A 144,179-nucleotide genomic window follows, 5' to 3' on the forward strand; every position below is an offset into this window, starting at 1 on the left:
ATTTACAGTGTGCTGTTTTCGTAACATTCCATAAATAAATTCTCCACATAGCTAACTGTACTGTATTTTCCCAATTAAGCGCATGACTGTTCTGTATGACTCACACAATACAGTTATGCAGCTAATAAGTGCTGTATGGAGAATACAATACACAGCATCGTTTTGATCCTCCCATGCAAAGTACAATATCAAGAAATAAAGTGCTTAAATTTCATTACAGTAATCCCAAATAGCAATTTTCAAAACATCATATACTTGAACCACAGCTATCGGGAGTAACACATGAAAAGGTCAGGAGAAATGTGGACAAAACACAATGTGAGAAGCTATCAGTCCTACTATCATGGTATGACAGTGAGCCAGGGGATAAAAAATTATATTAGGCTATTTATATGTCAAATATCCATACCATTTTATAAGACTTGATACTACATGAACTCTTGAATGATAACCTTTAAATACAACGTTTTACCTAGCAGAATTTCTCAAGATGTAAAATGCAAGAAGCATTCACAAGTATATTTGCCTCTCACATTTTCGTTTACGGTATTGCAAAACATTTGAACAAAGAAGTTCCTCTACAACCAACTCACAGAAAGTGACTATACAGGATCCGCCATATCAAAGCATATTTAAAACTCAGAACTTGATACAATGAACTATATTCTAAAGTGGTGGACGTACATACCTAAGTCAAGCATTAAAGAACAGTAAAGACAACAATTACTGTAGTAGTAGAAACTTTACATATTGTTGTTGGTAATCTGAATGAACACTGCAGTGCAAAATATATTCAGACAATAAAGATTGATTATATATACAGTAAACACTATCTCACTCACCCAGTACATCTGTCCATTATACTCAAGCACAAAGACATATTCCCCTAACAAGTAGACTCATATCTTTACCTGAACATCCTATGAACACAAAAACACAATAAGCTAGTAAAAAGGCTATAAGTGAATGTATACAAACATGTAGAGAAAACTTTACAATCCAAATGTGTGGTTTCTCTAGGGAACGGTGAAGGAGATGTTTTGTTTCCCTAAAATTTCTTGTCCCTTCTGAAATGTCTTTTAACATTTACCTCTGAAAGAGAACAACTAAACTTCTATGTTGTTCCTAATAACAGCCCACTATACTTCAATGAAGCCCAATATAGTCATTACATTTCACCGTTGATAGTTTATTCTACACCACATAACTGATGTTAATTGCCAGCCCACTCAATTAACAAATCTACAAAACCCCAAAAGTTTACTGTACAGTTGATTGAACGGTTTGTCACATCAAAATTATGCCCAAAGCAAACACAATTATCACCTACTGAAAAAGTTTGTTTACACACCAATGTAACCAATCAGATGCCATTAACGGTACATTATTGTAGGTAACTGTTCACTACAGTATGCCATTAAAAAAGCAACTAGTTCAAACATTTGTTTAATTTCTTACTTTCGTATGCCTGAACCACTACTCTAACATTCGTTTTCTCTTGTTTCATTTATTTTACTGCTGAATTTATTCATCCATAAGGTTTCAAACCCTTGATATTAATCCCCACTCTCACATTGGTTAATGGGAGTGTTATACACTTAGAACTTCAACTAAGAAACAATTCAGTCTTTTGATTTTGTCTCTTTTATAAGCTTTTTAACTTGATTTTTAATCCTAAAAAACGTTTGGAGCTTAGTTCATTTACAGTCAAAACATTCAGTCAACAATATTCGTCCCTAATACATAACAAATTCACACAACAGTATGGAAGTACCATACTATTTCATATCTTCTCATGCAATCCATACTATCTCTTGGTCAAGAGTAGGGCAAACCATTAACCATTTTATAAACAGGTTGCAATTCTATTATTATCATTGGTGATACCATCATTCCAACACCAACTATTTGGGAATTCAGTAGGCAGTGGTAAATCTATTAGGGTAATATAAATCTATAGGCCACCCACATAATCTGGATACTTGGTAATGGTCAAATGTATCCCTTAGCACGTGGAAAATCAGGACACCTTGATAACTTTTGGTTGGTCCCAAGGTACCTTAATATACAGGTTTCACTGTAATACCATAAAGTCAGGTTGTTAAGCACATGCATCTGTTAAGCGCATATTATTTGTTAAGTGCATAGACATTTCTTGTAATTAACCGTGGATGATAAGCGCACATTGGCAAATGTGACGATAAAGCTACACACAGCAAGAAACATCAAGAAAACCTGAGAGTAATGAAAAATTTATGTCTCCTCAAGTACTCACGTCCCCCTTGAGGTCTCCCTTCGCTATGTATACAGTAAATTAGCCATCTGGATAGTGATAATCTGGATAGTGATAATCTTGATTGTCATGAAGGATTTCACCCAGAAATGGAGTCAAATATTCTTACACACTGGCGTAGCAACTATTAGCTACTCTCACAATGTGGTGATTCTGTGTCACACTCGCCACAATTATTTATTAGGCGTATGCGCCTAACAGATAGTATGATTTTTACAAAAAGCTTTCTCCGAAAATTATAAGTGCATGCGCTTAACAACCCGACTTACGGTACCAAACTACATTTAAAAGGGCTAAAATAGTTAGTAACATATCACAGTATCCTTGTGGGAGCATTAATATTGAGAAAAGTATAGTGTAGTATGAGTCAATGACATCTTGAGCATATTTTCCTCTTAGAATCTCTATAATTATGTATATAACAAAATATAATTCTACATGTATCATATTGTGGCACAGAGATATGGTAGCTGTGATAAAACTGCTGTGATAGGCAGTCATAAATTAAAAGCTGACAGCAGTCAGGTGGCATACTAAAAAACGATCTCCGATCACTTGTTGATTATTGGAGACCCTTTTAATACTAGTTTATATTACAACATTACGTTATACCTACAAGTAACACACTAACATGCAAAAAAATCCCAGTACAAGGCAAAAATTTCCCCACAAGAAGTCATCACAATTCTTCAACTTTCATTACATCCTGTTAAGCTAACAGCTAACAATGATGAGATGGCAATAGATATTTGACATCACCAGATTAAGGTTCCATATATGGGTTGTGGCTTGTTAAAGTTCCAACACTACTTACCAGCATGGTAGTCCCCTGACCAAACTACACAAGCACTCAAATTCCAAGGAAACTGTATTACTGGAAGTAGTGTAAACTAGACTACTAGGTATGTAGGATAGAATTACAATAGTGCCAACAAGTATTTGGACACAACCCAGTCAACAATACTGCCAATGACAATAACAAAAAAGACCATTAACCAGGCCAGGATTAATGCCTAGAATTTTAATCATAATGACTAGTGATGCACCGATACCGATACTAGTATCGGTATCGGCCCTATTTTGGCGGTATCGGACTTGTATCGGTAAAGCTATAAATGCCCGCTACCAACCGATACTTTACAAGTGACGTCATTTAATTACTTATCAAGATGGCAGCATACATAGCGCATTGAAAGCTGATATAAGCCATGAATTCCTTAAAAGAAGCTAGCATTATTAGTATAGTGGAAACTGAAGCAAGCCATGAAATAATATCTTTGCGTGTAATTGATAGCCACAAAACCAGCAAACTGCAGTTGATGGGATTAGCAAATGAGTTTAGTAAGCTAAATCACTAGCTGTTTCTTGTGAGAAATGCCTGTGGGGCAAAGTATCGGTATCAGATCGGTATCGGCCATTTCTGGCCTCAAATGTATCGGTATCGGATCGGTAGTGGAAAAGTGGTATCGGTGCATCACTAATAATGACCACTAAAAACAGGTGCACATTGACAGGGATGCAACAATACCAGCAAACACCATATTGCATATTGGTTTGTTTTTTTTTTGTTGTTTTTTTTTTGTAAATATTTGATATACTTGTGTAAGTAACCCCTATTGGTATGCTGAGATACAGCAGACATCGATACCACAAGTTAAAGTGACAGCCATCACAAATAGGCTAGTACTACAATTAGCAGCTCCACACAGGAAAGTGTGTCAGTATTAAGCATTAGAAAGCATATTAGTGTAACACTAGCCTTTAGTAGGGTAAAGTCCTACAGTGCTGGTCACTGTAAAGTGTTAGTAGTAATAAAATGGGATTGTCCCCAGATGCTACACACTATTAAGTTTGCCCCCTCTCAATAACAGAAAACCTTATTTTGTCAGGTTCAAAGCTGTAGAAACACCACTGAACTGGTTCAGTGTGCCAACAACATTACCTCTGAATGAGGGAAACTTCTATAATTATAGTAAACTTGGATGTTGTACTCATATTTATCTGTATAAAAGCCAGGGCGTTTATTTCCTATAAGTGATTTTGGACCTGGCGTGTAAACGAGCCTGACATCTATTCAGGCCCAGGCATTTATTTCTTAGAGCACACAAGGTGAAGGGTGATTGTGAACAAAGTGGTGCTGAGAGTACTTATATTATCGACTTACAGTTTGGAGTCTTCACTTTGCAACAATGAAATACAAGGTGAAGTGTGTCTATCCAGTATACAGACTCTTGTACATCAGGTGTTCACCTAGTTTTTGGCACCCCGGCATCTATAAGGACCCAGGAGTGTATTATGTAGTTTGGGACGAAGCACCCAGCATGTATATGAGCCCAGGCATTTATTTGAGCCCGGCTTTAATACAGATAAATACGGTACATTATTATTAAAGTTTCACCTACTTATCTACAATGGTAATCGGGTGTCAAACATCCTAAAGAACTATGACTACTATATAAGGCCCATCTTTAGTGAATTCATACATGCAACCAATGTCAGTGATGAGTTACGAAATGCTTCAATAAGGTACTATACTGAAAGCACTCACTATAGTTAAAACACCATCACATGTGTGTATGGAAAATACAGCACGAGGGGGATGTCAAGAGACTAAATACAGCATCAAGACACTCCCAAGTGTTGTATTTTTCATACACACAAGCATAGACAGAGTTTTAAGTGTTATATTGTACTTCCTGGTCTCTCACGTGCCCAAACTGCTTCAATTTAGACTGTCAGTAAGTGTCTATGCAATCTATTTCTAGTCGCAGATTGGACTGGTAGGATCAGTCTGGCTAATTTAGTGATGTGATCAATTGTGCTGTCTGAGTGGGCATTCCTCACAAAACTGTTCTGCATATATTGAAACCAAATATGTGCAAAACTGCACTGTATGACTCATACAGTATTGTTATGTAGCAAATTGGTACTGCATGAAAAATACAGTACATGGCAGCACTTGATCCTCCCACACACAGTGAGATATATTGTGTCAGGAGCTTATAAGCGCAAGCAGTGTAACACTCAGGGTATAGCTGTGTTCTATCTTTTGTTAATGAAAGATGTCCTTATAAAGAGAGCAGTAATTTCCTGGGCTGTGCTTGGTTATGTTAACAGGTGCTAGCAGTTAATATGCAGCCATAGAGTGTCAGTAATACTGGTAGGGTAATTAAAAGAATTATTTCAACACAGCTCTGTTTCTGGTTCTCAGTACAGCACAGAGAGCTTACAAAACATATGGCTACTTAGTTCATTGTTAAGAGTTGTTCAGTCTCTTTTAGTTTACAAATAGCACACAAGTACTTAGACTCATCATGGCTTCCTTTGAAGATAAACAGCTTGACGGTGATGATGCAATAAACCACTAAGTAGTAGTGAACATAGGATGAAAGCCCTACATGGACTGAGGTTTAAGTAATTAGTCAAATGTTGGAACCACTAGTATCACGCTCCTTCGCGCCTTTGGCACTTATAAGCTCCTGATTGTGTTATACCTGAATTGCATCAGTACAGCTTTACAGATAATAGACATTTACTGATAGTCTGATCACTGAAAATTGAAGCAGTTCAGGCATGCAAGATGAACGCTCTGAGCAAGAAGACCAGGAAGTACAATATAGCACTTAAAGCTGCTGCTTGCTACAGATTAAGTTTGTTGCTATGACAATAAAAGGTAGCACAACGCAATGCTTAGTGTTACATGAAATACAATCCAGTATCATGGGACTGAAAGTGTCCTGGTATCCTTTTTTATGGTAGGTAGGAAAAGCAAGTTAGGCCAGGCAAACTTGATTACTTGTTTCTCATCCACAAAAATTTGGATTTCCATGCGGGTGGGTGGGAGGTCATTTTTTATTATTCATTATTAAAGAAAATACTACAAATCAAGCTGTCTGTTACTATAAATGTTACCTAAAGCCTTTTAAGAACTAGAACTTACGTTTTACCACCGTTTTTTGAGGTGCAAGTGGCATTTGCTGTGCTGTAAAAATGATAGTCAGTCTTCTAAGCATCAAAATACATGTGCATGTGACTGATAACAGCAATAATGAAATTAGAGGCGGTGGGGTAAAAAGAGATGCGGGTGGGGATGAGAAACAATTAATCAAGTTTCATCCTAGAGTAATACCAAGAAAGCAAATGCCATATGTATCCAAGGCAATACATTTTCTATTCAATGTATCACAGAAGGTAGAGATACTAGCCGCTCTCACAAAATGGTGCATAGTAGGCTTGATTATAATCTGTAGTACACAAGTGCCACATATAAATATACTTAAGTTATTGTGTGAAGAGAGAAAGTGCTTTTTAAAACAAGTATGAATTATATCTATTGGGAACAAATCTACCTTTGAGGATCTGCCTCACATTTCACAAAAACAATAAGACCTGCAGAATTAAGTAACACGCCTCTTTTTTATCTTTAGTATTATTCAAAATGGCGACTAGGTATATTAACATCATCCGGCTATGTTAAAATATACTACTAAACCAGTCCAGACTGTTATTTTTATTGGTAGGGAGTACGGGTATTCAAACCGGACCAGGCCTTCAGAATTCTTTTTCTCCCTACCCAAGTGACAAAGTCACAAAGAGGTCTGGCCACGCGCTAAACCGCTACAGTAGCTACATACCTTAAGTTAACTGAGGACACCGGCCGCATCATGTCGATACTAAATCGTAGTCCACTGAAACTCGATCAGGCGATGTAGCTAGCTAGACATACTTCCTCTTTCACTGGCGCCGACTGGCTTGGGTACTGGGCCGGGTATTTTACAAAAATTTGAGCCAGCGGTGCGCTTATCATCGAGACATATATAAATGTCTGTCATAAAATGGAAAGAATAGCAGATTTGGAACTCACTGAATGCCTCAATTTACACTGCAGCTACTCTTGGACAATTTAAACACTTGAATCTCATTTTAGCTAATTTTTATTTGCATGTACTGATGTTAATGTGTATGATTATATGTTATGCCGTGTGGGCATTGCTGAAAAGCAGTAGTTTTCTACTGAAGCAGTCTTCCTCCCCCCCCCCCCAAAAAAAAACTCAGTCTAGGATGACTGTCAACCATAGCTAACTGGTGGCATCATAATAATCTATGGTGGTATCAATTTTAGAAGCTGACATCTCACAAATTTATTAGCTATGCTGAAACCTTTTTTTATTTTTTTAACCCGGGCTAGATGGACTGCCCTTGCCACCACCCCCAGCACTAGGTGTTAAAGTGCTGGAAAGCTGGAAAGACCAGCAATCAAACAAGGCCACTAGACACCAAGTGACCCTCGGAGTAGGCCAGATCGATATTCGATGTTATTGGACGATGATTCAAAGAGCGATGACCCTCAAACCATCACTGAAGATCTACGCTGAAACCTCTCCTCATTGGTTCTAGTTACTCATCATTGCAAAGCTTAGCTATTAAGTTAAGTGCTTAACACTATCACTTAGCTAATTTGCACAATCAAGTTTTACTAGGCAATGTCTGGCTTTGGAGTTTGCAGAATTATCTGGTATGAGAACTACAGCGAGTCCACAGGGTACCATTCCTCCATCCTTACCATCCTTAAATTGTTATCCACAACGAAATGACATTTTGAGTTAACTTGTTCACTGGTTATACAAGTGATCTAGACCGCAGGAAGAGTATCTCCAAGACTAATCACTTGAGAACCCTCTCGTATTATGCATGACACCATTAAATTGAGCTTACTGTTCTGGGCCACTATCTGCCATCATCATCGACATGCAACATTGTACAACACAGTGAATTTCTTTCAATCCCAAAGTCACAATGTAGGAAGCTTTTTGATGATTCCGCAGGGATTTCAGAAGAATATTTTTGGGGAGAGACTGTTTGGAATTCCAGGACAAATAATAAATTGTATTTTTATTATTTTCTTTTTTACTACTTCTTCCTTGCCACACCCATTTTTAGTATTTGTCATACATGTGGTTGCATGCGTGAGTCCGAGGACACACCACGTTGTTCGCTCATCATTAATGCAATGGTTTTTCTTTCTAACTAGCTAATTGTTGTTTTTTTTCCTTGGAAATATTAGCTGTGCTGTCATTTTCCTGCTGGATTGTTTGAAAGATATTCCTGTCTTGAAATCTCTGAACAACGCTTCACTTTCAATTTTTTTTTCAATTTCAGCGTTACTTGTTTTCTCCGTCAAAAAATTTGGAGTAAGTTGAAAAACAATCTGGATCATGCCGGGATATTCCACCCAGACCATGTACATGTACGTATAAAAGATTTTTCCTAAGCAATCAAGTTGATAGCGGCCAGAATCAGTATTAAAACCTTTGACTGTGACCACATTATAGTATTTTACTGCAGAAATTACCTTACTATGTATGCATGGTATTAATGGTACACGATGCTCTTTCCGAGTTTTTTGACCCAGCAGGTAAATTTTCAGGGTTCTTTGTCATCCAGGGGTTATGTTGGGGTCGCACAAGGCTCTATATCTTATTAACTTTGCTTAATGTCATACCTTTATCTGATGCTTGCCGATGACACTGGGTTACTTTTAGTCACAGTGACCTTTAATCTTCAAGCTGATACTCAGGGTGTTTCTGTTTGGTTAATAGATATTAAGTTAGTTAAATCACTAGCTATGTGTACGTTGATTGGCTCTCATCAAAGAATTATACCTGTTTTTAATGGTATCTGCTCTCAAAAACAGACAGGTCAGTCTTAGCCAATTAGTTGCATAAAGTTTTCTTTTAATTTTTGGAACTACATGAGTGCAATTAATAATCCACATGAAAGTCTTATGTATGCATAGATATAGACTATTCTGATCTCCATCCAATACTCAGTGTGTGCATAGACTAGAAATAATTAATATTTTTTTATCATCATTGTCATCTTCTAACACATCAAGTCTGAACATATATAACCTTAGTAGAAAGTTGAACTTATACCATACAACTTTTTAAAAATATTGTGTAATGTTTCCACTACCTATTTTCAGGGCCAGACTGTTTTTCTATACTAGTAATGTTACTGGCCATGCTGGGAGGAATCCAGACAGACTAGTATTAACAAAATTTAATTGTGGCTAAAGAACAATGCACATCAGGGAGTTCTGATATGAAATTACCTGCCTGCTGCACTGCAACTGTCAGTTACCGGTAATTTAAATCCTTACTGTTGTTCTATTCTAATGTGCTGTTTTTCTTGTATGTGTGTGTGTTTGTGTGTGTCAGGTGTGTGTGTGTGTGTGTGTGTGTGTGTGTGTGTGTGTGTGTGTGTGTGTGTGTGTTGTGTGTGTCAGGTGTGTGTGTCAGGTGTGTGTGTGTGTGTGTGTGTGTGTGTGTGTGTGTGTGTGTGTGTGTGTGTGTGCATGTTTGTGCGTGTGTTTGTGTGTGTGTCAGGTGTGTGTGTGTGTGCGTGTGTGTTTTTGTGTGTGTTTGTGTGTGCGTCAGGTGTGTGTGTTAGGTGTGTGTGTGTTAGGTGTGTGTGTGTTAGGTGTGTGTGTTAGGTGTGTGTGTGTGTGTGTGTGTGTGTGTGTGTGTGTGTGTGTGCATCAGGTGTGTGTTGTACTATATTGATAGTCATGTCATAGCTAGGATACAGCTGAAGAGCAGTCTCTCTTCGTTAATGCTGTTTTTCCTCATAATAAACACAAGGGACAGGTTTCCGATTTTCTGTTGCATGCGCAGGAGGATCTGGGAGCATGCTTCTCCAGAAAATTCTGAATTCTGATATTGAATCTGGTAATAATTTTCACCAAAATATCTTTATCTGAAGTTTGAAGCATACAGCAGACATGAATGTCATTCTGGGAATCTATAGGGTCATGCTCCCAGGAAAAACTTCAACTGTAGGTCTTAGATATGCTACATTTACTGTGCTGGTACAGGTAAACTAAGTAACTTTTAAATGTGACTGTTCTATTAGGGTAGTTGACAGTTCTATTAGAGTATTTGATCTGAACCCACCTTTGCAAATCAGTGCAAAATCAATTTGACTAGAAACCCCCCCCCAGACATCCACCCCTGAAACAATTCTTCAGCTTATTGTACATTCATGCAGAATAGGGTATTAGCAGCAACTACATACTCCGAGCTTTAAAGTATGCACACATGCATGTTGTAAGAGTACCTATAGATGGCTGTACAGATAACTTTAGAGATGTGCATGCATGCATACACTTCAAATGGTACATGTTTCAAGATTTATGTATCTTAAAGCCCAGACCACTCAAAAAGCATTATTCCGATAATTTAAAACCTGTACTGTACATTAGCATGATACTTAAATCTCTACCATTTGATTATATTAATATTCATACTGACAGTATTATACTTCCTGGTATAGGTCATAGTCACTTTAGAAGTATGATCTACATACTAGGTCTCCTGCCTGGTGCAATGGGTATCCCCTTCCCAAATCCTAGCTGATCTGCTTGTGTACCTGAGGCCATACAATGAGCTTGTGTGTTATACGTACTTTAACTAATAGTTTATACCTTTGTGTAGTGCATGCCCAGAAATCAAGCCTCTAATTAATATTTTATTTATGCTCAAATTTTTACTTTTAAATCAAAATTATATGATTGTTTTATTAGAATGTATCATACTTCTTGAACTGAATTACAATTAGGGAAAGTGACTGCTCTATTAGAGTGTATTAATCATAATTCCTATAGGAGGCTATAAGTATAATACTGAGCAGTGGCTATTCTTTGCCAGCATCACAAATCAAATCTGATTAGACCTTGCACCCAGTAAGCATAATTTATTGCCATAAGCAGCCCCCAGTTTTGTATACAAAAACTATAGCTATAGTTATATACCAAAACTATAGCTATAGTTATTCATTGTTTCATATAATGTATCTAGAGCTGTGCCCAGATCCCCTATCTATATACAACAATGGTGCATCTCCCCTTTTCAAACCCTAAATCTGCCCCTGTTTTACAATAAAGTACCGTTAATCTCAGCAATCCCTTTTTATTGTATTTTGTGGCTGTTTTCAGCAATCTCTATACTATGATTAAATTTTGTTCATGTAGTTTGCATACCATTCCAATTTATCTTTTGTTTCATTATCATTATATTTTACATCTAAATAGCTTATGTCTTCTGCTATAGTACACTGACAGACCATACATTTATATAGGAGAGCATGCAGTATATACATTCTTTACGTAGCTGAACATCATGTAAGGAGCTATTACTCTCAATGTTGGGGGTAATGCATTACATATGTAACGCATATGTAATAATTGTTACTTTTGTGGTAACAAAGTAATATAATGAAATATACTATTAAAACAGGTAATATAACTCAAGTTACTTTATTTACAAATGTAACGCGTTACATAAGTAATGAAGTTACTGTAACGAGTCAAATAGTACAAAATATTATTACTACAAGTAACGAAGTTACTAACTAGTTTTGTTTGTAATACACTGCGCAATGCCTAGCCACAAAGCCTACTGAATGAAGCTTATTCACCAGCTTCTTATGTATAACCAAGATTTGCACATTGTCCAACAACGTATCATGTCACATGATAAGGTGGTAGTTTCACACGTGACAGATTAAGGTTGTGGACACAAAGTAATATAATATTATTATAGTTACTTTATTATATGCATGGATAATATGTAACTGTAACTAAACAGTTTAGTTGCAAGTAATATGTAATATATAACGAGTTACTTTTAAAAGTAATTGTTCCAACACTGATTACTCTACAGTTTGGTCTTCAATGCTGATCACATGAATCATTGAGACTTGACTTATATACCCTAGAATGTGGACACAATCATAATTATAAAGCTACCTTCATGCAAAAAATGCATGTAATTAACATCTCCCTGCAGACATCAGAAATTATATTACTAGTGCATGATAACTGCAGAGCTATTGATAGGTATTAAGTTATAGCTAGAGACTAACTATGAGGATCTTCATGGACCAGGTTTTTAAAACCAGAATATCTGAGTTGGTATTTATCTGACTTAGAAAATGGTGTGAGTGCATTGTATTTATACTATTAGGTAATAGATTCATTGTGGGTTGAGTATAACATCATGATGTCATCATAATCATCTTGCACAAAATGTAAACCCACAATCACTTTCTCTATAAAAGAGTAATGCACAACGGATATTCTTCCTTTGGGCTGAAAAATTGCACGGAGCAGCATTGCAGATCACATGATCAACACATTAGTGATCATTAATGAGGCGTGTTGACTCCTTTAACTGATTGGAGGTACGCAGATACCTATCTACTAACTTATCAATTGAAAGTGTATGCATAAAGTAATAAAACCACAAACCAATTCAATCTAGAAAATGTTAGGAGGTTTATTGGCCCCAGTACCTTATAATCAGCTACACAAAATTGCTATATATATATATATATATATGTATGCAATATCCTGATTCAGAGCAATTTATCACTCCTACAGAATGCTTACCTCCATGCAGGGACATTTAATGCAATGCTTTAAAAGTCTTTACTCATTGTATATGGAGCGTTCTTGAAGCATTTCACTCACATAAGTCTGGACAGACATACAAACACACAGGTACAAAACACATGACTTTATTTAAGCTACTTTCAGGAAACCAGATGTTCACCCTATTGATTGGCTGTGCCTGGGTACACACCCAAAAAATTATTTTGAAATTACGAGATTAATGATAATGACCTAGTTGTTGGTCACAAATGGATATACCACTCCATAGTTCACTCTTAAAGATGGTAATAATTATGTGACATCTTAGGAAAATAAAAGATTCAGCATTGATTCTCCAGGAAAGTAAAGATGGTTATTATCAACATATTTGCTGAGCATACTATACATAAGTTTGGAAATTTAGGGATGAAATCGGGTAGGAGCTGATATGGGGAGGGGCATACCCAGATGCAAGTAGTAGGGAGAAGGTCACTAGCTATAGTGTTAAATGTAGACTAATTTACAGTGAGATGCTCAAATGCCATTATTACAATTCAATTGCTTGTATATATTTAAACATTAGTGACAGTGTTGATTTAGTTGGGTAGCAAGATGTATACAGTAGCATTGTAGTGACTGTACTATTAGGGTAGTTGACTGCCTTTTGCATTTACCTGGGGAGAATTTTACACCTGCCTTGATGAAAATAACACACAGTTTCTCTGTACATGAATAGCAGTATTGTGCATACAAAGTAGCCTTTAAAGAGCTACACCTTGAAAGTAGAGGGTGAATTCCCTATTTTAAACTCGCCTTTGGAGTTATGCTACAAAGCAGCATTCCATAGGCCTGCACACAAATTTAAGGTCTCTATTGTTTCAGACAATAATGTACTTTGTTTTTAAAAGTTTGGGAAAATAAGGAGACTATGCTGTTATCAGACTGATACTCTAAGATGTAAAGTTTTTTACTAATGACATTGCACATGTTAAATGATAAGCCATCTTTGTGATGGACAGATGAAAATATACCAGTATGCAATACATGGATCATATAGGAGTCTGTGATTAATGTGGCACAGTTAGATGAGCAGTTTTGAAAATAGCTGTATTCTAAACTATAGATGGTTTGTACACATGATATAGTTATGAATTTGACCACTGATCTCCTTACTATATAGTACTGTCTGCATCATTGCTATGTAACCACTGCCTGTGGTACCAATGGCTTGTGCAAAGTTGTCCCTACACCATAATAGGAACAGGGGAATTGTGACAATGCTTCACCATCACCAAATCTTCCAATCTAAGATCAAGTGTCAAAAATCATTTACTCTATAATGCAGTGACACTTCATGACTGTAAATTTCACTTAGATAGTATATACAGTATATCCTCTTGCGACATGCCTCGATAATCTTTTAAACTACAGCAATTTTTGTGGTTCTTGCAATTGGGTACATTACCACTGAGCTGTCAACCCTTTGCATGAGAAAGAATTCTCTGTATAGTTATTTATTGCTCTGTTTTCTTACTCTGTTCAATAACGTGTGGGATGAGATTTAGATAATAACAAAAGCTCCCACATATTTATAGCTATCGTAATGGTATAAGTGCCTATAGCAGTATAGTGTGTCTGTAGCATTGGTATAAGTGCCTGTCAAAAATTAATACATAAAAAATCAAACACATGCAGTCATTATTACCTAATATCTGTTTATAAAACCACTTAATGCAATGAAGTATACTTCCCTAGTAATCTTTATGCCAATTTAGCTTTGAAAACATGCATCATTTTGGAAACTTAAAACTTTTGCTGACATTGAATGGAGTCTCTTCTATTTCATTGTCTATGTAAATAGCTGGTCCTTTGTCCAGTGCTACCCTTTATTTGACTTATTCTTGTTGAATTCTTTCTACAGCTGCAGTATTATATCAATGGATTTCCAATTCTATGCAACAAGAGTATGTGTTGCTTCCTATAGTAATGATTACTATTTCCAATAACTCCTTATATAGGTAAGTCTTTGTTTTTAAGAATATGGTAACAATGAATTCACTAGCAGAACAATACATGCTCATCCAAGATTAGCAGAATTGGTATCTGTGGCAAAGTTCTAGATTCAATTCCTAGGTTGAGACTATACTAATGTTTTCTTGAGCAACTAACTTCTTTTCATTGCTCCAACCTGTCCCAGCTGTATATAAAACTGGTGGACATTTTATATCACTTGACAGAGTATAGCTGAAAAACAGCATTTCCTTGGTTGTCTTCCCTGGATACTAGCCGTAAACACAAAACTTGTTTATTCTGGTCACTTTGGACTAAACGCTTATGCTATTTTAAGCAGGTGGCTACATTAAAATAGAGACTGCATGGCCTTTTGAAGCTGGTGGCTATAGCTTTCATAGTGGTCTTGTCTTATTGCATGCATGCACTGAATGACATACAAATGTGTGGAGGCATGCGGTTTTAGACTGGTGATATAATTATCTACTACACCACACATCCTTGTCACATAAACATTCATGCAGGCTTGTATATGATTATCCACCCCAAAAACACCTTTGCTGTAAAAAAAGGCACGTCCATGAAACTACAAGTACTTGTAAAACAGCTCTGTAATTGTAGAGAAAGACCTCATGAGAGTAAAAACAACTGGCAACTCAAAGAGCTGATATCTGGAGCAACCAAGAATAAATCTTATCATACAACTAACTGCCATGCATTGGCTGTAAAATAGGTGCACCCATCAAAGTGAAAGTAACTGGCAACTGAAACAGCTGATATCTGAAGCAGCCAAGAATGAATGTTGACATACAATCAATTGCAATTAGCAAAAATTTAACATTGAACCTTTATCATTCAGCTGTGTTCTATATTCACTGTATATAGCTGCATCCTAAATTAATTTCTTTTAGCTCTAATTGGCTGGTAATTTGGCCACCTTTTTTGCTCTGTACACTATTATAAAAGGCGGCCAAATTACCAGCCAATTAGAGCTAAAAGAAATTAATTTAGGATGCAGCTATATACAGTGAATATAGAACACAGCTGAATGATAAATGTTCAATGTTAAATTCTTGTTAATTGCAATTGATTGTATGTCAACATTCATTCTTGGCTGCTTCAGATATCAGCTGTTTCAGTTGCCAGTTACTTTCACTTTGATGGGTGCACCTATTTTACAGCCAATGCATGGCAGTTAGTTGTATGATAAGATTTATTCTTGGCCGCTCCAGATATCAGCTCTTTGAGTTGCCAGTTGTTTTTACTCTCATGAGGTCTTTCTCTACAATTACTGAGCTGTTTTACAAGTACTTGTAGTTTCATGGACGCACCTTTTTTTACAGCAAAGGTGTTTTTGGGGTGGATATCACTCATTTTTACAGTGATAGGCTCACTGATGGAACAGCAACTTGGTACAAATTGATATTTGGAAATGAGCAAGTAAAATGTATAATAAAAAATATTTTGGGATGCACCTGTTGATTATTTTCATCTTTTTACAGTGTTATAAAGGCATGGACATGGATAACTATTGACTGTTTTATTATACCAGAAGTATGAATTTGAATATACTGACTTTTCTATAGAGTAGATCTATCTTTAGAATGTGATATTCTTTTACTACAGTATTTACAATATCTCATATCTGCGTGAGGTAAATGCTTCAGACACCTTATGCTCAAATGTTTGTATAATTGTCAAGTGCCTAATCAAACAGTTCAAATTTTCTACACAGCTAGCTTTTGACTGTTCTATTAGAGTAGATTTATCTTTATTGTAACATTCAATACAGTATCTCACATCTGTAGTAAATTAATCATACTTCAGGCACCTTATGCATGCTCAAAATTAAGCTAGCATAATTAGCAAGTCATGGGTGTCTAAATAGTTCATGGTGTTCTTATATTGTGTTGCTGGATTCACAATTACTGAAGGCTTGGGGATTTTCTAGGTCACATTATAGAAGATGTAGAGGCTGAAGGTAAAGCAATAAGGCATCAGATAATTCAGCAATAAAACTTAGCTATAGAGCTACCTCATGCACATTTCTCATAGTACTTGGATGTGTATATATCGAACAAACAAATGTAATAATATAGATTGCATGGATACACAACTTGAATGATACCTAAAATAATATTTATTTTTACTATAGAGAGTAGGGCTCAAACAAATATTCTATTATTCGAATATTCGGAGAATATTCGAATACCATTTCTGGTATTCGAATATTCGTTTCAAAGGAAATATATAACATCAGTGGTAGAGTACATGGAAATTCGTGATCCTACATAAGCATATCTATGACATAAGTGATCAAATCATGTTGATTCTGAATTGTATTAAAGAGACATCTTGTACAGCCGCAGGATTATTGATATCTCATCCATATCAATGTTGAAAAAGAATATTCGGTAGTTGTGAATAAAGAATATTCGAATAGTAAAAACCACTATTTGTTTGAGCCCTAATAGAGAGTCCTTAAATAATTAAGTAATAAATTATTTTCATATAACCATTTGTAACATTGTGGTCACAGCTTCAGGATTGGAGTAGCAGAGAAAGGATTAGAGGACTCATGATCAATCATCAAGACCTGGGGAGATGGAAACAGTACTGTATACCCAAAGGACATCAGAATATAGTATATGCAACCAGTGTATGAGACCACAGCCTTGATCACCACTGAAATTAAACAAACTTTCAAACCAGCTTGATGTAGCAATCAACTTAAAACTAAAAGTTGCAGTACTTATACTTTGCTGAGGGAACATGCCCCCATACAGACTCCCTTGCCCATTCAGCAGAATAATAAGCCACCTTATCGTCATTGCATGTTTATATTTATATCAAATACTGTGCGAACCTCCCAAAGTGGAGTATCTATATCCACAGATACAAACAATTGCACAAAATTTATACAGCAGCTAGGTTAATACAAAAATATTTCAATACTCTCTTCTTAAAATCTTCTAAATTTGTTGCTTCAATAACTGTAACTGGTAAACTGTTCCATATTTTAAGAGTTGAGGAGAAAAGGATAAACATCAAGGTGAGCTTGCAACAGGGGCGGCGGAGCAGGCCAAAGGGTGAGGGGGCCAGGCCAACTTTAAGTTGAAGACCAAAAAAAAAGGTCACGGCCTGCTGACAATAGCTGCTCTCCGCCAATTATATCTCCTTATTTATAACTATACACATACATAGCTAAGTAGCTTGCTACACTGCTTCTCTGGATGCTGTGACTGCTCTATCAGAGTATCCATTCCTGACTGTTCTATTAGAGTATTTCGAACTTTTTTCCAAACAGTATCCCATAAAAGTGGGGGACCATGGCCCCCCTCCACCGCCTATATGCTTGCAATCAGTGTTGGAATCTTTGTGAATGCAACTATCCTGGCCTCTATATCAGTAGGGACCTTAGCTACCACTTTTACCTTTGCTCTGGTGCCCCTGATGTATCAGCAACATACAGTAGCTGTAAGATAAAGCTAGTTTATGCCCCTATATATAGGCACAGCTAGGGTGGGACTGACTATCACAGTTCCTCTCGCATTCTTTGCCCCACAATAACTGCTGTCAAACCATATGGTCAAACCATCACACCAATGATTTTAGCCGGCAGCGCACAAACAATTCTTGACAGCTTATAATAATACTATTATTAAAGTACACGTACCGCATTGTGACAATTTAAGTATCACGTGGCCTATTTAGGGGAAGTCTCTTGGAAAGTCCCCTGTAGCACCTCAAGCCGGCGGAAACATGTGATGCGCGGTTTAAAATTGAATGTTTAGTGGCAGTCCAAGTCGAGACAGAGGAGTAAAGCCATAGTACTAATAAGAAGCATTTCTTTGGTATTTCAGTGGTGAGGCGTACTTTAGACTAATTGTAACACGACGCACACCGCTTGAAGGATAAGAGAACAGAATGAGGAATGAAGAAAGATAAAGTTGGCATGTCAGTAAAGTGTCACATTGCCACACACACTGAGTAACCGCATTTATGTGATAGGTTTTTTTAGAGGTGTGCAGTGCAAATTCACTGAAAAGTTCTAAGTAGCAGCAAAATCCTCATGGTGGGATTGTCGACAAGGCAACTCGTACCACTTACCACTTACATCGTCAGAAGTCTGGGAACTTTGGCTGCAGGTGGAAGAAGTAGGCAAATGTAACATGTGTAATGTTTGTATGTACTCATTTACACTGCATACTGGCCTAACTTAAATTAATGTATAGTGAAACCTGTCTAATCAGGTCTCTGTGAATCACCTGTTAAAACCAGCCAACTTGTAAATCCCCAACAGCATCATTTGGGCAAAAAGTGACAGATTTCAGGTGTAAATGCCCACCTGTTGGTTTTTACAGGTAATCTGATTCTGGTCATAGCAATGATAGCATGCAGTTCACCACTAGGAGTAGCAGTTAAAATAATTAGATGTGGTCATGGTACATACATAACTTGGAACCAGGCAGAAACTGAGTCATAAATTGCAGGACAGTTTACATAAAGAGGAATTGTAGTATCCTGTGTGTTCTTTTTGTAGTTCTAAAATCAAGAGTACATAGACTGTATAGTGACATCAAGGGTGTTATGAATTTCCAGGTCAGTCTACATACTAAGGAATGTAGTCGTTTATTATCTCAGGTGTTTTCTGAATTTCCAGGATCACCCACTAGCAGTAATAGTAGTTGAATGTGGTAATGGTGCGTACATAACTTGGGAACTAAGATCAAAGATTCAGGTCGGTTTACATACAGAGGAATTTTATTAGTGTTCCTTTTGTAGCTCTCAATTGTCAAGTGTACGTGGACTGTAGTGACATCAAGGATGTTGTGGATTTCCAGGTGAGTTATCCAGACTTCTATTATCCAGAATGAAGTTTAAATGAAACAAAAGGAGAGAGCTTAAAAGTTGCTGTTTACCTATTTGGTGGCTTGTTTACCTATTTGGTGGCTTGTTTACCTATTTGGTGGCTTGTTTGTTCTACTAATAATAACTAACACTTGGTTGCTAGGTGATAATGCATATTTACAGCCTAAGGGAGTGACCATGAGTGCTCTGTAGTGAATTCCCCCTCTGCCCACTAAACTATACCACTGATAGCAATCACATTACTTGTATTTCGTAGCATGTAGTCACTAGTAGCATGCATTTCTTACTTACAGATATCTCTGAGATATGGACAGTAGTATGTACCAGACTGCCTGGGTAAGAGAGGTTCTACTATACCCAGATTTTAGGTGCATTGTATTTAATGCTTGCTTGTCAATTTTGCAGGCTATCTGGTCATAGCGGTTTACCCACTAGTAGTTCATGGTATGTAACTTGGAACCTGGCAGGAGCTAAGATCAGAGTGTTGAGAATTTCAGTTAACAGCGGAGTTGTGTGTTCTCTTCTGTACTTCAGTCTATGTAACTCTAGTGATATCAAGGGTGTCGTGAAAATTCCAGGTCAGTCTATGTACTAAGAAATACTGTATTATCTCATGTTTTCTGAATTTCCAGGATAAGGCATACTGTTATGATGGGACCAAACTAATTCCCAGGTCAGTTAAAATGTTGTGTATTTTCATAGTATCCAGATTTTATGTTAATGTCCGCCTAACAGTTTTTTACAGACCATCTGGTTTACATGTTAGCAATCGGATATGGTCATGGTGTGTAATTTGGGAACAGACAGCAACTGAGATCAAGTGAATTTCAGGATTGTTGACAAGGTGTATGGATCGACCAAGTACCGGGTCTCTTATCATTTGCCACTTACATCATCATCACCACTTTTGGTGTTAACTATTTGATGTGTTTATTAAATTTTTGTTACATGTTGTAATACCATATGCTTAGCTACTGTAAGGCAAAAAATTTCATGGATTTCGCAGTCATCTTATCTGCAATTAGAATCGCCTCATTTTCTGTTTGTAGCTGTCACGGCAGTTTCACACGTACATGGTAGTTTCACTCTTCCACAAAGCACTAATTAAGGTGGGGCTTGTGACGTGGCTTTCATTATGTACGTGCTGTACAGCAACACCTTTTTGTCTGAAATGTGGTTTATGACTGTACATGAGGTTTGGTCATTCCACACAACTTGCAAAATCAGTAGTTCTTGTATGGTGCATGGCACTAAATGGAGTTTTAACTTATGACTTACACCTTCCCTAGTGTCTGTACGTTCTCTACGCTTTCACACCTTGTTTATAAGACATCTGCTGATTATAAATGCCCGCACGAGGCGTGGCACTGAATGGAGTCAAAAACATTTCTGCTTAAAACGCCTTCCTAAAGTAACTAACGGCTCTGCACGCTTTCACAACTTATTTGTCAGACATTAGGGCTTGTGTCCACATCGTGTCTTTAAAAGTTATTGTAGGGATTGGAGGTTTGAATGGAGAAAATACGCGTAGAGGCGATCCAGTACTAGATAATGTTAGTGTCAGATGGACTGTAGAAACACGAGTGTATTGAGTGGTATAATGTGACGATAGCTGAAACACACGGTGAGAAATTGAGTGAATTATATCTAAATACGCTTGTTAAGAGGTTGCGACAAGAAAACGATGACACCAAGCTTTTTTAAATCACAAAAACGCAGTATAAACCTATTGAGAAAGGTTGCACAATCCAGGGCTAATATTGCAAAACCGTCCCTACACGTAAATAACTCACAGCAGTGGCCGCGCGTTTTAATTGTGGCGTGCGCTTTGTAGTTTCTTGGCCACGCGACTCACTACCGTGAGTCTTGATACAGCATAATTAAGAGATCCATCATCCATGCATGGATATGTCCAGTCTTCATGGTAACTATTTCATCACTTTAGGGCATGGAGCACTGATTTAAAACTCCCTGAAAGTTCACAAAATTAAATACATTAAACGCACATGTGATGATAATTAATCCGGCTTCATAACTATTGACCAAGTACCTTAACTAGTTCTGTGTTTTACACTAGAAACAGACACGAAACCAGTAATGTGGGAGCTGTGCCCCGACCCCTATACCTATAAACTGACTACCAAATCTGGAAACTACCTTGGACAAACTTTAATTTGTTTTAAACATAAGGGTGAAACACATATCTCTTTACTATTTTACACACACATATTACTGGTATATGCCAATGTGTGGGGAAGTGATCCTTGGGAGAAACATACATACAGTAATAACAGACATGAATAAGTACATGCACTGCTGGGTTCAATTGCCTGCAGCTGTTATCATACAACAACTTGTTGCATGTCTGAGACAGAGTTAGGAGCATATGTGAAAATTAGCTACACTTGGTTGAATTTTGGAATTTAGCTAGCTCCTCAACGGATGGAGATATTTTGATGAAACTTGCAGGACTAATGCACCATAGGATAGGCTTTATCACCATATTTTAAGGTTTCAGTAATTCGGCTTGCATGGCGGAGATAGAGCACTGAAAATAAAGATTGTCCGGAAGTAGGTGCACTTACTTATTAACTTGTTGTTTACGTGTAAAGTGGCCTCTGGCTCTCCTGCAATCACTCCGCGGACGTTTACTAATCTTCTCCTTCGGGCAATCTATAATTAAGCAAGGGTGTGGTACTGGGTGTTATATATTATTATTATTGGTATTACCGTGCAGACCTCTAATAGAGTATAGTGCACAGGTCACAACATGCATACAAGGTAAATTAAATAATTGCTAGTTTTTGTTTGAACTGATCAATATCATTGGAGTCAATCACATTTTGGGATAGATCATTCCAGATTTTGATTGCCGAAGAGAAAAAGGAGTACATATTAGAATCAATCCGTGTCATTGGTTACATAAATTTCATATTATGACCTCTGGTACTATGTACAGTGGATATGGGTGTCAGAAACAGAGGATATCAACAAAGTAGTTAATTATTTTAAACATCATTATGGCTTTCAGTTCATCTCTGCATAGTGCAAGTGTAGGCCAATTAAGGTCTGTAAGCATTTGCGTGACACTAGCGTAACGGGAGTAGTTGCTGGTCACAAATCTAGCTGCTTGTCGTTGTGTTCTCTCAATCATATCAATATCCCTCTTAGTATGAGGTGCCCAGACAACAGCTGCATACTCTATAATTGGCTTAACCATTGCTTTGTACAACCTATCTTTAATTGTTGGTGTACAATTGTGGAGGTTACGCTGAAGAAAACCTTTAGTTCTGTTAGCTTTGGAAGTTATGTGTTCTGACCAGGATAGATTTTGGCTTATTGTTACACCCAAGTATAGAATTACACGTATGATCAAGTCATCAGTACGAACAAGCGTACTTATTACACGTTTGTGCCTTGTCTCTAGGCCTCGTAGTTTTCGAGAGCTGTAGGAAACGTTGATCATGACCCCTTGTGTGGCTCACTATTGGAATTAAATAGTTTCCACTTTCCACTTAAACTTGACTGTGCACAATTTTATACAACACAACTAAGTTTCAGGTTGTTACGTCGCTGTTCAACAGTTGGTAGGTTCAGGTTGTATAGCATCTCAGCTACACTGGCCCAGGGTGAATAATTGTGTATGATAAACCTTGCAGCTCTATGTTGAACCATCTCTAATTAGTATGTTACTGGGCCCAAACAACTGACGCATATTCCAAAATGGGACGCACCATTGCCAAATAACACATTTTCTTAGTCTGGAGAGGCCAGTAATAGGTTGCCATATGAGGTTGTTTCTTCCTCGCCTGCATGCTGTAGCCGATAATGGAGCAAAGTTGTAGTCCTTCCTGCTTCTTTGGGGCCAAATATTGTTGCTACAAACACAAACACAGTGATATTTGGGCTTATATTTGGGAAGGAACTCACCTCAGCGATGAAAGCTTCTGGAGTTTGCCTGCGGTAATACGTAAGGGAAGCAGGCAGTGAACACGGTGTAACTGATTGAGCTGGATCTACTGTCTATTGTGTGTCCTCATCGTGCGTGGTAACAGGGCTGGTTGTGTGTTTAGAATCCTGCCAGTAGAGATACCAGCTATAGGGTTAAATGTGCCGCTGCTACACAAGAAGTGATGTTTCATCTTAAGAAAGCATTTACTGAGTTAGCTTTGCAAAATTGCAATATAATGGTGATGTAGGGTGATCTAGTAAAGATTTGAAGCTGCTGTGGAACGTGAGAGGTGAAGTGCACTTAGAGCAAGGCGTGGAAGCTGTGGATGAAATAATAATTGACAACTGCTGCTACCAAACATCCAGAGACTTCTTTTGCCATAATTTTAATGCATGGAGTTTCAGAAGTTGTACAGAGATATAGCCGGAGGTAGTCCAAATCCACGTACACCATGAAGATCTAGTAGGGACCACAAAGGAGTAGGCATGGCCCACGAAATAAAATCACCCAAAAAACAGCCTCAATTTTCCCTGACGACGATGAGGCAGTATTGGTTAGGTAAAACTAAGCCCAAAAAAGCTTTCAGATCAACCTGAAACGCTTTCAACAAGTTGCTATGGAATTTTAAAAATTATTTATTTAACAGAATTTTCTAGTGACTGACTGACCGAGTAACTGACTGACTGATACCTTCAGACAAGTGTAACTCGATAACGGCTTAGGCTACGGGCTTGATTTTTTCACTGTTCGACGTCGCTTCGGCCTGAGAGGTGCCTTTTGGCATACCGCAGTACGTACAATGCATTCTTCATGGACTTACCAGTGTCCTCCTTTGTGTCCCATTCATCTTTGCTGACAGCAAAAAGTGTCGATTTGGCGGTAGCACGTGATGGCTTCCCTTCGTAATGGAAATTGTCCATACTTTTCATAGTGGTTGTTTTGATTGCAGAGGTGCTTTTCGAACAGTTCTTGATTCGTACTGCTGTGTAATGGGTTGAACATAGCCGACAAAAAAAAATGGATACTCACTTTTCAGATGATAATTGATATAACTGGGGCACGCAGCACCATTTCTTCTTTTGGTATGCATGAATAGAGGCACTTTTCGAACAGTTCTTGATTCAAAATGCTGTGTAACAGGTTGAACATAGGCTGACAACGAAGCATAATGGATACTTCACTTTTCAGACGATAATTTATATAGCTGGGGCACGCGGCGTCATTTCAGATGCGGTATGTGTGGGTTCACCAGTCATAATAATTACCGTATAACAGGAATGATTCGCGGAAGAAAACAATCGTGAATTTCGCGATTTTAGGTGCATTCGCGAATTTTTCCGACAATAAAAAAGTTTTTTTCATGGATCAGTTGATGTAGCATTCATGTAACAAGTGCATAAACAAGTAGCTACTCGCCTTGCTACTCGCTAAACTGCTATATATGCGTGACGGTATAGCCAGCGTGGCGTGTGATTCGAACAGAGATGCAAACTTCAGTGACAGTGGAAAAATCAGTGCTACTAAATGGGGTAAATATAGTTGCAGCCCAGCGATTCACTGTGCTGGAATGGCATGTCTTAGCCTCGGTTTTAGTGCCACCCCCAAGGCTATAGGCATGCCTATCGTCCGCGCTCGTTATCGTGAATGCCTACCTTTCCAGCGAAGCAGCGATCATGCATGGCTACTAGTATGCGTAGTACGCAACATGTCAGTCAGCCATATCATAGATAGTAGTCCGGTAGAATAAGTAGCTTTTTTGGCTGAACCTTGCAATGTAGTCTATAGTTTATTTTATGCCACAAAATATTTCTTTATACTATGGACTACTCAAAATCACCTGCTGGACCTGTCAGCATTGGGAAAATTAGGATATTAACTCAGGAAATTCTAATATTTTGGTCATTCCATGCTAAATTATCAAAGAAATTAAAATGTTGACCCACTCTTTTCAAATTTCTTCAAATTTGGCACAAAGACAGTGCATCATGAGACAAAGTCATACAGCAAGTTTCATTTGATTCCTTTGATCACATTCCGTGTTATGCCTGTTTGCTTTACTGGTATTTTGCTGCATTGTGATTGCACAATACTTCTAATATTCAACTATACAATGAAACCTGTCCAACTGGATCACTGTATAATAAGGTCACCTGATTTAAACTGATCGTTTTAACAGTCTTCTAATTGTCTCATTTTTGTACACAGTGTAACATAATGTAGGCACTCACGTGCAATACTATTGTTACTATCTTTGTTGTATCCATATATAGCAATTGTGTGCCACGTGTTGTAATTGTGTGTTGATCATCAATTAGAGAAATCGCTACATGGTGTCAGACGTGGGATATATTTCGTACAATGGCCTCAATCTGCAAGCCGCCTGAGTCACTTTCTTTTAATGGAAACGTTTCCCAGAACTGGAAAGAGTTTGAGGAGCAGCTGATATGGTTCCTGGAAGGTACGGAGAGCTCTGAAAAATCCGACATGGCAAAGATTGGAATTATGTTATCACACGCTGGTAAAGAGGCAAGAGATGTTTATAAGACACTTCAGTGGGAGGCCAACGGTGACGACAAGAAATTCAACAAAGTCCTTGCTGCGTTTCGCAAGTACTGTTCTCCTCGCAAACACATTCTATTCGAGCGATACACGTTTTGGAACATTAGACAAGAAGAAATGGAGTCTGTTGACGCATATCTCACTCGCATCAGGCTGAAGCTTGAAATGTGTGAATACGCTGCAGAGGTTTGCCAGGACCTAGCTCGCGACAAGTTTGTGTTCGGACTAATCGACGACCGCACAAAGGAGAGACTCCTCTGTGAAGAAAAGCTTGATTTGTCTACAGCAGTAGCAATTGCACAACGAGCTGAGTCATCAGGGCAGCAGATCAAAGAAATGAGTACCACCACTCATACTGAGATCAACATAATGCAACGCAGTCATGGTCAGACAAACCAGACAACTTACTGTGGTAACTGTGGGCGCCAACACAAGCCCCGACAGTGTCCAGCATATGGGCAAGAGTGCAGCTTCTGCCACAAAGCTAATCATTTCTCACGGGTGTGTCGCAGCAGACTAATTAATGTTTCTCAACAGAAGAACTCACAAGTGAACCTGAGGAACAGTTTGACAGCTGGTCGAAAGGTACAGGAGATTGAACAAAGTGAGAATGTGCCAAACCTCTCCTCAGAAGATTCACAGGACCTCTTCATTGATCCTTTGCAAGTTGACGGACTGAACAAATCACAATCCTGGTTTGCTAACATAAGCACAATTGGGGGTCAGTTGTATTGGAAACTTGACACTGGAGCAGAGGTCAGTGTTCTGCCTGCTAAGCTATATGAAAAGCTGCAGCCAAAGCCATCACTCAAACAAACTAGCATGAAGTTAACAGCATATGGAGGCACATCAATTCAACCGATTAGTTCTTGCCAACTGACCTGCACTGCCCCAGATTCTGCTAATTCCAAAACCATAGAGTTTTACATCACACCTGTTGATGCCCAACCAATACTAGGACTCACTGGCTGTGTGGAACTAGGTTTAATCAAGCGTGCGTGCCCTATTCAAGTATCATCACTGACAAAGCAAATACTGCTGGAGAAGTATCCCACTGTGTTTACTGGACTTGGTCAGCTGGGAACTTACCACATCACTTTACACGATAACCACCAACCAGTAATCAACCCCCCAGACAAATTCCTCACTCACTTAAAGTCAAGTTACAGCAAGCACTGGAGCGAAATGTATGTACAGGAGTTCTAAAGAAAGTAGACCAGCCAACAGACTGGGTTAGCAATTTGGTTGTGGTAGAGAAGAAATACGGGTCTCTACGATTATGTCTGGATCCCAAAGACCTCAACAAAGTCATAAACGTGAACACTACAAAATCCCTACCATGGAAGAGATTGCTGCTGAATTTGCTGGAAAAACAGTGTTTTCTACCCTTGATTTAAAGGATGGCTACTGGCAGATTCAACTTGACGAAGGTAGCTCACTACTGTGTACTTTCAGCACCCCATTTGGCCGATACCGCTTTACTAGGATGCCCTTCGGCATCAAATCTGTGAGTGAGGTCTTTCAGAAAAGGAATGAAGAGGCATTTTCAGGGATTCCAGGAATCCACATAGTGGCAGATGACATAATAATTGCAGCGTCAAGTATCAAGGAGCATGATCAGATTTTAACCCAAGTGATGCAGAGAGCCAAGGATCGCAACATAGTGTTCAACCTGAACAAGCTACAGCGACGTGTCAGTGAGGTGAAATACCTTGGTACCATAGTTACCCCAGATGGCACAAAGCCAGACCCCACTAAGGTGCAGGCAATTGTTGAGATGGCTCCGCCGACTGACAAGCCAGGCATCTGACGCTTGCTTGGCATGATAAATTTTCTTGCAGCTCATATCCCTAACATGTCCACTATTACCGCCCCCCTCAGATGTCTATTGAAATCTGATGTGCTATTTGAATGGGGAGCTGAGCAAACTACAGCATTGACAAAAGTCAAAGAAATTTTATCCTCCACCCCAGTCTTACACTACTTTGACCCTACAGCTGTTAGCACTATACAAGCTGATGCTAGCCAGTCTGGACTGGGAGCCTGCCTACTTCAAAAGGGAAAGCCCATCGCATATGTTTCAAGGAGTCTCTCACCTGCTGAGTGCAACTATGCACAAATTGAGAAAGAGCTGCTAGCTGTGGTCTTCGCCTGCAATAAATTTCATCAATATGTCTATGGTTTTCATACTAAAGTTCAGAGTGATCACAAGCCTCTTGAAGCAATAATGTTAAAGCCACTGCACAAGGTGTCTCCACGACTACAGCGTATGCTTCTCAAATTACAAAAGTATGACCTTCACCTTCACTATACTAAAGGCAAGGAACTTTATGTTGCAGACACCTTATCCCGTGCTTATTTACATGTACCCTCTACAGACAATGATGAGGATGATCTAGAATTTGCTGTACACTCTTTAGTTCGGGATCTTCCAGTGTCCGACTCCAGACTGTCTGAGCTTCAGTCCGCCACAACAAGTGATGTACAGATGCAGCAACTCCACCAATACATCACCATTGGCTGGCCAGCTAACATCAGCAGTGTACCCTTATCACTCCGTGCATTCTGGAACCTTCGAAATGACCTACATATTGCCGAAAACCTCATTCTCCTGAACAACCGTATAGTCATTCCAGTAGCCATGAGACCACATGTCCTAAGATGTATTCATCAAGGGCACATGGGTATTGAGAAGTCCAAATCCCGTGCCAGAGCCTGTGTGTATTGGCCAGCCATGTACAGTGACATAGAACGTGAGGTGAAGCAGTCTGCTGTGTGTAATCAATACTCTAATGCAAATCAAAAAGAACCTTTGTTGCCACACCCAATTCCTGCACTTTTTTGCTCTCGATGGAAAAGACTTCCTACTCATTGTAGACTACTACTCCAAGTATCCAGAAGTGATACAGATGAGAAGCAAGACAGCTCAGGCAACTGTTGCAAAGCTGAAAATGGTTTTTGCACGGCATGGAATACCACAAACAGTGATAGCTGACAACATGCCATTTGACAGCAGAGACTTCAGAGAGCATTTGCCAAGTCATGGAAGTTCCAGATCATCACATCTAGTCCAGCTTACCCACAATCCAATGGTCTTGTTGAGCGCAATGTGCAGACAATCAAACGCTTGTTTAAGAAGGCTCAAGATGAGGGCAAAGATGTGGAGATGGTTTTACTGGAATTTAGAAATACCCCTATCACAGGACTGGATGAGTCACCAGCTCAACTATTAATGAGTAGACATCTTTGATCGCACATGCCGACAATCCCTACCATGCTCCAACCTACTATCAGTGAAGGAATAAGAGAGAAACTTGCACAATGTCAACAGAAGCAGAAATGTCAGTATGACAAAGGAGCAAAGCCACTACCTGACCTAGAGCCTGGTGACAACATGAGGTACCAAGTTGACAGATCCTGGAAGCCTGCTACAGTAATCAAAAAGCATGACAGCCCGCGTTCATACTACATTCGAACTCATCAAGGAACTGTTATTAGAAGAAACAGTTATCATTTAAAACGAACAAATGAAGCTGTCAGCACACCTGACAACATCATCGATGATGAATATAGTACTGGCAATCAACCACCATCAGAAGTGCTTCCACCGCCAGAACCACCACAACCAGATGAGAGGCGGTCCAGGTATGGCAGGGTCATCAGGCCTCCTACAAGGTACCAAAATGATTGACTTAATTTACTATTTAGTTACATGCATACAATCACTTGATTTAGCACAACTGATTTTGTAACATGCATACAATGTACTATTATTTTCTGTAATTTGTTTAGCCCAGAAAGGGGGATGTAACATAATGTAGGCACTCACGTGCAATACTATTGTTACTATCTTTGTTGTATCCATATATAGCAATTGTGTGCCACGTGTTGTAATTGTGTGTTGATCATCAATTAGAGAAATCGCTACACACAGTGACTTTAACATGTTTATGTAACCACCTCCTTAATAAGGCAGGCCTGCTAGACGTGACCAGAATGAACAAGTTCACTATTACTTTTACGCTAAATGTAATCTCATTAACTAAATGGTTTTAGATATAAGTAAATTGTCTAAGTTCTGTTTTCAACACCAGCTTGATTTTCTGCCTTGAATAGAGCACATGTAAAAAAGTAAATGATGGAATCTATGCCGAAATAGCCAAGCTGCAGACAGAATAGCCAAACTGTGAAATAAATCACCAAGAAATTGCTCTAATAATTAAAATTTCAGCTAGACCAATACTTTTTACTTTTAGTTTATAGCTAACTCTGAATGATACAGTTGTAGTACCACTACACCCTTTGCACAGCTTGACTGTTATAGATTTGTTGTGATCGAGCACTGTCCCTGTCTACCACTGTACTCCATAGAACACCGGCTGTATATGTACGTACATGTGCGCATTCAGAATGCACTAGCTATTATGAATTATTTGTAAAACCAAATTTGTACCACATATGTGTGCCACACACATATACATATGGCAGGCTGTTGCAAACCCAATACATGCTGTTGATAAAATTAATGCCAATAGAGGAAATCATTAGTGGAGCAAATAGGTGAAACTTTTAAGTCCAATTTTGTTCATGCAATATAATGCAATGGATGCTCTTAAAGGCTGGATTTGTGTCTTCCACACGCATTACTGTACATAAAATAATTTATATTGATTAAGAGGTAGCACACAGTATACATACATGTGTGCATATCCTATATAAAATATAGCTATAGAGGCTCTCACAACACTATTCTGGACACCTTAAGACTCCACTATACTGTTCTTATTGGAAAGTTGTCCTGATCTCAGAGGCTTCAGAATAGTATTGTGAGAGCCTCTACTAAATACAGTATAGCTAGAGGCTCTCACAATACTATTCTGAGATCCCATTATACTGTTTTTATTGGAAAGTTGTCCTGATCTCAGAAGCTTAATCGTATGTGTTTTATACAAATGGGACCTTAGGCAAAATAAATTCAGGTTCTCACGGTGTCCACATTTCAGGGTATATAGAGGGTACAAGAGGCAGCTACTGCACTGCATGGATACCACATATTATGCCCCAGATAAGGCATAACTTCTGCTAAGTTAGCTAGATGTTGCCTAGATGATAGTGGAACAGGTATGAAAAATCTAAACACCAGGCAGTTAATGAAGAACACACATATGCTATTCACTGTATAGTGAGTGCTTTGTGACATACTCTGCAAGTATATAGCAAGTACTAGTTATTGAGCTTACATTTGATGATCTACATACATGCACATTAACTTCTTTGTGTATAAAACTCAAATTCTATCATTAGCACCAATGTTATGGAACATTCTATAATACTGCACCTGATAAATTGCTTGCACTTCATGGACTTTAGCTGGAGAAAGGGCGTATTAACTGAGCTTTTCCACACCAGCAAAACCAAAAAGAAGTAAATCATTATCACCGAGACACTTGATTCTATCATAATGATTTAGAAGCATTCAACAGGAAAAGGCCAGAATTAAATTTCCTACCAGAAAACTGTTTGTTCTCTCAAATCTAAAGGTAATGGTAACCATAATAGTATGGCTTAAGCTGAAACATTTTTTTCAAATGCAAACTAAGGAAAATCAAAAGAGCAAACGTGACTGGGCCTGTGAGCACATAAAATTTGCCTACATTTCGAACTTTAATTGCCCATACTTTTATGCACCATTGTGCTATAGCTTTGAAAATTTAAGCAGGTACATGTATTAAGCAATTGATTGGCTTTATAATACAAGTAGCAGAATACAAATACACCAGTATTATACTCCAGTACTGGGATATGTCCTGTTGTGTGATAGGGTGTAGTTTGTGCCCGCAGGGCCTATGACAGTTATTGAGACATATGTAACTACAGTATGCATAATGTGATACCTTCAGGGGTTTATGGGACTATTTAATTATTCAGTTTTTTTCTGACAGCAATTGTAATACCTCAGATTTGTTAAATGGTCAGGTTATCAAACAATTTAGGGTAAAACTGAAACCCACAGAAGCTATTTTGTGAAATTTGTATGGTTGCTATGCTGCTAATTAAACTTTGGTTGCTATGGCAAAATGCCCAAAGCTGACACCTGTCCAGCAGGTGGAATATTTTTTTAGGTGTACAGGACAATCCAAAAGTGCATTAAAATAAACTATAGACCATTTTGCAAACTTCACCCTGCTGTCTGCCAGACTATAGTATAGGGCGCGAAACTTATCTATGGCCATATAGTCGAGTGTTCCCTAGCTATCCACAGAAAAAAAATTAATTTGTTGTGGGCGCGCGCCCAATTATTAATTACTTTATGCTTTATGCAATAAATCGCGAACATTTTCTTGCGAATGAGGAAATAGTAAATAATTTGCGAATGTTTTCTTCTGTGAATCATTCCCATTATACGGTATTTACAAAAAAAGTTAACAAACAAGTACCCAGAAAAATTTGGAATTTTCAACTAGAGTAGTGGACCGTACTTGTGAAAATATGCAAAGGTACCTGATTCAGCAAACAGTAAAAATGCAGTAAAAAAAGCTGTCACTAAAAAGATTATAAAAGCGAAAAAACAAAACAAAACAAAGCAAGGCACCACCCAGATTTGAACCGGGGACCTCCTGTTTACTAAACAGGCACTTCAACCAACTAAGCCACAGCGCCACTTGATTACTCAGGTGATTTTAACATACTAATATTCTTAAAATATACCAATGGGTATCACTGATTAATTTTTAATCACCGTTACTGTGAATCTGTGACACATAATCTTCACTACAAATCTCAATTCATAATGGCCATGTTCTGTCTGAATTTTTAATTGCACCATTGCAAACAGCAAGTGAAGCAGAACTCAAAGTACCAAGCCCCTTCCTCTACTTTTAGTACTGAGACTATTTGGCTCAAGTGCTCAATGGTTTTAGCAATTATGCAAGATTATTAAAATTCACAAGGGCATGTCCTACCTCCTCTAAGAAAGCCTAATTGCAGTAGCAATCCACAACCATGCATGGTATGTACATGCATTGTTTCTACCAATGGTCTTTTGCGACCTCTATCCCAGCAATAAAAAAGCTGCAAATTAGCTATATAAGTTATTAGGCAACATCTCTAGTATTTCTCCCAAACAACCAGACTTGATGCCAGTCAAAACTTGTTTGTCAAACAATTACACGTTGCATACACAAAGTCAACTAGCTAGCTTACTACAGTCTACTTCTGTCGGTGTTCAACTTCATCTGCAAATTCATTGTAATCAAATTCTTCTTTATTGCATGCTTGGAATTCCACAGACAGTCCTGGGAAACTTTTCTTGATGTGTTCTTTAGAACTTTGATAGATCATTTTCTGACCAATTTTGGAATTATCAGGACACCTTACAAATACAACACAATAAACCGTATATACTATACTCATTCTTTCAGTCTCGCCGCTATTAGGCCTTACCAAAAGATAAAAGCCAGTGTTTTCAACACTGTTCTCTCCTTGCATGTTTCGAAAGAAAAGTCGTACAAGATATATCGTGGGTCGTTGCTCTCTGTCACCATATCCTTTAACTTGTTAAACTCCACCATGTCTTGGTCCCTAGTTTCCGTAACCACTGGGTCGGCTAACATGTCCGGTACAATAAGCTTCTTTCCTTGAAACTTAAATGTGGCAAACTTATGCTTTTTCCGTCTCATTTTGCCATAGATAACAGGAATCTCAGGATCAATTTCAACACCTGAACTAGACATAGTCCGTGGGGTTGCCGGCCAATTACTACTCGGCACCGCGTGAGCTAGCTAGCTACCTGAGAAATCCAATTAGAAATCCAATTAGAAATCAATTAAATAAGGTAGGGTCCGCAATCCGAAAAATCAACTTTTACAAATCGATCCCCCTACCATTGTGGAATGTTCATTGTAGTATCCCATTGCTAGATCCACCATGAAAACCGGAAGCACGATTAACAATGTTGTCTTCACATTTTTAATATCTCATGAGATGCCCCAATTTATTTTTAAAATGCGTGCTCCACACAAAGGACCGGATAAAAGTTGCTATTTAGCCAGATCATATACAGAGTTGTTGTAGTTAAAAAGTACGCACAATAATAAGCAAATGATTTGCTGGGTGGCTGGCACAGGGTTACTTTCTTTGAAAAACAGACAAAGAAATACAAATTTTCGATTTCAAACTACCTTACCAGCCAGCGCAAGAGAAGCCAAATCTTCCTCATAGTGTTTCAATATGGTTGGGTGCATAGTCTGTCTATGTCGTTGGTTTGGTAAAGATCTGAGACCGATCTGGGTGACGAGTGTCAAAATTTTCTGCAGCATTAAAGAATTGTGTGGCGCTTTCTAGCCATTTCCAGCAATTCTGCAGCCACAAAAATCAGCAGGGCAATGAATGGAGGAATTCAGGAAAGTAGGAATAAAACTTCTACACACCAGAATTCTTAATACAGTTCATGGGTCCAGTGTACGGATGCCATCATAGGCGATTCTAAGGGGGGGCCAGGGGGGGCCAAGGCCCCCCCTGTTAAAAAAATAGCTTTTAAAAAATCTTGGGGAAAAGTTGCTGTATAGATTGGCATTGTTATTTTTAGCATTTTTCATGTTTTTAGAACAAATTTTAGGCTGTTTTCAAGCCTTTAAATTGCAAAAATCCTGCAGCTTCTGGGGGTTGCACCCCCAGACCCCCCTGAAAATTCTACTTTATACTATAGCTAAACAACAATAGTTATGTTGTTCCCTACTGGGCCCCCCCTGTAGGCCAGGTCTAGAATCGCCACTGGATCATGCCATGCATGCACCTATAATCACCAACAGCACACACCTTTAGTAGTATATGACAATTGCTGGTCCTCAGATCTTTTGTAGCACTCTATTCTACCTGACTGATTGAATGAGATTGATTTCAAACTCCATTTATTATGATTATGATTAAAATAAAGGCAAAGCCTGTAGCAGACCTCTCAACTTTGGGCCTCTTCTCAAGGTCTCACGGTCAGGTGCTAATTTCTCAAGGTCACGCTCCGGATCTCAAGAATTCTCAAGGTTTTTGCCTGTAGACAAAACTCAAACCCACAATCGAAAACTTTTTGTCAACTGAATATAAGAAATGGTACTCACGTGATAACTATTTAAATTTTATGGCGCTCAATTCTACAAAAGACTGGAGCCAACGTGTAACCAAATGCTGTATTATAACATGGTAAGGTGACTTTCTCGTTTTTGTTTAGTAGTAGACCAGTTTTTCTAGCATTATTCAACTTTGAATGGACTTGGTTACGAAGGTAGACAGCAGGAAATATATCACGTGAGGCCAGATTTGGACCTAGTGAAAGGATTAGTGATACCTACAATCATCACAAAGATAGGCATAAAGCTGAATAAACAGACTTATGATTCACGTGATGCTACACCGTGCTTGGAATTCCAGGTTGCTTAGATTCTATGTGTACTGAGATTAACACCATAGAGCATAGAAATAAGCTGCAAATAACAGCAGTATACATGCAGTATAGATAGTTCATGCTTGTTGACTTTCTTTATTAATAAAATGTGTGTGCACGTGAGCCCCACTATTGCATGAGGCCATGCATTTGGGGTATCTCAAGGTTAACTCTAGCTCCAAATTGAGAGGTCTACTGTAGCTATACCCGACCAATGCCATTAACATTATACAAAAGTAAATCTAAATAATTATCTAACAGTGATTTAAAAGTGTTAATTGAATATAACAGAGCTAGGTAATTAACTGTTCCAATCATTCTATTCTTGATCTACACAATAATCTTGAATTTGTTGTATTTCATCAATATTTATTGCATGAGTAGCTATTTTAGCCATGTATGAGAACATGCTAAAATCAGTCCTTCGGTTTCCAGAAATGTGGCTGTACCGTGACCATTGTGCCAACACATATTAAAACATTTCGAGAATAATCTTTACACAACTACTAGAGATACTGAATTCAATAACGAATACTGAGAGATCATCTGGCAAGTCAGATTTAAAAAGAGATTTAACAGTCCACTTTACAAGAAGCCACAGAATGTTAATTGGATAATAAATTGGCAATTTCACCACTATAGACTGGAGTATGGACTGCCTTTTTGAAAAATGCCATAATTGGCCTATGCTTTGCCTCAAGTCTATGAAGCTAACTCAATAATCTAAGGATAACTGTCAAGATCAATCAGAGCCTTGCTCATAACTTTTATGGGTGCACCAGTGGTAATGATTTGTAGTATAGTAATGTACAGTGAAACCACTTAATTTCAAAGGAAAATTTCAGGGTAAATATCTCATAAACCCTGGCTTGCCATGGTACATTATAATGGTTTATTTTAAATGTACCATGGCATTGATATCTGATGAGGTAAAGTTGGTTTGTTTTTATAAGAATCCTGGCAGCATTTGATTGTGGGGGTTTATTATTGCTCACATGATGAAAACCATGTTCCCGACTTTGCATCCTACAGCACTTAGACAGAGGTGATTTGACACCCTTGCCATCTGGCTATGAGTTGAACAAATGGAAATTTAAGGTGAGAACTAGTGTCATGTTGTCCACATGTTTGATTACATACCACGCCCACATACTTTTCATATATCATGAAGGTAACCACTCCACAGCGAAGCTTACCCCTCTGGATGTTTAGAAAGCTTTGTAAACAGTGTGTGATTTAGCAACTTTGAAACACTTGTAAAATCACTAAATTGAGTGTTTCCATGATATCTGTAGGATTTGCCCATTTATGTTAACACACATAACTGCAATGTTACTTGTTGCTGACCCATAGTTGAATTCTACAAGACTGACTACATAATAAATCCAGCAGGTTGCCTCGCATTGGCTTGGGTGATTAGTTGCCCACCACAACAAGCTATTAGCCTGCATGGTACATATCAGTTGCATCATGATTTGCTGATATGTACACCCACGATTTGCTGATATGTACACCCACGATTTGCTAATATGTACACTTTATGGCCCGAGGGCGTGGGTGTACATATCAGGCAAATCACTCAGGCCCATGATACAACTATTACATAAACTACTGTTTTATTATACCCTGCATATTATAGCATTCTGCATGGGACACTCAAATGCTGTTTTACATCACAACCACTGAGCACATTGCAGTAATTAATGTTTGCTGTTCTGCGATCATTAGGATGATAGCCTGTAGTTCATCTTACACAGTGACTGATAAAATTTAACCTATATCAAAACTCATACAGTATTAGCATTGCCACTGAACACATGCAGTTCAAACTGAAGTCAATTACAATAAGCCAAACTATATCTAACAGAATTAGAGTGTAGCATTAATTGTCCTTTTTAACATGTTTGTTAAGGCTTGATTTTAGTCACTTCACCTTGTAAGACTGGATCTTTTAGCAAGTGTTCTATAACTAATAACATTCTTGAAGCCATATATACAAAAGTATCCTTCTTGAAGTGGGGCCGGGCTGACACTGTGATATGGCCTACTCTAATAGAATGCTCAAACACCCTAATAGAGCAGTCAAGGCTGTGTTAATAAAAATACTAAAATTTACCATGCACTTAGGCCATGCAGCTACCTCTTTACTTTGAGAGTTGGTGTCCTACCACTGTACCAAGTGTTTCCAGATGGCTATAGGCTGTTTTGCACTGCTTATAAATGTTATATGTTCATTAACCCTGTATAGTCACACTGAGTCAACAGCTAAAAGCTTTACTGCAAGTAGCCCCTAAATACTTTTGAATAAAAGTTGCTGTTTTAGTTAGACTTCAAATTGTACCCATAAAATTGCTATAAATTAATTTTGATGAGCTTTGAGACATTGTCAGTAGTGAAAGCTAACAGCTTTTGCCCTCCCCCTCCCTACCCAAATACAATTGTATTTGCTAATTTGCTATAGTTCAGCTGTTTAACTTACTTCCACACTCACATTGTTTCACATGCATATCTAACATGCATGTAGGGATACATGGCATAAACACTATGGCATGTACTTTTGGAAGTGAATTCACCACGCATGCTGCATACATAAATGCCAGAATGGTGCTGATGTTTCACCTTGCTTAAAAATTCACTCCTGGTCCAAGGGCTAAAAAATGGGGCTAGTTGTGACCAAAAAGTTAGACTTTTGGCTAGTTGTAAATGGTGATTTGGCTAGTTGTGAAAGTCAGACTAACTATAGTAAGCTGCACCACAGAAAAGAATAAAGTCAAAAACTACATACATCTATGTTTACAGGGATTTGACTAAAAGTACCTCAAGATCCAGTCTTGAGATTACTATTTTCACTTGTGGTCCACTAACTGTAAGATTGCAACTTCAGTATAGTTATGGTCATTTTCACAGTCCACCATTGATATAAAATAATTGCCTTAAAATCTTATTAAATGATAGTTTGATCTAAAGAATTGGCTTGTACATTACTTTAAGTTTGTTTTTAGGTCCAGGTCTCGGTATGGAGATGAAACAAAGATTTTTGTACTCCCTATGAACAGGCGAATACGATGATGCCAAGGATGTATCCATTGGAGGCTTACTTCGCCCACCTGTGAGGCGATAAAAATTTGCATAAAATTTTTTTGGAGCTTGCATTTTTTACCCATAGTTTTTTATTACAAAAGTACTATTGTGCGTATATCAACGGTTTTCCAAAATTAGGTCACATATGTTGCTGAACATCAGTTGTGGTTTTTTTCGTCTAATTAGTATTACCAAATTTTACTTTCTCAGAAAGAAATATTTGCTATTCTATTGTAGTAACAATTAAGTGACTGATATTTGTAGTGACATTAAGTCCCAATAGAAAATAACATTTCGCTACTTAGAGATGTTCCTTGCCCTATAGAGATGCCGCTGTTTTTATATACGTTAATTCACCTATTAATGTATTACCCCACTATTCCGCCCTTGGGTATATATGGAGATTTCAAACAGCTGAATGTCAAATGACCCATAGAAGGGCAAACCTATTGTGTCAAATCCTCACTTATCCACACAGGGATATAAAAGCTTCAAGAAAAAGTACTTGTGTGCTTAATGAATGATTATCAAAATTAATGCCCTATAGTGCGGCAACAGTTTTGTGTCAATTCTCCCTGTAAATACATTGATAGGTTCATTATAGATATTATAATTTTCATCACCACTTTATTATGTGGTAACGTGGTCATGATTTTGTGTGATGTTGTGTGTATTGGGTATGATGTTCTTATTTGTAGGTGGAAACTCAGATATTGCAAGCAACTGGCTAGGGAATTTAACGTCTAATGAGGTAACCTAACACACTACAGAATGCCAAGAAATGTTTATTGGATCAAAGTCATCTCATTTTTATGCAATCACTGTGAGAATAAGGAGTCGTTGTTCCAACTAGTCTCCATGCCAGACGGTTTGTGTGGGGGTGTCAAATAAGCCTTCTGGTCACTGTTGCACGCATTCTGTGACCACTGTGGAATGTTGGCAGAGCCAGTCAGATTGCCTTGCGGGCTCTATGATAAAACAAACACCAATTATTCTAATTCTTACTGTAATAAAGCACTGAAGTTTAACAATGCCATAGGCTTAGGATATTTGTTCCCCTCGTACAGAGCTCTTACAATCATTGGTTCGCTATGGATTTGTGAAGTAGTGGAACTGTCGAGGAAAGACCTTCAGCAATGTTTCAAATACATCATGACATTACCAGTACAATTTTTGCCTCAGCTTGCTCAGACGTGACTGGCACAATTCATCCTTGCCACAAAACAATAGCATGATGTAATCTAATTGCATGTCAGTTTATTCATGGAAAATGTACAACAGTGACCAGACTGTTTATTTCCCGCCCCCACACAAACTGTCTGACACGCGAGACTTGCATATTCAAGTTTTTTGTTATTCAGACAAAATAATTGTTAAATCTGCAATAATGGGTAAATATGTGGGAGCTGATGAAAACAGAACAGAAACTCACTGTAGTTTCTAATAACTATGTTACATACTGTGCAAGAATTGTGATCCACAGATGTGATTACTGTTAACCATTTATTTGAGTGACTGACAGTCTACTTGCTGGCTAATGTAGTACATAGTTCTATGTATATGACTCAACCATACAGTTAAGGTACATCTTTTTTATAAAGGACAAAAATTACCAATCTTTAGAGGTTTCATTATAGACAAATTTTTAATTCTCAGTGCTATCTCTTATACAGGTTCTTGTACAGGAACATTTCTAATATTAATGGTAATTAGAACTGCTCCCATACAGTATGAGTCAAGCATACTTGAACTGCTGAATGACCTAGTGCATGTATAGTATAATTATGTACGTACATATAAACTTATCTATTGGAACCACTATGTAACGAACCACTATGTACGTATGTAACGAACCACTACGTACGTATGTAACGAACCACTACGTACGTATGTAACGAACAGTTTGAGACCAACTGATGAAATCTTACTGAGAGGTTGTCCTTTAAATTGTATTCTATAGGAACCACAGAAATGTTTCTTTATAGTGGAGGGTACTTTAAGAGAGGTTCTACAGTTAGATAATCCATCAATACTTTTTCAATTCAGGAGTAAGAGTTACATGGTGCAAGTCAAGGTTGTCGACCAACAGGAAGAATTGTATGCAAAAGAAAACGAACAAGTAGCTACAGGTATCAAAACACACATATTCAATGATCGATAAGTGGGTGTGGCTCCATGATAGTCTACAGGCTCCCATAAGCAGGCATAGCACTTTTCTTGATGCCATGCAGACTTGTTGCCTACAACAACACAAACCCAATAAGTGGGCATAATACCATAGAGGATGTGGGTGTGGCTCCATATATCACTTAAGACACCAAAAACATTCTCAAATGGTGCATGAGTACGGCTCCACATTAAGTCCCTTGAAATGCAACCCAAATGACCTGACATTAACGCACTAATAGACAAATAGATCTGCAGTGCTGGTCATTGTAAAGTGTTAATAACAATAGCACCTCAAGTTCACACATGCAGTTTCTCAATTGAGTCTTTGTGTGTACCAACTTATATAAAAATCAGAAGAGGTCATGTCAATTTCATGTTGATTTGGCATGGAATGACCCATATAGCTATTAATTTCATGAGTATTCAATTAGTGTGATTTAATTTAGTTATAGCTAATGAGCTATGCCAATTTCTTGTGGTTGGTTTTGGTATACAACTATATACTGCATGTAGGTCAAGGTCTCTGTGCAGTGGCTGGACTAAAGGGAGTTGTTACTAATTACAAGTATTCACACAACCCTTGCACTGTGCCACCCTTCTCCCTACTCAACAGCTTACAAAGTATGAGTCCATGCAACTCTAATAAGGGATGACATTCAAGATCAACTACAAGTGGAGACCTTAACAGAGCGTATGTTACTACTGTCATTTTATCTCTAGTTGTATTTCTTGTTGTCACAGTAAAATGTAAGCGGTGTGGCAATAAAAGTGTAACACCTGCGCAAAAGAACTTCTGCCTCGAGATATACACGGTACATAACCATTAATAGATGTAAGATTATAATACTACCCCCCATAGCCAAGAATTTCAAACTCCATGCAAGGTGCACTCAGTGAAAACTTTGAAGCAGAGACTGTACAATCCCATTGTGAAAAGCGCGTGAATTCATGCATACATATCATAGTAACAGTAAAATTGATAATAAAGATACACAAGACAATATACAATAAGTTCAAATGTCATACATAGATTCCACTTGTTAATTCACAAGCTAAATGTATGTGGATACGGAGCACATGAGTATATCACATAATATACATGCGTGCACACTTTGGACACACACTCAAACACTACCAACGTACAGATGCTCATACAGACACTACACATGCACATACACCATAAACTTAGTAGAGATTTTTAAAATCTAAATTTGAAATATGAGGGGAAAAGGTCTGATTCCCTTATTAATATAAATGTTGTAAACATCATGACTGTCATCAGTCAATGGGTAGGTGAAACTTAAATGCTCTTAGAAATTATCTCAGAAGTAAGTTTCGTGGATATATGGTCTGTACTACACAAATCATAGCTATTTGAACAGCTTGCTTGTCCCTTGAAAAAAATTATGCAAACATGCACTCACATGCACAAGCAAGACACAAACACCTGTACATATGCACACACCACACAAATGCACTGTGTGTATGAGTGCCTGTATGTATTTCCAATGCAGGTGTAATACACAAGTTCAGAAGGAAAAGAGAAATTTCCTTAGCTTGTGTCCAATTGCCTTATGTATCCATGTGTCCAAACACCAGTCCAGGTATTGACTATAAAAATTATTATTATTATTAATTACACAAGTTACAACATTATAGAAATGCTACTGTTCAAGTTCAGGTAATTTATTGTACAGTATACGTGAATGCAGAATGCAACTATACATATAGAAACTGTTGTGCAGTAATTTATTATGCTCCCATATTTGTACGTAGATACGTATATGCACAATAACAATAACCAAATATGAATACATACAGTGGAATGTGTATGTTAAGGACACCTTGGGACCGACTAAAAGTGTCCTGATTATCAAGGTGTCTTGATTTTCCAATCAGTTTACATACTTAAGGATATTTTGGGACTGTTACCAACTGTCCACCTTGTCCATATTTTTGAGTGTCCTGATTAACAGGTTCTGCTGTATATTTATTAACAAATAACTAGGGCTTGAGTGTTTAAATATATAAACATGAATGCATGCACACCTGTTAGGTTTACAAAAAAATTTCATAGCGAACAGCACTGACGATCCCTGGATTAAATTCCCATGTATATGAACTTACTGGGATTGTATCATACAAAGCACTTGAGAAAAGAATGGGTCACTACAGCATTCTTTTGTTCCAGTAAGGATCTAAAACAGTGGTTTTATGCCAATGATGCAGAGGTGAATAACTCCTCATGTGTATTTCCTGTGCTACATCTATATGCCACATATATGTAGGTCATGCAAGTCAGTGTTGCTACAGTTCTCCAGCAAGAACCATTTCTGGCATTTTATAGACTGAGAAAAGGTACAGTTAAGCCCATCAGATTAACAGCAAGAAATCCATGACCAATGCACTTGTGTGCATGTTGCACTATACCACTGTATATTATTAATGTTATCAGGAGCTTATGAGCCGCTGAACGTGGCAAAGGACCATGAAACTGAGTTCCATGACAATCCAAATTACGTCAGGTTTTTTGAATAAATTGCTATGAGGGCCGCGTGCAATTTAGTATATGGCTCAAATAACAAGATTTTACTTTCCTTATATGAAAACTGATCGGCCATCCATTTGGATTGTGATGGCACCCAAAAGGCAGTGTAAGTTTCATGCTCCCTTCACTGCCTTTGGCAGCTCATATGCTTCTGATTTATATAATGTTACTTGTTTTACAGATGAGAGACCACATGCATTGTCCATAAATTCTTGCTACTCAATTCTAGGGCAGTCCTATCTGACAGATCAGGTATGTACCATACACAATTTTCACGCATGCACAGGGGGCATAATCAGGGGTTCTGGTTTGATGTGGAGTATTTTGGACAAGGTCAAGGGTACTTCTCCTGCAGCCATATTTCCACTCCACACAACATAGATTCAATTTAACGGTACACCAGTCTCTTCCAGACCTAAACCCATTATTTCGTAAACTTTTATGTCATTGGTCAACAGTGAAATTAAAAAAAAAACGTCTTGTACCCTAATGTACTCATGACATTACATATCACCTTGTTTCTCCTGCCCATTAGCAAACATCCATATTGTAAAATATACATCCATTATCCAACAGCTTATGGTAACTTTACACATGTACAACACAACCCACAAAGCTATAATGCAGCTGTTGTCTTGTAACAGATTGTGGATGCAGTACTTTACTGCACAAATGATCATGTAACCAACATAAAAAAGCTTGTTTTATTGTTGATGGATGTTTCATTATTTGTGCGATATGATCCTCAAGAATAAGATTGAATTCTAGGGGTGATTTTTAAATTTCTACCACAAAAATTGGGGTTCACTTCAAACCTTCCTCCCCCATGATTGTGCCCTGTGTGGATAATTATTAGATGATTGACTCCTACTTGCAATTGATACAAAGAGAAGCACAAAAGGTAAAGAGCATGTTACATATCTTTTCAGATACTAAGATAACTTGTTATAGGCTGGAACTCGACTGCAGGTATTCAGTTCACAGTTTTTTCAGAAACTAGCCACTCAAGGGTACCAGAGTGTCACAAACTGGTACAGATCGGTAAGTTAATTTTCATGTAGCATAACTATAAATTCTACTTGATGTATAGGTTGACCTGCATCAACAAGACCTGTTATTGTTTAGCATAAACGAACAGGGACGCCATTGGTGTCTACTGGTAATGTCATAGAGTATTATGTGCAAATTTATCAACTAAAACATATTACATTGAATTAGGTTGTAGATTTTGTAAATCGAACAGTGGAGTATTGTGACTCACTTCACAATCACAACATTAACAATTGGTTAACAGCAAGGTAACATACATACATATGTGTGCATAAGTTGACACGAAACATTTTAGGGAGTTTTTGGATGAAAGGTCAACTTCACACAGTCAGTGGAAACAATGGACTTACAAAATTAGAAAAGTAAGTATGTATAGATGGGTTGCCTTTTAAGGATTGGTAAATTTACTGTAACCTTTCCACCTACTTTCTAGGGCATGAACAAATGTCAAACATTCGTTAGAATGTTCGATAAGCTTAACATTCGAATGTAAATTTCAACATTCGTTATATCACCCACACTCAATTATTACCACTGTAAGAGTAGGTTTTTACTTTTATATGGTTGTTTTTAACATTAATTTGAGGTAAAAAGGTTTCAGAAATGTACGCAAACCCATCTTTGGTACATGTTCATAATGCAAAATTATTACTATTGTACTAATTGAGTGAGTGTAACAACATTCGAACATTCGTTAAGAAAAATTAGAGAATGTTCGAATGTTAAATTTTAACGTTCATTCATGCCCTACTACTTTCTGAGTTTTGAAAGTCCAAAATGTATTACTGTACAGGCAGTGAAGATGACAAGCTTTTTGTGAGCAAATACTAGCCAACCTAGAACAGAAATATATATTAGAGTCAGGTTCAAGCTTTAAAATATACAGTGTGTAAGGTGAAGGATGAACGAGGTGATTTTTCTCTCATTCTTGGATTTTTGGAAAGCGACAAAACTCACTGAAAACATTTTTCATAGGACTTTCACTACTACTTAGAATGATGAATTAAAATGTTTTGTACCATTGAATATTCCATCCCATTTCATGTCACCCCCCTCGATACACTAATTTTGATCCTTTGCTAGCCCGTATACACTAAATATACAGCAGTAAATCAGAATTAGAAATACATCACATATCAGGTGATAAAGCATTAATATAATTTATGTATCACTACCTTGTGTGCATCATTTGCAATTAAATATACTATAATTGTAGGACCTACCCCGACAGCACAATAGTTATGATTGTGGAGCATTTGTGTGCCAGGTAAAAGATGCAAGGTCATACAATAAATATGATTTCAACTTCACTACTCAGTATGCTTTGCATTGTGTTCGAGGGGTCCGGATGAACTTCATACAGGTACAGTATTCACTACACTAGCAATAAGGAACCGAATAATGTACGTTCTGTAGGAAGACATGGGAATTGTACGTAAAATAATGCTGGAGGAATTGCTCAGTGGATACCTCATGTATGTAATAGTTTACCATACAGTACAGTTGTACATATAGGGATCATAGAGGTTCGACCTTTCCTGTCTAAAAGCATCACCCAAAAACCAGCTTCCCATTTCCTTCATGCCAGCTTAGGGGTTAAGTCCAAAAAATGTCTCCAGAATAACTAAAAATCATTCCAACAAAATTTTATTTGACTGAATTTTGAATTTGTAGTCGGGAGTAGGACATGATGTCATAACACATGTGATTTCAGTGAGAAGTTATGTAATTTAATTGAATTCCGATGATAATTATATGATGGAAAAAACTAACGTACTAAGCTTCTAGCATCATTATAGACGCTGAGGTCTAACTGTTAACGACAACTAATACAATGAGTAATTACATAGGTACCTGAAAATAAGATCAGAATTTATTCTAAATGATGTGCTATTGCAAAATTCCCTGTAAGATCACTGGAGCTCAGTAGATAAAAAATTTCTACACTAGTGAATTATCATTTTGGACAACAAATATAGCACTAAACTTTAAAGCGAACTAGAACTACACTCTATTGGTGTACAGTACGCTTATATCACGCAATTATCATGACGTCATGTCCTACCTCCTCTGGTCCTCCATACCTAGCAGCACACTCTTGGATTGGAATAGTGAATTAGATGTCCTAAAGTATCATTCAGTAATACTTTCAGAAGCAAAACTTTAATAGTTGTTCAACATTGAGAGTCTAGCTGGAGGCCATACATAAACTTCATGAAGTAAATACATTAACAATAACTGATATAAGAAAAATGAGCTTCACATTTGACAACTGTTTTATACTACAAACACTGCCCTCAAAGCTATGAATAACAGCTACATCCATTTTTCATACTAGACTTTTAGTAGATACAGCATTTACAAAGTAAATTTGATACATTCTGCCTACTACAGTGCCTTACATATGAAAAACAATAATTATGTGAAACTAGCTGATAGCATGACTTCTTTTTAGTGTTCATACGATATGGGCACACAACTACTGGTGTGCTGCCACAAATCAACACCTTGTGCTTCCATCATAGAAAAGGGACAAACAACAGTAAGTCAATGATGTATCTATATATGAAAGATATAGGAAGCATCTTTTCACCTATTAGGTGAGGTGCTGTAGCAGTCTCTGCTGCCGACGCTTGTGCTAAAATGCACTGAGATCAGTGCATTGTAGTTATAATGTATTTGTTGCAGTCTACAACTGTGCCATATACAAATTATGACATGTATACACCAATATACAGTACATTCAATAAAATATTATTTACTGCAAATATATACCATTTAGGAACAATTCAGAACGAAATCAACTGATTTCACAAAGAGCTCCAGAAAATTCTCTCATATATTATGACCCAGCAATACACATTGAACCACTGGCTGCTAGACATCTACACAAAAATTTAATCCGACTCCCAGATGCAAATGTAGGCGCTTCCCTCCCACAAGTACATGTAGATTTAACACAAGGTAAATACTTACGTACATGTACAAAATTACTGTAAAGTTACTTAATTGCAAAATTTTAGCTACTTGTGATCATTCAATGCATGTCAGCATCACCACCCTTTACATCAACTGCACAACCACCATCATCATCCATGTCAAGATCATCAAATATACCACATTCATCAGATGCCAGTCCAAAATTCACAGCAATTCCATCACCTATCAGTACACCATCTCCAGCCACTGTACCATCTCCAGCCACTGTATCATCGCCATCCACTGTACCATCTCCAGCCACTGTACCGTCTCCAGCCACTTTACCATCTGTATCATCGCCATCTACTGTACCGTCTCTAGCCACTGTACCATCGCCATCCACTGTACCGTCTCCAGCCACTGTATCATCGCCATCCACTGTACCATCTCCAGCCACTTTACCGTCTGTATCATCACCATCTACTGTACCCTCTCCAGTCACTGTACCGTCTCCAGCTGCTGTATCATCGCCATCCACTGTACCATCTCCGGCTACCGTACCATCTCCAACCACTTTACCATCTGTATCATCGCCATCTACTGTACCCTCTCCAGTCACTGTATCGTCTCCAGCTGCTGTATCATCGCCATCCACTGTACCATCTCCGGCTACCGTACCATCTCCAACCACTTTACCATCTGTATCATCGCCATCTACTGTACCCTCTCCAGCCACTGTACCATCTCCAGCTGCTGTATCATCGCCATCCACTGTACTGTCTCCAGCCTCTGTATCATCACCATCCACTGTACCGTCTCCACCATGTATGCCATCATCACCATCACTATCATGTATGTCACCTTCACCACCACCCATGTCACCACTGTCACCTTTTGTGTCAACTACACAAGACCAAACTGAAACAAACACAAATTTGTGTCCAATTATGAATGAACAACTTAAGCATTCACAACTGCCAGTCTACCTACAGCATGTTTTACCAGCTGATTACACATACATTTTCACAAAGTTTCAGATCATCCACCATGACAATAGTGCATTTTCTTCAACAATATTCACTGACATACATACCGAGGAAGAGGCCAAACAGTGGATAAGCACATTGGAACACCAGACAGACGCGTATAACAAGAGGAGTACAGACAAAAGGCCAAAAGATTATCTACAAAACCATACGACGTTGCCAACATAAACGAAAACAACCAGTGAAGACTGCTAAGCACTCCAACTCTGTTAATAGAAGGGATAAGAAAACAAACTGCCCTGCAACACTAACAATGAAGATTCACAACAATAAACATCATTCTAACCCTTGTGAAATAAACATTGTATGGCAACACAACCATTCTATTCAGTCTGCACATGCCTTAAGTTTTAAACCAGTTAGTGAAAGAACAAAAAGAAGATTCTTTGAATACTTTGAGCAAGGACATTCCCCAGCATCTGCTAAACAGCTGCATGAACTCAACTTAACTACAGAGACTGAGGAAGAGTATGCAGAGAGAATGCATGCAGATCGCTCCATTAATCCAACAGCACAAGACGTTTACTACCTTTTCCGTAAATGGAGGGAAGAACGCTACGGAAAAGAAAGTGGACAGGAGATGTTTTATAAACTAGAAAGCATTATAAAAGCATACAATGATAAACATCAAGCAGATGGTGGACATGCATTCTTACAACGATACATATCTGGAGATAGCACCAGTACTTCACAGCCACTGGTTCTAGCAGTATGCACACCCTTAATGGCTAGAGCACATCAGCTAATTCAACAATCTGGTGAGTTGGTCTACTGTGATTCAACTACTGTGATTCAACATCAAGTTTGGACAGATACAACTGTCCACTATTTACCATTAGTACATCTTGCTCTGCTGGTGGAATTCCACCTGCAGTGGTGATTACATCTGGTGAAACTGAGGCCACTATTACTGAGGCATGGACAGTCATGATGAAGACGGTAATACCATCTAATACATTCTATGGGAGGAAGGAGTTAGGACCAGAGCTTTGTATTATTGATGATTGTGCAGCTGAACGAGCTGCACTAAAAGCAGTATGGCCTAACACCAACTACCTCTTATGCATCTTTCATTATCTACAGTGCTGGTGGTCGTGGCTGATGGAAGCAAAGCAGAGGATACCAAAAGATGAGCGGCAGTCAATATTTAATTTAATTAGAAAGTTAGTGTATGTGAAAAGTGAAGGTAGTCTGCTTGCGTGGTATGATACAATAATGGAATCCACATATGCTACAAAGTATCCACACCTTGTGGATAGGCTTAGACAATTTTGGGAGAGAAGATCAGAGTGGGCACTCTCATTCAGGGTTAGGGAGGTTACACGGGGTAACCATACAAATAACTATGCAGAGGGAGGAATAAGGATCTTAAAAGAAATTGTATACAATTTGACCGTGTAAAGGTATATAATTTAATTCAAATGTTCGAATTTTTAACAAACACAATGGAACAATACTTTAGTAACAGACTATTAGACATTGCACACAGCAGGTACAGACCTGGAATTGCTGTAAAGTACAGGCATCTTTACAAATCACTGGATACCATTGTTTCTACGGACAAATTAAGCGATCATATATATTCAGTGACGGACAACACACAACATGGGACAGACACATTCCTCACTGACATGGAGCTAGGTGTCTGCACATGCATCAAGGGATATGCAGGAGCTCCATGTAAACACCAAGCTGCAGTGGCTAAAACATTTGGTATTTTTGCTGTTAACATTCCTCCATTCCACTCTAGGGAAGCAAGAGCAAGGAAGTTATTTGCAACTTTGGCCAAAGGAGACAATGTAATGGAAACCAATTTTTATAGTGACTTAAAAGAATATCACATGGATGCTACAGAAGATTATTTTGTTCCACAGCTTCAAGGACATGATACTGACACTCACCTCTCTGACTCACCAATGTCACCTAGCACGGCAAGTGAACAGTCATACAGCACAAAAACCAGTGTATCAACACCAGAAATACAGAGTATGAATGAAGACTTGATCAGCATAGTAGATGACATTACATACAGATTAAGTGATGGAGACTACAATTTCATTTCAGGGGTAAAAAAGTTTATTAACAGTTACAGGTACATGCAGCAATCATCAGTTGCACCTTCTGCCACCATTTCTTATGCACTACACAACTTCGGAAAACCAGACAGTAAGCCGGTTTTGTAACTTAACCCAGCAGTTTATGTATGTATGTGCTTTGACTATTATAGGGTATGTATGGTCACATGGAAGGAAGGGGAGATACATCAAAACTAATGTAACTGGTATTAGAAGACGAAGAAAGGGACTGCCAAGAAGTACAAAGATGGCACCCCAAGGAAGGCCTATGAAAAGGAAACTGGGAAACCAACACATACCAACTAAGCCCAAGAAGCGAAAGTTGCAGCATTGTTTGTCTCTAAAAGTTAAACAAGCCTGATGTAGCACGTGTATTTCAGGTGGGGGTGTGGTGGGGGTGTATTTCAGGTGTATAGTTTCAAAACCATGGTAACCAAAAATTACGCAATGGACACACCCAAATCGCCATGTTTTTGTACCAGACTATTTCATGTTGCAAGTTGAATTCCTCGCTAAATTCATGCCAAGATTATTAATACGTAAGGAAAAGAGATGCCAGTGATAGAATAAAGTATGTAGGTGAGTTATTACGCATTAAAAGATCCGTACTGCCTCCCAACAGGGCAGTTTCGTAGGAAGGAGAAATGCGTAAAGATGGATTTGGCCAAATTGCGACCTATTCACCGCCCAAAGGTGGTTAAAACTAGGGGAAACCTGCAGTATAGGTCTTTATCCAGCACCACAGCATCGTACAGCCACATCGAGCTATCCCCGAGTTAGCCAGAATCGCTCATGTGCTGGGATTCCCACTTCGTGTGAAAAAGCAGACAGCAAAATAAGACCGCTAAAGTTTAACTGATGGTTGATTTCGACAATAAAACTTAACTCTAGCAAAATTCACCACTAAGAGTCTTCTTTTTCTGGCGTTTTATCACAGTTTGGTAGTACGCCATTACCGGTCTCGTGCCTTTCAGGAGCTCTGGCTAATCCTGGGATAGCTGGATATGGCTGTACGCTGCTGTGGTGCTGGGTAAAGACGTATACTGTAAGTTTTCCCTAGTTTTAACCACCTTTGGGCGGTGAATAGGTCGTAATTTGGCCAAATCCATTTTTACGCATTTCTCTTTCCTTCGAAACTGCCCTGTTGGGAGGCAGTACGTATATTTTAATGCATAATAACTCACTGCACATTTTATTCTATCACTGGCATCTATTTTACTCACGTATTAATAAGTCTTGGCATGGATTTAGCGAGGAATTCAACTTGCAACATCTAGCAATCTGGTACAAAAACATGGCGATTTGGGTGTGGTCCATTGCGTAATTTTTGGTTACCATGGTTTTGAAACTGCTCTATTTCGTATTAATGGAGTGGACTTTGTATTTTTAATTACTGTGCATAGTTAGAATGACTCACCAAATGGCACGAATTGGAGTAGCACTGTCCATTAACCATAGACATAGAACACCACCAAAGATGATTCCACTCTGCGCTGAAAGCACTATGTCTTAATTTTAGTATAAGGGCGTAGTATACGGAATTCCGTTACATCCGGGCCCAAAATCAAAAATCGCACTTTTCGCAAACTTGTGTGCAACAATATATAAGAATATAATGTAGTCGCCTATGAGCCAGTCTGCCAGGAGGTTTAGTGATTAACTCCAGATTTCTGGGAGCCACGACTATTGTTGTAGCCATACGGCATAAGGAAGAAAAACCGGCACAATGATAAAAATTCACGTAAGTAGCTATTTGAATCTACTAGTAGGTGCTATAGCTAGCTGCGAGTTTCGAATACTTTTCTTTGTGTGCTGGCAAGAAAAGTAGGGTCTGCAGACTGACAACAGAAATCCTGTTCAGACTTTCTCCAGTATAGTTTCGCCGAGCGTTAATTGGCGAAACCCTAGGCGTGGGAGTCATGAGACACGATTTCATGATCGGCTGTAACTCTTACAAAACTTTTGGTTTTCTCTACTTTTGCTGCATGCATACGTCTCATCAACCTTTTATAGAAAAATATTTGTTATGATTTAAATGTGAGAATGTAAGACAAAACAAACTTTAAATGAAGATGGGTACGTGGGGCTACTATGAGACAACAGCACCTGATAGTAGACAGAAAATGTTTCATCTGGAAGTTAAGTAGAGTAACTCACCTAATATCGAATGGGCTTCAAAATCGGACGCGATTACTGAGCTACAACAGGAATTTTTGAACAACTTGTATGTCTTCAGATAGTTCAAGGCTGTGGGACTTTGGACATCAAGTATTAGCTTCCTTGGCTTCTTTGTCTGGTGGCAGCAGCCCTGCAAAGTTATTTTCGATTAATACATACGTATATTCCAGAAAAACAAAGTCGATTCATAGTCTCGCGTGGCCAGACCCACTCTTCGCATGGCACTTATCAATTGATAATTATAAGTGCCTGGCTGCGAGAGGGTCTGGTATAGTTTGAATAGCAAAGTTGTTCTGACACCCTGAACCTTTTCAGGGTGATAATGAAACACCTGGTCAACTTTCATCACACCACGTCATTTTGCGGGTTGATAACAAATTCCTTTCTCTACTGACAGTAAGCCACTATGATGTGGCACGATGAAGTTATCCAGGTGTTTCATTATCACCCTGAACAAGTTGATGTTGTGCTACTTCTAAAAACCAGGCGCCATGCATCTAGCTAACTCATCTGGAATTAACTATAGACAGTATATACTACTATGAATTAACCAACTATGTATTACTACTTTACAATAGGGTAGTTTTGGGTTGTGCAATAATATTATTAGCTAATTCTCGTATTTCGTAATTCATGAAATATTCGTAATTTGTTCAATTACGTTGCTATGCACTGCTAAGGAAGCGTTTGTTAAACAAACCGCTTTTACCAACATATTACGCTCAAAATCATCTTCTAAACTGTTTTATAGTGTGACTAACGTGTTTTTTTCCCACAAATTCTCTTGATAAAGCCTCAAAGCTGCTCTTCATTTTCGTTCGCGTACGTAAGGGATACGCCCCCTTTCAACTCGAAGCGATAGGCTATTCCTGGCAGTGTACGAGGCCTGCACCATTGTTTTTCAGTTGCTAAATGACTGAAAACCTCAAGGGGAAGGTAGTCTGAGGCACCCGTATTGCAGTCCGCCGAAAAGAAACCACCTCAGTCTGGCTCAGAGCAAAGTTCACCTGTGCAGAAGTTTAATACAGACTTCATTTCACTTTTACTTCTTACGTAAAAGCTGCTTTTACCGTTATTAAACGATTTTGCTCATGTGGGTGCGTACGGACAAACATAGATAGGTAGATAGTTACACACACACAATTTTACGAAAACAATTTTAGTAAACCAGGCGCACGCCCACAGCCGGCCTTCGGCCGTCTATGGGCATGCACCTGGTTAAAAAGCTTAGGGTATCAGAACAACTTTACTATTCGAACTATACACCAGACCCTCTCACAGCTAGGCGCATCAATCGACGATAAGCGCCACGCGAAGAGTGGGTCTGGCCACACGAGACTAGTCGACACCCACAGTTTACAAGTTCATGTTGTACATCAACTTTTTAAATATCCCCAGTTTATTTAATCAAATCCTTTAAACCACGAATTACAAATAAAATGAGATGTTACTGGAGTAATAATCACACCATGAATTTAAGTCTACAGAAGTACATGGTGTTTGTAAAGGTATACGGTACACATTTTCCGTGAACTTATCTCAAACAATGTATACTTAATCAAGTTTCCGTATACTTAAATTTATGGTGCGATTATTACTCCAGTGACGTCTCATTTTATTTTATTTGTAATTTGTGATTCAAAGGATATGATTAAATAAACTGGGGATATTTAGAAAGTAGATGAGTTGATGTACAACATGAACATATAAAACTATTGATTAGATGTAAGTCTGATTTGTAAACTGTGGGTGTCTGTGAATTGACTTTTTTCCGGAATATACATATTAATCGGAAATGACTTTGCAGGGCTGCTGCCACCAGACAAAGAAGCCAAGAAAGCTGATACTTGGTATCCAAAATCCCACAGCCTTGAACTATCTGAAGACATACAAGTTGTTCAAAAATTCCTGTTGTAGCTTGAGTAATCGTGTCCGATTTTGAAGCCCATCCAGTATTAGGTGAGTTACTCTAGTCACTTTTTCTTAATGCATTTTTCACAAATGTAACTATCTGGGATCCTCTTTGTGCTTCTGATTCTTGTGCACTTACGGTCAAACCATTGATCACAACTGTCACAACATATCCAGAAATCACCAGTATTGTCATTTGAAAAAAACCATTCCACACAGTGGACACGCAGTGTCATCACCAGAAGAAACTTCTAAGTCTTAAACTTACAGTTACGCTCTTTTCTCTGCCTTGAGTCATCCTTTGCTTTTGATCTTCCTTGACTTTGCTAGCTGTCTTTGCTGCCTTTTCTTGCTTACTATATCCATACAAAAACAGCCAAGCTGTATAAAAAGGGTGCGGCCTTCAAAAAGCCTGGGTGAAAAAAGTTATGAAATCAAAGGTGGATGGCTGCAATGATGTTGATGATAATAAATGTAAGCTATTATTAAAATTTATTTTCTTCCACATTATTGCAGCCATTTCATGGCAGCCAACTTTGATTTCATAACTTTTTTCACCCAGACTTTTTGAAGGCCGCACCCTTTTTATACAGCTTGGCTGTTTTACATGGATTTCACTTCTTTTTGTAGTTTCAATATACACCCAAAGCCAACCATAAATTAGCTTTGAAGTTTAATTTGTTTTTACACAAATCATTGTTCTTCTTATCTACAGATGCAATGAAGATGATATGAGCAAACTATTGCTCTACCAATACAGAAAAATACCTACTGATCTGATACTAAAGACAATTTATAGCTACTGATATTTAATTTATTATTTATACTGAGCAATCAGCCCTGTTGGTATTCTCAGAAAAAAAGAGTTACGATACACAAACCAATTATCCAATTACAAGTGCAATAATGTGATTATAAAAGTGATACAGAGTCAGAGGTTTTGATATAATTTTGTGCTTGCTTGTTCACGGCTATATAAAGTTGTAATATATATGTAGTGCCTATATTTATTTGCAATAGTGTTTTATAACAAAGTAAATTCCTTCCAAGTTAATTAGGCACGTATAGCATTTTTCAATTAAGATTTTGCAGTGACTGTTCTATTAGAGTATATCGATTTTTCACGCACAACATAATAAGATGCAGTTGCTCAATTTTTACAAAGCAAATCCTGCACCTTTCATGTTAAAATACGATTTGCAGCCTGTTATCAAACGTTTTATTAACATGGCACTTATTGTGATGGCTATGATGATGATGATTGGCACGAGTAGATCTTAATAGTAGTGTACTACCCTGCAGCAATCTGTACCAAAATGATCATCGACTTTGATTTGATGAAATACTAAAGAAGTTATAATAGTACAGTATTACAGAGTTATTTAAATTACTTTTGTAATAATAGAGTGCACATTTTTAGGATTTCTAATAGAACACACTTAAAATGTTCTAGAACAATCTAGATTTTCCAGTGGTAGCTAGCTAGATGTACGAACCTATGAACTTTTCACTATTGAGTAGATTTTAGCTAGAATTTTCATTTATAAGTAGAAATTAAGTGAGGTGATCAGCTGTGATAGCAACAGCTCAGTGGTTAAGGATTTGGGTGTTCAGTGTGGAGGTCCCTGGTTTGAACGCTGGTCAATAACTTTTTTTTCCAACATTTTTCGTGCTCTTTTTACTCTGCGGTAACTGTTCTATTAGAGTATTTTGACCCTGCCATTTACAGTCGTTTGGTTTTTGCCTTGTAACTCTATAGCTGTCAATGCAAACCATAAAAGGTTTGAGCTATGATGGTTAACCTATACGCATACTGATTTTTAAGTTACTCCCATAAGCGGTTTACCCTGTAGGCGTGACAAGTCAACCTTTATTAACGCAAATAATCTTGTCCATAGCTCTACTACCATTAATCAGATTTGCACTAAGCTTAGTATGTGATTGTGCCAAAATAATTCTTAAAGTGAACCAAAGCTCAAGACAATCGAGCTACGCATTTGCATTTCATAATGGTTTTTGTAAAGTGCACAAAAAAAATCTAAATCAGCCCCTTAAACAAAGGAAAAAAACAAAGAAATTAAGCCAGATTTTGAAGGCTTATATTCCACAACTGCATTAGGCAATCTTGCTCAAATTTAGCATGTGGGTTGCTGAAGGTGGAGGGAGTTTGCAGTATAAAAATGATGCCAATTCAAGAAGGGAGCACAGAGCTATGTATGTGTGAAAATCGTGTTTAGTTTCTTCCTGTAAATATACTCACAGTGTGGCATGCCGGCTTTCTTGGCTGCACGACACACTACCGTGTGTCTTGATATATTACAATATCAATAATTAAATAAGAAATTGAAGAAAAGGAAGTCAGCATCACCATGCTGCAGAACCAAATACCTCAAGATTATACAGAAATTTAAAGGGATACCAATGTTGTTGTAGTATGACAATCCAGCTATTAATATGATAATTATTTGCTTCCTGGGCCATGTACCCATTATGTGTACTAGTATTATGGTTAACTAGTATTGGTGCCTTCTGTATGGTGTTACAGGAAGAGAGAGACAAGCTGTTTGATGTGGTGGAAAAGGGAGACCTGGACAAAGTCAATGAAATGCTTTCAGTGATGAAGCATGATGTTAACACTAGACATCCTGAATATGTGAGTTGATTTTGTGCACTTCACTCTTAAATGACAATACTTGTGCTGTTCACCAACAATCTCTCATGCTAGTTTAATGACTGGTATGAGATTTTTCAACCAAATTCATATTATGTACCAAACTCCAGTTAGCTATAGCCAGTGTTGGGCAAGTTACTTTTAAAAAGTAACTAGTCACAAATTACTTGCAACTGAACTGTTTAGTTACAGTTACATATTACCCATAAAATAAAGTAACTATAATAATATTACATTTTATATTACTTTGTGTCCACAGCCTTAAGCTAAACTACCACCTTATCACGTGCATGATTGCGTTGTTGGACAATGTGCATATCTTGGTTATCAGTAAGAAGCTGGTGAATAAGCTACATTCAGTAGGCTTCGTTACTTTGTTGTGGCTAGGCGTTACTCAGAGGATAGCTAACGAGATTAGTAACTTCATTACTTGTAGCAATAATATTATGTTATATTAGACTCGTTACAGTAACTATATTACTTAGGTAACGTGTTACAATTGTAAGTGAAGTAAATTGAGTTATATTACCTGTTTTTATAACGTATTTCGTTATATTACTTAGTTACCACAAAAGTAATAATATTATGTAACGCGTTACTCCCAACACTGGCTATAGCTCAGATCCTCAGTTAGCAATATATGTAACTATATGCAGGATAGTATACTCATTAGGTGGAGCAATTATTTTGTATGGTGAATTAAGGCTAAACGATAGTAACCAAGAGTATTACACTCTGTATATTGACCCGTGAAAATGATTACATAGAGTAACATGGATATTTCAGTAATCATCTGTACACATTGCAATCTCTTTTATTTGACCAAGTATTCAGCAGTTATTGTATAGGAATAGTAAAACAAGACAACTCCAGTTTGCTTGATCAAACCAGTGCACCTCAATACTATTGGGATTTGCTTTCAACACTAGAACTGAAATAATGTAAGCTGGAACACGATCTTGGTTTAGTGATTGGAATAGTATTTTCATCAGACATAAGCTATTTGGCATTTAATTAAGTTTTGTGTTAATATATAGTTGAGTGGTGACAACAAGCCATGAACTGTAAGGTTTCTATGATGTAGTGCCAGCCACTCATCTACAACTGTAAAACATGTATTTAAACCTGTTAACCAATATATCCAACTTAAGAGATGTAGTGAGACTTAGACTATGGTACAGCTCATTTACAGGGTTACTAAATCACTTAGTCACCTGACATGCTCATTTAGTCACCTATACATGTTCATTTAGTAAGCCGCCCTCAAGCAATTTTGTACATGATAAATAATTATAACAAGAAAGACACACTGTAGTACTTGATAATACTGTAATAGTCTTCTTCTCCGTGTTCCACAAATAATTCTGGACAAATAGTAGACTAAACTGGCGTATGTACTGTAGCTCTAGCCGTTACTTTGGTCACCGGTCGAATAATAATTTTTTTGGGTAGCATACTAGTACTGTGTTGCCTAGCTACTAAAGTTTAGAAACATTGTGTAATTACTATTTCCCCTGAATATTTGTATGCACAATGTTTCTAAACTTTAGTAGCTAGTCGACATAATAGGCTAGTAGGCTCATTGTGCAGCAGGCGAGTGGCTTATAAATGCAGTACAAATAGCTCATACACTTTTCAGAGGTGTTTATAATTTCTAATTGGTATATAAACATCACCATGATGGGGAAAAAGTGGATTGGCCATGAGAGACTACTTGCAGAGGTACCTAGTACAAGTATAGAATATTGTGAAGTATATAAAATTCCAAGAAGAGTTGGATCTTCGTGGGTCCCCGGTCCTTAGTCCCCGGGTCCACTGTTTTACTTACCCCAATAACTCAAGGTTGACACTCTGCCTCTAATTCATACATATCCATTATTTCATGTTCAAGGATTCGAAGGTTAATTAATTATACTATGGTTAAAATGATAGGATTTCATGTTAACTTGAATAGATCACATTTTTATTCATATGGGCTCTATTGCAACATTTTGGCTTTCCTACTAAGACCAATGGCTAATCAATGGCAAAATGAACCTACAAGATCAAAAACAGCTCCAAAGTGGATTACAATTCATGCGTATAAATGGGCCATGGACATGGAGAACAACATAACATAGGAATGAAGGTTATGCAGTTTTTATCCCCAGATTTTCAAAACAAAATGGCACATTTCAGTTCTTTGAAAAAGTACCTTTATTAGTTCTTTTTCCTTCTATATTAATAAATGGACCTATATTTCTTCCAAATTAACTTCTAATGTTTCTTTTGTTATTGGGAAGCTTTCTAAGGTTACCGTATTTGACCGGTTAATAGCCGCGGCTCATATAATAGCCGCCTCCAGATAGTAGCCGCTCCACAGCCTAGAATTATTGTAATAAGAGCCGCCCTCAGATAAGAGCCGCGGCTTGTATCTGAATGTACTGTTGCAAGTGTTGATAAGACACGTTTGAAGCAGAAATCAGGCAGAGGAGTTGTTTTAAGCCAGGAAATATCATTTTTGAGAGAAGTTAGAATGAATGACAGTATTGACAGATGATTAAACAAGGTCAGTCACTCGTGAATCTGTATAAATGCCACGGGCTGCTGCCACACAAGCCCATAGTAGCCGCCTTCGCATAGTAGCCGCAGGGTTTTACTTGCTGAAAGTTATAGTAGCCGCGGCTATTAACCGGTCAAATACGGTATGTTTAGGTGAGTGTTCTATTAAGATTTTGACAAAAAAAAACATAGGCAATCTCTATTATGATCCATTACCGTGGTTCATACTATTATGGTCTGGTTAATTGTTCTAATAGAACTGTATTCTAATTAATCAACAATGCTTTGATGTGGATAGCTGAGAAGCTATTGTAATACAGTGGTGTCCCAACTCTTTGGGCCCTGTGTGCATTCAGATAACTAAAAAGTTTTGACACATTCATTATGTACAGAACTTGGTTCAGTTTAGTCTAATAGAATGCACACATTTGACAAAATACTCAAATAGAACAGTCACGTTTGGACAACATTTATGGTGACATAATGGAGGGACTGCCATAATTGTACAAAAGGTTGTGTGTTGTGTATTATCACCTATATATTATGTGTACTGTCTACTATTGTGTAGCTCAATAGGACCCTGCTGCAATGGGCTGTCCTTTATTCACAGTTAGAAGTATTTCAGAAACTGATGGAACACAAGGCTGATATACACATAGTTGATGATGTGAGTGGTGTAGTGTCTGTTGTGTAATGTGATGTGTACATGTAGCATATTGTCTGGGCGTGGGGAAAGCATTATTGGTTAATTGGCTTTGTGTGATAAAATATGTGAGATTCATTACTGACTACTTCTAGTCACAGAACCTGCTCAATTACTCTAATAGAACATACAAATTTTGCGGTGTAAACTTTAATTAATTTTGTTATATTTGTTTTCTCTTTCTTTTTTTCCACATACTTTACAACAGCTACCATAAATATAAATACATACTTTTAATGCTTTAAAATTTGGTACACTTAAAGAGGGACATTTCTGCACCAAGATGAGAAATAAACATTCACTGAGTTATAAATGAAATAATACCAATTTGTTGTCATGTTTACAGGGTTAATCACTTATGGTAATAAGTCTGTACATGGGTTTACCATCATAGCTCAGTTCTTTTAGAAACTGAAGGATTAACTACACAGTTATAGTGTAAGAAATCCAAACATGTGTATGTATAAGAGCATGATGGAGATACCCTAATAGAACGGTCACTTAAAATTGATATACACAGAAACAAGTTGATGTTGCTGGTCTGAATTGGATGATGTTTTATGTGGTAGATTGGCCTGGCTTCACCGCTCCCCTGGCAGCAATGTTTTACCTCCAGTAGAAGCTGCTGAACAGTTTTCTAACATTTAGGGTGATCTCCTACTACAATACGGACTCACAAAGTCCTTGTACTGCAACGGTTGTCACAACCTGTGTCAAATTGAGACTACATTGAAGACTCTTACAACAATGAAGAACCACTCACATAAGTGTATGAAGTCTGATGCTGGTAATTTTATTAGCATCGTTCAAGCCCATAATAAAGTACTTCGGTGCTACTGCCATCAGCAGCAAACAAACGAGATATGTAAGAATGAATGGGATTTTTGGAAGAATCCCTGGGAAGAAGTTCCAACACTCTGATAACTCAGATCCTTCGTTTGACTGTACTACCGCTACTACCTACTTTACTAACACTTACTCTGATGACACAGTTAATTATGGCGACCATTTACCTTTATGGGTTAGTGAATCAATTCCCAAGTGTGATGCCTCTGTTTTTAATACAGACAGCATAACTCCTTCCTTAATGAATTCTACACTGCAGCATTGTTCCTAGAAATCAGTGCCTGGGATTGATGGCATCACTTATTACTACCTAAGCCATTTTCCCTCTCCCCACCATTTCTTGGGAACCCTCTTTAATAAATTCATTGAGACTGGAACAGCTCCAGCATGTTGGGGTCTTGCTAGAATCAAACTGAAATACAAATCTGGTGACAATAGTGACCCCTCCAACTTTCGTCTAATTGCACTCACATCAGTCTGCTGCGCAAAATCATTAGTCATCGTTTTGAAGCATACCTAAGAGCGAATGATGTTTTGTATCCTAGTGTCCAAAAGGGATTTATTACTGGCTTGTCAGGTGTTTTTGAACATATTTATGCTGTCTCTACAATTATGCAGGATGCCCTTTCTAACAAGAGGCCTCTAATGATGACATTTCTTGACTAAAAAAATGCTTTCGGATCTGTGTCACACCGCTTGATTTTTGACATGTTACATGCTATTAAAGTGCTACTGCCCTTTATTCACTATATTCAGTCCTTCTACTCAAGAGTATCAGTTATCATAACAAGTAAGAATTGGCAAACAAGACCAGTACCATTCAGGAGAGGTGTTTCCAAGAAGATACTTTATCCCCTGTAATATTTCTACTAACTTTTAACCTTATACTCAAATTAGTTGAATCATTAAACCATCCGTGGCTACTGTTTTAAACTTCCAATCAAGGGATTAGAGACACTCCCTCCTCTAGACTCCTACATATATCTGAAGTGTACTGAATCTGATGATGAACCTCCCGAGGGGTACAGGGCACACGTAGATGAATATTTTTTGTACAAGTCCTGTAAGATTGTTTATGATGACCAAACTTATTTCAGACGTTGTTTTCCTACATGAAATTGAATGGAAACCCTGTTCTAAAAGAGCTAGGAAGCTTGTGCCCATTGATAGGAATCCTGTCTCTACTAAACCTAATTGGAAACCTTCTCTAAAGTTTGTCAATTCAATGGAACATTCTCTCAAGGGATATGCTGATGATGTTACCTTGCTCTCAAGTGATATATTGATGTTCACAAATCTGTGCTGCAATTAGGGTTGAGCGATTCTGTCATTGATCAATACTAAAGCCACTATTCACGATACTGAATAGTTCACGATACTTACAAATAAGTCAATTATAGCTGGTGCTACATAGTGTATTGCTCAGCATTCCTGCAGGAAGTCTTTAAAGGTAGCATCAAACTAGCCACTTATCATCCTTGTTTATAGTAACAGTTATTGTAAAACATTCTTTGAGGTTATGTTATGGTGTTCACACCTCTCCGCTGGTTATGACTTACAAGGATTCTTAGCCTAGTACTGCATAACAAATGAATTTTTATATACAGGCAATGGTATCACGATAGTTAATAACAAAACCTCTCAATATCTATACTTTCAAAATATCGCGATATATCGTTAAAACGATAATATCGCTCAGCCCTAGCTGCAATCACTGGATATTAGAGCTGCGGATATTGATATTTGTTTCAAGCCCTCAAAATGCATCTCATTTTTGTTTGATGGCTCCAAACTCTTACTTCAAGGGATACCTTTGTCCAAGGGATCAACACGGTCGATCACTGAGGGGCAAACCAAATTTTTGGGAAAGCTTATTGACGTATCCTTAAGTGCAACCAAGAAGGCTGCAGGTAAGCAAATGATTAATCGTTTGACTGATTTGCTAACTGCAACCGACTTACTTCCTATACGTGGTGAATATAAACTCTGGATTTACAGGAACTATATCATCTCTTTACTGCGATTCCATTTGCGTGTAGATGCAGTTTCAAGCTGGACTATTTCAAGGTTAGAGTCCTGTTTCCTCCAGAAATAATGTAAGTTGCCCCGTAGTGCTTTTAGAGTTATACTATACTACCCAGGAGTTTGTTGTCCCAGTATTACTCATGTATCCAGGGAGGAAAGCTCAGTCTGCTGTCCTGTGTTAGTGCTACTTCTGACCCTCGGCTTCAGGAGTTAGGCCTACAGCTACGTTGCCCTGTTGCATGTTCTCACTAGTATTGGCCTCTTTCTTCCGGTATATGATCTCATATTTGTGTACCTCCTGCTGTGATAATACTCTATGCCCAGTGTCTGAGACAACTCAAGTTCTCCTGTCACTGCATCAATAACAGCCTACTGCCATGGCAGTAGAGCAACTACTGGAATTCTTTTGTTTTGAAGTTCGGCACAAATCGGATTATGATTCATCAAGAATTATGAATTAAAGTTGCTACTAATGACACATATGCATGGCCACATAACATGATTATACAGTATGTAGCGACACATGTGCAACCAGCGTAGCCTGGTAGTAGCTTGTGTAGAGTGAAATCTCATTAAGCTACTGGTACTCGGTTCCTTCAAAAAGAAAATAATGTGTTCCAAGAAAGCTGATCTTGTTAAGGATGTGGTGATGTCAAGACACCAATGCACTACCAGGTATATGTTCAGCTCTGTGCTATCATGACTATATAGTGGGCTAGGGTAACTTATTGTATTACGCCTTGCAATGTTTACACATTTACTAATGGTTTCAACTTTATAAGTATTCAACATTATTAATTCATGCATAATAAACACAAATTCAGAATGTACATATGTTCTGGCAATGATTGTAGATCTTTACTTTATTGTAGTCAGCAGCTAAAGTGAATCCAAGTCATTTAGACATATGTAGCTACATAGATAAATATTAAAAGCATGTATTTGTACTCAAATCCATAGCCCTAATTTTTACTTGATGCATATTTGTATGATTACTGAATTACAGTGTATTGGGTTAATATTGTTTGGTGCTAAAGATGACATGTTTGATAATAATAAGTAATGTAATATGTGATTTGTTCTGTAATAGAGTGGATGGAATGTACTGCACCATGCAGCTTATGGTGGAGACGTTAGCATGATATCCGCAATAATGGATTTGGTAGTCGACCTCAACAGCATTACTAATGTAAGTAATATATTGTGTATTTGTGTTGCATTCATGTATATACCACAGAGAATGAAATGTATCCATAAATGAACAAAGACTAAGACTTTGATGGAACCATTATTTGTATAATTGACTATGGTGTATAGAGACCATTCCTAGACCACTCATAGACAGTCAATGTACCACTATTGACCATAATTATTGAGAAGGGCATGACGAATTGCTGAGGCCACAATGGGGAGAAATACTGTCCTAGGAACCATGTGTCTTGACGACGGGGATAAGGTTCGCACACCAGGGAAGAACGACTTGATCTAGCGTGATTGACAGGATACAAATGACACGCTACACGCACAGCACACTATAACACGCACGTGATCATACAAATTCTAATTGATGTTCCTATTACAATACCACAATACATAAGTGTTCAATCATTTCCTACATCCTCCGGGGGGCGGCTTAACAGTGTACTCCATTCGGAGATCTTCCTTAATGCCTTAGAGGCAGCCTTTCTTTGGACACGTTGACTGCTGGAGGATGCAGATCTATCACTGGACTTATCTACTGAGTGTGATTCTTGTGAATTATTATTAGAGGATCCCTGAGAGCTTGTTTGATGTGGGTCAGAGACCTCCAGTGGATATAACTTGACAATTGGGCGAGTTGTCTTGTAGTTTTTCCATTCTAATGTGAGCTGCACGGGTCAAGTTATCTCCTCCTTTGATGAGACCTTCTACAACAGCTAGCCTCCACTGCATTCTCGGCTTCTCGTCGTGCACAATCACAACATCTCCCACCTTAATTACCTCCTTGTTGTGGCCTGAAATCTTGTTGAATTCTCTTAGAGATGTTAAATATTCGGTCTTCCAACGGTTCCAAAACTTCTGTATTACTACTGAGTGTTTGTCAACCTTATCCCTCATGCTGGAACCATTGACATAAGTTGGATCTTCTTCGGGTTTGTTTAAGACATGCGGCACTTGGCGGATTCTTCTCCCATATAACAAGTGTGAAGGCGTGAGTGGCTCTGGGTCAGAAAGGTCTGGGGAGACATAAGTCAAGGGTCGGTCATTTAGCATGGCTTCAATCTCTGTAACAATAGTCTCAAGTTGCTTGAGTGTGACAAACGCTCCTCCCAGTGTCTTTTTGATGGCTTGCTTTGTCAGACCTACCATTCGCTCCCAGAAGCCACCGTACCATGGCGCCCGTTTGGGGATGAAACGCCATGTTACATTGTTTTGTTCTAGTTCCTTCTGCAATGTCTCTGACTCAAACAACCTTTGTAGATCCTCCGCCGCCGCCAGAAATGTTGAAGCATTGTCTGATATCATTGTGGATGGCAGAGACTTGCGGCTGGAGAACCTACGAAAGGCTAACAAAAAGGTTTGCACAGATAGGTCACAGACTACTTCAATGTGTACCGCACGTGTGACAGCACATGTAAAAATACAGATGTATACCTTAGTCTCTTCTTCTCTGTCCTTGATATACAGTGCCCCAGTAAAATCCACCCCAGTGACTGTAAAGGGAGGGGATTCAGAAACACGGACCTTGGGGAGTGGTGGTGGGTCTGGAGCTCTGAAAGGTTTTCCCATCAGCTTGTTGCAGATCACACAGCGTCGTAATAACTTCCTCACATATTGACGTGCTGATGGTATCCAATACACCTGTCGTAGTGCTGTGACGGTAATGCTCACGCCACCATGATGGAGCTTGGTGTGGGTATCCATAACAATGAGGTCAGTGAATGAACAGTTGATGGGCAGAAGAATTGGGAACTTGGCAAGTTCTGATGTGGGAGCATTATGAATCCGTCCCCCACAACGGAGTAGCTGGTTGTCATCCAGGAACAAGCAAAGTTGTCTCACCAATGTTGGACATTTGGACTGCTTCTTAAGTAGATAAGTTAGTTCTTCACGGTAGGTCATGTGTTGTATGCCTTTAATTATATGACGTCGGGCATGAGCCAGTTCAGAGCTAGACAAGGCTCCACAAATCTTATTCTGTGGCTTGTGGAGGTTGTTGGAAAATCTAAGAACATAAGCAGTTACAGCCGACAATCGATTAATGCTGCTATATCGAGATATGTCTATAATGGATAGTATACAGGGCTCACTTTCAGTAGTGTCTGCCACAAGTGGGGTACTAGGAGAAGCTTCTTCTGCTTGTATGTGGAGTATACTGGTAGGTGTCCAAGTAGGCCATGCAGATCTGTTGAGCAACCATCCAGGGCCTTGTGTCCATAGTGTTGATGACTTCAACTGGTCAGTAGATAATCCTCTCGTAAGAAGGTCAGCTGGATTATCACCTGAGGGTGTAAATGACCAAGTGGCTGCAGGAAAGGCTTTACAGATCTTGTTGACTCGATGTGCGATAAATGGCTTAGGATTGGTGCCCTTGTGTATCCAGTGAAGGACAATCTGACTATCAGTCCAGAAGTACACTCCCAATTGTTTCTCCTGTGGAATTGAAGAGCAGACAAATTCAGTCAGTCTAGTGGCAGTAACAGCTGCCATAAGCTCTAATCTTGGTAATGTAGTGGATCTGATAGGAGCTACACGGTTCTTTGACATGGCAAGACAAACACGGTTGTTACTGCTGAGGTACACCACAGCTCCATAGGCCTTTGTACTGGCATCTGCAAACACAAAAATGTTATCAATTTGTGTACCTGGGTGGTTGTGTAGAAAGTATAGTCTTGGTATTAGCAGGTTTGGTAGTTCTCTTAACTCAACTAGAGTGGCTGTCCACCGGTCTTTGATTGTGTCTGGGAGAGGCTCATCCCATGTGAGTTTGGTCTGCCAAATTTCTTGTAGCAGTATCTTGGCCTTCACTGTCACTGGGGTCATCCACCCTAAAGGGTCGAAGATTTGGGATGAGGCCTGCAGTACGTCTCTCTTAGTTACATATGTGTTTACAGCAGGAAGCTTTCTTGCAGAAAGTGAAATCATGTCTGTAGCTGTGTTCCATCGTAACCCCAGGATTCCTACGGTAGTGTTTGGATCGCTGGTTTTGTCTTGTCTTGTAATTTCCTGGAGGTGTTTGCCGTTTGTCGACCATGACCTGAGGTTGAACTTGGCTTGATTCATCAGATCTCGCGATTGTGAGTAGTATGTTAGGAGTTCTTCTTCAGTACTGCACCCAGACAGAATGTTGTCTACGTAGATATTGTCTTGCATGTCTTTTGCCACTTCATCGGGGAATTTTGACAAGTGTAGATTCAGCACTGCTCCAAGCATGAAAGGGGAGCTGGAGGCTCCAAATGGAACCACTGTAAAACGGTAAGATTGGAATTCATTATCAGCACTCTGGGGATCTGATGGCCACAGGAATCTGGTAAAGTCTCTATCTGATGGGTGCAGCTTGACATGGAGGAATGCCTTTTCTATGTCAGTAGAGAGGGCGAAGGCATGAATACAAAAACGCAGTAGGATGGCACAGAGATTGTTCAAAAATGGGGGTCCTACTGTGAGACAGTCATTCAAACTGGCTGACTTACCACTTCCACGACAGCTACAATCATATACAATTCTGATTGGAGTGGTCACCGAATCCTTCTTAACTGGGTGATGTGGCAAGTAGTGCACATTATCGGCAGTATCATTGTCCACTCTCTCAATAAATCCTCTCTGCTCTTGCTCTTTCATGATACCATCATACAGTTGTAGAAGTTCAGGAGACTTTCTCAACTTGTTCAATAGGGTAAGAGTTCTTCCTTTGCAGGTGGCAAAATTAGATGGGAGGTCAGGTTTGTTGACTTTCCATGGAAACTTTGCAATGTAGATGCCTTCACTTGTTTGTGAGATGGATGATTCTTGGTACTGTTGAAGAAATGTCAGATCTGGAGATGTGTTGGCTTCTGTTCCAACTGCCTCAATTGACCAAAATTGCTCAATGTTGGGTACCTTTAACTCCTGTGTGGTCATGGTTGATGTGAGTTGGAGGAGGGCAGATGATGTACATTCAAATAGTGCAATTGGTAGTGGCCCAGATAACAAGTACCCGAGTTTGGACTGCTGGGCAGTGGGGCCTTTGCCTCTGACAATGTGGTCTTCAACAAAGCTCCAATAGAAATCTGTTCCAATTAATAGAGAAATGGTGAAATTCCTTCCACAGGTAACTGGATGAGCAAGCTTTAGGCCCTGTAAGTGTGGCATGGTGTAGACAGCAGTGGACACTAAATTCTGGATGGGAGCTGCAATTGACGGAACAATTAGAACAGATATAGGAATTAGCTCACCAGATGCTGTCTGCACTTCCACTGTAGCTATTCCAAGTGTCTGATTAGATGTGGCTGTAGTGCCAAAGGATGCTACACCGATATCAACTGTGGATGTGGGGGTAATTTGTAACTCACTAGCCATGTCGGCTGAAATAAATGATCGTTGTGCTCCCTCATCGAAAGGATATTTGCTTGAGCTTTGATGTTACCAGCAATGATGGGAGCCACTGCAGTTTTCAGTAAACAATTGACGTTCTCAGGAGCCTGTGATGTCGGTGTTAATAGTCCAGCAGTGGTTGTGGGCGTGGCATCAGATGTCATTCTGTCAGAATTTGATTCGTCAGGCTTGGTCTTCACTTCACTGTTACAAAGGCTGGTATGGTGCTTTTTCTTGCACTTTCTGCATCGGAATTTAGATGGACATTGGGAGACCCTATGATGGGCCAGACAGTTGAAGCACAAGTTACTTCCTTTGACGATGTCAAACCGCTTCTGGCAATCAGTTACCACATCACAATTATGTGGAAAATGAGCCTTCTTACAAAACACACATTGCTGTTTCCTTTTACTATCAGAGTGAACTTGTTTCTTGCCAGTTTGATCTGGAGAACCTAAATGTAATGCAGCTGCTGTTGACTTCGGCATAGTCTTATGTGGGTCATACAGTCCAGATTCAAGTATCCTAATCTCTTTTTGGATACCTGCCATTAAATCAGGAAGATTCCATGGAGAGTTTGAGTGCTCCCGTGCTAAGTTCCGCTGGATATCCACAGATAGCTTTCCCATAATGATCGGAATTAGTAAGTCGCCATATGATTGTTCGGATTTGCCGAGTGATGACAGTCCTCGGATGTAGCTCTCTACGGAATCATAAAAAATTCGTAGGCTGGTAAGATTATTTGAAGGAGAGGACATCTCCAAGAGAGCTTGCATGTGAGCAAGTATGATCTTGTGATTCTGGCCATAACAATCTTCAAGCAAGGAAATTGCATGGTTGTAGTTTGAATCAGTGAGGGGGAGGCCAGCAATGGTTCTGGCAGCATCTCCTTCAAGCTGTGCCTTGAGATAACTGAATTTTTGAATGCCACACAAGTTAGGATTAGCATGTATTGCCACATAAAAGGAGTCCCAAAATGTTTGCCAGGTAAGGGGGTCTCCAGAGAATGTTGGCAAGGTCAGCTTTGGGAGACGACTGGTAGCAAACATCTGAGACTGGTGTGATGGAGCATTGTGGTTCATTGGTGTCACTGAAGCTGCAAAGTTGTGGCCAACTGTAGCAAATGGCTCATACACACTTCTAGGGGCTGATGAGGTTGACCCAGCACTAATCTGGTTTTGCATGTTAATTGGTGGCTCATACAAGTTCTGAGGTCCAAATAAGGTTGAGGTGATTGGCCTTTGTGGAGATATACTATCTGCATATTGTGGAGCTGCTGATATCAACGGAGGTGGCCCCATGTTAGTATTATGTATCTTGGGTAACATTGGGAGGGTGGGCACTATGACTTGTGCACTGCATGTCTCAGTGATATTGCTTGTAGTAACATATGAATTTACTGCAGGGGTGATAGTGCTTGATGGCACAGTTGATGGTCTATTATCACTAAATGCTGTTACAGTGCTCACCAGTTCTGATTCCACTGTACTTGACTGAGTTAGATGTATATCTTCCAGCTGAGCAGTTGCACTCTCCAACTGAGAGTTACTAGGGTTTGACTGTGGAGTAGTATTTGGTGGTGATGGCGATCTTTGGGACTTCTTTGCTGTGGTTAACTCTATGTATCTTTGAGCTCTGGTAATTTTGTCAATGATATCATCCTGAAACTCCTCTGCATCAAGTATGGCTACTTCGAGTTCCGTTGCATCTTCGATCAATGTAGCGATCTTTTCATCTACTTGAGCTATCTTTTCACCCTTCTTCTTGATTTGCTCGACGGCAGTGGTCAGAGATGTGATCGTGTAATCGTCAAATTCTGAGTTCATTAGTTCGTCGATCTTACTGTGTAGTCGGGTGACATGTCCCTTGAACGCCTTACGCGAGGCTTGTAGTCGAGTGAGTTCTTCCATCGGTCCGCTAAAACAACAGCAACAAACAAATGTGCACAGTAGACACTGAGCTTGCCTTTGGGGGTACCGTTAATTAGAATTGCCACGGTACAACGACTTCTGAGACTGGGGTTAGAATAACGGACCGTAGTACGTCACAGCACCAAAAGTATGTCTTGACGACGGGGATAAGGTTCGCACACCAGGGAAGAACGACTCGATCTAGCGTGATTGACAGGATACAAATGACACGCTACACGCACAGCACACTATAACACGCACGTGATCATACAAATTCTAATTAATGTTCCTATTACAATACCACAATACATAAGTGTTCAATCATTTCCTACACCATGGCACAAGACTATTGTCAATTTTATCATGCTCACAATTGCCAAATTCCATTGTATATATTTTTTAATCAGACATAATTATAAATGCATGTAAATAAACATTCAAATCAAAATCCTGCTGTCTCACACATCACTAGTGTCTCCTATCCTCAATAATTCTTACCAAAAATTAGGAACTGTAACACAATAAGAATAGGAGCGGCTAAACATACCAGCTCTATGCTAGTCTGCCGTAACTCTGTGACTCTCTTGTTACTACGTACAACAGCTTGGTAAATACACCATCAAGCTATTAATTTCAAGCAGAGGCATTTGGGCCTTGTAAAGGCTTTGGCCTGGCAGCTAATGAAGGTATAGGCATGGACAGCCCTGCATGTATCAGATGTCTACCATGTTATTGTGTCATTATTTAAAACTATGGTCAGCCATTTGTACTGGGGATGCTCCAAGAGGTTGATTGATTAATTGATTAATAATTTAAACTCAAGCCAGTTGGCATGCATAGCCGCTCTTCCCTGGCAGAGGAACACACATACAAGCTTACAAACACATACACAAGCACACTACATAAGATACATACATACATATGTACATTTACCATACAATACAAGCACAACATGGAATCATAATTTATACTCGCTATAAAAGTGGAGGAAAAATTCTGTGCCATTACCTGATCTTCAGGAAGACTTTTCCACCATTGTGTTGTCTTAGAACGCAAATATCTCTGAGGTGTAATTGTGGTAAATTTTTTTGCGGCTAGGTTTGGCAAACTACAGTGGGTTGAAGTCTTTAAAACTATCTGTCTCAAAACTATTAAGTGTTAGTTTTCCAAAATCTGGTCACATACGTATGGGTTGTGTTCTTGTAGGCTGGAAGTACTCCACTTCATCTTGCTTCACTCAATGGGCACATTAAGGCTATAGAGCTCCTATTAAACAAGGGATCAAAGATAGATTGTGTAGACAATGTGAGTGAAATGGTATACAATAATATTACATGAAAAGTAGTCACGTTACATCAGTACTGGATGTGTATATATACTGCATTGAAGTTGTATTGCTATACTCGTTGTTATAGTTGGTGACCATGACATACATAGCTGTCACAGTACATCTTGATTCACAGTTAATTACTACTACTACCTAGTGAATAACAGGTTATTTTTGAGTGAGTTTTATTTTTGAATTTTAAGAAAACCCTGGGTTCTTCAAAAACTAAATTCTTCGAATATTTATTTTTAACCAGCTACCACAATTGATTACGGAATAGCTAATTTGATCGATCGTGCTACCGGCACATGTAGCTACTACTATGTTGTTGCATTGCTACATTAAGATATCAAGCAAGCTTCCTGATCCTAATAGACCATTGTCTATGGAAGTGTCAGCAGAGACTATAGAAGCAGCTAATGACAGCGTTGAACTGGCCACCAAAAATATTGGCTCCATGCAAATGAAGCAGAGGAAAGTATATGGCATTCCACTGGATAATCTGATGCAATCTTATGCATAGCACTGGAGGAATGGTCACCACTACAATGGTTTTGGCAACTGGTGAGGTTATAGTGAGGACCCACAACAAGAAGCTTTTGGATGACAAGGACAGAGATAAGACATCTGGAGGGCCTATCAATCTAACAAGATACTGGGCCAAATCCTTTAGTAGAGCAGCTAAGCAACAAATTTTGATGAAATTGTTCACTTTGTGATAAAAGCACCAAATTTTCTGTGGAAGTTGAGTAAGGTATACCAAGAGTACATAATAATAGAGTAGGGAGGAGAGCGTCTAACTTCAGTGGATTCACCAAACTCACTGCGCTCAGACCTTGCGCAATCAACTATAGCCACCAAAGGTGACAAATGGCTTGCTCTATGAAGGAGGTTGTAGCACTTCTACTGCTTCAATTAGGAAATATCAACAGTCATCTGTTCACTTAAAGGTATTGATTTATTACTAGAAGTTTTATGGATTGAAGTAGGAGGGTTTGAGCACAGTGTGTTTGTATGGATTATATTGAGAGTTAGACACTCTCCTCCCTCTTCTATTATTATGTACTCTTGGGTATACTAAATCATTTGTTATACTGTAAATCAGGAAAATTTCGGTGTAGAAAATTTTTGTCTATTAGAATTTCAATGCTAAAGACATATTTTCATTGCTAGCATAATCAACGAAAATTTTTTGATGGTATCTAGCTATACGTTAATATTTGTATGCACGAATTATCCATATAACAGTTTAAAATAATTCGTCACTTTAATTTTTGTCAATACAGTCAGCGACGAAAATTCTTTGATGGCGAATTTTTCCTGATTTAAGGTAGCCCCATTTCTAGCTGGTCAGGAAAACATAGAAGTGCATCCAAAATCTTTGCTTTGTATAATTAGTATGAACGTACCTGTTTTTAAACACTGTTAATGGAGCCAATAGCTATTTCAGTGTTAAAAGTACAGGTAATGGAGTCAATAGCTATTTCAGTATTAAAAGTACAGGTATGATCCAATAGAAATAATATATTGTACATTTATGACTTCATATACAATGACCCTCCTTGCTTCTTAACATGGCAAGCTAATGACCTGAATGGGCACCTCCCTTGATCAGCTTTTGAATATGACGATGCAAAGTTTCAGTATATTTACTATTAAGCCAGCTCAGAGCACTTTATGGCTTCTCTAATAAAATTTTATTGAGTTTACTATTTAGGTTCTTTGAGTGTGATATGATTGGTAATTGTGGCACCGTATCTAATATGAAACAATATGACTTAAGCAAACATTTGGTGCTTTTATCAAAAAGTGAACAATTTTTTTCACTTAACTGCTCTACTATTGCTTGATCATATGTGTCTTGTCAAAAGGAAAGCATCAACAGCTACAAAAATGGATCCATTATGTTTTGCTGAGCTAAAAGAGGAGTATCTCTTGGATATTAATGTAATTGTGGAAATGGACAAGGTCCCTCCAGAACTTGTTTTCAACTGGGACCACACTGGAATTAATGTTGTTCCAGGGTCACCATGGATGGTGGAAGAAAAAGAGTCAAAAAGGATAGAAGTTGCTGGGTTTAATGATTAATGACAAATCATAGCTGTCTTTTGTGCTAGCCTTGCCGGTTAATTTTACCCTTACAATTAATTTATCAAGGAAAGACACAAACCTGTTTACCAAGATATGCCTTTCCAGACGACTAGAATGTTATGTTTACTCCAAACCACTGAACAAGCAACAAGATGAAAGTAAAATAATTATTCCTTACGTTGCAGCTAAGCAAAAATATTTGAAGCTTCAACTTACTCACACATTCTAGTAATCTGTGATGAATTCAAATGGCAATTCACCCCAACCATGCATAATAATATCATTGTTGTTAAGGTACCAGTGAATTGCACAGACCAACTATAACCAATGGACTTGTCTGTCAATAAGGCTGTTAAAGATTTCTTGAGAAAAAGTTTCAGATTTTGGTATTCACAGGAGATAAAAAGGCTTTACTGGCCAGGACATTTCACTCCTGTGTACTTAAGCCACTTGATGCTGAATGGCTTGTTAATGCCTATCAGTATTTACAGAGTAATGTCTCATTAGCAAAAAAATAGATCCAGGTTCTTGAACTATATAATTGGAACATTATTTTAGGATTGACTTCAGCATTTCTAGAATAATCATTAGCTGCATTGACCTCAAAGTATATTTAATTGTTGTAAAGTGCAGTCATCAATCTGACAACCAGCAACTAAGTACCTTCTAAACTGCATTCATGCATATAACCACAAAAGAACTACGACAGTTCTAGAATAGAATGAATACAATTACAATACTCACCATTCACCATAATTGCATAGTGTAATAATGCCACAGACAACCTGTCTAGTTATTATATATATATATCTAATCCAAAACAGCCAAGCTGTAAAAAAAGAGTGCGGCCCTCAAAAAGGCTATGGTGAAAAAAGATGTGAAATCCAAGGTGGCGGCCAAGAAATGGCTGTGATGGTAGGTTAATGGTAAAAATTTTAATAACGACAATGCAGGTGAATTTTGGTGCTGCTTGGTCTTGGCACAAAATTCACCTGAATTGTTGTTATTAAAATTTTTACCATTAACCTACCATCACAACCATTTCTTGGCCTCCACCTTGGATTTCACATCTTTTGTCACCATAGCCTTTTTGAGGGCTGCACTCTTTTTTACAGCTTGGCTGTTTTGGATTAGATTTCACTTCTTTTTGTGTTTGTATACCCCAAAGCCGGCCATAGGCCGGCTTTGGGGCTTTTTTAACCTATCATTTTTTCTTTACCACAGGAAGAAGAGAAGATGAAGCAGATGTTAAATACTTTAAATATTTCTGAATTTATCAGTAAATGTACAAATTAAATATATAATACATACGTATATATATATTTATTACAGAACTCTCTGCATGGTGGTTTCTTTGTAACTTAACACTCTACAAGGTGACTTCTAGCTGATCTCTCTACAGGGTGTAGCTGAACTATCTACAAGGTAACTCTTCTTCTAGCTGATCTCTCTACAGGTTGATTTGTTTGTAGCTGAATTCTGTACAGGTGATTTGCGTTTGCAGCTTAGTTCTTTACAGAATGGTTTCTTTGTAGCTGAACTCTCTACAAGGTAACTTCTTCTAGCTATCTTTCTACAGGGCGATTTGTTTGCAGCTGAACTTTCTACAGGGTGATTTGTTTGCAGCTGAACTCTCTACACAGTGGTTTCTTTGTAGCTGAAATCTCTACAAGGTGACTTCTTCTAGCTGATCTTTCTACAGGGTGATTTGTTTGTAGCTGAACTCTCTACAAGGAAACTTCTTCTAACTGATCTCTGTACAGGGTGAATTGTTTGTAGCTGAACTATCTACAAGGTAACTTCTTCTAGCTGATCTCTCTACAGGGTGATTTGTTTGTAGCTGAATTCTGTACAGGTGATTTGTTTGTAGTCAGCTGAGCTCTTTACAAAATGGTTTCTTTGTAGCTGAACTCTCTACAAGGTAACTTCTTCTAGCTGATCTTTGTACAGGGCGATTTGTTTGTAACTGAACTCTCTACATGGTGGTTTCTTTGTAGCTGAACTCTCTACAAGGTGAATTCTTCTAGCTGATCTCTCTACAGGGTAATTTGTTTGTAACTGAACTCTGTACAAGGCACTTTTTTGTAGCTGATCTCTCTGCAGCTTGATTTGTTTGTAGCTGAACTCTCTAAAGGGTGATATGCTTGTAGCTGAACTCCTTACATTGTGTCTAGTTTCTAGCTGATCTCTCTACAGGGTGATTTGTTTGTAGCTGATCTCTCTACAGGGTGATTTGTTTGTAGCTGATCTCGTTGATTTGTTTGTGGCTGAACTTGACTTGTTTATAGCTGAACTCTCTTCAGTGTGACTTGTAATGTTCTGAATCTCTACAGTGATATATTTGTAGCTTAACTCTCCACAGGGTGACTTGCTTCCAGTTGAACTGTCTATAAGAGTAACTGTTTGCAGCTGAACTCCCTACAGAATAACTTGCAATGTAATAGAACTCTATAATGGAGTAAGCTGAATGCTCTATTAGGGTGACTGTTCTATTAGAGTATCTCTATCTCGCATTTGCTACATGGAGTTGGCTTTCAAATCATAACACAGTGGTTTGTAATCTGATTCTTCTGTACTACTGCAAGGACTTTCTAGGATGAGTATTCCAGCTACACACCGATTTTCAGCTCACTGCTCAAAGCGGTTTTCCTGCAAATTCTTGGTATTTTTATTCACGAATCTCGATCGTGCAATTGTTACACACCTTCGGTTTCGTGTCATATATCCGTGATCTTTATTTCGATTGCTTTCAAACCACCAAAAGGCACTCCTACAATAGTTGATCTATCCACAAACCGATTTTCAGCTCATTCCATGAAGCGGTTTACCCTGTAGGCATGATAACAAATCAATCTTGTTTTATGCAAATAATTGGTCATAAATCCTGAACTGGTCATCAGATTTGCACCAAATTGGATAATAGGATTCACCTTTGGACTCCCTTTCTGTGTGCCAAATTTGAAGGCAATCAGAGTACGCGCTTGTGTTTTATAGCAATTTTTGCAAGTGTGCAAAAAGACAAAGAAGAAAATAAAATGAAGAAAAAAAGCCGAAACTTTGCTCGTATCTCGGAAATGGCTTGAGCAATTTCCTTCAAATTTGGAATGTAGACGCACCTAGTTGGCGGGCAACTCTGCAGCAAATTTGGTTACAATCGGATAAGAGATCACCGCAATACAAAGGTGTGAAAATGACGTTTTCTTTCTTCCTGTCAATATGCCCACGGTGTAGCGCACCAGCTTCTTGGGCCGCACGACACACTATCGTGTGTCTTGATTATGTAACATTACAACAGTGATCAACTTATTTATATTCTAACCTGTACCATATGCTAAGGAGTCATCCATAAATTTCAACATTTTCACAAGTGTACAGAAAGTACTCTTTTTGCTTACCCCTCTCAAAGGTATACTGTAAAAATGTTGATGTGATAGCTATTGTATGATCAGTGTTAATCGTTTTATGGTACATCTGCCAGCTAATCCTCTGACTTGTCAGAACGTAGGCATTGAAAGAATGCTAATTATTTATATATAGCCTTATGTGCACTACTTGGCTGCATAGCCAGCTCCTAAAGCAGAGTCCAGCTGTAATTCAGCTTCCACCACTTTAAAAACTCTAACTACCAAACACTAATACTAAATTGAATTATTTCTCTATGTGATACTACTACTAAGACCGACATTTTTAAAAACATACAGGTGAATTTACCCCCTCCTCCTGACACACTCTCTGCACTCTTTCTTGCAAAAATGCTAAAGGGAAAGGGAAATAAATGCTCTTTCAAAACATTGTAATAAATGCAGCTGCATTGCTTCCTGCTGGAATGGTTTACAGAGACCCTGCCGAAAACAAATGGCTTTTGGCAAATGCAGTGGTAAAGAGTCCACAGTCTCTGACACCCTGTTGCTTATAAACCTTGACAGCATCATGTTTAGTGGAGACTCCAAACAGTTCATGGGTTCTAGTCTCACATGGCCAAATCGCTTTTTTCTTTTGTGTTAGGGCCAAAAAAGCAGTCTGGCCACACAAGACTACATGGGTTCTGTCATTAATGTTGTCATATAGGGAGTCATATACCGCCTAATCCTTCTTGATGCAATCCAGTGGTTATACCACATGAATGAATTGTTTGTAACTAATTGTAAACATTGCTATCCACCTACATCATTGTGCTTCTTTGCTTACAGAACCATATTCTGTAAGTCATTGATGTCGGGAAATTTGCTTCTTTGCTTCTTCTTTTTTTTGTTGTTGGATAATTCCTGTGCATAGTTTATAATGACATCATCCAGCTCTTCTCCATTTAAAATCTTCCTAGTAGTACACGAGAACGGCTAGTCTTTACCCACTCTCAATCCATTTCAAATTTCTGGTTTTCCACAAGTGTGCTATAGTCTGGGTTACTGCTGCATCCTTGGTCTTCAGTATTATTTCTATTGTGCTCATCAACTGGTATTATTGATTCATTATTATCAAGTCTACCAGTTGACACTGGAGGGTTTGCATGGAAGGCAGCTTCCTCCACAAGTTCAAGTTTTATTTCAAGTTCTTCAGTGACATCTCAGTGTCATCATCCTTCTTCAAAACTAGATCCAGCAACTTTTGAGTTGTAGTTTTGTCATTACATAGGCAGCTTCATACATGACTTGTACAAAAATAAAACCTCAAAAATTTTTAGTGGCTCTTTGAAAATTTCCTTCTTCAAAAATAACTTGTTAAACACACACACGCACACACACACACACGCATATGCACACGCACGCACACGCACACACACACACATACACATGCAGAATTGATCACAACTTACTGCACAATATTTGATATTTGGAGAGCAGACCTGTCTATTTCACTCATGTGTTAATTCTTGGAAATTTTTTTACGAATAATTATTACATCACACACACACACACATTACATGATAGTGCACATGGGTACATGTAATAGCCTGCCATGTCCCAACACACACAAAAAAAATCAATTACAAATCAAAAGTGTCAAATTTGAGTTGACCAGATAAATCCTTACCAATACACATGCTATCTACCAAGCTGCACATATTTGTGGAAAACTACATTTAATTATGAACTTACACCATTTTAAACCACTAAAACTAGACTACAGTTAGCTGTATGTGCTTGCAATATGCAAGACAAGACATTGAGAACCCTGAGTGGGGTATCATGCAGTACGATAGTAACTGTATAATAGGGACCACAAAGGAGTAGGCGTGGCCCACAAAACAATATCACCCAAAAAACAGCCTCAATTTCCCCTGACGACGATGAGGCAGTATTGGTTAGGTAAAACTAAGCCCAAACAAGCTTTCAGATTGATCTGAAACACTTTCAACAAGATGCTACAGAATTTTAAAACTAATTTATTTAATGGAATTTTCTAGTGACTGACTGATGCCTTCAGACAAGTGTAACTTGATAACGGCTAAGGCTACGGGCTTGATTTTTTCACTGTTCGATGTCGCTTTGGCCCGACAGGTGCCTTTTTTGCATACCGCAGTACGTGCAATGCATCCTTCATGGACTTACCAGTGTCCTCCTTTGTGTCCCATTCATCTTTGCTGACAGCGAAAAGTGTTGATTTGGCGATAGCACGTGATGGCCTCCCTTCGTAACGGGAATCGTCCGTATTTGTCATAGTGGCTATTTTGATAGCAGAGGTGCTTTTCAAACAGTTCTTGATTCATACTGCTGTGTAACGGGTTGAACATAGCTGACAACGAAGCGTAATAGATACTTCACTTTTCAGACAATAATTGATATAACCCGGGACGCACGGCACCATTTCTTTCAGTATGCATGGATTGCAGAGGTGCGTTTCGAACAGTTCTTGATTCAAAATGCTGCGTAACGGGTTGAACAAAGCTGACAACGAAGCGTAATGGATACTTCACTTTTCAGATGATAATTGGGGCACGCGGTGCCATTTCAGACGCGGTATACGTGGGTTTACCAGTCATAATAATTATTTACAAAAAGTTAACAAACAAGTACACAGAAAAATTTGGAATTTTCAACTAGAGTAGGGACCATAGCACATCGATAAAAGTACTGAAACAAGTTGGAGTAGTGCACGACATTAAATCACAGTAAAACAATAAGAAGTGTTATATCCCTACTGTGCATTTCCATGAGCACAGTAGGGATATAACACTTCTTATTGTTTTACTGTGATTTAATGTCGTGCACTACTCCAACTTGTTTCAGTACTTTTATCGATGTGCTATGGTCCCTACTCTAGTTGAAAATTTTTCTGTGTACTTGTACAAATTGATGTTCATATGGCTAATCACTTTTAGTGAAAAAAGGTATTTGGACCAACTTTATGTGAGTCCAGTAGTCCAGTCCAGTGAATGGATACACCTATTATATATACTGTGTACATTTGTTGCTATATAATAACTTGTGTTGGGCGTTCTTGTATATAGGATGGAAGTATTCCACTTCATCTTTCTTCAAGCCATGGGGACATTAAGGCAATTGAACTCCTTTTAAACAAAGGATCAAAAATAGATTGTACAGACAATGTGAGTAAAGTAGTAGTAAATATACCACTTTGCATAAAGGTGCCACAAGGGGTTGAACTAGTATGTATATCTAAATATTGTCTGGGCAATGTACTGGGAAAGTGGTTTTTACTAACATTTGATACATTGCCACTTGAAAGATATCCTATGCTTTTGATTCATAATATTGAGCGACTTCAAACTTTACATTGTGCTACTTAGTTTCATAGGGTAGTTAGTAGCAAACAGTAAGGAAAGTCTGTACTAATGCTAAACAATCATTTTCGCAGCCGTTGGATGTTTCTATGAAGCAGGCGTCAGTCATTGTATAGGGAGATCACTATATGCTTGCATAGTAAACTCCTTAGTACTTACTAACTGCATAGGGCTAGATGGCTTATTTAGTTACAAGTGAAAAATAAAATCACTTTTCCACTGTAGCTTTGTTTGTACTGTATAAATGATATTTTTAATTGCAATTAGTTCATGCTTTTGATCCACGATCGATATTCAGTTACTAACATGTAAAACAAATGGGGAAAGCACATGTTAAATGTCACATATTAGGTGAGTGCACCCAATTGGTATATACCACTTGTACCAGGATTTGCTTGATATATACACCCTCAGCCCTCAAGCTGCATAATCATTACATATGTATATCAATTGTGTTACTAAGACAGGATCTGCAAAAACTCAGCATAATTGTGCAAATCTAATTTTCTACAAGGACTATTAACATGTACGCAAAGCATTGTACAGTTTAATTATGAGTTATAGTTATATATGTTGAGTTTTGCATCACTACTTATTTTATCTCTAGGATGGTGATACTCCCTTACATGCGGCAGCAATGTGTGGGCAGTTTGCAGCTGTGAAATACCTCACAGAACGTGGGGCTAATATCAATGCAATAAACAATGTCAGTCATATGTCTACTTGTATGTGTTCATTTTACATAATGTAAAGTGTGAAGTTTTTACCATACAGCACAGTAGTACTGTATATTAGGGATCACAAAGATTTGCACTTTCTCACAAAAATATTGACCTCACAATATCTTTGTTGCATCTTGGTAGTATTGGTTAGGTATAACCAAGCCCAAAAGTGCCTTCAGTACAACCCAAAATGCTTCCAATAGGTTGCTACACAATTTTCAAATTTTTTTTGCTCAGTGGAATTTTCTACTTGCTGGCTGGCTGGCCAGCTGACCCAACGACCCACTAACCAATGACCAACCGACAAACCGAATGACTGATCACACCAACTGGCTGACAGACCAACTGACCTGAATGACTAACTGATACCTTCAGACAAGCTGAGCTCAATAATGGCTACCACTACTACAAGCTTGATTTTTCACTGTTTCAGCCTGACGGCATGTTGCAGTATATACATTTCTCTTTGCTAACAGCTAAAAATGTCAATTCATGGTAGCATCACTTAAATGGCTTCCCTTATGTTTGTTATGTCCATATTTTCTGTATTAAGGGACCTGCAGTTATAGTAGTGGACATTTAATCCCAAATGGGTATAGTTATGAAATGTCCACTAGAGTATCGAGGTATAGGCAACCTCCCTAGTCTATTTATTTCTATGAGCCCTATTGAGCCCTATCACTACCTATTACTTAAAATTCCTGTTTTTTCCTTGTATTTGTATCTCTTTCCATTAGCGATTTTGTGTGGCTACAATAATTTTCTTGCTATATATATATATGCAGGAGTTGATTTTTGAATGGTCAAATATTTAAAAGGTCTATGTAAGTTGTCATGCATGTGGTATTTATTTGTATGAATCTCTGGCGGATCCAGGGGAGTTCAAAGAGTTCCACCTTTTGGAAGAGCCTCGATAGCATCAATAATTCAGGATACTCTAATAGAGCAGTCAAGATTGAGATACGGGTCATTCCATGTCAAATCAACAAGGAATTTAGGGTCACCTCTCGGATTTTGACAAAACTTGGTGTGTTTGTAGTACCTGTGGTGCTTATCACTCATGCAAATTTTTAGCTCTATACATTCCATAGTTTCTGATTTATGACCACAAATATTTTGAATATTTCATGAAAATTTGGTCCATCTCTAGTTATAAAATTGACTGCAACTTTGCATTGTGTAAATATTTTTAAACACAATTTTCACTGATGGAAGATTGTTGATTGACCTTTCCAGTGATCCCTAAATTATGGGATATCTCCTTAATTATGGTTCAAAAGTACTTCATTGAAAACTTTAATCCTTTATATTTTGAAAAATGCTGCTCGAAATTTTTCAAATTCTTTTGTGAATAATGATTGGGTCATAGCTTATGTTTGATAAAAGTTTCGTGGTGGGACCACAATGGGCTCAAGAGATATAATGAATTATGTTGTGGTATGCGGTGGACTTTGCAGTCTATTATTGTTGTATTGGAGTGTACACCTCCAATAACCACTCACAACAAGGCTATGCCAAGTTTGTCTTACAGAGTGAAGGTGTCTAGGTACATTGCAACCTGTATTAGTGACCACCTGTATTGAAAGGCCATCTATGTACTACAGTTAAGTTATACTTCTCTAACATATAGCACCAAAGCATCAACCCTTTCTAGCAAATCCAAAAATGGTCCTTATTAGATAGGTTGGCTATAAATTATAGATCTGACCACCATGTGTCCATAAACATCATGTAAATGTCATACCATCTCTTCACAAGTACCTTCTTTACTAAGTTGAATCCCACTGTAGTGGACTTAGCCATATTTAAGTTCCTTATGTGGCTGCATAGGTACATACAACAGAACTCCTCAGAAGGGATACCTGGGTACCTTGATAACCAGGACACCTGTTTATACACTGTACTCCCACTCTAGCGATGCACATACATTTAGACTAAGATACTTCTGTGGCTTCTGTACTTTATTATGGTCCTAGCAATGGAGGGTTTTTACCATATACATGCATTAATTGTACCTCAATGTGTGAAATTAATTACTACATTACTTTACATTCACGACCACTTTGAAGATCAAGTCATAAACTCATACACATACTCATGTAGGAAGTAAACATGTTGACCACATATTTAACATTTACCTGTACTGATCTTCAAAATGTGAACACAAAATACTTTGAAAAACCATTAATTTTAGTAATTACATGCATTGAGGTGCAAGCAAGTGTTAATAATATAAAAACTCTTGGTACAAGTAATGCATCTACTGTATATATTGTAATTCTTCTATTCCCTGGACCATTGATGAAGTGTTCATTTTTGAGAAACCACAGACTTGCCTTGGGTCCAAAATGTACGTACAATTATAAAGTAAGATCATGATTCATGAGGCTATCAAGGTACCCAGATATCCTTTTTGAGGAGGTCTGTTGTACCTATGCAGCCATGTACGTAACTTGAATAGTGTAGAGTGGGGATATGTATGTAAGTGCACTACGGCAAGATTTTACTTAATAAATAAGATATAACTAAAGAGATGGTACAACATAAATGTGTTTATGGATGCATGATGATCTCATTTGTAGTCAACCTGTCTAATAAGGACCATTTTTGGATTTGCTAGAAAACATTGATGCTTTGGTGCTATAAATTAAGATCCAATTAAAGTATAAATTAGTTGCAGCTTATAGATGGTCTTTCAATACAGGTGGTCACTAATACAGGTTGTAATGTACCTAGACACCTTCACTCTGTAAGACAAACTTGGCATGGCCTTGTTGAGAGTGGTTATTGGTGGTGTACACTCCAATACAGCAATAATAGACTGCAAATTCCATCACACACCACAACATAATTCATTATATCTCTTGAGCCCATTGTGGTCCCACCACAAAAATTTTATCAAACATAGACTATGACCCAATCATTATTCACAAAAGAATTTGAAAAATTTCAAGCAGTATTTTTCAAAATATAAAGGATTAAAGTTTTCAATGAAGTACTTTTGAACCATAATTAAGTAGATATCCCATAATTTAGGGATCACTGGAAAGGTCAATCAACAATCTTCCATCAGTGAAAATTGTGTTTAAAATTATTTACACAGTACAAAGTTGCAGTTGATTTTGTAACTAGAGATGGACCAAATTTTCATGAAATATTCAAAATATTTGTGGTCATAAATCAGAAACTATGGAATGTATGGAGCTAAAAATTTGCATGAGTGATAAGCACCACAGGTACTACAAACACACCAAGTTTCGTCAAAATCTGAGAGATGACCCTAAATTCCTTGTTGATTTGACATGGAATGACCCATACTCTAACAGAGCACTCACAGTATTCAGAGAAGCAGTGTAGCAAGCTACATAATGTAGTTATAAAATTAGTTGGTGGAGGGAAGCTATTGTCAGCAGGTATACTTTTTTGGTCTTTGGTTTATAGCTAGGCCCCGGCATCACCAAAAGTCTGACTATGCCCCTGGCTAGACTGAAGTTGCAATTCCAGAGTGGAACCCCCCTTTTAAAAGATTTGGATCTGCCCCTGTCCTGGGGTACTTTAAAATCACATGATGATGGTTTGGCTGGCCCTGTACAGCAATAGGTTATCTTTTAAGCAAACTGTGCATTTCAAGCTCAATCAAAAAGAAACATGTTTATATACGAGAAATATTATTACACGTGGTAAAAAGTGATGAATATAATTTAATCGATCAACGATACAGTATATTTAGGTTCAACATGATAACTGTTGTGTTAAAATATTTTCATGATGCCAAGCACCCACGAAGATTTTATTTACATGAACATTTAATACAAGTACACAAAAAATGTGGAATTGTCAACTAGAGTAGGGACCATAGCACATTGATAAAAAGTACTGAAACAAGTTGGAGTAGTGTATGATATTAAATCACAGTAAAACAATAAGAAGTGTTATATCCCTACTGTGCGTTTCTGTTCTGGTATCTTGAGCACAGTAGGGATATAACACTTCTTATTGTTTTACTGTGATTTAAATGTCACAGGTTACTCCAACTTGTTTCAGTACTTTTTGTCAATGTGTATGGTCCCTACTCTAGTTGAAAATTCCACATTTTTTGTGTACTTGTTTGTTAACTTTTTTGTGAATAATTATTATGACTGGTGAACCCACGCATACCGCATCTGAAATGGCACCACGCACCCCAGCTACATCAATTATTATCTGAAAAGTGAAGTATCCATTACGCTTCTTGTTAACTATGCCTCAACCTGTTACACAGCATTTCAAATCAAGAACTGTTCAAAAGCACCTCTGCAATCCATGCATACCGAAAGAAAGAAAGAAATGGTGCCACGTGCCTCAATTATATCAATTATCATCTGAAAAGTGAAGTATCCATTACGCTTCGTTGTCAGCTATGTTCAAGCCATTACACAGCAGCAAAAAGTACCTCTGCAATCAATATAGCCACTATGAAAATACGTAATTATGATTTTCATTACAAAGGGAAGTCATCACGTACTACCACCAAATCAACACCTTTGGCTGTCAGCAAAGATAAATGGGACACAAAGGAGGACACTGGTAAGTCCATGAGAATGCAGTGTACATACTGCGGTATGCCAAAAGGCACCTCTCGGGCTGAAACGACGTTGAACAGTGAAAAAATCAAGCCTGTAGCCTTAGCCGTTATCGAGTTGTGCTTTTCTGAAGGCACCAGTCAGTCAGTAGAAAATTCCATTAAATTTTTTTTTTTTAATTTCATAGCAACTTGTTGAAAGCGTTTCGGATCAATCTTAAAGCTTGTTTGGGTTTAGTTTTACCTAACCAATACTGCTTTATCGTCCATCACAGGGAAAATTGAGGCTGGTTTTTGGGTGATGTTATTTCATGTGGCACGGCTATCGTACTGTATGATATTATTTTCCAAGAATTATATGATCAATATTTCAAACCTCAACAAATATACCACTGCATAATTATAGATGTTGCGTGTACAGTATTTGGTTTGTGTACAGGAAGGAGAAACACCACTGTTGAGGACAGTGAATAGTGAATTGGGAGACCAAATTGAAAGGAGCAAGGTTGTAAATTATTTTGTTAAAGTGAAGAATATGGACATCACACAGCTCAGTCAGGTATATAATTGTAATCTGTTTCACTTGTGATATTTTGACTACATAGTTCATCTTTTGTTGATAGTGATTATTGCTTTATACATTCAATCTCCCATACTATATAGTACTGTGTTTATATATATATATATGTGTGTATATATCATACAGTAGGATAGTACTGTATAGTAGGGACCACAAAGGAGTAGGCATGGCCCATGAAATAACATCGCCCAAAAACCAGCTTCAATTTTCCCAGACGACAATGAGGCAGTATTGGTTGGGTAAAACTAAACCCAAACAGGCTTTCAAATCTACTCGAAATGCTTTCAACGAGGTGCTACGGAATTTAAAAACATATTTATTTAATGGAATTTTCTACTGACTGACTGACTGAGTAAGTAAGTAAGTAAGTAAGTAACTGACTGATGCTTTCAGACAAGTGAAACTTGATAACGGCTAAGGCTACAGGCTTGATTTGTTCACTGTTTGACGTCGCTTCGGCCCGAGAGATGCATGCTTTTTGGCATACCACAGTACATACAATGCATTCTTCATGGACTTACCAGTGTCCTCATTTGTGTCCCATTCATCTTTGCCAGTGTTGGGCAAGTTACTTTGTAAAAGTAACTAGTTACATATTACATATTTCTTGCAACTGAACTATTTACATATTACCCATAAAATAAATTAACTATATATTACATATTATATTACTTTGTGTCCACAGCCTTATGCTGTCATGTGTGAAACTACCACCTTATCACGTGACATGATTGCGTTGTTGGACAATGTGCAAATCTTGGTTATAAGTAAGAAGCTGGTGAATAAGCTTCATTCAGTAGGTTTCATTACTTCGTTGTGGTTAGGCGTTACTCAGTGGATTACTAACGAGATTAGTAACTTCGTTACTTGTAGTAATAATATTACATAATATTAGATTCGTTACAGTAACTATATTACTTAGGTAACGCTTTACATTTGTAAGTAAAGTAACTTGAGTTATATTACCTGTTTTTATAGTGTATTTCGTTATATTACTTAGTTACCGCAAAAGTAATAATATTACGTAACCCGTTACATAAGTAACGCGTTACTCCCAACACTGATCTTTGCTGACAGCGAAAAGTGTAAATTTGGCGGTAGCACATGATGGCTTCCCTTTGAAACAGAAATCATCCATATTTTTCATAGTGGCTATTTTGATCGCAGAGGTACTTTTCTAACAGTTATTGATTCGTACTGCTGTGTAATGGGTTGAACACAGTTAACAAACTAGTACACAAAAAAATTTGGAATTTTCAACTAGAGTAGGGACCATAGCACATCAATAAAATATACTGAAACGGGCTGCACGATATAAATCACAGTAAAACAATAAGAAGTGTAATATCCCTACTGTGCATTTCTATTATGGTATCTTGAGCAAGTGTAATATCGTGCACTACTCCAGCTTGTTTCAGTACTTTTTATCGATGTGCTATGGTCCCTACTCTAGCAATTTGTTTTTGTGTACTTGTATATATGTAATAGTTGTAACACGGGCATGAGGGCTTTGCCTGATATGTATGCCCGAGGGCAGAGGGCATACATTTCAGGCAAAGCCCGAATGCTCTGTGTTACAGCTAATGTGTAACATTTTGCATGGGTAGATCAAAGAAATAATACCTTTGATCTGGGAAGATCAAAGGAACAATTTCTTTAATCTGTCTATTTGTGTTGTTAAGTGTTTCTTTCTTTTAAAAACTACTACAATGTATATAATACCTATATAGGCTAGATGCACTTTACATTGTGGGTTTCATGTGGCTTACAATTGAGTCTACTGTGGCTCTCAATTGAGACAAACTGAATCCCACAATAAAACTATCTCTTGGTGATATAGGTTTCTTACACATTTTGAAAACCTTACATAGTAAGTGCTAGTGCTATAGTTGAAACTTTTTTGAAACTATACCAAACCACATCAAAAGCACTTTCAAGTACATCAAAAGTGCTCTCAAATACATGAAGTAACTTCAAAGGCTTTAAACTGATTGATTTAATAACTTTAAGGATTTAAATACAACTTCAAAGTATTGCATAATAGTTGTAATTACCACATTCACCCCTGATCTTCCTTATATGTCAAAATAGTCTAGCTGTCAAAACAGCCTAGTTGTAGCCCTGCTACATTTCGTATGTAGCCATACAAAATGTAGCCCAGGTGGTTCCTTTGATCTGAGGTGTGAAAGTGTTACATATATGTATATATATATATTCATGCTTATGATTTTGCAGGAAATGCAACAAAAGATTAGTACAGACGTAGACATGGTAGTGAAATCAGATGACAATGAAGGTACTGATTATTCTGACGATACACTAAAAGGTATGATAGTAAAATTGGAACACTAATTTTAGTAGATCAAACTTTAGTGAATTGCACAGTAGCTAGCGTAATTAAATCAAAATGATAAATATTTTGGGACAGTCTGTGATATCATATATAATCTTAGCTATTAGCAGATAGTGTTGTATCATGTGGTAGAAGCAACTAAACTATATATTATATATATATCAAATGTTTAAGTAGGGATTGCATCAAAAGTGACGGGCGCCGCCTAAAATGCCACCTTTAAAAATTACCCTAGAGACATCTTATGCCATGAAAATCACCTTTACGGAATATCTTATCATGAAATACAGCATTAAAAACAAGAAAACACTTACCGGTGACCGGATAGAGAATTTTAAAAAAACTTCCAAAACTTGAAATTTTGTCTCACTCACTCACTCACTGCCTGACCACAGTCGCAAGCCTAGAGCCTAAACAAAGCAGCACACAGTCACCATTTTTACACCACAACAACAAACTCACCAGTGGAATGTACTTTTTGGGGTTCTGACGAGTGTACGCCCTGTGCACCTTTTATCTTCAATCAAGTTGGTTGTCTTCTTCTTCAAGCATCGAAACCATACCGAGGCATTAATTTTCCGTATCAACACTTTTCTGTAGACACTACGAAATTATTCAGAAAGCACTTATGCTGCTGAAAGAGCGGAGCGTTTATAATTTCAAGTGTTGCACGTGAAACATTGAGGCTGCTGAGTTGTCACTTAGACTTTTGCCAACGCCTGGACTGCAATCAACAAAGAGATTTGTAGACGGACTGAGACTCAATGCTTATTCCTTTGAACACACTGATGGCGAGATCAGCAAGTGATTGGATAGTACTCGAGTGGAAATTGTATTACTTCATCCTGTTAGTCGAGACTATAGTATGTTCACGTTGCACGTTGAGCTGAATCCTCAAAAACATTTGATAACTCATGGATGCAATTACACATGATCTTGAAATTTGGCTCATTTGTAGTACTGCTTGACTTGCTAAAAATATTTCAAAATATTGTTGTTCAAATGTTTGACATAATATTTACAGCCAATCAAATTTTTTGCAATACATTCCTATGAGGAAGCCATATAAGTACAGCGTTTGCCCTTTCCCGAACTTGTAATGGAGCCAAACCGTAGGTGTCTGTTGTTGACACCTTTGCTGTTACCAATAATCAACTGGTTGGCTGAAATGTTCACTCTGTTGAGAAAAAATCCACTTTTAATTTTTAGCTGTTTTTCAGGATTCAGCTCAACGTGAGCATACATAAGCTCCAGACAACTGAAAGGGCCTGTTCATTCGAACAACTTCTGGCCGGGGTGAATAGAACATGGACCATTGTACTGAGACAGGTTAGATCTGAGCGCCACTGCTACTACGATCAAAGGTAAGCTATGCACGCTACTACGGGCCTATGTGCTTCCAATTTTGGCACAGTACATACTTTAATAAGCTGTACAGGAACTTAATGCATCTATCAATGTCACGCCCCACCTACCCCAGGTCGGGCAGCGGGTGGAGATTTATAGGGGATTCGTCACCCAAACTCATCCCCAGGGTAGGCATTTGAAACACAAATAGCCACACTTGGCCATATTGTTAGTGATTCCCGGAATAGGTAATACGAATTAGTAGGGGATTTGTAACTCAAAGTTGTCCCCAGGGGTGGGGAATTTGTCATCTAACATTTGCAAATCCCTACCAATCTCCACCTCTGGGGTAGGTGGAGCTTGACATTGATAGGTGCATAATAGCTAGCTCGCAAGTTGCATTGTAACTAGCTGTGCTACAACAAAATAACTAAACAAACTAGTATATTTTTAAAAATTGTTAATTTAAAAATGAAATAGGGATCTATGCAATAAAAAGTAGTAAAACAAGAGATGAATGATGGTATTACAGCATAGCTCGGTGGGAAAGTTCTACTTTTGGCATTGAGCAAACTTATAGCTAATGTGCCAAAGTAGGGACTTTCCCATCGAGCTATGTGCTGCAATACCATCATTCGTCTCTTTTTTCATTACTTTTTATTACATACATCCCTACTTCATTTTTAAACTCACAATTATTTAAAATACTAGTTATATATATGGTACAGCTCAGCTTTAACTTAGTGCATGCACCAGTGCTACAACCCACACATTTTGAATTAAGGTATCTATAAGTTCAGTAATTACTTGTTTTGGTATATATAGACAGTAATTGCGTATACAGGCTAGTAAGTTAGTTAGCATACAGTGTGCATCCCTCCCAAAGTTTTAACAGTATACAGTATCTAGCATATTTCAGTCATATCACTCTATAACTATAATACAACACTCTCCTCTTTACATATATAATATGAATAAACTCTAGGTATATAATTATTATGTGGTTGTCTTCTTTCTTTGCTTTGTATAGGTGGTGCTGCAACACAAACAAAACAAGACTCAGTTGATTTGAATGTTGTCATGGCCTACCAACTAGCTCTAAAGCAAGGATCACGAAACTCCAATCAATTCAAGCTTGTAACCCTTGGAGCTGAAGGTGCTGGAAAAACCAGCACAATTAACACTCTCCTAAACAAGCCCTTTCAAAGAAACCAGAAATCTACTGTAGGTGCTTCAATCAATTCATGCAATGTAGATAGGCATTTGGCTTCTTCAAAGTGGCACACGATCACAGCCACATTCCGAATAGCCGAAATTCCCAAACAGCATAGAGGAGAGGTAAAGGCAACAATGTCTCTTGTATCAATAAAACATTCCAAAGCACCAGCTGAGCCAATTCCACAAGCAGTTATTGATGCAGTCAAAGCTACCATGGCCAGTGAAGCAGTTATTAAAGATGGTACAATCAGAATCATAGTCTTTGATATTGGTGGCCAGGAGGTGTACTATGAAACACACTTCCTGTTTTTGGCCATTGAAGATACCGCCCTCTTAGTCTTTGATGCTTCCAAGAAGTTGGATGCTCCAGTCATAAGTAGGCAACGCTTTGGAAGGTTTGGGGAAAGGATTCAAACCAGAGGGATGCAAAGCAATGTTGAGACAATCGAGCTCCTACTACACTCTGTCTACAGCCGTGGACAGAAGGCACCTAAAGGTTCTATTTCTCCCCGTGTCCCCACAGTTTTGATGGTTGGAGCTCATGCTGAAAATCTATCCCATGAAGAGCAGGAATGCATTATGCAGATGATTTACAAGCGGTTTGATGGAAAGCCATTTTTGGAGCACCTTCCACGATTGGTAAAGGAAGCCTTCCATTTTATTGGCAACAGTGACCCAGATCCAGTGGTTGTCAAACATATGCGTGCCACTATTTTAAAAGCTGCAGAGTGGGTTATTAGTACAGAGCGGCCTATCACTTATCTAAATTTTGAGGGAAAGATACTTGAGAAAAGTGAGACAGAAGTAAGGCTAGCTATAGCAGAGGCTACTGATTTAGCTAAGATGGCTGGAATAGAAGGGGAGCAGGCAGAAGTTGATGTACTTTTACGCTATTTTACAAATAAGGGTATCTTGTTGTATTACCCTGAGGTGCCTGCTTTGAAAAATGAAGTTTTCATTTCTCCGCAAGAGGTATCTGATCTTGTTTCCATTGTTGTCTCAACTGGTAGCTATGCTCCCGACACTGCTGAGCTCCAGAGGTCTTATCAGCGCTACAACCAGCATGCTCTACTTGGAGAGCCACTTCTTGATTACATGCTCGAACAGTCTAACCGTTCTAAAGACAAAGTTGTCTTACTGGGCTTGTTGGATAAGTTCAACCTTGCAGCTGAAGTTCCTCCCAACACAAAATTTCCCCGAGAATTTCATGCTCCTAAAAAAGGCAAGGTTTTCTTGGTTCCTTCCCTGCTTGTTTATGATGAAAAAGCCACATACTGCCCCCAGAAAGGAGATATCTCTATTGTTTATTATTTTGAAGACAGGTTTGTACTAGAGAGTGTATTCAACCAGTTGTTGGTCAAGGTTATCCACTGGTGTTGCCAAAAAGGTCATCTGATACAACAGTGAGCTTAATAGGTGTCACTATCTTAGTATGTGTATTAACCTGTGATGATGTGTCTTTATGCATACAATAATAATTTTTTTATTGTTATAATAGCATCTATCGAGGTGTGGGATACTTTTGCTTTGAAAATGGGGAATGGCAACAGTTTCAACTGCTACTGTCTCAGCCTTCAATAAAATGTTACATCACAATCCATGATGAGCAGCCTACCAGTGATGTGTTGCCCCTTCTCCTTCAGCAGCGCAGAGAGCTACTAGATTGTTTGGAGTCCTTCATCTTACAAATCAGCAAAACTTGCATGCCCTCAGCAGCAGCTCCAGTGACCTGTTTGGAGTGCCCATTGGAACATAAAGACTGCCCACCTCATGTCATTCTCAATATTCATGAACACAAACCTTTGATGTGTCATGAAAGACCAAGAGCTGTTAAAATTCCGGTGGATTTCTACTGTCTACTCTTTCAACCATCAATCACACCACATGCAAGTACAAAACTTATTAATATATAGTTTTGTGTGTATGGTGTGCATATAGAGTGAATGTTGAATGGCTTTACCATACATTATGCCAAAATGGTACCAGATTTTCCCCATGATTCTTCAAAGACCATGCCTTTGTTAATGAATCATTTCTCTAATGCATATCCAGATGTTTTAAATGTTTAGAATATATAACAAATGAAGCAATGTTATGAATGAAATTTTAAAATAGCGAAGGATTAATTACAGCATGTAGTATATAATTAGTTTTATGGGTGCTTAAATATAACCATGCACTTGACAATTTGTATGCAAGATTCTCTAATCTTGAAGACAGCATTTAACTAAGCAAAAACTGAGAATTTTGGTTGTGATAACTTGCTAGCTGTGTATACAGCTAAAAAACAGGGAGTAGTTCAGTGTGGATCAAGCTGTAGAAATTTCAGTACGTTTTGTTATTATGATTTCCAAAATTCCCAATTATTACTCCATTTACAAACGTTAAGTTTATCTTATGCTTGTTGGCAGTGTCTCTGTACATTTTATAGGAGCATCAAGGTCATCTCTTACTGCACCACTAGACGAAGGTATGTATGTACCTATATGCATACATAATGTAGTACTATTTATAATCTTTGTACATTTTATAGGAGCAACAAGGTCATCTCTTACTGCACTACTAGATGAAGGTAAGTAAGTACCTATGCGTGTAATTTAATACTACATACTGCAATCATCTGTTTCTGTGCACAAAGGGACAATCACCAATAATTGACAAAGTATATCGATATCTCACCTTAGCAACAGATTGCCTTTCATGTAATACAGCAGTCCTTGTTTTGTTAGGTACCAATCTGCCATACTTTTAATGTTCACATGTGTCACATTATGTACAAAATGGCCAAACCTATATCATTCACCATTTGTCAGCCACAGGTACAATATAGATGTGTAGATCTTTAGTAGTTAACTAAAATTTTCGTGGACTACAGTTGATAGTAGTCACTGAGGTGTTTTGAGTACAGATTGTACAATATAGGCAGTGGCAATTATAGTACACATCATTATCACAATATAGCTCCCAAAATGTTAGAGCTGCTGAAGATTGTTATTCCAAGGGTTGCTGCTCAGTGGGAAATTTTTGCTTTTTATCTGGAGTTCCAAATCTCAAGAGTTGATATCATCAAACAGCAAAACATCCATGATCCAGAAGAATCATGTAAAGCAATGTTCATTCACTGGCTCCGTTCAAGTGAGGGAAAAAAACCAAAGACATGGAAGGTACTACTGGATACTATGGCTGAGATTAAACAGCTCAAAGCAGTAAAAGAAGACATTGAACAAGACTTAGCTAAGTTTTACAAGTAGTTAGTTTAGTATGATTTTTATAAATGCACCATCCATGCACTGGATTACCCTTTGTATTGTGTTTTGGTTATTGTTCATTGAAAATACACATTCTTAGTCACTGTATATGTAATTGTTAATTGACTTTTTAATTTGCTTGCTTTCCATTAGCTGTAAGCTGACTAACTAGAACCTTACATCAGTATAGAATGGGTCGGTATAGAAGTACAACATGCTGGGCAATACACTGAGCTCATCTTTGTATTATTGCCACAAAAGGAAGGACCTCAGCTAACTTCACTTTTGACATGTTGGTCCTAAGGATTCTCCCTCGAATTTTCCTGCATATATATCAAGGGATAGCTTACAAGCTGGGACTCTCGTACACTATCAGCGAAATCCAATTATAAGTATTTAGAAATCCTGAAATCTATCATCACTTTTAAATACAGTTATTTTCATTTCCATCTGTTCACGCATGAACTTTGAGGGCAGCAACCAGCTAAAATCATCGAAGATGAGGCTTTCAGACAATAAATAGGTAGCTACAATGACTATTAGGTGTTGAATGGTTTGTGAATCAACCATTACAAAGCAAAATTGTGCTCCTTCGAGGCTTCTTTGGTCCCCTCTTGTCTACTGTCCCTGTTTCCTACACTACAAGTAGTAGTGAGAACACGAGTGAACCATCTTTAGAAAGTAGATAATTTTTTTAAATAGTATTTATAATACTTATTGAAATACTTATTAAATATTTTGAAATACTTAAATATTGGGACTCTCGTACACAATTTTGGATTTTTAAAGCTTGTGAGCTATCCCTTGATATATATATATATGGTCTTTTATCATATCTACTCCTTGTACTTCAAATCTTTTATTTCTAAGATATAGCTACCTTACGTTAAGCCAAGTGCATAATACACTAGATTTAGCCATATCATCAAATATGAATGTAGTGCAAACTATAATGATGTAATCACTGATTTAAAACACTAGATTTGCTAAATTTAGTGTATCGCTAATTTAAGGTATTTAGTAAATAATATTTATTTAATAAATTATTTTTATTGTTTAAATTTTTTTTAATTATAAAAATAATGTTCATTTTAAAAAATTTCCATATTTTCTCTTACAAATAAAAAAATCCTGTGTATTTGAAGAATTTAGCAACTACTGCCCTTCAAAATGATTTAGATTCAACAACTTTGTGGAGTAAGAGATGGGGTTTGTGTTTTAATCCTAAGAAGAGTGTATTAATGCAAAGGTCATAAAATAGCTAATACAGAAATCATAACAAACAGTATAGATAAGCACCTCAGCATTACATCATCAGACCCAGCATTACAAAAATATAATTTGGAAGGCCTTGGGGTTGCTCCATCGCAGCTTTAGCCAGTATCAAACAGTACGTGACAGCCAAAGAACATTGTACCTGAGATCACAAGTTACACAGTGTTCAATGATATGGAGACCAAACCTTATCAAGAATATGAACAGATTCAAAGGAGAGCAACAAAGTTGATTTTAAATGATCACAGCTCTAATTACTTTGATAGACTCAAAACTTATTTTGCTACCCTTAATGTATATACCTTTGAACTTAACGAAATTATTTTTGTGCTGAAGTCACTCAAGTGTCCCTCTTCTTCCTTCGATGTCACAAGTTGCATCACCTTTGCTAATAGAACAACTACTAGATTTTCTATAAGTGGTAAAATGAATCACGTTCAGAACAGTATTAATACAAGTAGACATTTCTTCTCTCTCGATTATGGAATGCCCTACCCCTAATTTGATTTACCTAACTTCAACCCCTACATGTACCATTTTGTATGACCATGCCTCGACCCATGCAGTAGATGCTCCAATACTCACCGACCTCCTTTAGTGGAATTTAAGTATCAATAAGGATATTTTTTAATTGCCTCTAGCCCAGAGCTAGTGGACCTCAGATTGTAATAATTGGGTGCCTGTGTGCAGTAAAGTCATAATCAAATCAAATGAAATCATTTTTTTCCTGGCCACTTTAACCAGCATGCAGGGACAACAAACATATACATAACTACTAAAAAACAGCTGTTGCAACTTCCAAGTACATACATGTCTTGGTGCACTATATGCACATGCATACACTATAATAATATGACGATCTGGGAAAGCTGGTCTTATCATCCATGACAGTAGATTTTATTAACACCAGCAAAGCTATAATATTATACGTGAATAAGGCCATATAAACTTAATTATTAGTTTCTCATCTCTGCCCTTGAGCTCATTGCTGTTTTTCTTACCTTATCAAGAATTTTTTGCATCACTAGTGACTAAGGGAGGCCAATTAGCACCTTTTATAGTTGGTACCTTGCTAGAGCAGTCTAAGAAAATTGCATTTTGATTCATTTTAGCTAACTAATTCAGCTATTTAGTTAATAAAAAATAAATAAAAAATCTGCTCTCCCACGCTGACATTTCGAGGATGAGAAACTAATAATTAAGTTTATGTGGCCTAAACTATCAAATTTAACAATCAAAATCAGCTAGACTTAATTTATATAATTGTGGTCTGTTTTTGCTGGCTGCTCTTCCTGTGCCCAATGGTGAGTCATATGAGTAGTCTGGGGCATTAATGGAGTTGCTCTGGCCAACCCGGGGATGGCTGTATAACTCATGGTGTTGAATAAAGACTTGAGCTGTAAATTTACTTTCATTTTATTCAGTTTTGAGACCTGAATTTTAGGCCTAATTCACCCCTATGCATCCTCTTCCATTTTGTAAACAACCTCTTGCACTTCTCTCCACCCACGTCAGCTCCCCTATTGGAGCTCATCAGCTTGACTGATACAGTCAACTTTGAGTTAATTCCCAATACAATTGCATATGAAATTATTCTTAAAAGTACCTACGTCAATATTGTAGATATCAGTAGGTAGTGAATAATTGTTCATGGTGAGAAAGAGTACTTCTAATTTGTAAACATCGATTCTTGTTTGTAGGTAAATAAGCTTGAGGTTATATAAGGCGGGAACGAGTGTATGATATCAGGCCTAGTAAAGGTAGACAGCAATCAGGTATGCATGGCCATTAACTTTCAAATAGTAAAGTAAGTCAAATCATACATTGTCCTTTGGTCTGCAGAGACTGGGCCATTCAAGGTTGCTGACTAGAGGTTTGTTTAAAACAAAACAAGCAGCCTAATGCAGAATCATTTCAAATTTGTTTATATTGGCCCCAGATGGCTGGACAATATTCAATAGATAGTGGTAATAGCTGTTTGTATAGATCTTTAATTTTTGTTGGTGCTGTTCTTTATTAAGTTGATTAGCTTTGCTGCAAATACAGCTGATGTGGGGATCCCAGGATAATCTGTTATGTAGATAATCGTGTTCTAATAGTGTATTGAGTGGGATGTTCTGTGAAGTAATGTTATTTGCATTTAGGAATATTGAACTCCATCAACCAATCACCTGCCCAATTGGTCAGAGAATTTAGACCATTTTGCAAAATACATGACCAGATACGTGTTGCATGCATCTGGTCAATATTTTTTAGAAAGTGCAAACCTCCGTGTTCCTTAATACGTGTACGGTACTAATGTACTGTATGATGAGAATCAGTACCATGAGATACATTTACACCTCATGCTGGCCTGGGCTAATTACTTAATGGCTGGAAATCCCTTTGCTAAAAGAAAGGGAAAGTGGCCACACATACATAAAATTTTCCTACCCACACATATAAAGGAAAAATGTGGTCTGGCTGAGCAAGAGTAGACTACGATATACCTTTACTACTTTGAGTAAGTGTCTAGCTCAATGGATATAGTATCATATACCAGACAAGGAAGTGGGATGTAGGCATATAGAACAGGGCACCTTTGTCTTTGATTTTATTAATGTATGAACCAATACTGACTAGAAGCTGATGTAATACCTTACAATCACATTTGTTGCTACAGTTCACACAAACAGAACTCAGTCTGAATATTGCCTTAACCTAGGCCTAAAAAAGACAACCGATTGTAGGAGAGTAAAGAAAAGCAGCTAAAACAAACCTACAACACCCACCTAATACTGTCGTATACTATAGTGGCAACTATACTTACATCCAATAGGGTTGAAATCTCTATAGTTATACATCTGATTCACAGACATTCACTTTCCACACAGATATGTTCTATACATAGCTGAGCATAAATGCAGGATTTTCTGCCAAAAAGTGATCAAAATTATAAACTAAACGGGTTGGTATTGTAATACATTCACATAGTGTAATAGAACCAATAGCTGATACTATAATGTGCTATAGACAACTGTAACCACAATTGATTATTATTGCTAACATAGCTTAGAGAGTTGTTTGTTGCTAGTATCAACAGGCTTTGGTTGTAGGACTGGATTCAATGATATGATGAGCATGCATGCAGACCCAGATTTTAGCTTGTATGCACCTCAAGGAGTTCAGCTGTTGCCTAACTACATAGCTATGGAACATGTGCATTATAAGTACAAATATAAAGAGCCATACCAGTACAGGGAGTTTTTTTTCGAGTTGCACAGGATATGGTTTCTTACATAATTATAGCCACAAAAACCTTTGTGGATTTTGCACGTGAACTATTACGTAAATTCTTAGTGTGGTACCTTTAGCAGTATAATGATGAGTTGCAGCTAGCTCGTTTCACTGGTTAGTGTTGTAAAGTCGAGAGTGAAGTATACTGATTGGATCAAGAACTCAGTCGTCGCAACATGCACCTGAACACGCTCAGCTCGACGCTCAGATTCCTATAATGCGGGTAGTCATGATGTCGGTTGTTTCAGCCAGGATGGTTTTACTCGCAGTGGTTACCATATACAACGCGGGATCCTCAGCCATGTAGATTCTTAGTATCTATAATCGGTGAGTCCATTTTACATATCACCTTTTGATGTGTTACATTGCTATACCCCCTGAAAAGCCGGACTATTTCTTTAATTTGCCAGGGAGGGTATAACCTGTTAAAGAACATGATTAAGTGATCAAGGTCCTAATCAAGCACCTTAGAAGGCTAAACCTATACATAAGTTCAAGCATCACTGAAGCATGGAAATGTGGACTTTTGCTAGCACATGCGCAAGAACCGATATTTCAATGATTGTGGCTTCTTACCAATTGTAATCATGAGTGAGATCAGTAATGACTTATAGCCGGCGTAGATGATCATCTTATATTCATAGCAGCATAAGGGCTGTGCATAGCTGTTAATTACATTCTAGTGCTAGCTATGGAGCCTTGCTCTATGAGGATCCAGACCCTTTTTCATGCAGGTCAGTATATATATAAGCATGCACCCATGCAGAAAGCCTGGACCAAAACTCGTGGCAGAAAGGAATGCATAAATTGACTACATAATGGATTTGATGCATGGCCTACTCCCCCACAGTTTGAAAATGCTTATGAGACTAGCCAGGGCCTGAGCAGCCTGACCTTGGGAAACAATGTCTTTATAGAAGACTAACTTGTCTACTCAGTGACTTACTGCTTTGCATTAAGTACTATAGGCTAACATTTTTGTGGCTTGTGGTGATTTAATTACTTACATAACCTGCTGTTTGCGATCTGTGCAGACAATCTTGAAAACTACTAAGAGTAACCATTCAGGCATACCTTCTCATTGGGTCGTAACACAATAGTTTCGATTCCAGGTTCTAATCCATTAGCTGTACTGGTAAAGAACTATAATGGCTCCAACTCTACAATAATAGTGGTCCAGGAAGTAGTATACCAGTATGTTAGAAACATCAATTTTCAACTCATGTGGTTTCATGCTCTTGACTTTTACAGTGAAATTACCTTCCATGCTGAGCAGTTTACACATAAGGTAAACCTTACTTTTAGTTTTGACTTGTACCAGATCTTTTCTCTACTCTGGAGGCTCTACAATAGAAATTTCTGCTGTCATGTTGCTACTGGTTAGGTAAGCATTGATTGGCTGTTGGACGTGATAACAAGAGGTATAGACAAGCACAATTGGCTTCATCTACTAGTTTCATGCTTCACTACCAAACTTATTTGTAAGAATTAAAGATTCACTGATATGGCTTTTAGCTGACATTCATCAATCTGATAAACAAAGTCAATCTGATGTGGAAGTATAGACCTTTCTTCTTAAAAATTTTAAAGGGGCAGTGTGGGACTTTAACAACAGTTGACATCACAATTGTGTACACCCAAAAATGTGGTGTATATCTATATCTGCTGCTTGTTTACCTATAACTATTACTGATCTGATACCTATTGGTACACCAGTAAGAATCATGTTTAACAAGTAATCTAGCTAACTACGAGCAAGAGCTCATAATAATAAATAATAACTCTTGATCCACTTGTGTTATATCTCAATATTGATCTCCCTACAAGTACTTGTAACCTTACAACTATCTATATGTGTAAATTACAAGAGTTCATGTGTGACGCATGCATGAGTCTGTGTGCTATCAGTGTTACATAATTATGAAATGAGCATGTAGCAATGTGTCTCCTTAATTGTGCTAAAGTTTATATGGTGAGTTCAGTGTACATCTCTTGAGGTTACAATGTGAAAACAGTTTCATCTTGTAGGAATTCACATGACACATCTCAAACAAGTTTGATAGCTGTTTGTGTCACATTTAATAAATTAAAGTATCCAATGTACAAACACATTCTTTCCAATAGAAAAAAAGTGATGTCTGTACATGTGTGATAAATGAAAAGCCAATCAAATAATATTCAAATCACAGAAATTGTTTGAGGAGAATAATGAATGCAATGACTTCTTAGTGGTGTGTGGTTAGTGAAATTGCCAAAAACTACTATTTTCATCAAGTTTACTAAACTTCTTTGCACCATGAAGAATATTCTAATTCAGTAGTTTAGACACATTTCCTGATGGTTTCAGTACCACTACCATACCAGCACACCAAGGTGAGGGGTTATCAACAGGCAATGGACTCCATTTGGTGCAACTCTTTCTCCACTTACTGTCACAGTGGGATAGGCACTTGCCAAGCTGTAAAGAGGCTATAGGATGACACCATGTATGATACATGAAGTAATATCATACACTACGATAGAACTGATTGTTAAAGATTATGGAGGTTTGAACTTTCTCACAAAAAATATAGAGTCTCACATTGCCTTCATGGTGTCTTGGCAGTATTGGTATGGTATAAATCAAGACCAAAAGTGTAACCTGAAATGCTTTTAATAAGTTGCTACAATTTTTAAAAACCATTTTATTAAGTGGTCACCTACTCACTCACTCTCTTACTAATGCCTTGAGACAAGTGTATCTCAAAAAAAAAAACAGCTAAGGCTACAGGCTTGATTTCTTCACTGTTAGCTTTGTCCTCGATTTCTTTTTGCTGACAGCACAAAGTGTCAATTTGCAGTGGCATGAAATGGCTTCCTTGTGCTGACTATCAAGGTATAACAGGAATTTCTGTAGTGACTGGATTGATTGTAGAGGCACTTCTTTACTGTTCTTTGTTTGTGATGCTGTGCAATAGGCTAAAAATGAAGTGGAATCAGGGCTGCAAAGCTAGGGGGTGGGGCATGCTCCCCCCAGAAATTAAAAAAAATAGATGCTCTGAAATGGCATCTGGTGGCTTTTTTTACATGCAAAGTCTCTTTCTCCTTTTTTTTAACAATCAAGAATATATCCTGGTAATGTTGTGCTACAGTATCAGTTAATTCAATTTCATGTCTAGTAGCTATCAGCTAATTTATCCATGCTATACAATAAGTTTAGTTCTTTGAGATTTGGAAGCAATTCGCTAATGCAAAACACACATGATCAATGCAATGCCATGCATATAACAGAACAATCATCTAGCCACTGCTCAAATTACACTGGCCATTATTATAGCTATGCAACTGCCTTAAAGTTCCAGTGAAATGACGACTGCTCTACCAAAGTATCCCAATCTTTTTCAAAATTCAAGTATCAGAAAAGTCCGGTTTTGAGCAGAGTGACTACTAACTTTTCAGTAATTGCATGCATTCAGATGCAAAATTTAAATATATACCTGGTGTATATACCTGGTGCCATTCTTTCTTTTGATGCAGTATACTCTATCTACAAAATAGTGAACAAGGATTTTAAGTATAATTAGGGATCATATAGATGTAACCAGCTGGACGAAAACAACGCCAATTCTATATTTCAATAAAATACACGTACTACATACAAAATTTTGTGTAAATAATCATTTTGATACACACTGAAACAAAGCTCAAATCAGCAAAACCTATACACCATCATATTCACCTGATCTTTGTTCTGTTGTCATGCCAAAAAGGCATGTGAGTTATGAGCACTTAATTAAACACCTGTAATATTATTTTTTGTTGTATTCTGTGAATGCTATCCCACTAGGGACCTGTGAGAAGGTATTAATTGTTGCTATACAAATTGAATTTATTGCTGTTCCAATTATCTAGCACTCTAATTCCAAGATTATTCAGGGGAGGAGGAGGGTTCTGAGGTTTCAAGAAACTGGTCAAGTATATTCAGGTAATATTGATTTGCAAAGGTATCAGATCAAAATACTCTAAAAGAGCAGTCAACTGCCCTATTATAATAACAGTCACATTTAAAAGTTACTTAGTTTACCTTTACCAACACAGTAAAAATCATATCTCAGAGTGCTTAAGACCTGTCTGGCAAACCCCCAGCATGTTTGTTGTACACTTCACATAACTTCATCTTTTAACTCTGCCAGCAGAAGCAAACAAGCTAATTCCTAACATATGTTTAAAATGTCAGCTTTAAAGGTTTTTTTGGTAAAAAAAATTGTTATGAATTCAATCTCAGAATACATAATTTTTGGGGAGCATACCCCTAGATATAAGTTTGCATACATACAACAGGAAATTTGGAAACCTGTTGCAAAAATTTCCAGAGCCGCCCTTGCTATTCATACTAAAATTTTGACTGTCCACTTATTTGTTACTATAGAAAGCAAGTGAAGCAATAAAATGGAATTCAAGGAATGTGTGAAATTTTGCTCAGCTGGTCACAAATAATAGTATCATACAGTATGATAGTATTGTATATTAGGGATCATGAATGTTTGGGCTTTTCTGGCCAAAAATATCACCCCAAAACCGGCCTCACAATACCTTCATGGTGCCTTGGCAGTATTGGTAAGGCATAAGCAAGCCCAAAAGTGTCTACAGAGTGGCCAAAAATGCTTCTGATGAGTTGTTGTGAAATTTTTTTTTAAAATTAGCAGAAATTTTCTACCTGTCTCATGCCTTCAGACAAGTGTTACACTTGACAGCCGCTAAAGTTACAGGCTAAGGCTACAGGCCTCATTTTTCGCTGTTAGATGTCACTCAGCCCTGTTGGCATACCGCAGTACATACAGTGTATGCTTCAAGGACTTACCTGTGTACTTTGTGTCCCATTTATCTTTGCTGACAGCAAAAGGTGTCAATCAATTCATGATAGCACAGTGTGATGGCTTTCCTATGTAACAGGAATTGTCAGAGTTTTCCATTGTGACTGGATTGATTGTAGAGGTCCTTCATGTAATGTTCTTCGTTTGTGATGCTGGGTAATGGACTGAACAAAGTTGAAAAATGAAGTGTAATGGCACTTTACTTTCAGTGATAATTGATAGTTGGGCCATGCACTCAGATGCAAAATTATTTTACTGGCATGCCTGGTGTCATTTTCTTCCTTTTGATGCGGTATTAGCGGGTTCATTGGTCATAATTATGTTATTAAAAAGTAAACAAACAAGTAGAAGGGAAATCAGATTAGGGATCATGCTCTGGAGGTTCCCTACACCTGCAGATACACTAGTGGACTTTTAATTCTTAATTCAGTCATGGGCAGATATACTAGTGGACACTGATTTAATTTCTAAGGTATAGAATGAAGTAGGGAATAAATGTCCAGTAGTATATCTGCAGGTCCCTTGTTTCATTACTTTTTATGGTTGTGATTCCTTTCCTTATACTTGTTAGAATCACAATCACATGGCATACAGTCTTTATAATACATGTATATGTACACATTGCGTACATGATTAATCATCATCATCATCATCATTATTAGTATATTAGAAGTAGGGATCTAAGTGATATAAAGCAGTGAAACAATAGATGAATGATGGTATTACTGCATAGCTCAGTGGGAAAGTTCCTACTTTGGCATGTTATAACAATGAGTTTGCTCAATGCCAAATATGAATTTTCCCACCAAGCTATGCTGTAATACCATCATTCATCTCTTGTTTCACTACTTTTTATCGCTTGGATCCCAGCTTCATTTTAAAGTTAATTTTTAATATATTGTGTGACTGTTCTATTAGGGTGACTACTGTATTAGAGTATCTCGAGTAGCCCAGGTTGTGTCACTATTTCATATTCTCATAAAGTTAGAGTATGACTTTGAAACCGAAAGTAGTGAATTAACAAAATGTCCTGCAAAGTTTCACACTGATGAACTGCTGAATCTGGTCATTTTCACTGCTTATGAATACAACTAGACCAATAATAACAGGCTGCGTCATCATGATCGAGCAACAGATGAAGGCGGAAGCGCTTTAGATGCTACTTAAAAATATTACCTTAATTGCATAGTTCTGTTCAAAATCTCACGTGAACCTCAATAGTCTCAATACAAAACCAGCAAATGGTGGGGTTCAGTTGGGTTAACTAGATTTTTAGATCATGCTTTGTGTAAGGATTAAGGTGATGTAATTAGTTTCGTAAAAGCGCTTAGTTTTCTAGGCAAAATCGATGAAATACTATTTCACGAGTAGCGAGTTTAGGTATGTTTATTGCAAGTAAAACAATGATGCCATGCTTTGTTACATCGTCTGCACATTTAGCTGATGCTGAAAAACAAGAGTTTACATAATTCATTTTAACGGCATGTAAGGTGCTTCCACCCTCCTCTGATCGAGCAAATGGATTGTTAAGAGGCATGATCTCAGTGCTCAATCATTATTAATCAACCGAGATCGTGTCAATAGACGTGGTCTTGAAGTTACAGGTATCTACCAAGCATAAGCACTTAATATGTTTGCGGCATCTAAATATGCTGCTCAAGGAAAGTGTTAATAGGGAAAATTAACACCTCAATATGGTTTCATTGCATGAAGAAGAATGAAGACCAGCCTGATTGAAAATAAAAGGAAAGACAAGGTGCAGAGGACACATTCTTCGGAATCCCAAAAGGCTCATGCCACTGGTGAGTTTGTTATTGTGACGTAAAATGGTGGCCATGCGCTGCTTCGTTTGGCTTTCATCCTTGTGACTGTAGTAAGACAGGCTGGCAAGCTGGCAGACAAAAGGTGATTTTTAAAAAACTTTTATATCCGGCCACCTGATGCTGTATTGTTAAAAAGACAAATATTATTCATTCCATAAAGGTGAGACCCCAACTTAAACAGTACTACTGTACTGTTTGATATCAGCACACACGATAGTGTGTCATGCGGCCAATTACACCTAATGCAGACATACAACAGACAAATGTGTATTTTACAGGAACCAAGAAAATGCTATTTTCATGTATCCATAGCTCAATAGTCCCTGAATGGAAATGAACTGGTTGTAATGCAATTGTGCAATTCAGCCAGTTGGTCCCTGAGAATTTGGCTACCAATGGGTTAAATATTCTTGGTTCTTTTTCTTTTCACACACTTTAGGAAATCACTATTTAGTTGATTTTCTTCAAATTTGGATAGCAGTAAGAGCACAATGCTGTGCATTTACAGTCAAATTTTTGTATAGATTGAATTAAGAACAAGGGATTTATGCATATTTAGAAAATTGTAAAGTGATTTGCTACCACGGTAATCTGTTTGATGGAATAACTTGAAAAGTGGTCTGTACATGAAGTAACTATCGTAGTGTAAACCTTTTGTGGTATGAAAGTACTGCGAGTATTAGCTAAGGAGGTATAAAGCAAAACCGAACATGTGAAACAAGCACGATTGAGATACTCTAATAGAACAGTCACCAACAAATATAGAGATTTTTTTCTCCAGGGTCCAATTCAGGTGCCTCCACACATATATGCAAACATTTCATCACTTCACCACTGCTGTCAGTTGCTAATTTAATGAAAGTTCTAGTTTAGTATACTAGGATAAAGTTTTATAATGTCATAGATCTATCAGTGGACATTCTATGTGTATTGTATTAGAAGTGCTCAGAAAAAAATGTGTACTTTATTAGAGTACTACAAAAGTATTAAAATAGGGTATAACAAGACACACATGCAGTAGTATGTCATTTAGCCAAGTATAGCTGGCGCAGGCACATGGCAGACAAGTGTACACGTGTATATTACAGCTTGTTTTACAGAACCATATCATACAGTATGATAGTTACTGTATACACAGAGGAGTAGGCATGGCCCACAAAATAATTTCATCCAAAAAAACAGCATCAATTTCCCTTGACGACGATGATGCAGTATTGGTTAGGTGAAACTAAGCCCAAACAAGCTTTCAGATCGACCCGAAACGCTTTCAACAAGTTGAATTAATTTAACGGAATTATAAAAATAATTTATTGGGGCAAGCCTGAGCGAGCCCCACAAATGGCAGTAGTCACTCGTATGTATGACCGTATGTCTGACCATTCCCGAGAGTTTATGTAACGAGCACAGACAGCCCCACACTGGTAGTGCTCAACTGGTACGTACGACCGTACATCTGACCATTCCCAAGAGTTTACATAATGAACACAGAAAAGTGCGTCACATGGCTTAGAATTTGTCACTTGTCACTTCGTTCACAACTCATTTTTATCTACATTGACATGGACAAAGAAGACCGTCTTGAAAGAAGGCCGGGAGAGAACGAGACAGGGCGAGAAGGGAACACTGGCTGGTGAATCTGGGTGAATGGTACCGTCACGTTCATGAAAACTTCCTGTACGAAAAGGCCGTATTTGCGCCACTTGGCTTAGAATTTGTCACGTGGGTTACAACTTCTTATCTACATAGACATGGACAAAGAAGACTGTCTTAGAAGAAGGCAGGGAGAGAACGAGATGGGGCAAGGACGGCAGCAGAAATGCTAGAAGCAAGTATACATCTGATAGACGCCATGCACACTCACAGAAGAGAGTATGCAGTTGGCCAATGAAACTGCAGAAGACAGGGAGATAAGTCCTAGCTGACTATGCTTCCACACAGTTATGTAGCTATATACTGGCAGGCCACTGATGAGCCTCCCAACTTGAACTTTTTTCACCTTCCTCCAGCTACCTCTAGAGTAGCCTGAGCATTTCTGTGTGTATAGCTACGAACATACACACACATTAAATACTATTCATGGAAATACAGCTGATGTCGCATCACTTTACACAACTCAGGCTCGCCCCATCATGCTTTTAGCATCTGTCTAGTATAACGGAATTTTCTACTGATTGACTAACTAACTGACTGATGCCTTCAGACAAGCATAACCCGATAACGGCAAACAGGGGCGTAGCTAGCCAGAAGGTGATGGAGGGGCAGGCATGCCCCCACGAAACACTCAAAATCATTCATAATTGCAAAAAAAGGCTAATGACCCAATGGTGGGCTAGCCAACATACGGTGTTGTATTATTACAGCTTAAATAACTAGCTACATAACCATTTCAGTACTGACTGCTTCCAATCGAGGTAGCTATATTCGTCGAGCATCATCGCACGTGCCACAACTGTACTCCAACAAATTCATCCACAGTCCGGTAGAGCTAATACTTTAGTGCAAATACAGGTTACTTTACGTTAGCCACAGCCTGTGCTGCAGTCCTAGCACACTGCTGACAGGATGACGTATTCACTCACTCCACTCAGCGAAATTCAAATGCCATGTATTGCACGAAATCCCACCTGTCTTGCTAGCAGAACTTGTAAGCTTGACTGATCCACCTGACTGACTGACTGACAAAGTAAAAACAGACTGCACTGCCGTACGTACAAAGGTCCAGTGTGATCGACTCGATAAAATAAAATTGGTACATTTATTTAGCTAACACTTTATCACCTCGTAGACAGTAGGTTCGTAGCATCATCTGGTCTCCTTTGTCACTTGTGAGTTGTGACTCCTGCCGTGGAGAAGCGGGTCACTCTTTTTAGATCCAAAAATGTTCTATCGCGAGTAATCTAGGCTAAATATAGAAGTATGTGTCTAATATTTTCGTTCTATGGATTCACGAATGAGTTGAATGTTGTGTGTGCGCATTCACTAGCAACCCCTGGTGATACCGCGTAGTAGTGTACATAATTTACAGTCATTTGCATGTCAGTTTAATACTGGTAAACTGTGACGAAGGTTTTTAAAAAAATCATTTAGTGATGGGGGGGGGGGGGGGGCAAATGCCCCCCCTTAGCTACGCCTCTGACGGCAAAGGCTACAGGCTTGATTTTTTCACTGTTTGACATTGCTTCGGCCCAACAGGTGCCTTTTGGCATACCATAGTACGTACAATGCATTCTTCATGGACTTACCAGTGTCCTCCTTTGTGTCCCATTCATCTTTGCTGACAGCGAAAAGTGTTGATTTGGCGATAGCACGTGATGGCTTCCCTTCGTAACAGAATCGTCCATATTTGTCATAGTGGCTATTTTGATAGCAGAAGTGCTTTTCAAACAGTTCTTGATTCGTACTGGTGTGTAACAGGTTGGACATAGCCGACAATGAAGCGTAATGGATACTTCACTTTTCAGACGATAATTGTATAACTGGGGCACACAGCACCATTTCTTTCTTTCAGTATGCGTGGATTGCAGAGGTGCTTTTCAAACAGTTCTTGATTCGAAATGTTGCGTAACGGGCTGAGCATAGCTGACAACAAAGCGTAATGGATACTTCACTTTTCAGATGATAATTGGGGCGCGTGGTGCCATTTCAGGTGCGGTATGCGTGGGTTCACCAGTCATAATAATTTATTTACAAAAAAAGTTAACAAACAAGTACACAGAAAAAACATTGGAATTTTCAACTAGAGTAGGGACCATAACACATCAATAAAAAGTACTGAAATCACAGTAAAACAATAAGATGCACAGTAGGGATATAACACTTCTTATTGTTTTACTGTGATTTAATATCATACACTACTCCAACTTGTTTCAGTACTTTTTATCGATGTGTTATGGTCCCTACTCTAGCTGAAAATTCCAAATTTTTCTGTGTACTTGTACAATATAGTATAAACAGGGATTTGCAATGGTGACATCTTTCCCATAGGAACTAACAGTTTTATGTACAGGCAATCGTTGTTACAGGTCCAGACTTTGAATGGCCATATCTCACTAAGTCTATAGGGTTTCTTCATGAATTTATCTTGACAGTTTCTTTTTCACTTAGTACATTGGGTGAGTGTTATCAAATCACAGTGGTACACAGCCAGTTTGTCTCAAACTTCATTGCTATGGTTGTGGCACCAATAATGTTTGTGGTGCTATTACTAAGGACCATGAAAAAGTACAGGATTTGTTTCGGAATTAACTATTTAAAGTCAACAATGATTGAAGAATGGTATGAAGGTTATATTTGATGAACTGAGGCTAAAGCTGTCGGCTATTGGACCTGTAACCAAGAATAGTCATATCAGTAATGAGGATTGTCCATAGTGATGTCACCATTGCAAATCCCCATTTGTATGACAGAACCAAGAAAATGCCATTTTCATGTATTCATATATAGCTCAATAGTTGCTTGAACGGTAATTAATCATTTTTATTGCAAGCTTCCTCAGGGTACGACACCTCCCAGTTGAATCTGCCCGGCCATCACTAAGATACACACCTTCAAATTTGTTATATTTTCTTTGTATTCTAATTCTTTTACTTTTTCAATCAAGTCACCATGTAGAGAGTTAATTCAACTGTAGAACATTCAGCCTTGTAAAATCACCCTGTACATCTCGCTGTAGATACTGTAGTTCAGCTATACATGCATAACAACACTCTGTACAGGGTTCAGTTGTGTAGCAAGTCATCCTAATAGTTACATGATAATCATTTTATTCTGTTTCAAATTTACAATAGATTCATAGATTCACACAAATAGCAGTCTTTGATGATTCCTGTAGTAAAGTTAAAAGGAAGCCTTAAAGCCAACTATAGGCTGGCTTTGGGGTAACAAACAGAAGTAATATCTTTACCAAAACAACCAAACTGTAAAGAGTGCAGCCTTCCAAAAGACCAGAGTGAAAAAGGTTATGAAATCAAAGGTGGAATGGCTGCAATGATGATATATCATTATTAATGATCACCATCATCATTTAAAAATTATTGGGATTAGCATCACTGTGGCCATTTCTTGGCTACCACTTTAACTTTTTCACCCTGGCCTTTTCGCACCCTTTTTTCACAGCCTGGCTGCTTTGGTATAGTTATTATAAAATCCCCAAGATGAAAAATGGATGAGACCTTTATAACCCAGCTACAGGATGAATAAGTGTTGTGAAATCAGTGGTGGCAACAAAGAAATGGCTGCAACGATCAAGAACAACAAGACAAACTCTTCTTGCAAAGTTTCAGTTGTGTCTGGTATTCTGAACTGTGGCCCTGTCCTTTGCCAGATAGATCTGTAGCTATCATATTGCCTTGAAATCCAGTTAATGTTTCATAGTGTAGTACCATAGATGGGGACCCTCTAGTATTTGCGTAATTGAAAAATCCATATGTTTTGAAACAGTGTGCTGGCATTAAGATGCAGAAAGTTGTAATAGAATAGTCTATATTAGAGCAATCATTTAGTGTTTTGTTAAATGGAATCGGAATAGTTCCACTGGATAGCAGAGCGTAATGTACATGTCATCAGGCACACTTGCTAAAACAGTCATTGAAAGCAAGCAGCTTTGCAAATGGTGCATGTTATTGCTTCTGGATTCATATGCATGATTACAGCCAATCAGTAAGATCCATCCAAATGTCAATGAAGAGATCACTGCTGGATGATTTAGCTTCATCAATTGCAAGGAGCATGCATATGGATTATAATAAGAAACTGAGTTCTTGTCCCATTATGAGCCGTGTCCATACTGGTAGGTAGTAAAGATTTATTTATGATCTGGCCCTATCTCCTGAATTTGTAGATGCAGTGACTTGAATACTTGTGTATTGCATTTACTCAATAGGCGGACGGGAGTGGAATTACAAAAAGCTGAACAGTGAGACTCTTCTGTAAAAAGGGATATTACTCGGAAAGGTGGTACTTTACCATTGCTGTTTGTTTAATGACAGGCCAAGCTGGAAGGGATGAACTATTGGTACACCTGAGGTTCTAATTCTCTCTTGTGGCAGAAGCACATTATGGGTGCACACAGCAGCCAAATATTGTAGAAGTCCATTGCTGCCCTAGAGCACTGGCGTTTGTTTGCTAGTAATGTTATTTCTCGGATGGGCTGGTAATTGTGTTTAGTTAATAAATATTATGCTGTTGGGATTATAGTGACTGTTTGTGGCATATACATAGTATGCAATGTGATGACATTGTCAACCAAGTGTAATCTATGATGTTACATTGGTATATTCTTGATTTTAGTATCAACCTCCGCTGCACAATTGGCATGTAGTTGAGCACTGAGGTTATCTGCTTGTAATGCATTTAATATAGTGTAGCTAATTGCAGCCACATACAGACTATATGCAGTCCAATTTAGATGTAATAAATGAAAGTTGAAAACTACAGCTCAAGTAGCTAGATATCACATCATCAAGTATTACAGAGAGAACCTTAAGGCCTATATAGCTCATTCATGTCTTCTATTCAAACAATCATGATACTACTGATAAGACTTCTGATATGCTAATCATTATGCTATATCCCCCTGATTGCCATTGTCAGTGCTTCTCTACACTACGCGTCATGATCAAATTCCTAAGAGAAGACCAGCATTTGTAATGTAAGGGTCTATGCACAGAAATGCAGGCAGTTAAGTATTGGCCAGGTTGTTATTACAGGGCCCCTCATGACATCAGAGGAAACAGTATACACTTCACTACATATAGTGCATCTGTTCTTAGTACCACTACAGTGAAGGAACTCATTTGTGTAGGGTGGCAGTGAAATACATTGCTGAATTGGATAGACTGTGAATAACAATTATCACATCAAGTTATTAAATCTACAGGTGCAAGAAAACATTGTTACTTTAGCTATGAAACTTTGTCAAAAATAACTAATTAGAGTGTATGTAAACAATGAGCAAATGTTTGCAAAAATATGCATAGCTATCTATAGTTAGTACAACTCAAAAAATTCCTGCTGTGGTATACGACTAGAATCTCTGTCTGACTCAACTTCATCCTGCACACAACTAGTACATATAATGCTATTATTGCATATGTGTGTACCAGTAATCCAGTGTTCCATGTGACTCTTTCTTCATCATCTGTTACCTGGTATGCATCATTATCAAGTATGCAAAGTACATGTAAACTGTAATACCTGTACTGGCAGACACAGCCGCCCATCATTGCTCACAAAATCAGGTTCTGTTGGTGACACCTCCACCTATTAGCAAAATGATCAATACACACTTTCACAATGCAAAACTAATTCAATACGTACCCCACTATCATTGTTACCACCTGTTTCCCATTGTGTAGTGAAAGATGTCAAACTAACAGCACTGAAAGAGAACGACATAGCAGGCATCTTGTTGTCATTATTTGTTTCCGAATTTCCAGCCAGACACTAGAAATGTCAAAAAAAATGTTAAATAAGGGTCTGTCATCTTGATGAGGTATCTTTACCTGTGTATTTTGTGGAACTAAACCAGCCCCTGTACTCTGAGGCATTATCCTGCTATCTATACTATTATCAACACTAGGTGATCGTGGTACGTAGAACTCAAAGGGTGGATTCTGATGTGCAAATTCCAAGGCCACAAGGTGCTGTTCTTGTCCAATCCCTCGTTCACTACTACAATACCTGTCACTTCCTGTACAGCTTGGTAAAGTCATATGTGTCACTGATTGTGCTGCTGTAGGCACACTACTTTGTACAAGTGTCAAATAACCTGCAGATATTCATAATTATTATGGTAAATAGCTTTGTAATTCTTACCTTTTGTCCTTGCATTGTATCTCCTTGCAGTCTTCAACACAGTTGTATAAACGACATAATACCTTATAGTTGCAACAATGCATTCAACTGTCATCTCCTCAAGTACAGAAAGCATCCAATGCTGTGATGGCAAGTTTCGGTTGCAAAATCTGCTTGGCAGAACATTCAGTTCAATGCTAACCTGTGCCCAGTCTTGTAACAAGTCATATTTAGGGGAAGCTGTGATGTCCAACTTTATTTTTATTGATTTGATGTTGTGTATTGCCCTAAAACTACAGTTCCAGTCATTTTTTGTTGTACCACTTCTCATAAACTCTCCTTCAACTCCTGCACTTTCTTTGATATTCATGCTAAAATCTGACTTATTATACTTTGTAATGACATGAGAATTATTTTGCATTGTGATCAGTCGACATAATCTTGAAATGTGGAGATTCCAAGACAGAAAGCAACTTCGAGGGTCAGAATAGTGTAGGTAGTATAATACACTAGCACACCAGAATTCCTGCTTGTCTTGTACATTACATTCCACAACAATTGATGCTGCTCTTGTAAAGTCCGGCAAGCCTGTCATCAGAAATCTCCTGGTTGATACAAAACCAATAAAACGGAAGTTGCAATTAATAACTAGCGAAGCACCAAGTGTGCCATTTAAGCAACGTGCTTCCTCCTCCACTAGCATATATGGAGGGTCACTGTAGTGAGCAAAGGATTGTTGACTATGTATACCACTCCTAATCTTGCGGCTTGCATTTGTGTCATATCTAGCATGTTCTACTCTGATTGCCAAATAATTTACTTCATGCCTTGCTGCATTGTTAGTGTAATTTTTGATTCTTGGTAAAGCACTCATCTTGACAACAGTCTCTGTCTCAGCATTATGTAAGTTTAAACAGCACTCTTTATCAACTGCATGTACAGTAGATTGACAATTCAATTGTATGCCAGACTGCTGCACAGAAGTGGTGTCACCTTTATCAGCACAAACAGATTGTAAAAAATCAGCAAAGACGTGGTCACTTTTGTATAAAACATGATCTGATGAACAATACCATGGGCATTTAGAAGGAGCACAAATATTTATTGCACCAGTATGCAAGTAATTTCCATTATCATTTTTAATTGATAGACTTTTAGCAGCACCTCTACTGTTGGGGATCGCTTCATTAGATAGCAGTAGGTCTAGAGTGCTCCATCTGTGCATTTCTTTGGAGTCACGCAAATACTGTGGTGGATCATAGTAATGGGCAAAACACTTCAAATACCAACACTGTTGATCGGTAGATAAACAAACTAGTAAAAATTTAGCTCTGAAACTGGAGCTGCTGTGCTGGCATAATAGATCTTTAAAAAGGGAACAACCAGCTAGCGAAGTAGTGTCCCTCATCTCAATGGTCACATCTGTGCTTGTACATAAGCATCTATCAGGTGATATAAAACACAGCTCTACAATATCCCTCACAGATGGTAAGAATTCTGGAGGATCGCTGTAGTGAGGGAAAAAATGTGCACTAACTATCCAACAATCTTGTTGAAGTAGTAAACTCATCAACATTATCTTGTGATAACATAGCAGGCATGTCCTTATGTCACTGATAGGCTCTTTAAGGTTAGCCAGCAGTTTGTTGAGTGGTCTTAGTGGTAATAGCTTTGTAACAAATAGAGGACTGGTCCTCAGCTGTTGATTTAGCATGGATGGTGGCATTACATTAATATGGCCATCTATCATTCCACGGCAGTCATGGTTTGATGATTCATAATGTATTGAATGAAGGTCCCATGCCTTCACCGCTTTTGTTCTATGCATTTTGTGTTGCAACGGAGCGAATCTTTGTTTCTTTGATTCTTTCACACCAGCAAGTTTTAGCTTTCTTTCAGCGATTAGAATTTCATCTTCACGTGTTGTGCCAGATTGATAATGCTGTAGCGTATCATTGCGTTCTTCCAATTTCTGAAATGTTGGATTGTTCAGCACAAACGAAATTGCAAAAAACTGTTGTCTGCCATGACTCTCTAGTTGTGCAGAGGTGTCTTCCAAATGCCAAGTTGGATTGAATACATGAGATTTGACAACTTTGTTATCAGATGGTGTTTCTTTTTCCATTGTGTGTTTTCCTGCTTCTATGTTTCTAGGAAGATATGCACTCTTTTCAACGATACTGTTCACTACAGTACTGCTGGTTGCATTCTTTTTAGTGTACTTATCAGTGGAAAGTGGATCTTTTATGTTACAGCAAGTGTCATTACCTCTTGGTTCACAGCTACAGTGTGACGTTGCTGATGAAACTACAGATGATGTTACAGTTATACTGTTAGATTCCGTTATGAAACTGCTGTTAGGGCAGCAACCATTATCACACAAGCCAGAGCAACATACAGTTATACTATATACCCATATGTAATAAAACGCAACAAACAGTAACAACCAAAATGAAATGAGCAAAATTTCATGGAACCAACTGCCAACTGCATTACTGTCTACCAAAAAGTAACTGATGATCTTGATTAACAGCAGCCCAAGCAGAAAGTATGAAATCCATCTGAACCAAGTAATGACCCGATCACTGTCACCATGATAACCATCATCATCATCATCATGATCATGATGGTAATAATCACTGTCACTGTGATCATCCTTACTGACACCTTGAATATCATAGCTCTTCCTGTCATGACCAATTTTGATGATCATCACTTTTGAGATTAAAGTTTCCACCATCATCATCAGCATGACCATCATGATCATCACTACCACTATGATCACAATCAAGCCCATGTTCCTCACAACCACTATGATCATAATAAGTACAGTCATGACTGCATAACCACCGACTTGATTATCACTGCAGTTGTAATTGTTTTTTGCATCATAATCACCATCAGTTTTGTTGTCATTTAAAAGTGACGTTTCATTTCTGATCGGTCCATCGCCTGCTTGTGCTATGCAAACTTGACATGGCATACTTTCCATGGGGCTTTCATGCTGCAAGTCTTGAGTATCACTAGCCATTATTGAATCTGATAAACATGTTCGTAGTTCAACTTCCATTCTAAAAATAAGTAGTAAATTATGTGTAACTTATTTATCATTAAATGAATATTGGATCAGTTTTACAGAACATGCAGTAAAAACATCTATAAAAGATTAGTTGGTTTGTCTTCAGTTATAAAACATGCAGTATGATGCACCTACAGAGCTAGATCATTCTTGCATCACTGTGAGTATTTTACATCTTTTAAGCTGTTATGTATGTAGTTTTGAAGCAAATATAAGCCCACAGTGAATGCATTGTGGCACAGGCAGAGGCGTAAACGAAATTCATTGTAGAAGTGCATCAGAATCTCAAGGCTCTCTAATCTAATCTGTACAAACAGTGGAGTGTAATGCGCTGCATTATGCTCTTCATAGCCTTCCACATTTGAAGTAAATAAGATGGAGTATGTGCAAGTTATGACAATTTTTCTATTTCTAGCAAGTTGTGACAATTTTTCTAAAGTATGATTTTAAAAAGAGATGAAGAAAATATGAAGAAAAAAGATAAACATTAAACAACTGATGACTAGCTCAAATCGGGCTAGAAGGTGACACACCCCAAGGATTTCTATAGCTTTTTCATCCTGAGTTGAATGTAAGAAAATTGCAGTATCTAGAATGCACTTTTGTCTTTGTGTGCCTGTACCGACTTTACTTGGATGCCAGGCACATTATTGTGTTTTACTTTTAAATTGAAACTCATTATATATATCCTCGTAGTCTGGCTAAAATGGTTTTCAAACAATCACAAGCTTGTTGCAAGCCTACCACCTAAACTTATGAAACTATCAAATTCCCTTACAAATTTCCGTAAACTATTAAGGCACATATTTAAATGGAAAATGAAACAGGGATGCAGTTAGATTTAACATGAAAACCAACCATTGATATACTCTAATAGAGCAGTCGAAGTGCAATTTATTGTATTGTATACATCTAAATTGCTTATGATATTTTCTTGCAGATCTCCATAAACTTTTGGAATACAAATACCTTGTAATGGCATAGAATAGAAATTTAATGATTAAAGTGTTATACTGCCAAACCCTAATTAATAGAGGAGCAGTAACTACATGATGCAATACTCGAGATAGTTAGACAAGTACACAATTTTTTTTTTGGAATTTTCAACTAGAGTAAGGACCATAGCACATCGATAAAAAGTATTGAAACAAGCTGGAGTAGTGCACAATATTAAATCACAGTAAAACAATAAGAAGTGTTATATTAAATCACAGTAAAACAATAAGAAGTGTTATATCCCTACTGTGCAGTGCTAACACTTCTTATATGTTACTGTGATTTAATATTGTGCACTACTCCAGCATGTTTCAGTACTTTTTATCGATGTGCTATAGTCCCTACTCTAGTTGAAAATTCCAATTTTTTATGTACTTGTTTGTTAAGTTTTTTTGGTAAATAATTATTATGACTGGTGAAGCCATGCATACTGCATCTGAAATGGTGCTGCGCCCCAGCTATATCTGAAAAATGAAGCATCCATTATACTTTGTTGTCAGCTATGTTCAACCCATTACACAGCATTATGAATCAAGAACTGTTTGAAAAGCACCTCTGCAATCCACGCATACAGAAAGAAATGGCGCCACGCACCCCAGTTATTGCTTGAAAAGTGAAGTATCCATTATGCTTCATTGTCGACTATGTTCAACCCATTACACAGCAGTACGAATCAAGAACTGTTCAAAAAGCACCTCTGAAATCAAAGTAGCCACTATGAAAAATACGGACAATTTCCGTTACCAAAGGAAGCCAGCATGTGCTACTGCCAAATCGACACTTTTCGCTGTCAGTAAAGATGAATGGGACGTAAAGGAGGACAATGGTAAGTCCATGAAGAATGCATTGTATGTACTGCGGTATGCCAAATCGACACTTTTCACTGTCAGTAAAGATGAATGGGACACAAAGGAGGACACTGGTAAGTCCATGAGGAATGCATTGTACGTACTGTGGTATGCAAATGGGCACCTCTCAGGCCGAAGTGACATCAAACAGTGAAAAAATTAAGCCCATAGCTTAGCCGTTATTGAGTTACGCTTGTTTGAAGGCATCAGTTAGTCAGGAAGGCAGTCAGTCAGTAGAAAATTCCATTAAAAAAAATTCCATAGCAACTTGTTGAAAGCATCTGAAGGCTTGTTCAGGCTTCGTTTTGCCTAACCAATACTGCCTCATCTCGTCTGGGAAAAGCGAGGTTGGTTTTTGGGTGATGTTTTTTCATGAGCCATGCCTACTCTTTGTGGTCCCTACTATACAGTATTATTGTACTGTATGATACTTGTGGGCATGTGGCCAACCATCAGTTGTCTTTAGCTACATGTGTCTATGTACATTACTGCATTGAAGCTTTTTTCATCACAGCATTTCACATTTGTCTCCCACTTTGTATGACTCCATATAGATAATGCACAAAATTTTCTCCATTAAAAATAATGAAAAAGGTGATTCGTCAGGGGCATGTTTAAGGAGTTCCGGAAACCCCTTCTGAAATTTGAATTTGTGGGTTTGCAGCAGGAACACCAGACTATCACTAAGACAGCACAAAGATACAGAAAAATGGAAACAAGTGCAGGGAAATACACCGCTACAGTGAAAAGAAAACCCTTAAAAGTGGATTAAGGTAGGGAAAGGGTGTACATTAACTACAATAGAAAGCAATGGAAAACCATTAACTACAATGAAAACCTGTTATATGATCGAATTACTCTAATAAAGCAGTCAAATGTATACTACTCTAATAGAACGGTCATAGAAGAATCAAATTTTAAAGGCAGTGGTTACTGAACTAAACGTCGGTTCAATAACATACCAGCTATTGAACCAACAGTAGTTACTAAAACAGAAAAAAATACAGCATCCAGGCTTTGAACCCTGGACCATCAGCGTGATAGTTCAGTGTACTACCATCTGTGCTACTGCTGCTAGCTCTCCAACTCCCTTACTTTTCTATGTGACTCAAGAAGTAAGCTGTATATAGTAAGAAGAACAGTGAAGAAGAAACCAAAGGTGAACCCGACCCTAACCCTAATGTTAATACTACTTGTCGCATGCCCTAAAGTTGAATACTTGGGGCAACTACTAGACGTGTAGGCACCAGCCTATTATGCTATGCTGCAGCGCTCAAATTTTTTGCCTATTATACTCATAATTATGCTCAAATGTTTCTGCAGTTCCCATGTTTTGTTACTTTCTAATGGATAATGATAAACTTTTGCTTATGAACAACTGATTAAATGTAAAAGTTAACGCTCATTGTGTATTAAGAATTTGGCTGCATTGTAAACTATAATAATAGTCATGTCAAATAACTATACTCCACTGTGGAATCAACTGTTCTGTCCACCTTTTTCGGTGGCATGCATTTTTGCTTACAGTATGACATAATTATTCTGCCTATTGTGCTAGCATTATCAAGAGTACGTAATAAGAGAAGAGGGTACTCTTGGCATTATGCTTGATGCTTTCAGGCACCTATCATGCTCAAAATTTTGCCAGCATAATAGGCTGGTACCTATAGATGCGTGCCCTAAAGTTGAATATTTTGGGGCAACTACTAGATGCATGCCCTAAAGTCAAATACTCAGGGCATACCAACCCTAACATACAATAGTGTGCTTGATACTCGAGTAGATGGATGACTGTCAGTTAATTTGTATTATCCACAAAAAAAAACCTTTCGGTTCAGTAACCACATCCAATTTAAAATGGGTATGAGAGATATCCGCAATGACATTTCTTGACCTTGCGATTCCAAAATTTGATGTCATAATTGACAAAATGGCCGTGTTAGTGCGGGGGGCTTCAGAGACTTTGGCACACAGTATTGGAAATGAATGTTGTCTGTAGTGTTTTATACATGGAACCACGAGATAATAAAGATAACATGTATTGTGACAGTGCAAAACGCACTCCAATGAGGAAAGCAGACCGAAAATTTTAAATTCAGACTCAAATAGGCTTATTTGTATTGCATTATATACTATATGCCTCACCTTCGCCCTTTTTCGAATTTATAAATGCTATCATAGGAAAACACTATCTCGCCCAATATCTCCCTATACAAAGTCCCCACACTACGGTGGCCATTTTGTTTTGTGACATCATAGATATACACGAAATGTAACCGAAACGTCATTGCGGATAACTAGTAGCTAAATCTTGATTTATGTGGATAATTTGAATATGTATTTGGATCACTGCCCAGTCATAACTTGAACCATAATTGACATCTACAGATCAAAGCTAACAAGCATGTATTTTATTTTATCCACAAAACCATGAATCTTGTAAATTTTTTATCATTTTAATGTTCAAAATCTGCCAGCAGCAGGGGGCTGCATCCCCCATCCTCACCTTACCTCATTGCCAAATCTGGAAACATCCCTATTTGTGAAACTATTTTTCCCCCTCAAAAATTTACACTGACGATTCATTAAAAATTTTACTCTTGTATAAGTTGGTACGATAAGTACATTACATTTAACCTTGACTCATCTGCCTATAGAAAAATTTATAAATTAACAGTTTGATGTGATACAATTCATAGCAAAAACTGTGATGACCACATCTGTTTGTATTAGATAGATGTTGCTGTACTTTTGAACTGCAGAAATAAATATACTCTAATAGGTACACTATAAAATGATTCGATTGTTCTATTATAGTATTATAACTAAGTAGAGTGTCTCCTATGCTCATGACTCTTGCTTGAAAGACTAAGTCATAAGCATAACTTAATGGCTAAGTTGTTTTCGTTGTTAGGTATCCCTTCTGCCAACATGTGCTTTTTGGCATACCGCAGTATATACAATTGGCCCTCCCATTTCTTTTGCCTGATAGCACACGGTGTCAATTTACAATGGCTTTGAGTTGCGTATCAAAAATATTATCTCTAATTTTTGTACCACTCCTACAACAGTCAAAGTAAACAGATTTGTTGCAGGCTTACTTTATGTTTTGTTCTCCAAAGCAGAACATGGAATAATAGGAACAGTTAAGATAGAAAGTTGGTCTTTACATAAGGAAAGAGTGTTATATTAAGACATAAAAACTTTAATTGTGCATTAATATTTAATAACCAGGCAAACATATAACTGACATTCCATGGCCTTGTGTAGAATATACTGAACCTATGATTATATATCTTCTGGTCTTCAGGTGTGGATGCAGTACACAATTCTATGAAGAGGAAAACTAGCTACATGAACAAAGCATAAAATTGGAAACTTCCAGAAGAGATCTCATGGATATATTCAACCGCTCCACTATGAATAAAGCAGCATGGATATATTCAATTTACAGACAAATTACTAATTTTTGCAATTACTGGAGCAATAAATTATTACAAAAACATGATTAGTTAATAGTGCAGATATCTGTAATGTAGTAATTATCACTTGTGGCATTGCTGATATGATAATTGATAAACATATAATACTGACATAATGAAGAGTTTATTATTAGTAGTACTGTTTAAGTAGGGATCCCCCAAAAATGACACACGCTGCCTAAAAAGCTGCATTTGTCCTAGAAACATCTTACACAATGAAAACCGCCTTTACAAAATAATATTAGTCTATCTAACATCAAATACAGCATTAAAAACAAAAAAAAAACACACAGGTGGCCAGATATAGAAATTGCCAAAACTCCAATGTTCGTGTCTCATTGCCTGCCTATACCTCACTGCTTGGCCATAGTCGCAAGGCTATAGTATGTTCACGTTGAGCTGAATCCTCAAAAACAGCTAAAAATCAAAAGTGTATTTTTTCTCAACAGAGTTAACATTTCAGCCAACCAGATGATTATTGGTAACAGCAAAGGTGTCAACAACAGACATGTATGGTTTGGCTCCATTACAAGTTCGGTAAAGGGCTGTAATGGACACTGTACTTATATGGCTTCCCCATAGGAAATGTATTGTGAAATTTTTGATTGGCCGTAAATATTATGTCAAACATTTGAACAAAAAAGATTTTGAAATATTTTTAGCAGGTCAAGCAGTACTACAAATGAGCCAAATTTCAAGATCGTGTGTAATTGCATCCATGAGTTATTAAATGTTTTTAAGGATTCAGCTCAACGTGAACATACTATAGAGGCCAAACAAAGCAGCGCATGGCCACCATTTTATGATACAATAACAAATTCACCAGTGGGATGTGCCTTTTGGGGTTTTGGTGAGTTTGTGCTCTGCACCTTGTCTTTCCTTTTATCTCCAATCAGGCTCATCCTCTTCTTATTGAATTAATTTTCCCTATCACCACTTTCCCATTGAGCAGCATATTTAGATGCTGCAAACTTATTTAAGTGAATGACTCACCCAATTATTATTGGTTTAGCAGTATTCATAATGCTAGCACAACGAAAGCATGAAATAGTGGCACACCCACGGCTGACTCAAGATACAGTAATACAGCACTCACCCTAGTAGAACAGTCACATCTGTATAGCTATATATATGCTATAACTAAGAACCAATATATTAATTTAAAAGTGAAGTAGGGATCGAAGCGATAAACAAGAGATGAATGGCGGTATTACAGCATAGCTCTGTGAGAAAATTCCTACACATGCTGTAATACCATCATTCATCTCTTGTGTATTGCTTGGATCCCTACTTCATTTTTAAATTAATAATTCATTAGATGATTAATGCACACACTCACTACACAGACATACACCATGTACATAGACACAATACAAAAGATGCAAGTCTAGCCAACTATCTTACCACCTGCTGACCAAATTAACAGCATCATTGACACCCATTTTCTTGTTGTTTTAACAATAACTCACATCAAAGAAATGGGTATTTGACACCCATAATTGAATTATTAGCTATGGGATGTCACCTAATGTATAATATAAAGTAATTAAGGTTACTAGGAGATATAAGACTAGGAATGGTGTCTATTTCATTCACTTGTGATTGTACCCAAATGTTACAATAGTTACTTTTGAACACTTTTCATAATCCGAATTGCTGTGTTGATGAATAAAAATGAGAGGTGTTTGTTAACATTTATGGCACCTTATTTGGTATCTTATTGTGGGTTGTTAGACACCAGCATGCTGTGGCATTATAAAATTTTCTCTGTCTGGTTCTAAAGGTTTGGGGACCACACTGTAGCTGCATGAGTGTTAGCTACTGGAGTTAGATTTGATTGATGTTGGGCAGCAATAAAGATTTCTAGGCTTGCAAATATTTAGCAATAATGCTGTCCAAAATTATGACAAGACACAATATCATAAGCACCAACAGCATCTCTAGCAGAGTAGAAACCAGGTCAGTATGACTGAGCCAGATATAGCAACCTGGATCTGACCTGGTTTAGTTGAAACATAGGCATGCTAATTATGAGTACTAGTAGATAATAATAGGTGGTGTACAAAGCTATAAGACCAAAACTCTGCTAATGAGACCATATTGACACTACTAAGCCTTGATCACCATACAGTGCATGCTTTCACTATTACCCATTAGACTAAGCAACCGGACATTGTCTTTTTTGGGTAGATTACTGGCCGAGAGCGTGAAGTATCCATGCAGAGTCGCTTCGGTCTGTTTTGTAGGTTTGTGTTGTGTCCGTAGGGGTTCTCAACAGCTACTCCGAGGGTTGCCTTGATTCTGGCACCCATACAGTTCAGTATCTGGCGTGGCGTGTCCAACCCTTTACCAGTGCTGCCAATTGAGTGCTGCGGAGCAGCGGCATAGGCAGTCCACCTAGCTAAGAAATATCCGAAAAGGCTTTAAAGCCGGCACCGCCTATATGCACCTATGAGAGGCTATTACGAAAAATAAAAATAAATAACTAGAAGAACCAATTATAAAGCCGTAGAAGACGAGTCGAAAGCATTATAGTATCACATCATTCTGGCCGGAATTACTACTGATACGGGATCGACTGACAACCAACTTGAGACAGACCATAGCCAGTCCGCCAATCCACACCTATTCAGACTACTCCTGCGTAATATGAGTCCGTCGGTCTTCCTTTTACGGCTGTGTCAAATTTAATTCATTTAAGATTTATATATAGGGTTGTAGACTATAGAGTAGACTAGCAGCAAACAGTTTTACGTAACAAAAGTACCTTTCGGTGACTTCCGGCTTGTACACAGTAGCTAGTCTAATCTAAATTGTATTTACTTGCTCTGGGCTACTGCAGTTAAATCCCCCTCGGTGAAATCACATAGAAGGTCCTGTCTTTCGTTGTTTCATATCGCGGGTAATACCGGAAATCACCTGTATCGGCACGTGACTTGCCTACCGGTGTGGCGGCGCCCGTCTTGTATGTCATTCCCGATGATAGAAGCATAGATATTAATACCTATGATAGAAGGGTGCATTATCTTTGATCATGAGCTGCAAAACAATTGTAGCATACAAGTGTCCATCTGCTTTCTACACATCTGTGACACAACAAGCACATGTGACTACTCATAGCAATCACCTTGTGCCATTGATGTAATGTTAGATGACCATTACCCTTCTAAGTATACTTTTCTGAGGGATGAGCACTGTGAAAAAGGCTTATCAATAAATTGAATCACTCCTGTTAGCCAAGCTAGGCCACTACTTGTGGCTACAGTTAAATATGGATGCCATAATATGATGAGGGAACTTCCATAACTTAACACTATGATGGGTAGAATAATGGGTTGTTGGGTCCTGTGATTGCTAATGCAGACAGGACGTTATCATTAGGTCAATTCACACTGCTACGATGTGGGCCACAGGCTTTCAATAACCTTATTGCAGGTCTCTATAAAGGGATAGCTAACTATAGCTAGTGACCAGTTTGCATGAAACCTGATGTAGGGATGGATGTAGCAAAGTTTGATTATGGCAAATCAACAAAACACATGCAGCCATCATGACCTGTTGCATCAGCTGACCTGGAAGAAAACTGCAAATGGAAATGTATATGTGTTGAGAAGAGTAAAACTGCACTGAAATGAGGTTGGAGAATGTATACAAATCTAATAGCAAACATGTGTTAATTAGTTTACAATTTCACACATAATTATTTGTGATGGCTAGTGAGAATCACATGTGCAGTTGTGTATGATCATATCATGATACAAAAGGTCACTAGACTTAAATACATGTAATTGTGTCTACAAAGATGCAAGTCGTACTTTTAATACACCAAATACTTAATTGTAAAGGACAGATGTGTGTTTGTAAAATGCATGTATAACTGTCAAGGACATATACAAAACAATATGTACATTTTACCCCAAAAAACTTAAGACTGTGATGATGAGAGTCGGCATTTGCTGGCAGTTCAATCCACCTTCAAGGTAGTTTCGCGTAGCCAGACCACTACTATTCTTTTGTGTTGGCATCGGGTTTTTCACAAAAGAAAAGTAATGGTCTGGCTACGCGAGACTACCTTCAAGGAGATGTGATTCATTGATTAAAACTAGATAGTGCTTCTTTTTTAAACAACAGAAATCTGAAATACGTGTTTCCTATATGCATATGCAGGCTATTTCTTTGCTTCAGGGATGATTTATTGGATTTTGTAACCACATGTACTGTATAATTTACATATTAGAGTTCAGCTTGCAACCAACTAAGGTCATAACTCTTAGATATTTACCTCAACCACCAAATTGCTATCCATGCAATAGGTATGCCACTGACTGATACTACACTTCTCTGTCAGAATTTGTAGTCACTTAGTGGGTTACACTTCACCCATGAGCATCACAATGCTGTCACATGCACCTTTATGGCTGCATACACAGTATATGTTGATAGCAGAGTAGTGGAAATTACCCTACATTACAGTGACAGACTGACTAGTAATTTCACAGGCTGATGGAGATCACCCACAGGTATGCAGCATTTGTGCTCACACACCTTGGAATCTACCATCATTGTGTGCAAGACGAATACATCCACAGTCATGAACAATGACTCAAAGACTATATACCACTGCCCTATAGAACTTGGAACACAACTTTTCACTAAAAGTACCAAAGATATCAAATTGTGTAAGCTAAGAACAGCCTACTTGGCTGATGTTGTCATCCCTGTAAAAAATAATAAAAATTTAAAAACAAAAAAACAGCACCAGTATCAAATGCGCCTTTTGTACCTCTAGATTCAAACTATAGACATAGCTGCCCTTTACCTAACAGCAGGATCAAAAACACCGCATGGAAATCAACTTTATAAACCCCGCAGTGGAGTCAACATGTGATTTGCTATCATTTGTGATTATAATGTAGGGAAGCTCATATAATGTGCCAGACACATGCTAGTGGTACATCGTTAATTGATTTACAGAATCAACATCTGTAATGTCACACTGTACATCATATTGTAATTAATATATTATCAACAGTACCCAAAAACCATTCACTAAAGTCATACAACATAACAAGATATCTCATGCATGTACAGTTAGTCAGTTTACAAAACTAAAACTATTGTCATGCACCAGCACTGGTGAAATGCAGTAATATGTTTATCAGTCACCAAAGTAACTCCTTAAATAATTCCTCAGCTATAATATAGCCATATCTTTCTTCAATAGAAGAATAATATTTTCCATTAAAATGGAAATCAATCTGTAAAACAGATTAGAAATTATTGTTGGCATCAGCAGGCCCAGATTTGAACAGCAAGCTACTGCCAACATCATCATCTTTTAATGAATAGAAGCATGCATAATAAAGTACATCATACAGTGGTACTGTATATTAGGGATCATGAAGGTCTGCTTCCTCACAAAAAAAGTATTGACCAGAAACCAGCCTCACAATACCTTTATGGCACCTTGACAGTATTGGTAACAAGTCCAAAAGAGCCTTCAGTGGCCTGAAACACTTCCAATAAGTTGCTACAGAATTTATATTCAGTAGAATTTTCTGCTAACTGACTGACTGACACTTCCCTCAATAACAGCTAAGGCTACAGGCTTGAGCTACATAAACCTTATAGTTAGTTTCTCATCCTCACCATTTTCATTAAGGGGGAATCTCCTAACTGTTTTTGGTATACTTAATACGTCATAATGATGCTAACTTCAGACCCCCCTTAGTGTCACACTATGAAAACAATATATTGGCAATAGAAGCACAAAACATTATTATTCCCTACTTGAAAGCAGTCTACAAACAGTGTTGTTGCTTAATCGTGTCACTTTCTAGCTGTTTACACTACAACTGCTTTAATAAAAATTAATAACATCATGGGCTGAATCCCCCTCCCCCCTTAACATCAAAATAACGTTAAGCGTACCTAAATCAGTTTGGAGATGCTGCAATGATTTTTTGTACTATTTCTGGCTGAATGCAGCCACCATGCAACTCACATAGTAACTAACTAAAATGGTTGCATTCTGGGTTATGTGAGCTTCATAATTCAGCCATAAGTGACCAGGTATGTAATATTGACCTAACAATTCAGTTCCCGCAAAAATAATTCCTCTGTAAACCCGTATTTGTTTGTTGGGCTATTCAAATGGTTTTTGCCCTAGGTTTCTAACTGTCAAGAAGAATTTTACAACTTACTAGGCCAAGTGCTTATTGCTGCCAGTTTGTGTGTAGAGCAAAGGCAAGCTGATGCAATTCACTCGAGAAGGAGACAAATCACCCAAAAAAAGCTATACCAGATCAAAATATAACAGCCTCATGTTATATGGATCCTTACAATTATGGTGAAGCCTGAAAAACATCTGACTAATAAGCTGGATAAATTGCTACACGATTCCTTGTAATGAACTGGCAAAAAGCAGCCAGGATATTCCATTCAGTTTTTAGAAAGACCAGTACATCTAAAGACTTGTAGTTTTCATTGTTGTTGTGTTGATAAAGACACTAAATCGCATCATCTATGGCAGATGTAGTGCATATTAGCACCTGGTTGATAATTTATAAATATGGAAAATAGGTGTATATAGTTGATAACAAGTACTGGTGGATGTAATTCCTGGTCTCAGTCTACTGTGCAGAGCATTGAAACGAATCGCTCTACAAAAATGGGACCACAGACAGGGGTGGTGGAGCAGGGCAAAGAGTGAGGGGGGCCAGGCCAGCTGTAAGTTGAAGACAAAAAAAAAAAAGGTCACAGCCTGCTGACAATAGCTGTTCTCCACCAATTATATCTCCTTATTATAACTACACATACGTAGCTAAGTAACTTGCTACACTGCTTCTCTGAATACTGTGACTGCTTTATTAGAGTATCCAGATCCTGACTGTTCTATTAGAGTATCCTCACTCAGCCACATAGCTATTTTGCTTAAGTTAGACTGACTATAGTCGGGATTAACTAGTCACCAGTGTCTTTCTGGTTTCTTGGAGATACTTTCTTTGTAGACATTTTACTGAATTGTGCTCTGAAACTGTGACTGCCCTTCTAAATAACTTAATAACTTGTCAATATCAGCAGAAACAATGATAGTATATTCTCCGTACCGGGTACGGAGAATATACTATCTATGGTATATCACGGAGGAGAACAATCACTGAGACAGCTAATCCCACAATTAATATTTCGTTGCTAATGACAACTAACAAGAACCCACAATCAATCCTTTAATTGTTTCTATCTTTCTTGGGGGTATGTTTGATCACCCGCTGGAAGTCCGCCGATAACTTGTAAGGGCAGTTTTAGCAATGGTAAGCTGCAAGCTTTAATCTGAGAAAGCATTCCGTTCCGTAGTTTAGTCCATCGTTCCGTTCTGTTCCGTAGAATGGACCCCACCACATGCCACAAAACTAGTCTACCACCCCTACCTCTACTCACCACCCACCCACTCCATGATCATCAACAACATTTTTTTCATCAACACTAAGAAGAGTTTTCCTCAAGAACCATCAGTGATTGATACTTACTCCATGAATCTGATTTCTAAGAATTTGCGAGGCTTCTATGCTATAGATTGTCAAGGGATCAAGGTACCTTTATAAATGAAATCAAGCGATCAAAGTGTATTTTCGTCAACTCAAATCTCGCAAATGGTTCTACAGGACTATTCGTAGTGACTACCCTTTGCTTCGTGATGAACTGCGTAGCTACTCCGTTTCACTGGTTGGGGGTATTACAAAAAATAGTAAAGTACTGTGGATCAAGAACGCCTGGTCGCTGCGGATGATGATGAATACGGCTAGGATGCGGATGACGGGATGGTATCGGGTAGCTATGCTGTTTTAGCTTGAACGGTTTTATTGGTTATCAACTTACCTACTACGCGGAATCCCCAGACATGTAAAGTCTGTTAACTACATGTATAATCGGTGAGTCATGTGTTCAGTCTTGTACTAGCTACATTCCCCCCTCAGAGATATGATCTAGTCAAGTGACCAAGAGAGTGGTCAAGGTTCTGTTTAGTAATCAAATCCGGATTAAACAAGACCATACACAATGGCAAAGGTTATCAGTATGTGACATCACTGAAACGGCATAGCTACTGTGAAACCTGAACATTCTAAACAGCTCTCTTTGTAGAAATCTAGGATGAGAACCATGTCAACTTGTGTGTACTCAGCGTCTTGCCAATCATGTAGCCAAACACTGCTTTGTGCTATGTAGAGTACTTAAACTTGTTGATAAGATCAAGTTTTCAAAGCTTTTTCCTATGCATAGCACACTAGTGGCACAATCACAAACTTCCTTATCTTGGTAGTTCAAAAGAAGTGACTAGCTATAGCAAGAGTACATAATAATAGAAGAGGGAGGAGAGTGTCTAACTCTCAATATACTCCATACAAACACACTGCGCTCAAACCCTCCTACTTCAATCCATAAAACTTCTAATAATAAATTAATACCTTTAAGTGAACAGAAGACTGTTGATATTTCCTAATTGAAGCAGTAGAAGTATTACAACCTGCTTCATAGAGCAAGCCATTTGTCACATTTGGTGGCTATAGTTGATTGCGCAATGTCTGAGTGCTGTGAGTTTGGTGAATCCACTGAAATTAGACTAACACTCTCCTTCCTACTCTATTATTATGTACTCTTGGCTATAGCTACCCCTAGTCTCACATGCCCAACCCAGACGGGATCTTGTGTCACTCAATACAATGACAATTGGACCAACATAGATATAATTATTGTTAGGCATCATACCATATTAATAAGTAAAAAAAAAAAACTCAACAGCAGGATAAGATAGGAGGCTGAAGTGGAATTATTATCCCTTGTCATCCCTTGTCACATCATGATAATTTTTGTGGCTTTTGGTGATTTCATTATTTACATAACCTACTTTTTGTGGTCTATATACAAATGGTCTTGAAAGGTTTCTAAACACTTCAGGCATATTGTGTTGAATGTAGCAGTCTCATGTCCATCAGGTACTGGAAATGTAGATTTTATCTAGTAGTAGCTGAACTGGTAGAGAACCATTGTGGTTCCAACTCTTTGTTAATTATGCAATGTGTTGCTACACGATTAGATCAAGATACAAGATAGTATGTTACATGGCCCAGGAAATCAGCACACCACACCAGTGTGTTAGGAACAAAAAAATTCACACATGTGCATGTGGCTTCATGTTCTCTTGACTTTTTATAGCCTTCCATGCAGGTCAGTTCACATATTGAGTGAAATTGCTGATCAGAGGCTAAACATGCCTCTTCTAAGGAGTTTGGAGACTCTACAATAGTCATAGCTTCGTTGTCAGCTATGTTCAACCTGTTACACAGTAATACAAATCAAGAATTATTTCACAATGAAAAATATGGATGATTTCTGTTACCAAGGGAAGCCATCACGTGCTACCACCAAATCGACACTTTTTACTGTCAACAAAGATGAATAGGACACAAAGAAGGGCACTGGTAAGTCCATGAAGAATGCATTGTACGTACTGTGGTATGCCAAAAGGTACGTGTCTGGCTGAAGCAACGTCAAACAGTGAAAAAATCAAGCCCATAGCCATAGCCATTATCGAGTTACGCTTGTCTGAAGGCATCAGTCAGTTACTCAGTCAGTTGATAGTCACTAAAAAATTCTGTTTAAAAAGAATTCATAGCAACTTATTGGGGACGTTTGGGTCAATCTGAAGGTTTATTTTGGGCTTAGATTTACCTAACCAATACTACTCCATTAACATCAGAGAAAAGTGAGGCTGGTTTTTGGGTGATGTTTTTTCATGGGCCACGTCCAAACCTCTACTATACAGTACTATCATACTGTATGATAATATCAAGCACCACCAGCAACTCTTATTATCATGGTAGCTATCCATTTATAAAAAGTAACCAAACAAGTATAAAAATAGTTTTAAAAATATAGAGATCCCTGAAAAAAAAGCTAAGAAACAAGAGTCAAACAAACCAGCATGTTAAACACACAGAGATCTCTATTTGGACTCAAATAAGTGTTTATATAGATGAAGCATTCTCAATACATATCTGTCCCTGATATATGGAAACTACTGTTTTTCCTTAATCTTCATTGAGTCCAAATTGAATAGAGGCCTGTGTTTGTTTAATATACTGGCTTGTTTGATTCTTGCTTCTTTACTGATCTCTATTCCCATGTTTTAATTTTTAAAATTATTTTTATACTTTATACTGGATAAATATAGGTTAGAGACCTGGCACAAGGATCTTCATGGATTTAAAAACTGAGGCAAAGCCGAGGTTTTTATAACACGAACATCCGAGAGTGTGATCTCTAACCAACATAGAAAATGAAGGTGTTTTGTATGGGAACATAGGTGGAGGTATTGTGGGATTGGATTAGATGCTGATTTAAAATCATCACATTATCTTATCAAAAAAACCTTAACATGAGTGCAGAAGACAGAATATCTTTTCGTTGAAGAACTAAAGAAGAAATTGAAGCTAGAACCTCATCGCTGCTTCCTGAAAACAAGATAATTGTCTCAACAAGGAAATTGACCAGTTGCTGCCATTGCACTTGCCATGGCATCACAGCAGTGTGAGGAATAGGTGAATTAACGTAACAGTTGGCTTGCGTGATTATGATGACGGGTTGTCATTGTATTTATGGCACAACGGTAGTATGATGACCAGGATTGGTTTCACATTTGGACCACACCCACATTACAAATAACACAAAATAACCATTCTACAAAGAAGCTTACCCATCTAGGACTCTGGTGAAGTGCTTATTGAAGACTAAATGTGCTTAAAACAGTCTAGAAAACAGATGAGCACTAAACAGAATTTTCTGTGGACTTCTCTGTTCACCCTGAATAACATAGCTACAATGTTAAACGGTACCTCCCATAATCAAATTGCTTTGCATGCTTATAAAAGAAGTGGAGTGGTCTAGCTCATGTTGGCTTGGGTGATTTTGCCCACTATAGGCTATTATGATTGGGAGAGCATAACAAATCAATGATCAAAGTGAGATTTGCAATGCTTGAGGTCTTTTCTGCTAGCAGGTTTTTAACCATTTAAAGAACCTGATAGAAGGTCTTTTAGTGGATTATAAAGACCTTATAATCTCCCAAAGATCAAAAGCATTCTATGTATACCATTTTCTAGAAGGAAAGTTGGGATTTTAAATTGGATTAGGGATCAAAGAAGAAGAAAAAAGTGAACATGAGAAAAGCTAAAGAGTGGCGAAACAAGGACGGTTGCTTATACCTGCAGATATACTAGTGGACATTAAATTTTAACCCTAAACTTCAATCTATAACCATGACTGAATTAGGATTAAATGTCCACTAGTATATAGGCCATCTTCATTGTTTCACCACTTTTTAGCTATTTATTTCCTTGTTTCACTTCTTGTTTGACCCCTAATCTAACTTAGAATTCCTTGTTTATTTACATAATTATAACAAATGAACCTGCACAAAAACGCAATAAAAGAAAGAAAGAATAGCCAGGAATGCCATAAAAGTGATTTTGCAGCAGAGTGCATGCCCCAACAATCAATTATGTAACAGAAAGGGAGGTGGCCATTACTCTTTGTTTTCAGCTATGCTTTGCTCATTACACAGCGTTACAAATGTAGAACAGTACAAGAAGAGTCTCTGCAATTAATCTAGTAAATGTAGGTGATAAGCATAGTAGCCAACACAGCCACAGGGAAGTTGCGTTATCAGTGAAAAGAACTGGAACACAAAAGAGGACAAAGACAAGTCCGTGATGTGTGTATTGTATGTACTGTGGTTGGCAAAAAGGCACATCTTGGGATGAAGTGACGTCAAACAAATGAAGTGCCTTATCCATTGTCGAGTTATGTTTGGCTGGAGGCATCAGTCAGCATAAAATTCTGTTAAATATAAAATTTTTTTGAAATTCCATAGAAACTTTTTGGAAGGATTTGGGGTTGATATTTTTGGACTTGGCTGTAACAATGCTGCCAAGCTGTCATGAGGGAAACTGAGGCTGGTATTTTTGGCTTGAAAAGCCTAGTTTTTCATGATTCCTAATATACAGTACTACTGTACTGTATGATAAGGAAACCTTTTCTGTAGGGATCATAGAAGTAAAAAGCAAGGAAACCAGGGAATCATCTGTAACCTGCAGCTATACTAGTGCACTTTTAATTATATTTCAGAAGGCTCAGTCTCTCATATCAACGGTGTTTGACCAGTTTTCTTTTAATGAACAGCTATGTTTACAGCTCTTTATTTTAAAAAAAAGATATGTTTATAATCCCACAATCGAACCCACCATTAAACCTTTTTCTTAGCTTGAACACGTGTGACAGCTCAAGATCGATGTGGTCTATTTTCAACCATGACTGACATCAACGTGACGCTACAGAAACTGTCTGATCAGTTCCAATCACTGTGGGAAGATGTAAACTTGATTAAATGACGGAAATTGAAGAAGAAAAGGAGGAAATCGTCTCACCGCTCCAGAAGTCGTGAGAGACGCCACCGTTCTCGGAGTAGAACAAGATCTAGTAGCCCTCGAAGAGGGCGAAGATCCCACTCTCGGTCTAGGGAAGGATATTCCCCTCGTGTCTCCCGTTCCCGGAGCAGGTCTCCCTCTCGGAGTAGATGTTCACGCTCCCCGGATAAGGCCCCCTCTCGAAGCGGAGGAAACGGTTTGCCGCCACGCTCTCAAAGTAGAGCAGGACATAGACACCCCAGATCACGATCCCGGAGTAGGAGCTACTCACGATCACGTAGCAGGGATCATTCACGTTCCCGAAGAAGAACAAGGCATTCTAGATCTCGAAGTAGATCACCGGACCCAGTGTCAAAGACCAGAGACTGGGAGGATGTGCCTGACGAGCCAGACTACAATGAAAGACTAGCCTTCCACGAGTCAGGCACTGAGACTCATACAACCAAGACTGCCCCGTCCACCAGACTTGTGGAAGTTACCAATGAGATGGCAAATTTCTTGAAAGAGAAATGCTCTAAGAGGCTAGAAGGTGCTGAGCATTTAACTACCAGAAATGCATATGCCCTCCCAAAAGTGCCAGCCACAAAGTCATCAGTTCTTGATGCCTATATGAAACCAGAGGTTTCTTCACAGAATGTTAAGGCAGCAGATAAAAAACTTGGCGCAAAGTGCTGTGTTAGATGCCATGGTACCTCTCACTTCCATTGTTGAGGCTGACGCCAAAGGTGACAATGTCACCCATAAACAAGCTGTTAATGCTGCAAGGACAGCCATTGAACTGGTGGGAAATTCCAATGCCAGAATTAATCATTTGAGGAGGACCAAGATAATCTCCCAGATGAATAAAGCACTCCTCCCATTATCAGAGGAGGATCAAAACTTTGTTGATGCCGCCCCCTCCTTATTTGGAGCAGCCTGTGCACAAAAATCCAAGGAATTGGTGGACCAGGTAAAGGCCATGAGATCCCACCTCCCCGGCCATAAGGAGTTTTTTCAAAGTGTCCCCCCCAACAACAGGGGGGGGGGGGGGGTATCAGTACAGCCAGAAGCCAAGGAGGGGAGGAAACCACAGTGGTCGAGGATTCAGACGTCCCATGCAAGGGCAGAGACCCCAGTGGAACAAATGAACTCATCAGCACACACAGCTCAGAATTTTTTGATAATAGATTTCAAAAGTATGTTGCAAAATCACGTAGCATGTCTGGGTATAATTCCTCCCAAACCGATGATAAACTATCCCCCCGCAGGGAGGCTAATTCATTACCAACAAAACTGGTTAAAGGTAACACAGGACCGATGGGTCCTAAACACAATCCAGGGTTACCAGATAGACTTCTCCTCAACACCACACCAATCTGTAATACCTCACTGCCCACAATACTCTGCAGAGCAGAATCATCTGATTTCAGAGGATGTAACCGAGTTACTACAGAAGGGAGCAATAAGGGAGGTAGTACCTGTAAAGCAACCAGGATTTTACTCAAACCTCTTCCTTGTTCCCAAGAAGGACGGAGGACAACGTCCAGTAATCAACCTCAAAGCCCTAAACAACTTTGTGATCAAGGAACACTTCAAAATGGAGGGCATTCATACCCTGAAAGATCTCCTGAGAAAGGGAGACTGGCTGGCCAAAATAGACTTAAAAGATGCCTTTTTTTCAATACCCATTCACACAAACCACCAAAAGTTCCTCAGGTTCGTGTTCAAAGGAAAGACCTACCAATTCAATTACCTACCCTTCGGCCTATCATCAGCCCCATGGGTATTTACCAAAACTCTAAAACCAGCACTAGCCACTCTCCAAGAGAGGGGGATACAACTGATAGCCTATATCAACGACATTCTACTACTGGCGGAGTCCAGAGACTTGATCCTAGACCAATTGACTGGAATGAAATACCTTCTAGAATGCCTGGGATTTATTGTGAACACCAAAAAATCAATAGTGAACCCAGCACAGGTAATGGAATTCTTGGGCCTGTCTGTGGACTCAATAGCAATGGAAATCAGGCTTCCTCCAATCAAAATCAAACAAATTTGAGCAGAAGCTAGCAAGACAGAAAACAATTCCAGCCCGCATGCTGGCACAACTGCTAGGAAAGATGAATGCTACAAATTGTGTCCTCCCACCAGGACCCCTGTTCTACCGCCACCTGCAAATGGCGCTAACCAACACACTGGAGCAGAGCTCCCAATGCTACGAAGCACAAGTCCCTCTTACACAAGAGTGCCTAGAGGAACTGGAATGGTGGGACAGCAACATGTGCAGGTGGAATGGCAAAATCTTTATTCGGAGGGACATAGATCTGGTGATTGACTCTGATGCATCCCTGGAGGGATGGGGTGTTTGCTGCTCCAGACAGAGAACAGGGGGACTATGGTCCCAGAGAGAACGCTCAATGCATATCAATTGCCTCGAATTACTTGCAGCAACTCTTGCAACCAAAACCTTTGCAAAGTCCAAGACTGCAATATCTATCCTGCTGAGAATCGACAACACCACAGCAGTAGCTTACATAAACAACCTGGGAGGAACAGCCTCCAGAGAATTGGTAATCCTCACAAGGGATCTGTGGATGTGATGCCTGGAAAGGAATATTCACATTGCGGCAGTGCACCTACCGGGTGTACTGAATACTATAGCCGACAGGGAGTCCAGACAAATGCTGGACAGGACAGACTGGAAGTTGAACCCTGTGATATTCCAAGAAATCAACAACCTTTATGGACCCCTAGACATGGACCTGTTCGCATCCAGACTGTCCACCCAGTGCCCACTCTATTTCAGCTGGCGGCCATGCACTGGCAACAGATACCTTTCTCCAAGAGTGGACAACCATGAAATGTTATGCAAATCCTCCATGGAATCTGGTGGGCCGGGTCCTTGCACAAGTGTAATCGCAACAGATTCAAGTGGTGCTAGTGGCTCCTGTCTGGAAGGCACAACCATGGTTCCCAACACTTCTGAACATGCTGATAGACCATCCTTGGTTAATCATACCGAATCTGAGGAAGCCAATCAGCATAGACCCAATGTCTCATCTCCCTCAGTTAGCCGTATGGCTCATCTCAGGGATAAGCTCCGAGGTCAGAACCTTTCAGAAGAAGCTACAGCACTCATCCTCAAGTCGTGGAGGACTAAAACAAACAAGTCATATGACTCACTCTTTGGCAAATGGCACAGCTGGTGTGCTAAATGGTGTTTCAATCCATTTTCTGGACCTATAACTAATGTTGCCAATTTCTTGGCACAGCTATGTACTGAAGGATACCAGTACAGCTCAATTAATTCTTATAGGTCTGCAATCTTGTCGGTGCATGAGAAAGTTGATGGTCATAGTGTGGGACAACATCCACTGATATCCAGATTACTGAAGGGCATCTTCCATGATAGGCCTCCACTACCCAGATATACTAGTACATGGAATGTTCAAACTGTGCTAAATTATCTGGAAGGCTTGGGAGAAAACCAGTCCCTCTCCTTAAAGGCATTATCAGGGAAATTGACCATGCTGCTTGCTCTGACACGCCCTTCGCGATCAGCAGATTTATCCCAACTGGACTTGTCGAGAAGGGTGCACAAACCAGATGGTGTGTGCTTCTATCCTAATGTGTTAGCCAAACAATCTAGACAAGGATCCCAAATAGCCAATTTCTTTTTTCCCTCCCTTCCTGGGAACCCTACACTGTGTCCAGTGATGGCTTTAAAAGTCTATGAGGATAAAACCAGACCTATTCGTGGTGATGAGACCAAGTTATTAATCTCCTTCATCAAGCCTCACAAAGCTGTGACATCCAGTTCAGTGGCTCGTTGGCTTAAATCAGTTCTGAGTGCAGCTGGGATAGACACTGCAATATTCTCTGCACACTCCACTAGGGGAGCATCTTCCTCTGCAGCTGCTAACATTGGTATCACCACCAATGATATTTGAAAGGCAGCTAACTGGAGTTCAGAGTCAGTATTCCAAAAATTCTACTATAAGCCATCTGACAATTCGTCATATGGTAGAGCAGTTCTGTCCAATTCAGCTACAAACAACACCGTTGATATGAGAGACTGAGCCTTCTGAAATATAATTCATAAATGGCTCAGACCACGAAGTGGTTGCATGCTATTATGAAGAAGGTGAAGTTGAACATATCAACGGTCCCACCTACCCACCCTTGTAGATCTTATGAAGCTAATCAAAAGGTCGAATGGTGGGTTCAATTGTGGGATTATAAACATATCTTTTTTTTTTTTAAATAAAGAGCTGTAAACATAGCTGTTCATTAAAAGAAAACTGGTCAAACACCGTTGATATGTTCAACTTCACCTTCTTCATACAATTCTAAATAGCATGCAACCACTTTGTGGTCTGAGCCATTTATGAATCAGTCATGGCTATATAACATGACTGAATAGGGATTAAATGTCCACTGGTATAGCTGCAGATATAGATGAACTCCCTTGTTTCATTGCTTTTTATTTATATGATCTCAAATATAAAACTTCTAAATTATACTTGTTTTTGTTACAATTAAACATGTGACCCAATGTATCAATAATTGGCAAGTAAACGGCTATTCCACGTAGTTTTCAGGTATGTTCTACCTGTTATACAGTGTTACAAACACAGAGCAGTATGAGAAGCACCTCTGCGATTAATCCACTCATTACGGGCAATTCTTGTTACAGCCATCTTGCACTGAAGCCACTGTGAATCAACACCTTTGAGGCTGTGGAGAAAGAAATGGGACAAAGGAAAGTCCATGATGCATGTACTGTAGCTGCTGCTGCAGTTGGCGAAAAGGCACATCTCAGGTAAAAAAGAAACAGTGAAGAAATCAAGTCCATATTGTTAAGCATAGTTGAGTTATGCTTGGCAGTTAGTCAGTTAGTAGCAATGAGTATGAAAAATTTTTAAATTCCATAGAAACTTGTTGGAAGGATTGGGGGTTGCTTTGAAGACATTTTTGGGCTTGGTTATGCCTAACCAATGTCACCAATCTGTTTTGAAGGAAAAGTGAGGCTGTTTTTTTGAAGGGCAAGAAACCCAAAATGTCATGTAGTGACACTACAGCAAGCACTATATTGTTTTACGTGGTCACTCTAATTGATGACTACTCATTCCCCAACACGCATGCGTACATCACCATACATACATACATATACAGCACTCCTCTCCACTAAAAAAAGAGGTATTAATACAGACACGCATGAACAATGCCTACTATAATCAAGGAAAGGGAAAAATTACAGTTCCTAAATGAAAAAAAAAAAGAACTTGAGATATAACATAATCAGAGGTATTCAGTTAATTAATCCATTTCCTCAACCAGTCTCTTAGTTGGTATTCGAGCTCTACGTACAAGAATCTCAGATAAATTACTTGCGGCTTCATCACTTTTTGGTGATATAATTGCATCATTAGTTTGAGAGTCATGATCAGTTACTGGAATTACTGTTTCATCGTTGGTATTAGCAAGCCATGGGCGCATATGATCTACATGGGCCTTACAGACTTGACCATCTATTGTTACTTCATAAGCAAATGTCCCCAAATGCTTTGTAGCTTTGCCTTTGCACTACTTATCAGTAGAGTTGGGCTGTAAATCACGAACAAAAACTTGTTGATCAACAGAAAAAGATCGTGGAGGTTTGTCACCAACTTGTGCTTCAGCTTTTGCATTCAAATGATCTGACAAATAAGGATGTACTAATGACAATCTTGTACGTGGTCACCTACCAAGCAAAATCTCTGCAGGAGTTCTCCTGTGATGGAATGTGGTGTGTTTCTATAGCTTGCTAGAAAACGAGAGATTTTAGTTCCGATACTCTTACTACTAGAGGATTTCTGTAGAGCTCTCTTCACAGATTTTACTAAGTTCTCAGCTGCACCATTAGATGATGGGTGATATGGAGGAACGTGATGATGGTTTACACCATTGGCATCCATAAATTGCTTGAATTCAGTTTACATGAATGGGTGTCCATTGTCTGAAACAACAGTACTTGGTGAACCATGGGTGGCATACATTATCCGAAGTTTATCAATGGTTTGTTGTGCTGAGGTGGAACTTACTAAGTGCACTTCTGGCCACCTTGAAAAAACATCTATTGCAACCAGCAAGGTGTGCTTTCCCCAGCTAGCATGGTCTATATGTATTCTTTCCCAAGGTAATTTGGGTACAAGCCAGGGATGTAAAGAAGCCTTGGCTGGGTTGTCAGCTACCAGAGCAGATTCATCACACTCACGAGCCATCTCTTCAATATGTGTATCAAGTAGAGGCCACCAAATGTAGCTCCTAGCCAGTGATTTCATCCTTGTCATTCCAATGTGGTTAACATGTAACTCAGCTAATAACATCTTACGGAGGGACTTAGGGATAATAGCACGTCTTCCCCACATTAAGCAGCCATCTATTACCAAAAGTCCATTGGTCTTTTGATAATAGGGTAAAGATCTACTGATATTTTTGATGGTCACCTTCCATGTTGCACTGATGGCAAGGTGTTGCAACTGTGGCAAGGTGTTTATCTTTGCTAGACTCTTTAACTACTTGAGCAGCTGTCACTGGTAATTCATCAATTGCCATAATGACATGGACCTTCTCAGCACTATCACATTTACTGAAACTAGACAATCGCAACATACAATCAGCACACTTATTTGATTTGCCTGAGATGAATTCAATCTTGTATTGGTAGGCACTTAAAAGTAATGCCCATTGCTGCATTCTAGCTGCTGCTAAAGGTGGAACACCTTCCTTGGGACCCAAGATCTTACAGAGAGGTCGATGGTCAGTGACCAGTGTGAATTCTCACCCTTACACATACTGATGGAAACGTTTCACTGCAAAAACAATTGCCAGGGCCTCACGCTCTATTTGAGCATATTTCTGCTCTGCTGGCTATAAACTCCGAGAAGCATATGCCACTGGCTGCTCTGAACCGTTCTGCATAACATGTACCAAACAAGCACCCAATCCCTTTGGTTAAGCATCACAATAAAGCTTGATTGGCTTCTGGACATCATAATGGGCTAGTGTTTCTTGCTCACAAAGTAATCGTTTAGCAGCCTCAAAAGCCTTCTGCTGCTTAGATTTCCATGTCCATTTACTGTTTTTCCTCAGTAGCAAATAAAGGAGGTGAAGAACGTGCGATGAGGATGAAAGAAATTTTGCAATGTATGTCATCATCCCAAGAAATGACTGATTCTTGCTTGTTCACTGGAGAGGGAGCCTTTTGGATGCTCTTAATCTGTTCCTCAGTTGGTTTGATTCCATTGTTAGTCCTGCATAGCTTTAGCTTCCTGGCAACTACCTCAGCAGCTCTTGCACTCTGAAGTGCTATATCTACAGTGTGACCTTCTCTACATAATAGCTCTTTCTGACACTTGCTATCACGAAGACCACAGTTGCTAACAAATTGGTCCCTAATTTCCGTTTCCAGATAATTTCCAAAATTGCATGTCTTGGCTAGTCTCCGTAAATCAGCAATGAAATCTACCGCTGCTTCTCCTTTATTCTGAGAGCGCTTAAAGAATTTAAACCTTTCAGCGATTTCGATGGTCTTCGGTAGATAGTGGGCGACTAAATGTTCCATAATGGCCTCCAGTGTTTACTCTGAAACAGGCATCGGGCTCGCCAAAACTTTCAACTTCGCAAACGTTGCTTGTCCTAGAAATGTAATAAACATTGCCTTCTTTTGATGAACAGCATCAGCATTTTCACCGAGAATGTTGTTGGCGAGGCAGTAAAAACCAAATCTCTCACGAAAATCTTCTATCGACTCCTTGGCCAGGTCAAACTCTTTTAAACTGCCATATCCCATCCTCGTCGCCAATTTATGTCATGTAGTGACACTACAGCAAGCACTATATTGTTCACATGGTTACTGTAATTGATGACTACTCATTCCCCAACACGCATGCGTACATTACCATACATACATACATATACAACACCAAACCTTTATGATCTCTACTATACAGTACTACCATATGTTTGATCATCACAATGAGTTTTGCTACCTTTTGTCATGGCTGTAAAGTACAATAATCTTTCATTTAATTAGTGGAGTCAGAAGCCAACTATATTCACATACACCTTTTAATGAATTTTATAGAGCCAATCAACACCTAGCTACCCATTGGTAGTGTTCCAGCAGAATTTTCATTGTAGAGTTTGTAAAGTCCCAGACCTTTCAGCTGTAGGAGGCACTTGTAATCAGCCTGTGTGTAGAAAACAGTCTGGCTATGCAAGATTAAAATACACGTGATGTAACCTCCTGCACACTCAACCAAAGGGGAATGTTGGATGCCAACTTTGGTGCAAATCCAATGCAATATCTTATGTATATAAAAAAGTTTTGTCATGCTTTCAGAGTCAATGTCTAATGGGATCAAGTTTGAAATCAGTAGGTAAACCGTTGTTGGTCAACTAAAGTAAAGGCAATGAAGTTGTAAACCAAACATGTATGACAAGTGCCCAATCAAAGTGTGTGATATTTTATCACACTCTTGATGTAAATGAGATAGTCTCTCCATCACAGCTCAAACTGTTTGTAGATGTGAATGAACTGGAGTAACAGCTATGAAGTTGTAGCGCAAAAGCCAATAAATCATTGATAGAACAATGCACAATTGAGATTATTCTACAGTGTAATATAATAATTGTGACCCACTGAGCGAAAACCCAACTTGTTTGCATTTTCCTCAAACTTCATTTTATGACTTGCTTGATATCTTGAGAGAAAACCCAATGGGCTGTTAAAGTTTCAGCCTTATCTGGTACGTGCTTTTAAAGTTATAGTGATAGACAACAAGAAGAGCAAAACAATTGATTTGTGCAGTGCCTTTACGGGAAAAATTATAGACGCTTGTTTAATCAATCATAAGTCTCAAGTAAAACAGGCTATAGAGTTGTAACTTGTGGCATTCTATTCATCATGAACTAGGGCATTCATCAATGTATATATAGTTTTTGGCCTAAATAGTAAATACACCCATGCTATTAAGCAAGAAAGTTGTTCAAGCTTAGAAACGTTGACGATAAAGTTAGGTTTTAGCACAACATAACCTAACTTGTGTAATTCATGTTTGCTTTGTCATGCAGAAATGAACAAAGATATTCAAGTTGTACCAATAATCGGATCAGTAATTGGTAGAAACCAATAATTAGCTGTTTTACCATAATCAGAAATCAGTTTTAATGGGCTGTGGCCAGCAGATTATTAGTCTATTCAGCTTCAGCAGCTGCAGTACCACTGGAGGGCTGGTGTCAAAGGCTCTGGTATGTACTTTGTTTATGTTTTGTGG

The 144,179-nt window shown here is 38.2% G+C and overlaps 7 protein-coding genes, 1 long non-coding RNA gene and 1 other non-coding gene across 12 annotated transcripts in view; 4 read left to right on the plus strand and 5 right to left on the minus strand.

Annotated features, from left to right (window-relative positions):
- LOC136248921 (uncharacterized) overlaps positions 1-7,075 on the minus strand; it is a 24,719-nt gene extending 17,644 nt beyond the window's left edge. Inside the window, exons 1-2 of the transcript XR_010697910.1 lie at positions 6,928-7,075; positions 843-920 (exon numbers count right to left, since the gene is read on the minus strand). The gene's annotated coding sequence lies outside the window, so the exon portion shown is untranslated. The remainder of the gene's footprint in view (positions 1-842; positions 921-6,927) is intronic.
- A 10,992-nt stretch (positions 7,076-18,067) lies between these two features.
- Positions 18,068-20,530, plus strand: LOC136248928 (uncharacterized). Of its 3 annotated transcripts, XM_066040800.1 has the most exons (8): positions 18,068-18,692; positions 18,747-18,892; positions 19,279-19,337; positions 19,399-19,476; positions 19,521-19,579; positions 20,013-20,185; positions 20,240-20,280; positions 20,374-20,530. In XM_066040800.1, the coding sequence occupies exons 2-7, from the start codon at positions 18,808-18,810 to the stop codon at positions 20,242-20,244; spliced, it is 459 nt and encodes a 152-aa protein (XP_065896872.1). In that variant the 5' UTR covers positions 18,068-18,692; positions 18,747-18,807; the 3' UTR covers positions 20,245-20,280; positions 20,374-20,530. The 3 variants fall into 3 exon arrangements, 1 of the variants encoding a protein (XP_065896872.1); XR_010697914.1 differs by adding an exon at positions 19,901-19,952 and having other exon boundaries at positions 18,071-18,892; positions 19,399-19,579; XR_010697913.1 differs by lacking the exons at positions 18,068-18,692; positions 18,747-18,892; positions 19,279-19,337 and adding an exon at positions 19,901-19,952 and having other exon boundaries at positions 19,348-19,476.
- Positions 20,531-25,917: 5,387 nt separating this feature from the next.
- Positions 25,918-27,324, plus strand: LOC136251691 (uncharacterized). The gene has a single exon (XM_066044136.1). The coding sequence runs from the start codon at positions 25,918-25,920 to the stop codon at positions 27,322-27,324; it is 1,407 nt and encodes a 468-aa protein (XP_065900208.1).
- Positions 27,325-32,704: 5,380 nt separating this feature from the next.
- Trnat-agu (transfer RNA threonine (anticodon AGU)) lies at positions 32,705-32,778 on the minus strand. Its single transcript has one exon. It is a non-coding gene; the product is annotated as a tRNA-Thr (tRNA).
- A 473-nt stretch (positions 32,779-33,251) lies between these two features.
- LOC136251662 (uncharacterized) lies at positions 33,252-33,927 on the minus strand. Its single transcript, XM_066044111.1, has 2 exons — positions 33,562-33,927; positions 33,252-33,490 (listed from the first exon to the last, which is right to left on the minus strand). The coding sequence occupies exons 1-2, from the start codon at positions 33,849-33,851 to the stop codon at positions 33,328-33,330; spliced, it is 453 nt and encodes a 150-aa protein (XP_065900183.1). The 5' UTR covers positions 33,852-33,927; the 3' UTR covers positions 33,252-33,327.
- A 7,836-nt stretch (positions 33,928-41,763) lies between these two features.
- Positions 41,764-52,007, minus strand: LOC136248938 (uncharacterized). The gene is made up of 2 exons (XR_010697949.1): positions 51,860-52,007; positions 41,764-42,415 (listed from the first exon to the last, which is right to left on the minus strand). It is a non-coding gene; the product is annotated as an uncharacterized lncRNA (long non-coding RNA).
- LOC136248937 (uncharacterized) lies at positions 44,134-48,384 on the plus strand. Of its 2 annotated transcripts, XM_066040805.1 has the most exons (10): positions 44,134-44,253; positions 44,304-44,393; positions 44,443-44,511; positions 44,571-44,650; positions 44,698-44,764; positions 45,619-45,669; positions 45,721-45,765; positions 45,819-45,877; positions 47,185-47,366; positions 47,426-48,384. In XM_066040805.1, exons 1-10 carry the CDS (start codon positions 44,209-44,211, stop codon positions 48,241-48,243), a joined length of 1,506 nt encoding a protein of 501 aa, XP_065896877.1. In that variant the 5' UTR covers positions 44,134-44,208; the 3' UTR covers positions 48,244-48,384. The 2 variants fall into 2 exon arrangements, with proteins under 2 accessions (XP_065896877.1, XP_065896876.1); XM_066040804.1 differs by having other exon boundaries at positions 45,619-45,765.
- On the plus strand, positions 52,006-95,077 carry LOC136248936 (uncharacterized). Its single transcript, XM_066040803.1, has 14 exons — positions 52,006-52,183; positions 57,077-57,184; positions 60,312-60,410; positions 64,408-64,506; positions 71,987-72,085; positions 80,647-80,745; positions 81,548-81,646; positions 86,663-86,782; positions 89,039-89,129; positions 91,534-93,124; positions 93,220-93,611; positions 94,153-94,191; positions 94,255-94,293; positions 94,683-95,077. The coding sequence occupies exons 1-14, from the start codon at positions 52,169-52,171 to the stop codon at positions 94,970-94,972; spliced, it is 3,180 nt and encodes a 1,059-aa protein (XP_065896875.1). The 5' UTR covers positions 52,006-52,168; the 3' UTR covers positions 94,973-95,077.
- A 17,926-nt stretch (positions 95,078-113,003) lies between these two features.
- Positions 113,004-115,253, minus strand: LOC136251664 (uncharacterized). Its single transcript, XM_066044113.1, has 6 exons — positions 114,012-115,253; positions 113,699-113,964; positions 113,514-113,639; positions 113,391-113,456; positions 113,297-113,341; positions 113,004-113,249 (listed from the first exon to the last, which is right to left on the minus strand). The coding sequence occupies exons 1-6, from the start codon at positions 115,213-115,215 to the stop codon at positions 113,184-113,186; spliced, it is 1,773 nt and encodes a 590-aa protein (XP_065900185.1). The 5' UTR covers positions 115,216-115,253; the 3' UTR covers positions 113,004-113,183.
- Between the last annotated feature and the right edge of the window lie 28,926 nt (positions 115,254-144,179).

Source organism: Dysidea avara, chromosome 3 (genome assembly GCF_963678975.1).
Source record: "Dysidea avara chromosome 3, odDysAvar1.4, whole genome shotgun sequence".
Taxonomy (NCBI): domain Eukaryota; kingdom Metazoa; phylum Porifera; class Demospongiae; order Dictyoceratida; family Dysideidae; genus Dysidea; species Dysidea avara.

Excerpts from the sequence above, each read along its gene's own strand:
- LOC136248928 (XM_066040800.1), top strand. The coding sequence starts at position 18,808 with ATGGTGGGATTGTCGACAAGGCAACTCGTACCACTTACCACTTACATC. Across the intron at positions 19,338-19,398 it reads AGGGTGTTATGAATTTCCAG|GATCACCCACTAGCAGTAAT; the intron begins GTCAGTCTACAT and ends CTGAATTTCCAG. Across the intron at positions 19,580-20,012 it reads AGGATGTTGTGGATTTCCAG|GCTATCTGGTCATAGCGGTT; the intron begins GTGAGTTATCCA and ends TCAATTTTGCAG.
- LOC136251691 (XM_066044136.1), top strand. The coding sequence starts at position 25,918 with ATGGCCTCAATCTGCAAGCCGCCTGAGTCACTTTCTTTTAATGGAAAC.
- LOC136251662 (XM_066044111.1), bottom strand. The coding sequence starts at position 33,851 with ATGTCTAGTTCAGGTGTTGAAATTGATCCTGAGATTCCTGTTATCTAT. Across the intron at positions 33,491-33,561 it reads ACACTGGCTTTTATCTTTTG|GTGTCCTGATAATTCCAAAA; the intron begins GTAAGGCCTAAT and ends TGTATTTGTAAG.
- LOC136248937 (XM_066040804.1), top strand. The coding sequence starts at position 44,209 with ATGATTGACTCCTACTTGCAATTGATACAAAGAGAAGCACAAAAG. Across the intron at positions 44,254-44,303 it reads TACAAAGAGAAGCACAAAAG|GCTGGAACTCGACTGCAGGT; the intron begins GTAAAGAGCATG and ends AACTTGTTATAG. Across the intron at positions 47,367-47,425 it reads ACATGTAGATTTAACACAAG|CTACTTGTGATCATTCAATG; the intron begins GTAAATACTTAC and ends GCAAAATTTTAG.
- LOC136248936 (XM_066040803.1), top strand. Across the intron at positions 60,411-64,407 it reads ATATACACATAGTTGATGAT|AGTGGATGGAATGTACTGCA; the intron begins GTGAGTGGTGTA and ends GTTCTGTAATAG. Across the intron at positions 80,746-81,547 it reads AAATAGATTGTACAGACAAT|GATGGTGATACTCCCTTACA; the intron begins GTGAGTAAAGTA and ends TTTTATCTCTAG.
- LOC136251664 (XM_066044113.1), bottom strand. The coding sequence starts at position 115,215 with ATGCACAGATGGAGCACTCTAGACCTACTGCTATCTAATGAAGCGATC. Across the intron at positions 113,965-114,011 it reads ATACAATGCAAGGACAAAAG|GTTATTTGACACTTGTACAA; the intron begins GTAAGAATTACA and ends GAATATCTGCAG. Across the intron at positions 113,457-113,513 it reads GTGGTAACAATGATAGTGGG|GTGGAGGTGTCACCAACAGA; the intron begins GTACGTATTGAA and ends TTTTGCTAATAG.